The sequence below is a fragment of the Crassostrea angulata genome, chromosome 6, assembly GCF_025612915.1.
Source record: "Crassostrea angulata isolate pt1a10 chromosome 6, ASM2561291v2, whole genome shotgun sequence".
Lineage (NCBI taxonomy): Eukaryota > Metazoa > Mollusca > Bivalvia > Ostreida > Ostreidae > Magallana > Magallana angulata.
The window spans coordinates 31,037,269-31,181,447 of NC_069116.1; the positions used below are offsets into that span (position 1 = coordinate 31,037,269).

General features: G+C 32.5%; 10 protein-coding genes and 1 long non-coding RNA gene across 14 annotated transcripts in view; 5 read left to right on the forward strand and 6 right to left on the reverse strand.

The window, feature by feature from the left end:
* Nucleotides 1-3,167: 3,167 nt before the first annotated feature.
* Nucleotides 3,168-13,629, reverse strand: LOC128189810 (protein IWS1 homolog A-like). 2 transcript variants are annotated; one of them, XM_052861574.1, is made up of 10 exons: nt 13,569-13,629; nt 13,097-13,217; nt 11,987-12,077; nt 9,809-11,334; nt 9,509-9,562; nt 8,910-9,005; nt 8,513-8,699; nt 7,253-7,339; nt 7,019-7,157; nt 3,168-4,044 (listed from the first exon to the last, which is right to left on the reverse strand). In XM_052861574.1, exons 1-9 carry the CDS (start codon nt 13,610-13,612, stop codon nt 7,030-7,032), a joined length of 2,334 nt encoding a protein of 777 aa, XP_052717534.1. In that variant the 5' UTR covers nt 13,613-13,629; the 3' UTR covers nt 3,168-4,044; nt 7,019-7,029. The 2 variants fall into 2 exon arrangements, with proteins under 2 accessions (XP_052717534.1, XP_052717535.1); XM_052861575.1 differs by lacking the exons at nt 3,168-4,044; nt 7,019-7,157; nt 7,253-7,339 and adding an exon at nt 7,417-8,137.
* Nucleotides 13,630-15,408: 1,779 nt separating this feature from the next.
* LOC128188966 (uncharacterized) lies at nt 15,409-21,918 on the forward strand. Of its 2 annotated transcripts, XM_052860311.1 has the most exons (11): nt 15,409-15,852; nt 16,427-16,559; nt 16,997-17,566; nt 18,283-18,496; nt 18,607-18,741; nt 18,977-19,165; nt 19,475-19,625; nt 19,724-19,854; nt 19,977-20,157; nt 20,395-20,527; nt 21,176-21,918. In XM_052860311.1, exons 1-11 carry the CDS (start codon nt 15,591-15,593, stop codon nt 21,645-21,647), a joined length of 2,571 nt encoding a protein of 856 aa, XP_052716271.1. In that variant the 5' UTR covers nt 15,409-15,590; the 3' UTR covers nt 21,648-21,918. The 2 variants fall into 2 exon arrangements, with proteins under 2 accessions (XP_052716271.1, XP_052716272.1); XM_052860312.1 differs by lacking the exon at nt 18,977-19,165.
* Nucleotides 21,919-24,163: 2,245 nt separating this feature from the next.
* Nucleotides 24,164-25,966, reverse strand: LOC128189661 (uncharacterized). Its single transcript, XM_052861358.1, has 5 exons — nt 25,666-25,966; nt 25,221-25,373; nt 24,874-24,974; nt 24,623-24,721; nt 24,164-24,313 (listed from the first exon to the last, which is right to left on the reverse strand). Exons 1-5 carry the CDS (start codon nt 25,706-25,708, stop codon nt 24,284-24,286), a joined length of 426 nt encoding a protein of 141 aa, XP_052717318.1. The 5' UTR covers nt 25,709-25,966; the 3' UTR covers nt 24,164-24,283.
* Nucleotides 25,967-30,497: 4,531 nt separating this feature from the next.
* On the forward strand, nt 30,498-31,889 carry LOC128190305 (uncharacterized). Its single transcript, XR_008244347.1, has 2 exons — nt 30,498-30,965; nt 31,207-31,889. It is a non-coding gene; the product is annotated as an uncharacterized LOC128190305 (long non-coding RNA).
* A 4,072-nt stretch (nt 31,890-35,961) lies between these two features.
* LOC128186751 (uncharacterized) lies at nt 35,962-55,345 on the reverse strand. 2 transcript variants are annotated; one of them, XM_052856633.1, is made up of 15 exons: nt 55,222-55,345; nt 51,219-51,530; nt 49,986-50,117; nt 49,333-49,437; nt 48,545-48,667; nt 44,812-45,023; nt 43,723-43,969; nt 42,901-42,989; nt 42,035-42,472; nt 41,556-41,809; nt 38,995-39,229; nt 38,369-38,452; nt 38,033-38,174; nt 37,670-37,911; nt 35,962-36,923 (listed from the first exon to the last, which is right to left on the reverse strand). In XM_052856633.1, exons 1-15 carry the CDS (start codon nt 55,268-55,270, stop codon nt 36,714-36,716), a joined length of 2,874 nt encoding a protein of 957 aa, XP_052712593.1. In that variant the 5' UTR covers nt 55,271-55,345; the 3' UTR covers nt 35,962-36,713. The 2 variants fall into 2 exon arrangements, with proteins under 2 accessions (XP_052712593.1, XP_052712592.1); XM_052856632.1 differs by having other exon boundaries at nt 35,963-36,923; nt 38,327-38,452.
* An 18,122-nt stretch (nt 55,346-73,467) lies between these two features.
* LOC128190343 (uncharacterized shell protein 2-like) lies at nt 73,468-81,338 on the forward strand. Its single transcript, XM_052862364.1, has 3 exons — nt 73,468-73,783; nt 76,420-76,434; nt 80,010-81,338. The coding sequence occupies exons 1-3, from the start codon at nt 73,702-73,704 to the stop codon at nt 80,654-80,656; spliced, it is 744 nt and encodes a 247-aa protein (XP_052718324.1). The 5' UTR covers nt 73,468-73,701; the 3' UTR covers nt 80,657-81,338.
* A 188-nt stretch (nt 81,339-81,526) lies between these two features.
* On the reverse strand, nt 81,527-84,502 carry LOC128190344 (adhesive plaque matrix protein-like). The gene is given in 5 exon segments (XM_052862365.1): nt 81,527-81,613; nt 81,727-81,885; nt 81,887-81,936; nt 82,268-82,795; nt 84,345-84,502. Coding segments are annotated over 4 exon segments (681 nt in total). The 5' UTR covers nt 84,403-84,502; the 3' UTR covers nt 81,527-81,613; nt 81,727-81,840.
* Nucleotides 84,503-103,364: 18,862 nt separating this feature from the next.
* LOC128189573 (uncharacterized) lies at nt 103,365-104,890 on the reverse strand. Its single transcript, XM_052861232.1, has 4 exons — nt 104,733-104,890; nt 104,215-104,394; nt 103,812-103,973; nt 103,365-103,529 (listed from the first exon to the last, which is right to left on the reverse strand). The coding sequence occupies exons 1-3, from the start codon at nt 104,794-104,796 to the stop codon at nt 103,831-103,833; spliced, it is 387 nt and encodes a 128-aa protein (XP_052717192.1). The 5' UTR covers nt 104,797-104,890; the 3' UTR covers nt 103,365-103,529; nt 103,812-103,830.
* Nucleotides 104,891-120,078: 15,188 nt separating this feature from the next.
* Nucleotides 120,079-124,464, forward strand: LOC128190433 (uncharacterized). The gene is made up of 4 exons (XM_052862478.1): nt 120,079-120,357; nt 121,411-121,913; nt 122,083-122,956; nt 123,236-124,464. The coding sequence occupies exons 2-4, from the start codon at nt 121,445-121,447 to the stop codon at nt 124,218-124,220; spliced, it is 2,328 nt and encodes a 775-aa protein (XP_052718438.1). The 5' UTR covers nt 120,079-120,357; nt 121,411-121,444; the 3' UTR covers nt 124,221-124,464.
* A 4,665-nt stretch (nt 124,465-129,129) lies between these two features.
* On the reverse strand, nt 129,130-131,392 carry LOC128187451 (putative nuclease HARBI1). The gene is made up of 2 exons (XM_052857891.1): nt 131,177-131,392; nt 129,130-129,459 (listed from the first exon to the last, which is right to left on the reverse strand). Exons 1-2 carry the CDS (start codon nt 131,390-131,392, stop codon nt 129,130-129,132), a joined length of 546 nt encoding a protein of 181 aa, XP_052713851.1.
* Nucleotides 131,393-134,960: 3,568 nt separating this feature from the next.
* The window catches only part of LOC128190638 (beta-hexosaminidase subunit alpha-like), a 14,103-nt gene continuing 4,884 nt past the window's right edge, over nt 134,961-144,179 (forward strand). The window contains exons 1-6 of the mRNA XM_052862755.1: nt 134,961-135,184; nt 142,228-142,307; nt 142,420-142,983; nt 143,154-143,263; nt 143,604-143,714; nt 143,971-144,072. Coding sequence (XP_052718715.1) covers nt 135,177-135,184; nt 142,228-142,307; nt 142,420-142,983; nt 143,154-143,263; nt 143,604-143,714; nt 143,971-144,072 — 975 coding nt within the window. The 5' untranslated portion in view covers nt 134,961-135,176. The remainder of the gene's footprint in view (nt 135,185-142,227; nt 142,308-142,419; nt 142,984-143,153; nt 143,264-143,603; nt 143,715-143,970; nt 144,073-144,179) is intronic.

Here is a 144,179-nt window from a genome sequence, read left to right on the forward strand (position 1 = left end):
CCTTTTCTCTCCTTCCCATCCACCCACATTAAACATTTTACACCATATATAGTACATTATGTCATGAATAGACAATTAGCTGAACATGATCACACGTATAGTCATTTTAAGGTGTTTTCTCTCGTTAATTTTGTGCGTTTGCCTTATCATGCATAACACCAATTGAACGCTTTGGGGTTAGGTGGTGTTCTGTCCGAACTGTAGAAAAGTTCGTAGAATTACGTAATGCAACAAAATACGCATAAATACATCTACTACTAGTGTTGCAAAATTGAAAATAAAAAGCTTCTAGCAAAATATGTAAATTAGTGTTCTCTTGACATTGGGGGAGGAGGGGTGGTATTTATTAATTAGTCATTCACAAAGATGAGTAAATGAAAAAATGTTCCTGGTATTTTCATCAGTATGTATACACATTCAATAGGAGATTCAGTCATCACTCAGATTTTGTACAGAGGTGTGAGAACGATAGAGAATTTCTCCATAGACCTGTTGCCCCTTCCATTCTTCTTTGCCCTATCCTTTCTCCATCTCTTATGTAAATGACAATACAACCATCCTTAAAACAAGGCCTTAACATTGCACAGAAAACATTGCACAATACCTTTGAATAGACTAAACAAATCAAACAACAGAAATCGGGGACAAGAAACAAAGTCCTATTGCTTCCAATTCATCAGATAATCAACACCTGACAACAAAAGACTGTTAACATTCATTCATTAACAGAAAGATGTCCTGTTTAACAACAAGTATCTTATCAATCTGAGGGTACCTGAAATTTGGCACCTTCTCTTACATTATCTTGACGAGTTTTAGCCTGATTCCCATTTTCTATTGCAATAGATTAACCTCTTCTTTTCGTTGCACTGACATACAAACTAGTCAAGATTTTCTGCAAAGAGAACAGGGAAAGAAAATGCCTGTGGGAAAGTAGTAACTCTCTCTTTATTCTTTAACTTCAATGAAAAGATGTGTAAATTGAGATCTTGCAAGAAAAACATGAATTTACGCTTTTAGGGAGGGGGGTTAAATAACTTGAACTGCATTATTTCTTTCAAATGTCTTTTTCTACTTTCATGTGCACGTAAATCGTTTTAATTATCAAATTGCGCACGAGGTGCCTCAATGAAAAAGTACCACCGTACCATGAAAATCATACACATCAGGCAGTTCAGGCGTTCCATATATTTTGTTAATTTTAAATCATATATATGTTATGCATTTTATCTTTTTATCTTCTATTCGGGGAAACAGAGCAGAGTATTCTGGTGCAAAATCATACATTTCAGGGCGTATAAAAATAACAAATTTAGAAGCACGTGTATTGAAATGCTCTCTATGACACAGATTCACCCCTGGATAAATCATACTTGGACCAAAATGGCATGCATACAATTTATAAAAACTCGAAAGACTCCACATGGATAATACATGTGCATTCTATCGGACAAATATTCAAAATACCTGGAAACCCAACACTTGATAAATCTACCATTATCCATTTTCATACACTGAATAGCTTTTCAACCAAAACTCATGTTAAGATAAAAACGAAATAACCCACCTTTCGAGGTGCAGTGGAGAGTATGTAGGTCATTTGTCAAATTCTGTTTTTTATATTCTCCATCTGTCACTAAAACCTACTGAATTATAGAACAGAGCTTTATTTTTGATGTTACGAATTACCAGTAAATGCATAAAGTTCATCAAAATTAATTTAGCGAATAAAAGCAAACTATCTTTTTTGCATGCTATGAATTTACGTAAAAACTTTATAATTTTATAGTTCATAGACATTTTCATGTGTATATGCATATACATGCACACTGTGTGAAATTAACAACTTTATGCGTATCAAAAAATTTTGATTGTACAATCAAAATTTTGAATTCAAAATTTTCGATAGTCACAACAAAGTAAATACAAGCAAAACTACATCCTTTCAAAGCAATGAGCTTTTTCATGCATCTGTGGACATAATTTTAAGAAATGGAGATTGCAGTGAGATTGTCACGTGCACTGCAACCCCAGGACAAAAAAAAACTAATCCATTTGGATGGAATTCATAAAAAATATATAATGAGAGTAAACAACCTCATCGTTATTTCAATTATTCAAGTGTAACAGAATTGTACCTAAAGGATAAGAATCTTAAAAGCCGAAAATTGTCTATACGTTTACATGGTAAGGATAATTTTCAGTGCATTTATTGCAGATTTTCACGTGATATTTACATGGCTTTTCACAGTCTTCAACAAAAGAAGAGAAATAGTTTGTGTTTGCTGAGGATCCTTTTAATGTGGAAATTAAAGATGTCGTACAAAAGTGCATGGGGAATTTCGTAATTGTATGGGGGGAAAAACCTGTAAATGCTTGTTAAACCCTGGTATTTTGGAATCATAAAAACCTGCGCGATTACCATAATTATGTTTCACTTTGGGTTCCCGAATGCTGCTTTTTGCATTTGCATTCAAGGCACACATCCGGGATTTTCTTCCATTATCTGCTTAATTTCCTTAAACACCAAATAACCATTCGGGGAACTATCTCGAAGTTTAAAGAGATGATGAAATGGTAAACAGTACTAAATCAGTTAAAACTAACTCTTATAAAATCTGCATATCTTTTTTATATGTGAAGAAAAGTAACAAAGTTGTCCTTCATCGTTAGATATGCAATTTAACCAATTCGAAATTCGACAGGTTTGGTCTGAAATCTTTTTCTCGCAAGCAACACCTGGTAAGACAATGAATTGCACAGCCTGCAAAAACCTGCACTGGATCAATAACCGTGTCACATAATAAAGGTCGTCATAATTTCTGACATTTTTATGGCATTTTTATTCAAATGCTTCTTAATATATATTTATTACACAATGGAACGCAAAGGTCCCATATCTTATTCCAATTGTGTGAATTTAACATATAAGTATTCACAGAACATGTTCATCTGTATATCATTTATGCAAGCACTGTACATGCATTCCATCAATGAGAAATAAAATGAACAGTTGAAAACAAACGAAATTTGTTGCTTAAAAATGGAAAGATGAAGGTTCCATCTCTTTGGGCAGAATGCCATGATTAAGGTTGAACAGTAAAGCCTTAGCAGACTATCCTCATTTACAAAGATGCCATCATGAAAAAGAAGAAACACTAGCCACATAAGTTGATGTCATAATGTTTATTTCTGTCAAACATCAAAGACAACAACAGGAAGTCGAGTTCTGATTTCCAGCGATTGGTGCTTATCAATTGTTACAGGCGAAAGAAACAGTTTATCATACAGACGACCTCAGTAGCTGGACACTTTGTTATGTTGTATCATTTACTTTTAGAGCCTGTAAAATTGATTCGTTTGAACCCAAGTGCTAAGCTATATGTCTGGCAACAGAGAAATTACATCGACCGTAATTTTTGTTTTCCAAAGCAGCAGGCTAATGACAGTATATGAACAAAACAATAGTTTTTTATATATTTGAAATGTTTTCTTTAATATATTTTCTGTCTTTTTCCTCGTAGCAGTATTACACAATGTACATTTTGTGTATTACCAAAAAAAAAAAAATAAGATTACAAAAATACATCATATGTTAATGAAGTAAAATTGGTTATGGTCTGTTTGTCTTAACAAGCTTTTATAACATCAACTAACCCAATTCTTTCTCAAGATAAATGCAAGACATAAAAAAAGTTAAACTTTTTTAAAAAACCATGCATCAATTCCTTCAAACCAGTTAAAAAATTGTTTATGTGCAATTTTTTCCTTTTAATTAAACTTCAAAACTTGAACGAAGTCCTGTTGAAAGGGTTCCAACTTGGGTGCAAAATTAATGATCTATGCACCGATCTTCATCCTTAACTAGTTACAGGGTCTTGACAGAAATTGGAAGACAGGAATGCAATTGGTTCAGGTCTTTTGTATCTGCACCCAAAGTCACCACAAAGTCAAATTGACTGCAGTCTACTGGCGGGGGGTTGGCTCCACACAATGCCTATACATGTACAACAATGGACGCCTCTCCCTTCCCTCCACTCCAATCTGCAATCATAGAGAGACGGTGATTACCTTCAATATTACATATGTGCATTTCAATGGTGTTGCATTTACAACATCATATTTCAAGGACAAAGCACACAAAGTCCTTCATCAAATATTTGCAATTGTGTCCTTTTTTTCAATTCTATTTCATTTTTTTCCTTCATTTTTTTTTCTTTTCTGAAAAAAGGGGTGATTGTGATGATGATGCAGCAAATTGGTAATTGAAATGCAACTCTTAAATTTAGGAAACCCATTTTACTTGTAACAATGGAAGGTAGAATGAAAAATCTGAAATGTCCTGACATCAGACTTTATTCAAAAGAAGCTGACAGTGATCCTAACCATAGAGAGGAACCATTTCCTCTCAAAAATACAGATCGTTTACAAGAAATCACCGCTGCCTCATTGAAATAGTTGAATGTTAATAAAATATAAATAACACCAGGATATTGATTTCATTCTCATGTGATATAATTTATGCCACATATCTGCATTTCACAATCATTAAAACCACCCTGGGTGTTTCTTTCATCATTTCTTATTAAAATACTTCAGGGTGAATTTCAAAAAAAATATCGCTGCAGTATGCCAGTATTGCACAATATTGATTTGGCAATATCTTCAAATCTTCAAATAGGGTGAAGTGGGTAGATGAAAGGTTTTAATTGGAAATCATGAATACAACTTCTATCTTAGATTTCACAAGTGAAGAGAAATATCTGACTGATATCATGGATATTGCACAATGTCCATTATAAGAGATACACAGATATCACCTGGTTACTAAGTTAATCACAGTAGCTAAAATCAAAATAAGATATAAGTAGTAAAAGGTTTGAAAGTAGGTCACTAGGTATAGTCTTGATTTAAAGGATTGAATGAGGGTACATACTGTTACATATATATGTCTATCAATTTTGGAAGCTTGACAGGGTATGACAGAAATTTTAAATCATTCAATAGAACCCGGGTTAATAAATATAAAGCCAGGTGTTTCGTTACCTTTCTCGCATATCTACTTTTCAAAAATTTTAACTTTAAGATAATCTACATGTATAAACATATCTTTCTAAAAATTATAAAAGTTAAGAGAAAATCTAATGCTTCTCATTTCTATCCTCAGAGAAAAAGGTGGGGTGGGGGTTAAAAACAGAGAGAGAGAGAGAGAGAGAGAGAGAGATGTTGAATACACATATTAAGCAAATTATCTATGTACATGTATCTTCAATAGAGAAGATCCAATTACTTGAAATTCTTGCCTATTCTATCATTCAAAACAACAAAGTACAATTTGCCACACAAAATATCTACTAAGTATTCCATGTCTAAGGATGTCAGAATGTAAGTGTTGTTTTGCTTTTTCTTGTTTATCGCCGAGCACCTATCCATCAACTATCACAGCCCCTTCTGTTACATGACTAACATCACAGAAGACGGACTCTTCATCAATCTCTCTGTACAATGGTGTAACTAAGCTCGCACCGACATTCCTAACGAATCAATATCACAGTTAAACATAGAGATCAAAGTGCCCCAGATTCTGGAGTGATCGATTCCTAAGAAATACACACTGTTTACATTGCCTCGATTCCTTACAATGAGTTAATTTTACACGGGTATGATAGATCAACATTGTTAATATAAATAATGCAGAAGTGAATTTTAATTTTCGAACATTATATTGACACATAAAGGTGTACATTGCTTGCCCCATTGTTATGAACTACATCAGAATTTGTCATTGGAATCACTCCCTACTTTGATCTATTAGTAAATGTAAACAAAACGTTAATTTGTCAATTGTGGTTACAACTTGATTTTGAACAGCATGAAACATGTGACTGCTGGTCTAAGGGAAACAACTTGTACAGCAAAGCCAATGAACGTGAAGCAGGAATCAAATTGAAAATGATTCAGTACAACCAACAGACAGAAAAACAGTCCATGGCCAACTCCACCAGAACTAAATACTAATGCTCTATAAATCAAATGTTTCACTTTGCCTTTGCATGCTAATATATCAGGTAAGCTAAATACACATCATACAATTACAGCAAGTAAAAGAATTTACATCAAATGGAGATTCTACATATATGTACTACATGTACAATGAACATGTGTGGCAGATATTTCACGAATTTCATATTCACAGAATTGATCAAGTGAATAATCCCAAGACATATTTGCATATCTTATATTGACAACATTATGGCGCACATGTCTATCCAATGAAAAAAGTTAATACATACATAGTATGACATAAGCAATTTAATTTTGAATCTCCCCTCTAAATCTGACGACATTTATGAGTTTTATTGAATATGGAATATTACTTCAAACGGCCCTGTTTCACAGCAATAAGACATGTTAAAGTGACTAAAAAATTTGTTTGTACACTAATTATCCATGCCACACAATGGTTATATTTATACTGGTTTTTCACCTTTTTGGTGCACTTATCATAATTTCTGTTCTTACATTTTCTTTAACTCAAAATATCTTTTAATCTGTTTTCATCAAAATTCATTGAGATTCCATTTTGAGCTAATCCACAAAATGAAATGTTCATTGTAGTAAGAAATGCTATAGAAAAACCTTCTGGTCAAAAACCATTTAAATTTGTTTCCAATACACTATGTTCCACATAATAAAGAATGTAGTGTATCAAAACCCTTGCAATTGGCTAGCAAAGATGAGAATACAATAACTTTTAATTTATAGTAAAACACGGTTATAGCGAACAAGGTCAGAATGAATTGACGTTATATTACAGCAAAGTGAAATTCATTTACCATGACTTTATTATACGTTGTAAACTTGACGGATATAACGAATTATGCTTTTAACAAAGCCAAATAGCCCTTCCCTGGCACATCGTTATAAGCATGTTTTACTGTATGCATATTTATGTCTTTCATCATCAGTACTTCGTAAAATACAATGTAGCTACATGTGGCATATTTATTTCATTTACCTTTTAATTTATCAATCTGACGAATCACTGTCAATGATGTCTCTCAGTCTGCTGAATTTTTCTCTCACTGGCGTGACCTTGACCTTTGGAGAATCATCTGACCTTGAAAATAAGCTGTTCACTCTTCTTTTCCCTCTACCTGAAAGTGCATTAAAAATTAGCAGGACATCAAACTGATTGTAGAGTCAAAGAGAGACAACTGTGGTTTCGTATTGACAACTTACACCACCTTACCCTCAGTTTTCAGTATATTGTGGGTGTCTAGTTCAGCTGCTTCCTTCATAAGTCTCACTTCCTCCACCTTTTTCATACTCGGTCTACCTATTGTGAATTAAATAAAACAAAAAAATGCAAGTGGCTCTCCAATAAAAACCCACCCCAGGATTAAATGAATACCAGTAGAATATACTCCATACATGTTAACCTCGAATGGTGAAAAAGAGGTAGATTTTAAATTCATCTAAAAAATAAATAAATAAATCTAACAGTCTTTTTTGTGTAGATTTGAAAGTGCACATATATGTAGGTAGGGTCTCTGATTAGCATCTACGGATATCAACTAAACTAAAAAAGACTTAATTAAAACATTATTAACACATGAAAAGTTTGCATGCAATTTTTATCAAACTGATTAAGCTTTTTTCAAGGAAAAAATCTTTGTGTCCAGAGACTTTGACATTTGCCATTGTTCTGTAAAATAGGTTAAGCTGCTAAATTTCAATAAATAAAAGAAGTTAGAACTAGTAGTAAATCAAATATTGTTTTTCAATACATAAACGATGCTTACATGCTTATCACAAATCATGCAGTGTTGCCACAGGAGCTAAAAAAGCATGTCAAGTTTACTTTTATGGCAAAGTTATTCTTATTCAGTCATTACTAGCCGCAAGTGGAATAGCAAAGTTTTTTTTTGTGGGAAACCAAGGATACTGACATGTTTTGCAACTAATGAAATCACTGGAAGGGACTTCTCTCATCTTTTCAATGTAAAACACATGCATAAAATCTTATCGTTTTATCAGACTTAAAAAGGTGTCAGTATGCCTTCAAGTCAAGTATGCGATTCAAGTCACATGCAAATTTCAAACCCAATGAGATTTTCTGATCACAATGGCTTCCCTAAAAGATATATATTAAAACAACAATACAGATTTTGATAAAAGCTGTTACTTTTTTTAATAAATCATTAGGTGGGAGACAGGGTTACAAGCGGTAACTTCCTCATATTAAAAGCAGTAGAGTTTACATGTACCGGTATGTATACATCTATTCAAGCAATTTTACAGGGAAAGAAAGTGTCTGGGAAATGAAGGCCCCACTGAACATTTATCCTTTAGTGAATCATTAAATAAAATAAAATAAAGAACTTATCTAAGAGCCACAGAACTACCACCCTACATGTGCATGACTGTGTTTACTGGTGAAACAAAATCCCATATCCAGTTAACATTCCTCAACCTTAACAAATTCAATAATCCGGGACATTATTCCTACCTTCCATGCCTGCCTCTCTGAGCAGCTGGTTAAGTTTGCTGATTTTCTGGTTGTCTGAGGAGCACCCAGCCAGGTGTCTGGCATTGGTGACCAGGATCCCCACCGCCCGACAAATCTTCCTCAGCTCCTTCACACGGGGACCCTCCTCCTCACTCCCGTCCCCAGAGCCCTTCCTCTCTTGGGATTTCTGTTTCAAGTAATGCATGTAAAAATAAGTTAGTGAAGTAAGATATTGTTCATATAATTAAAAAATAACAAACAATTAATGCACATGTAGTCTCCAAAACAATGATTTATCTTTTTTTTCTAATTAATCATTTTTTCTTTTTAAACTTCATTGACATGTAAACAGTGTGCACATCATTTTATTGAAACTACAGACTGGAAAAAAAAGTACCTTTTGTAATGGTGAGGATGATTTCTTTTTCTTTTGAATAGGTGGAGAACTCTTTGTTGAACCTTCACTCTCAGAGTCAGAGGTATCATGTGGGCTCTGAAAAAGAAGATTCTTATGCAAAGTAGCTGTGATAAAACACTAAGTACTGATCATTCTCCAATACATTATAATGAGGTTGTTTGCTGTTTGCTATAAACCCAAGAGCTGAGATTATAGAATTCTCATTGTCTTTTATTTAAAATCTAAGAGAGAGAGAGAGAGAGAGAGAGAGAGAGAGAGAGAGAGAGAGAGAGAGAGAGTTTTGATAAGTGCATCTGAAAAATGAATTGCATAGTTTATGTACCATCCTACACCATACCCTCTTTTAAATTTCCATATGTTTCTCAATTTAGTCAATATTGCTCCAGATTGAAAAATCAAATGTTTTAATTATTTACATATGATATATGATGTATGTACATGATGTAGGTAACTTTATAAAAAGACAGGTATATTTCAATGCTCTGACTCTTTTTTCTCTTTGCACAAGGAATTTTTTTTTCATTCAAAAATGGTCGACAAAAAAACATGAATTTATAAATTTTCATCCCATTTTATACCTGCAGTTTCTTTGGTGTTGACGGTGTTGGCTGCTCATCATCTTCATCTGAACTCTATCACAAAAGGTTAAAAGAAAGTTACACAAATCGGAGAAAAAAAAGACATTGAACTCTAATAAATGGTAATAACTCAACTTTAACAGAAAAACAAGAATGTCTGTAACATAGAATTTATTAATAGATGAGACTAACAACTTCCCAAAGTGCCCAAAATTGCATAAGATACACTTTGTCTATAATATTAGCTCTTGGCCTACATGTACCGGTATGTGTAAAAAAAAAAATCTACAAAAAAAGTACCTCTTCTAGCTCCACTTTCTTTGACTTTTTACTATTGTAATTAGATGGAGACTTCTTTTTATTCACGGAAAGTGGCAAATCTTCCTCCGAGTCACTACCTGAATTAACAACAACATCATCTTCACTGGTATCATCACTCTTTAACACACTTGAACTTGAACTCTTTTTCTTATTCACTGTTTGATCAGCTGTCACCTTAGTTTTATGGGATGCCTTTTTAGCCTTGTTTTGATTATTTGGTTCTTTTTTCACTTTATCTTTAACATTTTTAGCCTTTCTATTCACAGAAAGTGGCAAATCTTCCTCCGAATCACTACACGAATTGACATAAACATCATCATTATTTTCATCATTATCATCACCACCACTGTCATCATCACTTTTCACTTCACTTGTCCTTTTTTTCTTGTTCCTCTTTTTATTCACATCCATCTTGGTTTCTTGTGATGATTTTTTGGCTTTGTTCTGACTTTTTGGTTCTTTTCTCACTTTTCCCTTGACTTTTTTGGCATAGCTTACATTTTTGGATTGCTTGGAGGAGGACAGAGTTCTTTCCCCTTTCTCACTATTCTGACTGGATGATGACAATTGTCTGATCTCAGCTAAAGACAGACCTTCCTCCTCTGAACTTGATCCCTCTGTTATGCTAAAAACACTTCTCTCCTTCAATTCTTTCCCTTTCTGTGTTTTAGACGCTGCACTCTGTTTTCCCTTCACAGGTTTCCTTTTAACGTCTTTAGCTTTATCAAAACTTTCTTCCTCGCTGTTCTTTTCTTCATCTTCAGATTCATTTTCATCATCGCTTAAGATGGTCCTCTGTCTTTTTGTTTTGGGTTTCCTTTCTTCCTCGGACTCTTCAGAGTCACTAGAAATGATCTGTTTTCTTTTCAGTGACGTTTTTGTTTTTGATGCTTTTTCATCATCAGATGAATCATCACACAAATCGTCTGATTCCTTCAGCTCCTCTTCCTCCTCGACATCATCACTATCAGAACTAGAAAGACTGTACCTTTTTCTTTTCTTATTCTTTGCTCCTTTCTTTGGTGAATTGTTTCTCCTTGTACTCTTTCTAGGTGATATCTTATCTGATTCATCTTTAAAAGGTTCATATTCAGAATCACTCCCTGACAGATCCTTCTCCAAATCCTTTTTCTCAACACTGTAATCAGAATCGGAATTCGCCTCCACTTTAGGATCAGCTTCATCATTACTGTCTTCCTCCTCATCTTCTTCCTCTATCTTTTCATCATCATCATCTTCATCTCCAGAATCAAGCACAGCATTCACCACCTCATCAAAACTCTTCTTTTTAACACTCACTGTTGACTTCTTCACAGGGCTTTTCTTCTTTACTGGAGACCTCTTCTTCCGTGGTGAAACCTGTGGCATATATTCCTCTTCATCATCTTCTTCCTCTTCATCACTGGACTTCATCACAGCATCCACCACTTCATCCACTCTCAGCCGAGGGGACAGTGAGGTTCTTGCTTTCTTCTTCTTACTGGTCCTTTCAGGGGTAAATTTTTCTGTAAAAGTTTTAACACTTTTCACATTTACCATCAGTCTCTAAAACCACCAGTTTTAATTTTTCTTCCAAGAAAATGATTAAAATTTCGTGATTTGAACCATTTCCATGTTATCCTTTCTTGCCTCAATTGTAAGGAAATTTTCATCATTTTCCATCCAGCTAAATGATTAATTACAATATTAAATTCAGAGTCAAAACATAAAGTTATGATTCCCCAAAAACTTGCTTATCAATGATACTCGTAACTCTTCATAAAATTTTGAGATGACATTATAATTAGGATTTTTAAAATTTATATCCATACAAATGTATAACATACCATTTAAGCAACATGAAAAGTAGTTTTTGTAAATGACTACTGAAATACATCTTTCAGCATTAATATCAAAAATACATATATTTGTATATAGGTTGAATTTGGGCAAGTAAATTATGGGAAGAAGCTAAGAATGCTTAAAATCAATGCACTAGACCATGAGATACAGGATGATTAAACAAACAGATAGCAATATTCAATAATAGCTAATATTATATAATGGAGGAATCTATATGCAAGTTCACCCTCTACATGGCAGCCAATAGGAAATATCTAGTTCTCTATAATACTAAAATTGCTTCTATCAAAATTTTTACATAGAGGAAACAATAACCTTTCTGTTTGAGTGGCTTTGGTTTTTGGGGAGATTTCACCAACTTTAATGGCGAGGCAAGAGACTGGGCATTTTCTTTATTTCCTCCATGCTGAAAAAAAGAGACACCAAATTAAGGAATTATAGATTATTATTGTAAGGTGAAAGGGTAAAGTGATTTAAGCATAACATACATATATATTATCCAGCTAAATAGATGGCTTGGTTAGTTTTAAAAAAATTTTCCTTCAATAAATTTCCAAAGTCGTCATTGAAATGTTGTGTTCTCAAGAGCCAAAAAAAATAATAATGATTGAGTAAATGAAATTGAATGATGTTTTATTTTTATCAAATGAAGCATGTACATGTGTTAGACTAAGTTTTATATCATGTGTATGTACAGTACCGATCAGACCCAACCTACATGTAACACCAGAGTAAACCGAAACTAAACCCTGGGTTTACTTTGGGTTTACTTTTTGAAAATTTGGGTCCACTCGGGGTTTACTCGAGAATTGCTTTTGGAGTCAACTACACGCACTTACATGTAAGTGTGCAGCAGACCTGTATTTTATCTTATCATCCTACTGTCTGTGATTCCTGCCCCTTGTATATTCTGAATACACATGTAGCATCTGCTTTCAGGGTATACTTCTGATCAGGGTTTACTCTCTGTGTCCACTCTGGGTTTACTTGGGGTTTACTCTGGGTCCACTCTAGTAAACCCAGAAAGTAAACCCAGGGTTTAGTTGGGGTTTACTTTTTGTTAGGTTGGGTCTGATCGGCACTGTACTTTAGAGAGTGTGAATGTTATCATAGCCTCATAGGGATGTTTTCTCTGTGAGGTTGTTCAAGTAGCTACTTTAAGATTATAGAATTTACTTAAATGTCAATGAAAAGTGAAAACCAAAAATGCATAGATAATTGAAAGATAGGGTGATATTCTGGGAAAATTTACATACATAGATTTCATTTTTACATGGTTATTCTAACTTTTTATGAAGTTTGGTATGCCTTCATAGAAGAATATTAGAGACCATCATAACTGCTTTGATCCAGAGTTGAGACACAGTGAAATTTAAATGACGCGTTTGATGACTTAATTAATTAAAACATATAACATTAACTCACAGAGTTGATATCAGTTAGGATATTCTTCAAGGCTTGATTCAGAGCATTCTTCTCTTCAGGAGTTATTTCCCTTCCCACTTTATTTTTGTATGCTTCCTTGATCTTTCCTTTTGTCAACGAACTAAAATAAACAAAGATAAAATAAATTGAATAAAATATAAATAAATTATATACAAAACTTATTCATTTTCTTAATCAATAAAAAATTATAACATTCATGTATACTGGTGTCTCATAATAAACTATTACCTTTTGTTTTACATTTGAGACGCTAAACTGAGTATTAAAATGTAACACAGGTGTCACATTTCGTCTTCCTTTTTGCTGTTTGTTGCTGTTTGTCATTTTAAAGTTTCCAACTAAAAAAATTTATTATTTTTCACCGTGATAAGCTTACACACCAAAGTTCAAAAAATAAATTATTGAACTGATTTTTTCTTTGATTTTATTAAAGCATATCAAAGTTGTATACCTTAAATCTGAAGTTTTCACCAGTTTTCTCACAAACTCTTCCATCTTGGATTGTCCCGCGTACCTCCAATTACAAAAGAGTTCGAGAGTTTTCCCGCAGTATATTAGACAAGTCGATCAAAATTTGGATTATTTAAATAATTGAGGTCGTATATATGTGACACTTGTCGATATTAAAGTAGATAAAAGTACATTATAATCAAAATACTTTCCCCGGTTTAAAATTTAACAACATTCGATCAAAAAATATGTTTAAAATTTTTTGGTTAAAACAGAGATGTATTAATTAACTGTCTCTGTTATTTATTATATTTATTTATCTAAGTTATTATTTAACTCATTAACATAGTTATTATTTATAACTGTTATTTATGTTTCTGGTTAAAATAATAAAACCTCCAGCGGGATTCGAACTCATTATCAATCTGACTAAGCACAGACCTCTATATATATAGATATATATAGCGTATATATACATGTATATAGAGAGCTCTGATTGATTAACACTAACAGATTCATAGTTAACACTCATACCCATTTTGCTCGGCAATTATAGGTAATTTTAATATTTAATTGGGAAGGAAAACATTTATAAAAATATTATTGATTATATTGTTCATAGAATCGGTAGTACGTCACAATATGGAGCTGTGCCACACGGTCCTGAAAGCCAGATGTGACAGTGCCAAGGTAGCCATTTACATTAAATACATCGTCATTCTGGATTTTTAACCAGTGTATGATGGGCGGATTCCGAATAGATGGGTGTTCTGATGATCTTCAAAGGCAAACTAACTAAAATTTACATAATAAAATTACCAACATTAGATTCGCCCCCTCCCAAATCCCTTGAATAAGTAACACTTCTAAAGGTCGGCTTTACTCTCAAGAAATAAACTGAATCCTCTATAGCTCTGTGAGAGAGAGAGAGAGAGAGAGAGAGAGAGAGAGAGAGAGAGAGAGAGAGAGAGAGAGAGAAAGAGAGAGAGTATATATCAATAATAATACAACATCTTGCTTACAATATTGTAAATTTATATAATTCCCGTGATTAAAAAGGCACATACAGGGTAACAGAAATAGTTCATTAAATATGAACATATAATGAATACAAGTAATGGTGAACTGTTCTGATTGTATTGATTTGTAATTAACCTGGTAGTCGTCTTGTCTCAGTACTAAAGTTTTCAATAACTAATTATTGAAAGTGTCATTATAAGCACATAACATATTATGATAACCTTATTTTTTCTTATTTTTAAATCTTATTTGAGAAGGGCTGGGTATACTTAACTTTCCTTTCTCTATCCATCAGTATGAGCCGCGATTCTAAATCAATTTTTATCAAACTAATGAAATGCGTCCATGCTCTATAAAACTTATATGTAAATTTTTTACAATGAAATATTTATTTATTGTATGTTATGACTAATCATCCAAAATAACAGTCACAGAATTGTCCAAACACTTCTACAAATTACAGGTACCTGAAAAGAGACAATTTGTACAGATTTTTTTTAGTATCGTCATGACCCTTTAATTAACAATCGTGTTTTAATTCGGGCTACAATGTTATATTTTAAACAAACAAAAAATTCTTTCCTCCATACAATGAATGAACGTTGTTCATACATGCCAAAATATATAGGCTGTTACTGCCTACCTTTAATGCACGGATAAGCTTATATTCGTGTTTTATCATTATTTTTTTTTTATTTAAGAAACGTAGGTATGTATGCTGCAGATAGAACTCAAAGTGAAGTGTTTTTACACGTATCATTCTGGTATATATCACTGAAATAAATCTGACATATTATTTAAATGACTTTCATACAAGAGATTATATTCAAATCGAACAACTTTCCTTGGAGGAAATAAGATCGATTTTTTAATTCTTTGAATGGAAGAAGGAAGTGGTTATATCGTATATATATGGCTATATGGTATATATCGTGTAGATATTCGAATGTATTTCAGTCATTTAAATTGAAAAGTGAATTTGGATTCTTTTTCAATTTGCAAAATGTCAGACATCAGGGCGTTATTTCTTATGAAAAAACAGAAAACTTCTCATCAAAAGTTTCAAATTCCCGATTCCTCGGACGAGTATGACACATTTCAGGAAGAAGTTCTGCAGACTACAAAAAATACGTCTGATGTCATACAACAAGTTAATAATTACGTTGCTCTTATAAAGGAGGAGATGCACCAATTACGAATGACAGTGGAGGTATTCAACGCAGATTTAGCAAAGCAGATGAGGACCCTCATTTCGAATTTGAAAGGTAAATTTGAGTAGACTTCGCTGTTTAATGTTGTTCTTGTTGAGTCCTGTTCAATTAATGTATTACACTAATCTTTGAAATTATCATGTTAATTTGACCATTTTTCTTTCTCTTCGGTTAAATATATAAACCTTTCTTGCGCAACAACTAACAAACTAAGATACATGTATGTAATTTAATTTACCTGCACTTATGCCGAATACAACCATACCCAGTTGCTTTTAAATTTATGAATCGAAGCACTTGATAAAAGCAACAACAGTTGGCATCTTAAAAGTGACGGATCTAACATTAAATACAGACACAAAGCCAGTAAACTGAATATATGAAACACCAAAAATGGCCAACGACAATTGAAATTGTACATGATGTAGTAGATGTTTCTTCTATAGTTTTTTGTAGTGTTAGTTGAAGTGCTAGATTTTGTTTTCATTGGTTCTATTTCATGTAAATCATTTTTTGGGCCTTAAGAAGGGATCGACTGGTTATCCAGAAAATTTGACAATTTTAATTATTCGTGTTGTTAGCCATTTTAGTGCGCTACACTCTCGGATTTTGTCTTTTTTTCCTAAAGCACACGCCGATTCTAAGCCTGATTCCCCAAGCCAAAGAGGGGGAACTAAAAATGAGAAGGGGCAGATGTTAGTGCCAACAGGAACAACAGCGCCAGACAAGGGAACAACAGAATCAAATAGAATCGGTAACAGGTAAGCAATTATTTGGATCATATTGTCATGTTGTAAATTTTGTATTTACTGCCACTCGGTAAATTCAAAATTTACAACACGACAATATGATAAGCTGATTTAGCTCAATGGTGATGCTGTTGAACTAGTAAGGTGAGATAACCCAACCCTTACACGAATAAAAAACCCATTCTCAATGCAATTCCCCTTCTAATTGACGAAAGACAGATGGATATGCCCTTTTTTCCTTTTTCCACAATTCTCGGTCCCAACGTCTATATGAAAACTGATTTTGTAAGGATTTCAATAATTCAACAGCTAGACATTTTTATGTTTCACAAAACTCTAAAGTACATGTAAATAACGTTCAATCACCAAATTGAGGGTCATGAGTTATCGAAAATGCGTTTTAATAATGAAATATTTAGCCAAAGTTATTTTTAATTTACTTTACTTAGAGCACCTATCAATACTAATTCAAAAAAGAAGATAGACGAAAAAGATCACAATTCCGACAATTTAAAAAAGATTGCAGCTTTGCAAAAAATCAGCAATGAACAAAATGAATTGAGAAAAATCATGATGATGGCAGCTAATATGGCAAATGAATTGGAGAATGAGGGTAAAATTTCATTGGAAGGTCTCCTTGAGCTTAGAAAAGGTGTAAATAGATATGCCGAAAATTTAGAGAGTGCCGATGTAGAATATGCTCGGAAAAAGGAGGAAAAAAGAAGGGAGGATGAAATGAAAAAACAATTAGAGGAAGAAGAAAGGAAAAAAGAACAAGCAAAAAAAGAAGCAAAAAGAGCAGAAGAAGAAGAAAGAAAAAGAAAAGCTAGAGAGGAAAAGCATAAAAAAAATAAAGAGGCGAGAAGAATATTAGAATTAGAAGCTAAGAAGAAGGAAGAAGAAAGGAAACAGGAAGAACTGGAGAGAAAAAGAAAGAAAGAAGAGGAAGAAGAAAAGATAAGAAAAGAAAAGGAGGAAAACAAAAGGAGACGGGACTGGAGGAATTGGGAACCAATGATGTAAAAATTTCAAAATTTATTTTTTACATTTTTTGTAGTCTTTATCACTGTTTGTTAATCACCGATTTTTGTAGATCCACTAAATCTAAAAAGCATTAAAATAAGGTGTGTGACAACTCGGTATGTCAGCTTTATTGGTTGGGAAGATACAAACATGTACACGTAACTTCATTTAAAAAAGAAAAGAAAAGAAAATACGCACTTAGATGTAGCATAGTAAGTTGCATTTTGCCCGTATGTGATAGTTTTATGAAATTGCAACAGGTTATTAATAGCAAGACATTTTAAAATGTCATGCATTGCTAAGAACCCCTCTAAAACTATACGTCATATATTTTTGCTTCAGAGGCACAGACACAGAGCACGTACCCACTCTTTACGCTTAAACTTATAAAACTCTTCAAATGCAGTACACAGTGGAAAAAAAAATAATACTTAATGTTTATTTCAATAAATAAACAAATCACACTTGATAATTTTCAAAATATTGTCTAAAACCATTAATGGTGTACAATGTACTATCAGTTCACTTTCACGTAGCCTTATTAGTTAAAACCCGTGCACAGTTTAACTGTCCAAAAATATGCACCCAGCAATATTTTACTGAATTAAATATGTATAGATTCCCAGAGTTGATTCATTTGATTTTGTACAATGTTGAGATTCCTTGGAAAAACCCCGGTAATTCAATTTGAAAGTAACGCATCTACCTAAAGATACTACCGACAGGATGGAACAACAACCATCAATGATGGAATAATTTGTATTGCACTGGCCATGGAAGGTGGGATTACTCAGGATGACCTTACCTGCTACGCGTCTGATGGTAATAAAGAAAGAGAGAAGTGTCTCGAACAAGACAAAAGAGAAATCCCCATCTCCACTCTAGTAACGGTCAAACCATCCACAAAGTCGGCAATACGTCTTCAGGTGATGCATGTATTTAAAAACAATTATCCCAATGTATTCTGACAGTAAAAAATGTTTTCACATTTGTTTACAAATGCGGTACCATTTTCTTTTCTTTTTTTTGAATTAAGGAACCAATCCGCATTTTCATTCCACACCAGGCCAATAGAGGATGTAGGGAATTGATCGTCAGAACTTCCATTGATGGTGGTACTTGGAAGACAATGGACTATGAGTCGGGCATTCCTCCTCAAGTTGATTTAGAGGTCTAGCTCTGTTTTTTTTCTCATTATTTAGTTAAAAAAGGTTTCAAACAAATAGAATACATGTATTGGTAAACTTTAAGGAACAGTCTTTTTTATGCCACTTTCAAACTTAGGTCAATTGAAAACATAGGACAGCTTTTCATATACCTTACGTAGGTTAATCATGATCATATTTTACATACTAATGTATATTCAAAAATGTGTTCATGCGTTATTTCTTCTTAAAAACGAACAGGACATCCAAATGGTGCAAATTGCAATCAACAACTTTAAATCTGTTGGAATAATAGTTGCTTCTCGGCCCAAAATGCATGCCTTCAGCCTTGGCAGAGATGGGGGGATTGTTGAAACTGACTCTCCAAATAAGACCATACTCACAGCTCCAAACGGATGTTTTTCAGAGAAAACTAACGGATCAATTCAGGTAACATATGAAACAAATTAAGTTGATAAATTGAACCATCGTGGTTTAAACAATATTGACGCAATTTTTCGCCGTTTAAATTAAAAAACTGTTTGTAATGGAATAATTTGCAATAAGAAGGCATGATCATACGTGAATTACCTTCTAAAATAATAGTATTCATTATATGCTGAATGATACAAGTAGTTGTTGCATTGTAATTTATGAAAATGTCGATACATATTTAACAAACGACTCTTTGATTTTTTTCTAGATCTACAATTTGAACTATTTATTTTGTGACGTATTAATTATTGTTCTTTTTTGTAGATCACTGACAGAAAACATTCGACAGAAATGGCAAAAGATGTAGATGACTTACGAAACGCTCAAGTAGCATTAACTCCACATACTATCACTCTGGATAAAAAGAGCAAATCAAATCTTACATTGGAGGTTTATCCAGAGCTTAAGAGAAGAGGTAACATACCGGTATTCATTTTCTGAAAGTCAAATGTACATATCTTCTTTCTTGCATTAGTACTACTGTTTGCTTTAAAATTGGAATTTATATCAAAGTCACTAGATCCCAATCTGCACTGAAGGCATGCGAGAACATAATGATAAAGAAAATGGATGCTGAAAAAGTAGCAGATATCCTTTACGGAAAGGGAACACTGGTTAACTCCTCAACCATTCAAGAAATCAAGGTATAAAGTAGAATCCAACTGTGTTTCATTTAAAAAAAACTGCCGAACTATATATTCTTTTATTATTTTATTTATACACTATCTATTTTCTAGTTTAAATTGGTAAATTCTCTATTATGTAGCGAAAAAAATTACCCGAAGACAAAGCAATGGCGTTGTTAGAAAAGTTGAAATTTTGTGACAAGGATCAGTTCCAGGATCTGGTTGATTCTCTTGAAGAATCAAATCAGCAACATATTGCAAACGAATTGAAAAAAGCTCTCGACGATATAGAACACTTAGAGTTAGGAAGTGATTTTGTTGGTATGTAGTAGAATAGTTATAAACATTCGTTCATCTTCAGTTTGAAATGCAACGTTTCTCTCTTTTCAAGTGATATTTTTTAAATGTTAGGTACATTGTATGTTGCATCAAGTGATTTTGATATGATGTTGTGACGGAGGCGCAAATAATATAACATTTCATAAATAGAGAGTAAAGATAAAATATAATATAGAGTTATAATTCAATGAATTCATTTATTGTCTTTCTTTTAATTAGATGCAAGCGAAGACAAGGTAGCTTTGTTATCATGCAAAAATGGAGAGGGCTGGACTATCGTAGATTTTGACAAAGTAAAAGATGTCCCAGGGGCATGTCGACTGCAATTGTTCACAGGAGGCAAATCTTACAGGTAAAATTTTTACCAAGGTAACTGAAATTATAACATGATTTGATAAATATAATTATGTTTCATTGTAAAAACATGCACACTTACGACTAATTATGATTGTTTAAGTTTTACATGCATTTTATATCATCATCGTTTAAATCTATCGAGAAATTTCATATTTCATTATTACTAGTGATGGCAAAAAATAGTCTGCCTCCAGGAACTGAACTGAATAGAATTCGTTCAAAAGAAGACAAGCATTATAATATACGAGTATATCTCTGTAAAATATAGCGAGTTAAACCGCCCCAAAGTATGTTTTTCATTACTGTGTTGAATAAACTTACGACAATATAACAATGAATTTTGATACTGTAATGTTTACATTTTTTTTGTTTCTTTTAATACAACTCTATAGTTTTAATATATGGCGAATCACTTCAATTTGATATTATAACTTTTTCTTGAAATATTAGCTATATATGGATATCATGTGATTTAAAGGGTAAAAATCGTGTATTACCTCAACATTCACGTGACTCTGAAATCAATTTTAATATTAGAATACAATTTTTAGATATATATATTCCTACATAAAAGCTTCACAAACGTATAAGAAGGCCCCAGGAAAAAGATGAAAATAAAACCATTTTTTTTGTTTTATAATAGCGTGGTTGGATTAATTGTTCCTAAGTCAACTAAAGATTCGGAATTATCTCGAATGGCAGAGTTGTTCTACACATCATCAGAGCAGTTTCGATTGCGACTTATCGTGAAACAACATAGCGAAAACAAATACCGTTTGGCTATTCGCTGTGTCAATCCGGAAATGTTTTCAACAACGATGGCCGAACTGCGAAATATGAGCTATACGAAAGGACCAAGCGAAAGTTTCGAATTCAATGTGAAAGAAGGAGAGACAATATGGTTACAGTTACTAGGAAATCGAAAGTTTGTTTCGCAGCAGAGCCCTGAAGTCAATTTTAAGGTGTATCTCAGCTCCATCTACACGATGGATGTTCGGATTTCCGAACCAAAAGGAAAAGAAAGTACATCTAAATTTCGAAATGATCTTCAGTATAACGTTGGCCTTACAGAACAGAGGCCCCCTCGCCACGGAGTCTTTAAATTACAGTTGTAAATATTGGAAACGTACTCTGGCTGATATATCTTGTAAAAAATGACAATGGAAACAATTTAATGGAGTCGCATTTTTACATGTATTTACATTTTAGATTGAAATGCCACTACGTTCATGATACTAGTACGTCATTTAGTCTTAGAGCACCTTATGTTTTTTATTGTTTTGGAATTAGGTTCGTAAATGTATTTCTTTTTTACATCTTTCTCTGACGAAGAACTTTTGATTGACTGTTCATTTAACAACTAAATGTATTCTGTAAATTAAACGATTATATTGTATTATATTGTGTAAAAATTTATGTTTTTAGATAATATGATATAGTATGATACTATTAGCTAAATTATATTTTTTTATAGTAATTAATGAAAGAACTCAGATATATGAGTAGATATACGTTTATTTTGTGATTTTCACCAGCAAATAAAAAAAAGTATTTGATTCATTGTTCAAGTCGTAATATAATGAATATAAAAGAAGAAATGGGACCGTAAAATGATAAAAAAAAAAACTAGACACGATCTCGTTGCGAGCAACGAGGAGGTCTTCCGCGCGATTTTTTGAAGGTTATTTGACCTTGACTTTGATATTTGACCCTTTATCTCCTTATTAGGGCAACAACAAAAAATATTGATGGTTGAATTTTGTTAGGAACATCATTCTCAGCATTTTATTCTATATTGATTTTCAAAATAATGCTTTTTAAAATATTTGTTCTGTTTGAGGTATGTTATCAAAGTTTTGTACTTCTGGCCCCTTAAAACCCATTAAAACCCCTTAATACGGAACACATGATAAAATAATTATAATATGTTGTTAAATAAATGTGAGATGAAAATTTTTGCTTCCTAAACATATAACAAAATATTTTTCAGTAAAATGCTATGGAAGAAAGACTTTAGAGCCCTTTTGGTCCCTAAATTGAAGGACCAGCCCCTTTTTCTTGACATCATACGAAAGTTCTTTTGATATTAAACATATTTTATTCAACAAGTGTTTAGAATTTCTTTGCCGTTTTTTAGCAATCTTGGATATGACGTTTTAGGGGCCGACCTCTAATCTCCTTATTGGGGCCAGATAACGAAAATTTAATGATTGAATATTGTTTAAAACATCATTCTAAGCATCTTTTATTCTATATTGCTTTTCAAAATATTTGTCCTTTTTGAGATATATTCGATCGAAATTTTGGACTTTTGGCCCCTTAAAACCCCTAATTACGTAACGCATAATAAAATTTTTATAATTTATAGTTTTATTAGTGAAAGATGAACATTTTTGCTTCTTAAACATATTACAAAACATTTCTCAGTAAAGTGCTATAGAAGAAGGACTTTAGAGCCCTTTTGGCCCCTAAATTGAAGGACCAGCCCCTTTTTCTTGGCATCATACGAAAGTTCTTTTGATATTAAACATATTTTGTTCAACAAGTGTTTAGAAATTCTTTGCCGTTTTTGAGCTATCTGGGATATGACGTTTTAGGGGCCGACCCCTAGTCTCCTTATTGGGGCCAGATAACGAAAATTTTATGATTGAATATTGTTTAAAACATCATTCTAAGCATCTTTTATTCTATATTGCTTTTCAAAATATTTGTCCTTTTTGAGATATATTCGATCGAAATTTTGGACTTTTGGCCCCTTAAAACCCCTAATTACGTAACGCATAATAAAAAATTTATATTGTATAGTTTTATAAGTAAAAGATAAACATTTTTGCTTTTTAAACATATTACAAAATATTTCTCAGTAAAGTGCTATGGGAGAAAGACTTTAGAGCCCTTTTGGCCCCTAATTTGAGGGACCAGCCCCTTTTTCTTGTTATCAAACGGAAGATCTTGTTAATAAAACTTTTATTTGCTCTATATATTGTGGTAAAATATTTTCAGGAAAGGAGATAAAGAACGAAAACCATTAAAAATTACGTCGTTTTTTTAAACTCGATTTTCGGGTCCAGGCGAGCTTCGACGCCTTTGAAGCCAAACAACCACAAATGCCTTTAAACACATTTACAATCTTTTGTCTACAATCCCTGAAAATTTAAATTCAATGACGTCATTAAAATAAAAAATTATCTATAAGGTTTTTAACAATATCTACAAGATCTGAAATTTTCACGAAAATCGGTCAAACCGTTTTCAAAAAATCGCTTGTACAAAAAAGCCTAAGAAAAAAAAAATTAAAGGGAAAAAGAAACAAAGCAATAACAATAAGGTCTTCCGCATAGAAGAATTCAAAACTACATAACAGACACGAACACGTTCATAAAATGGTAAAACATTCTCTTGGTAAAATACATTAGCTTACACATTATAATCACTTGTGTACCAATATTTATTAGCTTACTCATTATAATCACTTGTGTACCAATATTTGCAGATTTCGTGGATTTACATACCTATCATCCAAATAAGTCAAGAAACACAGTCCGAATTCCAAATATCATGCATACAAGCAAAACCACGAACAATGTCAAGCAAACTTCTAACTAATAAGTTAATAATTATCGCATGGGTGTGTAGTATCGATAAAGATCTTTACGGTAGTAAATAAATGCACTTTACAAAAATACAATGGTACTTAACAAAGTGGAAATGATTGAATTTCAATTAAATGTTACATTGTTTTCCTGTGGAATTAGTCATTATCAGGAGCACCAACTTCTATCTGCAAAGACATATTAGCAAAATACTTTTTATATAATTGTTATAACCATAGTAAGAAATAATGTAAACAACTTTATAAAGAACTTTGGAAAAATTGAACTAAAAGTATATGTAGTAACTTGTTTTTCATTTATGAAGAAAAAATTGAAGTCCGTTTGAAATTATCCCAAAATACCAGCTCAAGTTTATCATACATTACTTCATTACAGTACATAGCGTACATTTAAGTTGTATTAATCCCTATAAATGGGAAATACAAGATTTTACCGTATTCTTTAGTGCTAAATTATCATACAGGTTTGCCACTTACAGTTGATTTAGGAGTACAGAAAAGGGCATCATCCATCAAAGGAAGGGGGAAAGATATAGAAAATGTTCCTTTTTCAACTTTTTCTGGCGCATCTGCAAACTAGGAAGAATAATGATGAAATGAAGTGACAGACAGAAATACAAATATACAGAAGTAGTTAATGTGCTCTGCATATCATATTGAGGAACAAAGTGAACATAAACAGTATTTCAATTTTTACGTTACAGATACCGTAATAATTTATGACATACTGTACTTGGGCCGTTGTCTTTTAATCCACAAAGTCCAATGACATGAAGCTGGAATTTACAAAGATCCATTATTTGAATTCTTTCCTTTGGGACATAACATACTGAAACAGATGGTGAAATCACAATTTATAAAATTACAAGTAGAATTATCATAAAATTGGATTAAAATACCTTACACGTAAAAAAGTTTGTCTAATTAAATTTTCTGAGTGAGATTAAAGCTCGCTGTTATTTTAAACTCAGCGAGTCTTAATTTTTTTTTCTTGGTAGTAAAACATGAGAATACATACAAAAGATTAACAATGTAATTGTTTGATAATGGTTCATAATAATTCAAAATGCCTCACCTTTTACAGTTTCTTTGGATTTCGCTGGAATGTTTCCGATGATAGGTTTGGAAGAGAAGTTCGTGTCATTACTGAAGCGAACTTTGAATTTGATTTCTTCTGATGTTATGTTTTCTATCGTGAACGAGGTTTCTGACTGGAATGTTGAGTTCGCTGTTAAAATAGGGAAAACGTTCATGGAAGAAACTTCAACATGTTGTCAAAATGCGTTAGGGTGTATTTTACTTATAGTATTGAATCTGTTGAATTTCGTGCCAAGAACTAAATAAATGATCAACATATAATAATGTTGAAACCATGCCAAGGAATGAACGTAAAGAAAAGTTCACATTGATAATTCGTATTTATTGGCTTTTCGCGGTGACTCTTGATATGATCTTTAGATTTAAAAGTCATATTATCAAAAACATTTAATGGACTAAACAATTAAAAAAGTGATATGTATCTGTCATGGAGATAACTTCCGGGTGTACCGTGACGGATTTCATTTTATCGGAAATTTATCAATTGTTCCAAAGTCTTTACATGTACATTCGTGTAATTTGCCATCAATGCAGTCCACGGGGCTATTCTTATCGATCTATAATCCTAATTTGACCTGTTCGAGTTTGAAATCCTCTTGTTAAATATTCAGGCATTGGCATTCAAGCAATTCGTTATTGCTCCGCAAACACACACTCAGGTAGTTTGTGTACGTTTTAACACATTCCTTTAAAGATAAGGTCTTTCATTCACACAAGCAATTATAATTACCACTGCCCCATAATCCGGGAGAATGTATTTTTCTTGGATGTTGGTGCTCTTATAAAATTGCTCTAAGACTTGATCTTTTAATATGTCCGTCTATAGGTTCATAGATTTAAACTTTACAAAACAAAAACACCCCCCCCCCCCAAAAAAAAAAAAAAAAAAAAAAAACCAAATAAAAAAAAAAACAAAAAAAACACAAAAAACCAAAACTAACCATTATGATGTTTTTACTTCTGTTTTGATATTATTTTTTACAAACACTTAAACATTTTAAATTCTAGAACCATTTTAATAAGAGCTTGGACTTTGTGTAGTTGTGTCAAACAGCAATGTGACGTAGGCCTGTCTACTTCTTCGTTGGTCACTCAGCCATGACTCTTTGAAATCAACAAGATTTGTCTAGCATTTGAGGTAAGACTACGGAATCTGTGTATATTTCGCTTGAAACCACTATAGAACTTGTTTTGATGTAAGAAATGGATAGTTACATCCTTCTGAAGTCCAATGCCTTGATAAAATGGTTCTAAGAACATTTATAGAATATATCCTTAGAAAATGAACAGAAAAAAGTAAATTTAAACCAAATTAATTAATTTTTTAACATAGTAATGATGTTTACATTGAAATGAATGTTTTTTAATTCATTTAATTTTTAAAATCATAGAATTGTAGACTGAAGGTTTACATATTGTTTTAGCTAAATTGGTAGTTCTCCGATTTTAAACGTTTAACATATAACGTGTCACACATACATGTACATAATTAATAACGCCTGTTAATTTCTTAATAGTTGTTTCTATAAAACCTTGTCTTTAAAGACAGACTGTAATATTAAATAACTTCAATTTACTGAATTTATTTCGAATATTAAGTAAACTGTCTTTTTTCTGATATTAATAATAACATTGACTTTCTAAAATTTATTTGTTTGTGTTGGTTTTGGTTGCTTATGAAAAAGAGAATTGACATCTTAATCTAAATATCGAAAATTGCCAGTTGTTCTTAACATTCAAAGTTTCATCGAACACGATCAAGTACAAACGAATTTCAAATTCTTAAACAACCTGACCGTATTGCATTACTTAAAATTAAAACCTAAAACCTGTAAATAATTGCAACCAATGTTACTAATTTTTCTGCTCCTTCGATGTTGCCTAATGTTTGTGGGTGTCAATAGGTTATCAAAAATTTTAGGATGCTTGTTAACGACACAAGATATTTTGGTTTTAACTTTTAAACCATTTTGGGATATATATGTATGTGGACTTTATTTTTCTGAAGAACGAGAATGAATTCCTGCAAAAGAAAATTAATCGCCTACAAAGGGAAATACATCGATTGCAAGTGGAAATAAACCACTCTCAAAATCGACAAAGGAGGGATTTCGAAAAGAGGGCAAGTTTATTCAAAGATCGAATAGAAAACACAGTGATAAAGATGGACAAGCTAGTAGAACGTGTGACAATTGTAGAAATACTAATCAAGGAAATACACACCTACTCAGGAAACTAACTACATGCATTTTGAACAGGGGTTAGTAAACTAACTCGAATTCCGAATGTCGGACATGATTATTAATACAAATCACCAGCACCAAATGAAATTTGATTTTATTGTTATCATAGTACTCTTGTATATTGTTCACCCCTGCGAATGTTATTGTCATTCAAATTTTAGACCACGTGGTTTTATTTGACCTTTTCAGTTTCGCAGTAAGAATCGTACCTCCTGTAAAGTCTATTTCACAGTACATGTATCTAGGTTCTTAATATAGTAGTCAAATATAAAATCTAGAGGTTTATTGATTTTAAACTTTATCTTCATTAATTGGTGAATAAAATGTGTTCTAGAAATAAACGTGACTATACAAAAATTAGTTTTTGTCTGCTGTTGCAGCAACTAACATGCTTAAAAGAGATCCCTCCTGAGGATTAATTTTCGATCCGCGCCTGACCTAGTAATAACATCAATAGTGAAACAGACTATACCATTTTATGCAGAATGTTCCTTGAAAATGGCTCGGTATACTAATTTTTAATACAAAGCAGACACTCATTATTTTTTTTTAAAACATGGTATTGCACACCACAAGCATTAAACATGGCTATGATTTTATTAAGCAACTCAATGGTTATATTTTCAACCACTCTACACGTGTTTGAACACGAACGATAACTCTGTTCTGAATATTATCGTTTAATATAAATAACTGCTAGATGGTAAAATAAGACATACATCTTGAAAGCTTTTCCCGTTTTAACATAAATCACAGTAGGATATGATATGAAAAACGACCAGTACTTACGTATTTTGGGAATATTATCCGAACACTTATACTTCCGCTCGAAATTTCACAGGAAGTGAACAAATATCGGTGAAGTCTCGTGAACTTTCATTCGAGCACCTCTGGATTTATTACTTACTTAGCAACGATAAAGAAAACATTCCGAACACATTCGCAGGGGTGTTATTAATCTGAACGAAAAATGACCCTTGTCTCGGGCATTTATCATATTTTTAAAAATCACATCTATAGTTTAGTTTCCATCTTCTTTAACAACTTTGGACAATTTTATCAAACGTGGCCGGAATATTCTGTAATAAGAACGTATGTGGCAATCCTTCCTAAAACAGGAAAAAAAACCTACATGTGATTTGACTTCCCTCCTTTGTTAAAATTGTCTACTCTGTAAACAGGTTCTATATCATCGACAGAAGCATCTATGTATATAATTGACATTTGATATAAGACACTTGAAAACCATTTATCAAATGAGCTTACTTCTAAACATTATAATATGTTAAATATCGATCAGTTTCATGCGCGGATCTAGAGGGGGGGGGGGTCGGGGGGGTCCCGACCCCCCCTGGAAAATGAAAATTTATTAAATTTACATAGTAAAATTATCGCGAAAATATGCCTCAGACCCCCCCTGGCAAACACAATTATCCTTCGGACCCCCCCTGGAAAATTTTTCTGGATCCGCGCATGAGTTTTATTCAAATTCAAGTGTATGTTTATTTTACGTTTGTCAAAATTAAACTTTTTGTCTTTTGTTGTCACAGAAATCATGATTTAAAAAAAATAAAAACTCATGAGTGTTTCCTCTAAAAGTGTGTTTTGTTAAGAATGTGTATTTTAGATGTGTTGTGACGCCACAGATGCCCCGCAGGCAGCTCAAATTTAAGTTATATATATATATATATATATATATATATATATATATATATATATATATATATATATATATATATATATATATATATATATATATATATATATGATATTATCTTTTTTATCCTTATTGTGAAGTGTACTGCATCGGTCCACCATTACATTTTGCAATGAGGCGATCGCTTCCAGAGGAGTATTTGATGTGTACGTTATGTAACTGTGAAACTGTGTTTCACCCTCATTCCATCTTTGTTGGCTCTTCTAATTAAAAATGAATACAACGCTTTTTTCGGCTTCAAGTATTTTTGTGTTTTTTAAGTTAAATTTAAAGAAGGATTATGCTAAAAAAACAACAAACAAACCCATTATTATTATATTAGTTCTACGGCGTATGTCTCTGATAGAGGCGATAAAAGGTCTTGCAAAGCAAAACTCCCCGCATTCTTATGCTTGTATAGAACCATTTTAACAATACCTTGGACTTTCAGTAGGGCGTAGCGATCTATTTCTTGCGTCAATACAAATTAGGAATGATGCAGTTTCAAGCGAAAAATGCAGCGATTGCGTAGTTTTAGCTAAAATCCAGACAAATCTGTTGATTTCAAAGAGTCATGGCTGAACAGCAATGAAATAGACAGGTCTACGTCACAATGCTGTTTGACACAACTACCCAAAGTATTAGCTTTTGTTTAAATGGTTCTATCTGTAGATTATTGACAGTTTAAAACTGGATTACACAGCCATTTTTAGTACTGACCTAGCTTATACTGCGAAAATAGATATCATATCAATTTAAGAAGCAGATCCTTGCGGTTTCGAGATAACAATATCCGTTTGATGGAAAACAATTCAGACAATAATATACATGTATTGTTGAAATGAGTATTTTAGGTTTACCTGCTTGGTTGTCAACAAATAAACCATCAGATCTATCTAAGATTTTAAGATCTGGTTTGTTATTCTTTAAAAAAAACATTTAGTAAAGAAAAAGTCCATAGATAACGGATAGTATAAAATAAGTTTTTTCGACGATACTAGGGGTTCATGTGCACGAAATAATGTTGCTTAAATTGGATACATGTACTTCCAAACAAATCTTTTCTTTGAACTACAAAAAAATAGTTCATTTTATACGAACAGCAAGCTCATTAATGAATACAAATTTGCTAGCATAATTAATTTATTCTTAAGTTGTTTATCCGGAAAATAAATAATTACATGTATTACAAAAGATTTTTTTTTTTAAATCAGATCACTTTGCCCCACCATAGAATTAACGTAGGTACAGTATTATGATACTACATGGTATTTTCCAAAAAAAAAAATTAAGTGATAAGCGATCATAATTGTCTTTGTGTAGAAAAGGCTAAATTTGTGATACTCTTACATTCTAGCCTTCTAAACAATAATTATGGAATATATATGGTCTTTATTTGCCTTTTTTGCTGGATATGTTGTTTTTGAATTATATGAGTTCAATAATAGATTTAAGTTACACGAGCACAATTTCAACGAACTCCAAAGCCAAGGGAACATTTTGAAAAATGAAAATGAAGTATTACGACTGGAAATAAACCGCTTGCAACATCAACTGTAGCTAAACAAAGTTAAAACTGGAATTCTAAATACTGATTTAAAGAGCAGGGATGATTTTTTGAAGGACATCGACAAAGGAGCAAGATTATTCCATGAAGAGTTAAAGAACACAGTGAAACAAATGGACAAATTTGTAGAGCAAGTGAAAATTATGGACAAACAAATAGAGGATATGAGTAGAGAATTCAAATTTGTGTACAGGGAACTTAATATTTTAGGCAGGGGTAAGTGAATTCATTATTAATAATTATAATCTGCAGTTCTGTTAAAATGAATCGCTGCCAAATTGTTATTGTTTATTACGTCATTCGTATGTACGTCATAATAAGCTCGGAATCTATTACATCACAACAAAGATATAATATGCCTTACGAAAGTGAAAAATTAATTACCAGAAGACGTACATACAAGATAGTTAGTTTTACAAACTTTACAGCTTCAAAATATTTGTTTTTCTTGTTTCAGCGACAAATATCAACAGAGACCACGGATGCACGCGCAGTGATTACAAGGGCGGCAGTGATGTACTAAACACTATCAAGAGTGGTGTTGACTTCATCATTAGAAAACTTGTTGAATATGTTTCAGTAGGATTAACATCTATACTTTTGCTCGAGTGAAGAGAATATATATGAGTGAAAAAAATATACTTAACAAACGTAAGAGCATTCAATGATAAAAGATATTGGAAAATATCAAACTTTAAAGCCAAAATATTTGGTTATTTTTCTTAAATAACAGTTTATGGCCTAAAATATATCTAAAATTTTTGACGCAGATCTGTTTAGATCGGGTAATTTGTTGATCACCCAGCTTTATTATGTTTCAAATTTTAAAAATTGAAAATTTTAAAAGAATTTATACTCTCTAAAATATTGATTTTCAATGTTTTAAAATTGTCTCTAGTCAGGTTTTAATAGATTATTATCAGACTTTTATTGCAAGAGTTAATTTCATGCATCATGCTATATAAAATGTTTAGTTTTCTTTTTAAAGCCATCTTCTTCTCTTATTTTTCATCTTTTCCTCCTTTTACTGACTCAAAATATGATGACGCACCTTTATTTTCCGACGATTGTTACACAAAGTTCTTCAAAGTTGTCCCGTTTGCCATTGATTGCTGTATAAGTAATAAAATCATGTCAATATTTCAAAGCTTGTTTGAAACTCATCAGGTGCTTCAGAGTGAACACACTATGGAATGGTCAAGATTTTTTTTATATGACATAGATAGACGCGGCTTACTTTCATATATCCAGTTAACTTAAAAATAAACTTTTATCTGAATTTTGTTTTTGAATTTAGACGAATTCATTCCTAGACATTTACATTCTGATATAAATCAATTTTTCGTGAAAACACTATACCTCTCTAAGATGTTTTTGCAGCAATTTTTAAAAAAATACTCAATATTCATATATATATATATATATATTTATATACTGTAACGTGTTTGGGTCCGTAGATTTGGGTAGATCCGTAATCAAGACAATGATTTAAGAAAATGATTGTATGTTTATATATGTATATAAAAACCGATCAAGCAATAATTACTAAAATGATTTGTTAACAAGTACGAGTCAGTATATACAGATATTTAGTTTTAGGATTATCTATCCTTAATTTAAAAAGGCATACAAATGTAATTTGGCGACTGGGTATGTGTCCGGGCAGGTATGTATCCGTAGGCACCTGTCCTATGCGAGCGGGTCTCGGATGTGTCCCGATCCAGAGATCTGTCCTGTACACAGACAGATCTCAATAGAAATTGTGGAAATAATATAATTAATTTAATTAAATATAATTCCCCTATTAACCAGTATACTAGACACCGTATACTTAATACCAGGGTAATTTTATAACCTCACCGCTTCTGCTTCGATCTTCCCACTTGGAGTTTCAACTGCAAACTGTCGACTATCAGCTAAGCAGCGCCTTATATACTAATACGCACCCGAACTACCCTCGGGAGCTATCATTATACATAACGATAAAGCCCGGTTTACGTAATAGCTTGATACATTCCGAGCCCGACTCTTCCGAGCCCGACCTTTAATTGTCACATTACCCACGCCTCTATTCCTCATGCGTCCTCGCAGGATAAAAACAATCAAAAGCTGATGACAAAGAATTTAATGAGGAGAAAACATGAAATATGAAAACAATGATGAAATGATAGATGCATAGATAGACGTATCCGAACCAAATGAAACTTTAACTAAGTTCACCCTTCCAGTCTTTAAAACATACAACAAATAACATAAGGTCAAGATGAATCTTGGATTAAAGACTACCTGTCTGAACAGTTCTGTTAGTTGCTGACATATTCATAAGGCGGAGTGGCACTCTTTCCTGGCATCGAACCAAAGACCTAGCCAGCATAGCAGAATCTGATTTTATCAGTTTTTCAGATGGCTCTATAAGTCCAATTTTCACCGGGAACCCTCCATCCGGTCCTGCACAGATCTTGCCCTCGGCCAATATTTCAGATCTGGGGGGTATGACAACCCTGTTTATCAGTGCAATCTTGTATTCCTGTGCCGTGCCTTCTAACTGAATAAGGTGTTCTATACCCGATATAGCAACTTTGTGTGTACGCATGTTTATAATAGCCTTATGCTTCACAAGGAAATCCAAACCAAGGATTCCATCAACAGATATATCAGCCACAATCATTTCCTGTAGTATAGATGTTCCATTCAGCGCAAGGCTGATAGATGTTTTACCGTATATCCCTACCGATGATCCGTTGGCAGACAGTACATCTCTGTCAACCTTTTCCAAGCGCCAAGTGTCATTTCCTTGTATGTTCCCATAGCATACCTTTGATAGCAAGGAAACGGTTGCACCTGTATCAATGAGTAAGTATACATCCATCTCATTTATTTTGGCAGTGACATAGACTCCCGACTCCTTGATAGAGTGGATGGCTCTCGAGTGTTCTTCCCCTGTCTTGTATTCATTGCCTTGAGCCCGATCACATGGCTTATGCTCTGTCATACTCATCTTCTTAACGCTATGATCTGGCTGATGGACCTGGTTAGACGAGTTCGAGGGACAATCTCTTTTCAAATGCTTGTCAGATCCGCACCTGTAACACTTTCTTGTAGTATTTGCATAAGTATTCCTGGTTTCGTCTTTGGTATGCCCTGTATCACGTCCCTTCTTTTGCATTTGAAACTTCCATTGTTTCATATCCTTCATTTCCTTTTGAAGATATTGCATATTTTTCTCCATTGTCTCTATGAATTTATCTATCTTTGAACCATGACCAGACCCATCCTCTTGATCCACGCTTCTCACACTCTCAGTGCGGCGGCTCTCAGCTCTGTAAAACGCTTCAAGCTCAACGGCTCTCTGTATAGCGTCATTTAGACTGTTAGGTCTGGCCTGTTTTATCTTCAGACGCATCTCCGCGTTATGCAGTCCATCTAAAAACTGTTCTGTGGCCAGGATCTCACGAACGTCGACCGGAGCTGTAGGATAGGCTAGGTTCACCAGCCTCCTTATCTCCTGACCCATCTCCGGTAAGCTTTCCGATGGTCTCTGTCTCCTTTCTCTAAGCTGAGTCCGATATAGCTCTGTCTGGTTCAATGGCGCAAACCTATCCTGCAAAGCCTTGACCAGTTTTGCATAGTTTTGCCTCTCATCCCTTGGCTGATTACCCAGCACACCTTGAGCTAACCCTCTAAGAGACGAAGCTAAATACAACCCCTTCTCCGTCTCAGTCCATTCATTTAACAGACACACAGACTCAAAATGAGATAAGTAGTCATTCCACATGCCTGAACCGTCATAAGTAGCAGGTTTAACAAAATTCCTTGATTTTGCTCTCGTCTGATTTTGGCCGTTTGCATCTATCCTTGTGCTGTGTGCAGAGTTCTGCCTTCCGCTTACATCCCTGTGACTTACATTACCAAGTGCCCTATCCGATCTACCTGTAAACGGTGTACTCGTCCGTGTTACTCGTCTTGGCATCGAGGTGCCAGATACATTTTCCTGCAAACCTAAAAATTGCATGGACTCATCTATCTCTCGACTGAGATTTTCTATTTGACGTTCTATGTATGTAATGTCAGCCCGTAGACCAGACATTGTGAAAGAAGCATATAATAAACTAATCAATTAGATCTAACCCAAATCCCGCAGCTGCCACCAATTTATGTAACGTGTTTGGGTCCGTAGATTTGGGTAGATCCGTAATCAAGACAATGATTTAAGAAAATGATTGTATGTTTATATATGTATATAAAAACCGATCAAGCAATAATTACTAAAATGATTTGTTAACAAGTACGAGTCAGTATATACAGATATTTAGTTTTAGGATTATCTATCCTTAATTTAAAAAGGCATACAAATGTAATTTGGGCGACTGGGTATGTGTCCGGGCAGGTATGTATCCGTAGGCACCTGTCCTATGCGAGCGGGTCTCGGATGTGTCCCGATCCAGAGATCTGTCCTGTACACAGACAGATCTCAATAGAAATTGTGGAAATAATATAATTAATTTAATTAAATATAATTCCCCTATTAACCAGTATACTAGACACCGTATACTTAATACCAGGGTAATTTTATAACCTCACCGCTTCTGCTTCGATCTTCCCACTTGGAGTTTCAACTGCAAACTGTCGACTATCAGCTAAGCAGCGCCTTATATACTAATACGCACCCGAACTACCCTCGGGAGCTATCATTATACATAACGATAAAGCCCGGTTTACGTAATAGCTTGATACATTCCGAGCCCGACTCTTCCGAGCCCGACCTTTAATTGTCACAATACTATAAAAAAAATTCGAAAGATTTCTTTCTTGAAACGCCCCCTCTAGCTTGTCAAAGTTAAATACATAGAAAAAAAGAAAAATATACGGAGATTTTGCATTGCAACTGATATGAAACTACCCTTACCACGTTGAATAATTATGCGAGATGTTCCGAGTGGCTTCCGAATGATAAAAATTATTTAAGATATTTTCAATTATGCATGTAAATCTCAGTAAGAAATTTATTTTCGTTCGTGTGAATTTCTCTTGGTGAAAAAAATGAGGTATCAATGAAGAAACCTTAAATTCGTTCACTTTTATCGCTTTAATTGACACGTATGTGTATTTTTATTAAACTTCTTACATGTAATAAAAATGAGGATAACCGTGGGACAGGCTGTAAAAGTACATGTATTATAATACTTTTTTTCTTATAAACCAGCATTAAGTTCACTTTCGATTTGTTCCCTAAAATCTCCTAAAAATATATACGAATAATTATTTTTGTTAAGATCGCCTGAGTCATTCAGGTTACCTATTTAAATTAGTTTTCGTTTGTCGTCGTCCATGGTCGTGCGACACGCGTTAAAGCTAACTAATATTTACATAATTGATTGAAGTATGTATGAAAAAAATTGATACAGAGTGTTATAATATAACTTTGGTTGTTAATAAAAAATGCCGTTTTAATTCTTTTGAAAATTAATTTGTCACGATTTGAGTTGAAAATTTGATTTTATTTTCTTAATCTATAGCTAAAATATTTCTTATGTCCACTAAAATTGTCGAGTAATAGGCGAGATACTGAACTCGACTAAACAAAGCTCATGTAATATTTAGTTTTCAATTAAATTGTTGAAAAGAAAACTAAATTGGATATGACCAACACTTTAAGCCTTCTTAATGTATTCCTTATGATCTAATATCATATAATATGGTTTTGCTTCAAAAGAATACTTTACCAGTACACAAGTATGTCACTAACCTAATTACAAAAACATGACAAATCAAATAAAATACCATTGTGCCTCAGTGAAGCGTTGTCAACAATGAAAAAAAAAAATCAAAGTTTAAAGTTGTTAGTTACAAGTAAAATCGTGACCAAAATTGTTCAACCCAACAATGTTTTTCCCCTTTAGGTTTAGTTGAAAAAAAACCTCCATAATTTCAAAAACCTTTCATGCATTTTATTAAACTTTTAGTTCAAGGTAAAGCACTTATTTCGCACAATTTCCATTGCTTATCTGTTGCAATAAAAATGACAACCTCACTACACACGTGCGTTATATCACACGAACATTTAAACTGACAGGAAGTGACGTTGTCGTGTGAAAAGTTAGTTGTTTCTTCAGACGAACAGAACTTTAGGCTGGCTAATGACACATCTTGTGAATCCGAGACCGGTACGGACACCTGCATAAGAATTAAATAAATCACAACAATTCAATCAAACAATAAAATGTTTTCATTGGGTTCCAAACATATGAACGTAGCGATTATTGCAAAAAAAAATATAATCAATTCACTTGGGTTGTATATTTTTACTGCAATGCTCGCTACCTTTAAAGATAATATGAAATATAAAAAAACCAAACCAACCTTGTTTAACCTGAGGTTTGCCGAATATGACTGTAATTCACATTGTAGCAAAATTTTTGATCGATAATGAAATACTTGTAATCCATCTAATGTACATGTCTAAACAATTTATTTCAACTTCACAGTAAAGTAGAGTAATTAATCTATTTCAACTCCTCACTAATAATTGTAAAACACAAGAATAGTTCTGTAGATTCAGAATTAAGATTTAAATGATAAAGAAACTTTTCTATTTCGGGATAATCTAATACACGTACTTCCGAATTATTATAGTCAATATTAAAAGAGGTTGTTTCTCGGAGTGTCTGTAAATGTTAATTTTCGAATATCACGTTTACTGATCAAAGACAGAAAGGCCTATAGTTTGTGATCAATGTATTTTTTAATTTTTTTCTGCTTCAATTTAAACAAAGTGACATGAAACACGCACGAGTGATCCGGAATTGGCGACTTCACTGTACATAACAACTGACAACTCTAGTGCTTTAGGAAGAACTCTTAATTTCTCTACACACTAAAAATTTCAGCAGTGGGTCATAAAAGGATTCAACAATTCTAACCTGAATTGAAGATTGTCCACCATGACGTTCACAGAGGAGGTCTTCGCCGTGAAGGAGAATTGTAAATTGGGACCCAGACACACCCAACAGGACGGATGCATTCATTTTCAGCAGAAAAACAGGAGGAGTGTCACCGTTACTAGGCAACGTCATACAGGATGTGTTGCTTTTATCCAGAAACAGACTTACGTTCTTTATCAAATTTTCCATGGGATCGTTATAAAATTTCAAGTAATCTGTTACTAAGAAAACAAAATATGAGGATTAATCATCATGTCACAAATTTCAATAATTATTTATTCCAAACTTTGATCTTTCACACATAAAACAAAACACTTTACTTTATAATCTTACTATACATACCTGGGCTGGATCTGAATTGATTTTGTACACAACAACTGACATTCATGCATGCATTGGGACGAGAGAGAACAACATCTGTAGCTAACAAAGGATTGGAAATGCCGTATTCTGTCATCGTCACTCCAATTGAAACAAGAGACAACTGGGAAAGCAAATGTAAAATCTGATATAGTGAATAAATACAATACAATATAAAGTAATCAAAAAGCATAAAAACGAAATTCAAGGGATAAGTTAACACTAAGAGCAAAAGAGAAAAGATGGTAATATTTATATCATTTCAATACTTCTCACTTCAATTTCTTTAATTTCGAAGTTTGAGCCGTCTACACTGACCAGCAGGCTGCGGTTCACAGGAAGAAACGACTGCGTTATAGGAACTGTTATACCGTCAACGACAGTCAAATCGGAGAATGACGTCTACAATTCAATGAAAAAAATGGTGATAAGATTGGGCTATTTTAAAGTGATAGTCGCCACTGTATTAATTTATACCACTGTTATTTATACTGCGTTGCAAAATAATTCGTGCATTTTAATTTTTGTTTCAAAATGACCACCCCCTCTCTTCAAACGGTTTTCAAAAAAAAAGAAGAAAACGACAGGAAATCCGTAACATATAATTTAATCACATGAATATTTGTTTACTAGGGGTTCTGACGTTGCATAAAAAAGCATCATAAATTGCACCGCGGTGTAGTTAACAGAAACATGCCTATTTGGATTACCAACATAATATTTATTTCCCTTTGATTTTTTTGCCATTCAATCGCACTCTTATTTCAATTTATTTCAGGCACGTCATCATTACGACGGTACATGACAATTAGGATTAACTCTATTCCTTAAGCAAATACAACTGTATTGATAAATAGCTAATGTACTTTTTTAGATTTACTGCATATATACTTTAAGTGTGATCAATATCTTTTTTACAAAAAATATGACCTGGACCATCTTACTATTTGGCGTAACGATAGGTTGTAACAAGGCCATTTTTGAGAGTAGCTGCCGTGTGCACGTGTCTGTACGCACAATTCCGTAGGGCCTCCCCAAGTAGTAATGGATTTGTCTTGTTCTTTCAAAGAAACTCGAACTCTAATTGAAATCACGTTTTCTGTTATGTCATTTGAAACTTTTAGGTTGCAGAATCGTGGAAATCGAATTATTACGTTTTCAATGCTTCCATCTATGGACCTAAGGAAGAAAAAAGATATTCAAAGGATATACATGAGTGAGGAACAACGGTCATTACTTTGCTTCAAGAAAATGGTTGGGAAGGTTTGGGTGGGTATACAGACAAAACATACTTTATCTATTGAGAAAAAGAAGATTTTTAAAGATTTTCTCAATATATTCCTATGTAAAAATTCATCCCCCATTGTGGCCTCACCCTACCCCTGGACTATTATTTAAACAAACTTGAATCTATATGATCTGGGGATGCTTCCACTCAAATTTGGGCTTTCCTGGCCTAATAGTTTGGAGAAGAAGATTTTTAAAGATTTTCTCTATATATAAAAATTTATCCCCAATTGTGGTCCCACCCTACCCCCAGGGACCATGGTTTGAACAAACTTGAATCAACATTAATTGAGGATGGTTACACACCAATTTGAGCTTTCTTGGCCAAATAGTTTTTAAAAATTTTTTTTTAAAAGATTTTCTTTATATATTCCTGTATAAAATTTATCCCCCAATTGTAGCCCCACCCTACCCCCGGGGACCGATTTGAACAAACTTGAATCTACACTATCTGAGGATGCTTCCACTCAAATTTGAGCTTTTCTGGCCTAATAGTTTTTGAGAAGAAGATTTTTAAAGATTTTCCCTATATATTCCTATGTAAAACTTGATCCCCCAATTGTGGCCCCACCCTACCCCCGGGGACCATGATTTGAACAAACTTGAATCTACACTATCTGAGGATGCTTCCACTCAAATTTGAGCTTTCCTGGCCTAATAGTTTTTGAGAAGAAGATTTTTAAAGATTTTCTCTATATATTCCTATGTTAAACTTGATCCCCCAATTGTGGTCCCACCCTACCCCCGGGGACCATGATTTGAACAAACTTGAATCTACATTATCTGAGGATGGTTACAAACCAATTTGAGCTTTCTTGGCCAAATAGATTTTAAAAGAAATTTTTAAAAAGATTTTCTCTATATGTTCCTGTATAAAATTTATCCCCCAATTGTGGCCCTACCCTACCCCCAGGGACTATGATTTGAACAAACCTGAATCTACACTACCTGAGGATGCTTCCATTTTAATTTGAGCTTTTCTGGCCTAATAGTTTTTGAGAAGAAGATATTTAAAGATTTTCCCTATATATTCCTATGTAAAACTTGATCCCCCAATTGTGGCCCCACCCTACCCCCGGGGACCATGATTTGAACAAACTTGAATCTACACTATCTGAGGATGCTTCCACTCAAATTTGAGCTTTCCTGGCCTAATAGTTTTTGAGAAGAAGATTTTTAAAGATTTTCTCTATATATTCCTATGTAAAACTTGATCCCCCAATTGTGGTCCCACCCTACCCCCGGGGACCATGATTTGAACAAACTTGAATCTACATTATCTGAGGATGGTTACACACCAATTTGAGCTTTCTTGGCCAAATAGATTTTAAAAGAAATTTTTTAAAAGATTTTCTCTATATGTTCCTGTATAAAATTTATCCCCCAATTGTGGCCCTACCCTACCCCCAGGGACCATGATTTGAACAAACCTGAATCTACACTACCTGAGGATGCTTCCATTTTAATTTGAGCTTTTCTGGCCTAATAGTTTTTGAGAAGAAGATTTTAAAAGATTTTCTCTATATATTCCTATGTAAAACTTGATCCCCCAATTGTGGTCTCACCCTATCCCCGGGGACCATGATTTGAACAAACTTGAATCTACACTATCTGAGAATGCTCCCATTTTAATTTGAGCTTTTCTGGCCTATTAGTTTTTGAGGAGAAGATTTTTAAAGATTTTCTCTATATATTCCTATGTAAAACTTGATCCCCCTCTTGTGGCCCCTCCCTACCCCCGGGGACCATGATTTGTACAAATTTGAATTTACACTACCTGAAGATGCCTCCACACAAGTTTAAGCTTTTCAGGCCGAATAGTTTTTGAGAAGAAGATTTTTGAAAAATACCAACAAATTTTCAATAATTCTCAATTATCTCCTTTTTAAAGAGGGCGTGGCCCTTCATTTGAACAAACTTGAATCCCCTTCACCTAGTTGTGCTTTGTGCCAAATTTGGTTGAAATCTGCCCAGTGGTTCTTGAGAAGAAGATGAAGATGTGAAAAGTTTACAACAACGACGACGACAACGACGACTACGACGAACAACGAAGACGACGACAACGACAGACAACGGACAAATTGTGATCAGAAAAGCTCACTTGAGCCTTTGGCTCAGGTGAGCTAAAAATATAAATCTTGAGATAAAATGAATCTTTAGTTAATGAATGCATCTATTTTTATCCTTGTATCCTTATATATCTGCTTATGAAAAATACCTATTCTCATTTGTGAAAACTTCATCAAAAACCAAACATGGGAAATTTGATCCAATTTTCACGATTTCATATGAACAAACTGTAAGTAGAGATGAAGTGTTTGCAGAAAACGGAAACTCCAATTCAAAAGGAGCATAGCACTGGTCAAATTCAGTTGATACATCTATCATAAATTCCAAGTTATCTCCAGGTCCAATGCAATCCTCAGAGCAGGCATTTGTTATAGATATTGTATAGTTAGTTGAAAGGTTTGACTGCAATGAAACATATATTCTTAATTATCCTTATTTTTGAATATGCATAGTCTAAATATAAATATCATGGTAAAGTGTTGGCTAAATAAATCAACATACGATTCCCTTTCTTCATGATTTCAATAAGTTAACTTTTCTCAGAGACAATAGGTAATTATGTGTAAATTAATTAAATTATCTATGTCAAACACAATTCCTCTTAAAGACCAAAAACTGCAAAAATACCTCATTACTAGAATTTCCCAGAAACACTGTTGTTGACACCAACTGAACGATGGGATTCACTCCGTTAGTTACATGAAATACGTCGAACGGTTGGGCAAGCACCTGTGGCTGATAATCAACCCGAATAATCATTTCATCATCAGCGGATAGAGCAGTTTGTTTGCTAGGGATCCCAAAATTCGAAATAAAGAAGTTTACATTTACGTAATTTGAAGCGTTATGTGGCATGTCCATATGAAGACATTTTATATTTTTCCCTGTTGATATCACAGAGAAATGTGTTATATTGAGATGCTGTTCCGCCACGATTGCTCTAAACTCCAAACCGTAGATATGATATTGAACGGTTTTCAGATTGACTAATGTTGAAAACGTTGACATATTGCACATCACTGAAGGCAACGCATTTCCCGATACATATTGTATTTGAGATTGACTCTGCAAAAAAAAAGTATTCGTTTAATTACTATAAATTAATTTTTATACAATATATCTTAATTTTTGGAATAGTGATCTTTTAAATCTTTTGATTCTTTATTATGTAAAGAGTAGCTGTTTCTCTGTTACGGATTTTCATTTTTTTTTTGTATTAGCACACCGTTAATTAATTATTGTTAATAAGGCAATACATATTAGGATTGTTTTTAACTTTATTGTTTGTTGTTACCCTGAATATAAATCTACACTGGAAATCTCTTAGCTTTTCATGTGAATCATCATGCAGTTTGCAAATTTCTCATTTCATACCGGTACTTTAGCAGTAATAACTTTCTGTGTAATTCTGTTGTAATTTTTTTTAAAACTGTATGTACATAGACTGGCAACTTCAACAAAACAATTTACTGAGCAGAACATGTAACACTTACCGCCGCTGCCATAATTGGTATTTGTGCAACACCAGACGTGCAATCACATCGGTAATAAGATCCATTTACGCACGATTTACCACATGAATCTAAAGCAATGAAATAGACTTCTCTGATTTTTGACCTGTTAGTACTTTTTAAATAAGTTTTGGTTGGTTGGTAATGAAGTAACAGCAGTAAGTTTTGAAAAAGTTATTTAAACAACTTGTATTTTAGGAGCTGTATAAGTTTATAATTGTAGGTTTAATTAGATTGCGTTGGAATCACAAGGTTGTAGGGACACATTGTCATAATATTGATGGTTAAAATCAAATATATTACTTCAATACGTTATCATTTACAAACATTGGTTAATACATGCATGTAAAAAAATTATGAGATTATAATGATGAGGTTAAAAAATGATTCCTTTATAGCAGCAGCCAGTGTACTTAGTTAAGAAACAAGGAATCATTCTTTGAGTGTTAAGATGATAATTTCGGTCGGGGCGTGGTCAAATCCAATAAAGTCCGAAGGGCTTTATAAGATAGTCTAGGATTTGATCACGCCTCGACCGAACACATCACCTCATAAAATTCAAAGAATGATTCCTTATTACTTATATTTATATGATTTTCTGCAATAGCTCGATTAAATATTAGAATATTAATTATGCAAATCCCGCTTGCGCCCCGACAATCCGACATTTGATTTTTTTTTTAACTATATAAATTTTATAACAAAATCGATTTGTAGTGTTAACACAAACTTAGACACTGATAACTGGAGATATTAAGGGGAAAAACACATTGTATATTTTTTCTGCTGCCAAGGTACATGTACCTGTTGATGGGAAGTACAGTATTGAAACTTTAAGGTAGCCAACATCTTGTTTTGTCGAATATACACCGTTCCCCCAATTTCCTCCAATGTAAATTACATGACCACTGGCCTGGTTATCAGCCGGTCTCCATAACAGAACCTTATTCTCTGTAAAGCCGTACACAACACCACCAAAGCTTCCGAACGACCCGTCAGACATTGCACTACCGGCCGCAGGGAACATAAAACTGTCATTGATCGATTTGACCTGTAAGTATAGACACTTGATTATATATATCATCATTATCTTAAATCCTTTTATGCATACTGAAGTATACATCTACAGTAGTCATGCATGTCCAGATATATCCTCTTCGCGACTCAAATATAAGGATAATTTCATCTACCAAATTATACTAGTACTAGTAAATGTTAACATGCAAGCAGCCTTGTGCTACATTTATTAATGAACTTATTAATAAACGCTATCCAAGTTAGTTACTGTTATTTCAATTCATTCTAAATGCTTAAGTTTGTTTTTACAATTTGAATAATTGATAATCCTGAAATGGGCCCAAGAAAGTAAATTTCATGATGCATATTAATATCATTATTAAAATTTTGTTTAAAGAAGACATGCAAGACGATGGGGACTTTATTTTTTGAACTTTTGACAGTCATTCATATTAATAATTAACTGCATGCTTTAAGCTTTCATTAACCAGATTACACGACTAACTATCAAACACAATGGACAAAATAAAAGAACAATTGAGCAGAGAATGGGATTAGGGGAGAAAAACCAAACGGTAAAAATCTTGAAATATGGAGATTATGATATATATGCAAAAGTTCGAAGTTTCATAACAAAATTAATAATATATATGAACTCTATGTTTCAAAAATGCACAGCAAGCTGGATTATCAAAAACAAATTCGAAGCAATTCATAACTGGGATTTCTTAGAGAAAAACTAAAAGAATCCACGATCAAACAGGCCTTAAAACAAAGAAAATCTAAATCGTTTTCTAAGAAAACTTTGCTGAATAAAATTTTCATTTTCAGAAACATGTATAATTCTTGTACATGTAATTGCTTTGAGATCTTCACCTGAACAAAGGTTATATGTTCATCAATGTTGTAGTCGTTTCCGAGATTGACGGTGTTCGGGGAGGCGATGTTTTTTCCGTACGTTTGCTGGTGATTGAACACGACATGATCTGCTTCAAGAACCCAGGCATTAATATACACCGTTCCGGAATTGAATTTTAGTTGCTCTGATCCCCATCCGTCTACCACGCAAAATACACTGACAGCAGACCCTAACAACACGTGATGCATATGGTGTGAGTGTTTGAATAGCCAACAAAGCTCAGCATTGAGAAGAATATAAAAGTTATATTTACATCTTCTAATTATGATTCCATTTATTTCTCACGGAAATTGTAGTTCATTGCTCTGTAGAAACTGACATAACTGATAATTACAAGACTTATTTCTAACCAGTTTATTGATTAGTCGAAACCTTCATCAACCTAGGAAAAATCTCGAATAGCACAAAATAATCATCATGATGTCAGACTCAAAATCCCATATAAGACGACTTGGTTATTTCTTTTATCTAATGATGTACATAAAAATAATTTAGTTTACTGAAATTCCTCTTTACGATCAAGACCTTTGTCATTAATTTGTTATAAAAAAGATATCAGATAAACTAGACCCTTGCTACTATAGCAACAAAACGGTCTTCCGTTTCTGTACAATGATTTAATCTGTAAGAAATTGCCTCTTTAATGTAGAAAAAAATCATAGATAGGATAATCATTGTGAAGGAAATTCGCAGAGTTTACTTTCATGTAAAACAACAAAAATGGAAAAAAAAAAACCAAAACAATTTGGAGTACATCCTTTGACGACCGGAGATTACGTCGATTTAAAAAAAAACACGTCTACATATATAGGCTTATCTTTCGTTTGGTTGTTCTAAAAAGCCTCTGCTAAATATGAGATCTCGTTGAGACAAGATTTTTTTGTCTCGGGACTGGAAACGGAAAAACGGAAGTGCTTAATGAAAACAAAAGATTGTCATTTTCGTATATTTACCCAATGTACTTTTTTATTCATAGGCTTACCAAAACAGTCAATAAAAACACTCAGCTTAAATTTTTTCCTTTGAATTTGGGGCATTTCCGCACGAGACAGGAGCTGATTTTTTTATGAGATGAAAAACAATGTGCAAGAGGTCTAACTATCCCAGTGTTGTAATAATGTCATTTGAATTTTTGAGGCATGTTGTTTCCAGACGGGGGGGGGGGGGGTGAAAAGGCCCGGACTTGATTTTTATGCACATGTGTAATTTGGAGGTACACAAAGTCTCACGCCTTGCTGGATGCACGTGTGTATTTTGCTAGAAAATTGTAACTGAAGCGTTGTTTAATAAGGTGTCAAGAGGGTTTTTTTTCCAGAAGTTCGTTTTGAATTTTTGATTTGTATGTAAAGTTATGCAATTTTGGTAAGAATACATGTATAGAGTAAAATTTAATACTGTAGTGCAACCTGCAGCTGCGCAATTCTTACTGATTTACAAGGCATTGTTCTGCTCTTGTATGCATAATTGGCATACAAAACAACATGTAGAATCTCATATTTATTGTTTTTATCTTTTGATACCAATTTTAGTCAGTTTTGGGCAGAAACAAACCAGTTCAAGACTGTTTACATTTTAATTTTCAAATGTACAAGATGGCCGCACATCCCCCTTAAGCACATAAACTTGCACAGGATTGGTAGTTCAAGTCTTTACCATTTCTGAGTTCTCGTACGGAAAAGGATTTTTCTCTCGGAACCGGAAACGGACGAACGATAGCATTTATCAAAAAAATTAAAAAAAAAAAGCCTCGAGGTTAATTTATTTTCTGTTTTCCCTGCAAATTTCAGAAAAATCTATCCAATTATCCCGTAATAATAAATTGTTTTAAACACAAAAAGTATTTATAAAATGAATTGTTTTTGACATAGAATTCAATATTTTTACTATTTCATGGAACATTGCTGATACAAAAATGGAGCAATAGCATAACAGGAAATTTAGACTAAATTTTTCAGATTTTGACAGTCTTATAATAATAAAGTTCAGATTTTATTTGTTAGACAAGATAAATGTATGACAACCAATTATTATGCAAAAATATTGAGAAAAGTCACCATATCTCAAAAATTTTGATCATTGACTTCATATAAATTTTAAGCCAGCAGAAAAAGGTAAATTAAGTGGTTTAATGTATAAATGTGATATTGTTATCATCATTAAGTTTTTCTTTTAATTTCAATCAAAAATAGATAGGGATTTGAAAACTGATAGACTCAGGCTGATTTTTTTTTTCGAAATTTTTGTTGAAAACTTATTAATGCTTTGTTGCTGTTGAGTGCTATTGCCATTCATACACTGTATTTTCTTTTAAAGAAATAATTTATTTGTTATTTTTTCACAATTTAAAAATGCCATAGTGTTAAGTTTTCAGAATCTTTTCTTTATTATTTAAAATACATTCAAGGGCACTGACCTACTTTTTTAAAGTATAAAACAACACTTGAATCGAATTCTTATAACATACAATAGATGAATTTTCATTACAATCAGGGGATTATTCTGAGTAAACGTGATTCTTCACCACTGAGTGATTTTTGACTAAATAATTAAATTTTTGCATCAACCCTTAACACACTATCTTTGAAGTAATTATAACTCTGCCTTCTTATCATGAAGTAACAAACATATTCTTACAATATTCTTGGAATGTAGCTGAACACCCCAATTAAAAAGGCATAATTTACCCCCCCCCCCAAAAAAAAAGTAAATAAATAATATAAGATAAAATAAAAGTGAATAGAGGCATGGTACTGTAAAATAAAATTGGTAGCAAGTATAATATAAATGTTTCATTCTGTTTGAAAAACATTTAAAGCTTATGAATGAATTGCAAAATTGTTTCAAAATTTAACATATAAATGTAGTAAGACAAATTATTTTCTGAAAAATATAGAGAAGATGGGTGAATAAGGCGTGTAAACTGCCCATATGAGGATAGATAAGATACTTTAAAATTAGAATATCAACAAATCTCATAATTTCTTTCTCAATTATTAAAAATAATGTTTATTTACCATAACATCGATATATAACCTTTAAATATGTTAAATATTTTGAGTAGGTTGATTTAAACTGGAGTATGCGTGTCAAAACCTCCAAATAGTGTCATTTCTAGAACTTCAATGCCTTTTCTTTTATAGAGTGGGTCTGGCTCCATATTTTTGTCATAGTCTATATGAGGTTTAAAGGAAATCAAACTGATTTCAATCAACAAAAACATGGAGGGATGACCCACTATACTTTAAAAATGTCATTTTGTACCCCAACAATTGAACGTTTTAAAGAAATGCTACAAGTCCGTAAATTCGTGGTTGAAGTTGCATTTAGCATTTAACAATGAAGTTTGTTGTGACTGAAATGGCTCAGTGGTTAGAGCACCATACATTAGGTAACATTATAGAGCTAGGGTTTTTAGGTTGTGGTTTCGATACCACCGAAACTTTAGAATTTATTATTTTTCTTATCGTTTGTTAAAATATTCAAAACTGAATATAGTTAGAAATCGTGCTTTTTAAACTTGTATTATGACATCATATAGTATATTTGGTTGGAAAAAAATTAATTTGAAATTGTTTTTTACGACAAAACCAAATGGGCATTTGCGCTATCTTGTTCCCCCATCTTCTTTAATTACTATTTGTAATAGTGTATAACACATAGGATCAAAAGAAATTATAAACTGCATCTCACCACCAGTGTTAAATGGTGCCCAGAGTCTAAATTCAAGGTTGTTGACGCTATAAACTGTCCCACAAAGCCGCGAAAACATTGTAGAACTGCCGTAATAGGTTATAATTGGAACAAATACAGCGCCTATAAATAATATATAAGAGGTCAGTCTAAAATTATGGATAGAAATACATGTACACTGTTCCAAGATGCATACAGTAAATCTATAAGTATACCAAAATTCACATTTAGACTTATGAAATGACATTTTTGTCATCAGATTTTACGTACAACAGAAAAAAATAATTTCTGAAAGAAACTGTCACGAAAACAATGGAATCGTAAGATAGTTAGGTATTGTCATTGCAAAGGTTGCAAAAAATCAAATTATATAAATATTTAAGAATTTTCTACAATTGATTCCCATTACCGGGAGAACCAAATGAAAAGTCATGATATTAAATTGTACTACTCCAAACGGGTTTAGTGATGCTTCCCCACTCACGGTGATTATGCTACATATGTTCTTTAACCTTTACTTTTCATTAGTTTGCAAATCCTTCTATCTGTAATGCTAGTCAACCAATGCATTTCGCGACCGTTGTTTACTTGACTGAATGCCTACTATGATATCATCCTGTTTTTTTTTTTGAGTCACAAAAGTTTATTTACGTCACCTTGTATTAATCTACCACACACACAATTTAATGAAATGTTGGAATATTCTATTGATGTATTACAAAATCTTTTAAAACTCAAATAGTGAGAAGGTACTTCAAATTACAACAGAAGAATATTCTGTTCCATACCTTCTGCTTCGAATATATACCCATCAGAAGTCATGACCTGTACGACCACAAACGTGGGCCTATCTCCAATGCTATGAGGAATTCTTACAAAACTTGATGCAGCCTCTAGGATAAAAAAAATGTTGCAGCTTTATGTTTTAAAGCTGAAAATTACATTCATACAATGCATGCTTAAGCGGAATGATAATCTTATAATCGTTTAGCTTTTTTTCAAGTAATTATCCGCATGCTTATTTAAACCATAAATTTATACCATAAATCTCTATATATAACAAAATCCAAAAGCTACAGCAATTTATATACTGTAAAAAGTATTTTTTGTGTACCTTAACAACAGGAGAAACATATGTATTTGTAAAATTGCTAGCTGTTTTATTTTTTTCAATGTCTTTAAAACTTAAATAAAAAACAAACTTATTAGATTTAAACACAGCCAATTGTTGTTTGTTGTAAAACATGTGATTTCACAATCTAAATAATTAAAAAAAATAATTTGTACTTTTCATATTTACGAAAGTCATCTCTAAAATAATTTAATGAAAAAATTACGAAGATATTGAAATTAATGTTATTGCATGAAAAACTTTTACAGAATTTTACACACAATTCTTTGAACATAACTCATAAATAAAAATATTGGATAAAATACGCACCCTTACTACTGATGTCATAAACTCCATCTGAGGAAAAATTGGCGCGGGGAAAATCACATAATCTCCAGGCTCTGATTCTAACGAATCCAGTTTGGAAACTGGACGCAAAGGGTCCAGTGTATGCACTTCCGCCTGAAATGATTTTTTTTTATCGCAATTAACAACCACAAAATTTTCAACAAGCATTGCTTTGTTTAATATGGTCATTGGTAGTGTAAGATAAATTACTTTTTGTTGAGTTTTTTTGGGGGGCATCTCAATTAGTCACACACACACACACACACACACACACACACACACACACATATATATATATATATATATATATATATATATATATATATATATATATATATATATATATATATATATATATATATATATATATAGTAAAAGCTGAAAATATGATGCAAGTGTACTCTGATATTTTTCTTGACTACTGTGTAATCGCTACATCATGATAGGGAGTGTGAAAAAAAGGAATGTCACATAATGCAGTGTGCCTTTATTTAGTGTTGTTTATTTACGTAATACAAAAATATTCAACAGGGCCAAAGTAACATGTTTATCTAAAATAAGAATTAGTTGTGTAAGTTTTTCTGACTGCCATTAAAACCTGCTTGTTTGAAGTTTGATAAAGTATCATAATGTTGAGTACATTGCAATATTCAGCTACGGTCAAATTTAATGAGTATGCAAATGACACTGATACATTATTGAAATCTTTTAAGTTAATGAAATTGATCGAGACATGCCATGAACAGGTAGATTGTCTAAAGTTTTGATCAGTATTAATAAACGTATCGCGAGACATAAACACAAAAAGATTCAGTTAACAATATACTTTCCAACACTCAATTAAACCTGTATGAATATGAAAGTTGATCAAGAACCTACAAAGTCTTCAGTCTACAACATTACTGCACTCAATGTTTCTCTTTAATGTTGTATTCTATTTCATAATGAAATTTTCATAGAAATGTGTTTGACAGTGCATACTTATACAAAGCAGTACTTTATCTACTTATTTTTGTTGTATTTGATTTCATATTTCAATAGCATAAGTTTAGGGCCAAGCCATATTTCATAGGATCACAATGGCATTACTTTAGGACCAAGAATCCTTCTACAGCCTTAATCATTGGAAATTAACTTTATCTACTTCATAAACAAAATGCACTAAGTAACTTTTAAACAACTTTTTTATTATTCAGGGTTGTTAGTTACACGTACCTGTATAAACCAGTCTGCCTTTGGCTGTATATGAACTGATGCCCGTTGATTTTGGAACATATAACTTCACGTGCTGATCATTGTACCTATACACCACTCCGCCATACATCTTGTCCCGGTCGTCGTCTCGCTGTGCCGTGCCGATCCCGGAAAATATGTACTCCTCCCCATCTTTTGTCACGTTCAGCTGTACATCAACTTTAGCGGGGTACTCTCCCAAGTAATGGTGAACGACAAAAGGACCAGCCGTCTGAGATCTAATGGACATCCAACTACTGATAAAAGGCTCTGAACGGGATACGGGAATACAACCTGAATATCCAAAATCATGTAAACGAGTAAGCGTTAGAACTTTCAACATTTATGTTAACTGCTTATATTATAGATATACATACCGTAGCTTTAGGTCAGCGATTTGATGTTTTGTTTTGCCATTCGATGGGGAAAAATATTCATGACGTTTACATATGTGTAAACAGAATTATGTAGTTTAAAGGTATACATTGCATAACGACCAAATTTTGTATTTAATAAATAAAAGGTTTGATATTTTAATGCACGTTCCGTATTTGTCATTATTACGTTCCAGCTCAAAGGTTGGGACATTGATTGAAAGATTTAGTAAAGGATTTAGCAAGTAATTTTTTCGACTACTTAATTCGTTCAAACTTTTCGCATATACCCATTGATGAACTATTAATGGATTTGTTTGGAACTGGTCATGTACATATAGTTTGTGTTTCCAAGCAAATAGTAATTCATTCGCTTCCTCTTAAGATGAATACTTCGAAGAACGAGATATTATAGATTTTATTTTTACCTTTAGTGAATCAACTCATTTGTGCTTTTTAAAGCGCTAAGCATAGCTCAGCGCTTTATTGTCGTTAGACTTCTATTTCCGGTGCAAGGAATAACTGCCCTCTATGAGCAGAAATATACATCATTTAAACTGGTAAGAGGTATAGGGAACCAGTTATCTGGGTGACGGAAATGGCCGAGTAGATACGATTGGTTTGCGGGGCTTACGTACATCAGCACGGGATGCTACGCAGTGATGAAAAAATATAGTGCGTATCCAGAAGCTAAAATATAGAAAAATAAGATCGATTCTTTGCAAGAAAATGTCAAAAAACTGTGATAAATTACTGTTCAAAAGGTGTAATTTGTGATTTTAACACAAGTATCCATATACAAGTCGTGTTCAGCTTTTATTCACATCATCTTAAGAAAGTAACATATATTTAAAGAAATCTGGCCTTCGATACTTTAAATTGATATTCATTAAACATAAACCAAAATTTCAATAAGGTTCATTTCCGACTACGCTTGCACACAGTAAATTTTCTTAGAACCAAACTAGGTTAGCGCTTTTCAGTACTTTCAGTACTTTGATTTTATAGTCATGATCTGGACTGAAAATTAGGTTTCCATTTTTGATGTTTAAGGCTTCATTAGAAAATTTCTAATGGTCATTCAGAACTCATTCAGTTGGTTTTCGAGATACATAGCCCACAATTCTTTGTGCTGTTTGATTACACACCAAGTACTTAAAATTACTAAATTAAAAACAAAATTGAATATGACAACTGAACTGTGTTTTGTATCCAAATCAAACGACATATAGAAAATTCCTGCTTGGAACAGGAATTTTCAAGTGAATCTAAGCAATGTCAACAAACACATTGCACAAGCCTTGTTTACATAATAACGAACTCAAAGCTCTGTATTTCGCTTATAATTTGACAAATGATGTTCAATTGTTGGTACATCATCAGATATCTTATAGTAAAGCCATGTAAATTTTAAGGATTAAAAAAGTACAATTAGAAACTTCCAGATAAAATCGTCTTTTTATGTAATTTACTTCACAAGGAAACAGAGAATGTTTGTGAATTTAAATATAGGATGGCCAAAGGCCGTGTCCAACAACAACACCAGAGAGATGTCATGACAGGAAGACAATTGTTCTGTACATTGTAAGGAAGTGGAGATGGGTCGGGCATGTGCTCAAGAAAGGCCAGCACAATATTACCAGAGAAAGCATTTCCTGGATGGCTGATGGCAACAGAAAAAGGGGCATGCCAAATACAACTTAGCTAAGAGCAGCAGAAAGCGAGCTGAAAAAAAAATGTCGTAGAGGACAATGAAAAAAGCAACAGTTTAGACTGGGTACAGGGTCTTGTTGCTGCCTTATATACACCACCTTGTACCATCTGGAAAGAAGAGGACTAATTGAGTAAGTAAGAAATTAAGTATTTAATTGATACGATAAGGCGAGCCCTGAATATTGTAAAATTATTGATCATTAAAAAGTTTTTGGTGAATAAATGGACAGTTTAATTTTGGGATATGAAAAAAACTATTTCCATACAAATGGTCCTTTAAAAAATATATATTATAAGCTGTTTTTACCGGGTAAGATAATAAATAAACGTACATTGTATCAACTTATTAAGATAATTATACGGTTTTTAAAATAACTTAAACTAATAGACGAAAATATTGTAGAGTTCCCTGATTTTTTTTTCTGGAATTTGCCGATCTTCTTTAGTTACAGTCATTAAAACTATAAATTGTGCGTTCATTAGATTAATCAAGGTATGAAAATAGCATGAATTGCATAAACAAATAACATAACCCGCGGTAGAAACGAACTACATGTATTAGATGCTAAGTGTTTGATGGATGATTTAGGAATAATGAACACCAGTGTACTACTGTGGGGAGAATACTCCATTGATATTGCAGAAAAAGAAAAATTGGTTACCAAAGTGTCGTTTTTTTCTGAATTTTTACTTTTAAAAATTGAATTTCTACATGTTTACCCATTATTCTTGTACATATATTTGCAAACTTTTATGACCTTGGCAACTTTGTACATGGATTCAAATTATAAAACATATAAAATATTTTTTGTTTGAATAATGAAACAAAGGGCGTTCTAAGTTTAAAACCCGTGCCCAGTCTTCTTGTTAAAAATATCTTGACAATTAAATGTGTTGAAACCAATTCACTGCAGACACATAGCCTTGCATTTTTAAGCAATGTGGACATACCCCCCCCCCCTTTCATCTTGTTAAGCTGTATGAATATATTAATCTGGTAAAATACATGTAGCATTATCAATTATAAAAGGATATAAAGATAATACGACAGCTCCCCCCCATACACAAAAAGATGATTAAGGATAATACTATTCACCTGGCTACACATCAAAATGGTTTATAAACCTACAAGTATAATACAGTGTATGCGTTTGGAGCGTTAATCCATTAGATAACTCTATTAATTTTTATTGGCTTCCTATTAGGTGCATTGTCTTCTTCAATAACAACTAATATTAGCCACTGTCTCCTCTAATGTATTCAAAGTGCCAGTTTGTTGCCATCGATTTGAATCTGTTGAGGACAATACCATATTTAGGTATTAAATTATGCAAGTAAAGTATAAAGCCTATGGGAATATTTCCATTGACAGTGTACTCATTTATCAAAATAACTGGCTCGTCATTGGTTAATTGTATAATAGAAGTCTTCACAATAAGCAGTAAACAGCTCTAAGACTAAATAATTCAGAGGCAAAATTTCTCATAACTAACTTCAATGAAATTAGGGTTCCAGAACCTCAATCTTATCCACACTAATGGAATTGGATATAGATGAAATGTGTAATTAACGAAGTCGTCTAAAACAAGAGTTATTTCATGTAATTTATATCATTTTAACTGACACTTTGCATAAATGTATTGTGGTGCGATTCAATCTTATCAAAAATTAGAAAAGTAGTAATGTATTTTATGTCATTTGCATTGTAATTAATAGGTACTTGTACTCAGTCGTAGATCATAAAAAAAATAATTAATAAAACGGTAATTTATAGAATTAAATTATGACAAAATTATTCTATAAAAGATATTTTTTCTGTTTTTGAAAAAAGACAATTTCCAATAATATTTTTCTAACGTAAGTGATACACTCCATTAAAATTCAAGACAGACACTTACATGTTATAAAGAAGGTCCAAATAATATACCATTTTCCCAACAGGTCCATGACTTTCAGTTCAACTTGATCCAATAGTTTACATGAGAGATTGTATCATACCTACGCACACTTGGTCTACCCGGGGATAATGAAACATGGAGAGCAACAGCACAAAGGTTACATTCAAATAGGCATAAATCTTTGATGAAACAGTTATCCATAATGGCCGTAAATACAAAATTCGGTATTACGAGCTTTAAAGACGATGTCAATATAATGTAATTGCAAAAACCTTCTTAAGAAGAGAGAAGAACAAAAACAGCCACCAACCAAACAACCACAACCCCCCCCCCCCCCGGTAAAAAAAAAAATATAATTCTGAGATTCTGAGATTGACTGAGCTCGATTTTTTGAGCAATTTTTTGTGACATGACACCAAAAACATTGTAATACGATATTGCTGATCGGTTTGAATATGTAAATCGTTGTTATCATGCATATTGGTTGAAGGGAAGATAATGTCAAAATTTTAGTAAAATGTTTGCATTAAAACTATGCGGCAGAGGAAAAAGAGGTTTTATCTAAAAGAATATTAAATGAATTTTCTCATCTTCATACCAAAAAAGTCAATTCTTACAAAATGCAATTACATGAGTCATATTCAATAAAATATATGATCAAATATTGTGTAACGAATTAGGAAGTTTAATTTACGAATCTCCTTCGTACACTTGATTTTCGAGGGAAGCTTCCAGCGAGAGTTACTGCTCGTATCTCTTCTATATATATATATATATATATATATATATATATATATATATATATATATATATATATATATATATATATATACTAATAATCTAAATAGTGTGCTCCATGCTTAACGTTTTGTTTTTGTCAACTTAGAATTAACTTTATAGAATATTAAGACGGAAAAAATTACATAAATTACAGCATTGTGAAATGAATGTAGTGAATTTATAGTGTGAAAGATCCTTTTATATTCATGTAGAGTTTGAAAAAAAAATTAAGTATATTTACCGTATAACCTAGTGGATGACAGTAACATGTAATAATTGTTAAAGTGGTATATGATCTTTCCGTATAATGTTGTAATTTCTTTTGATATGAACAATAAAAATTAACTAGATTCTCATACGTTTATCATTTTTCACAATATCCATGACTGATTTTATAATATACAAATATAAATATTAAAATTGATAATATTTTGAATTTGATATCTTTCATTCGCTTCAATATTGCTTATCACTTTAATTGTTGTACATATTTTTAAAAAAATTAAAGCAACGAATAAAAAGAAATTAAATTAATATTTTAAATAATGCGGTTAATACTTTCGCTTTATTTTGAATGTGTAGTGAAAAAAATATATCTATCGGTAGTGTAATTGTCAAATTCTAGTTTGTAAACTATCATCAATAGATGCGTTATAATTGCTATCATATCAATCGTAGACCTAATTGTGTTATTAATGTCTCTATTACATGTAATTATGTCTCTGGTTTAATATAACTCATTATTTAATTGGTTTTGTTCAAAAAAAGATCAATATTGATAATAAAAAAAATGAAGGTCGGTGAAAAGCCATTAAACCTAAGATTATCACCAAGTTTGCTTGGATGACTGATAAAACATTCGCACTTCACAATATTAACCTAACAGAACAGGGGAATGTTGTGGTTTTAAAGAGGACAAGTACTTTTAACTTGTTTACAAATTTGAAAAAATTGCAATGGGTGAAATAAAGTACAAAGTTTAACCATTAACAGATCTGTACTTATTGAACGGTACAAAAACTTTCGGGGCGGGTCTAAAACATGTTAGTACATAACAGTCCATCAAAGAAGAAGAAAACAAAAGCGCTAAAATTGATCACAAAGCACCCAGATGTTATTGAAAATTAATAGTTATTGAAATGCTGCAGCCATCCCAGTATATTTGAATCTGTGTCTGTGTGCAGAAGTGCGTAAAAGTGCAATATATTTCAAAATCTATCTGCAACAACATAATTATTATTATAATATAAAGAAGATGGGTGCATAAGGCGTGTAAAATGCCCATATATGGAATGATTAATTTAATTTTTTTTTATTAAAACAGTGTATATTTAACATAACATCGGTTTGTAACCCCTAAATATTTTACATATTTATAATAGATTGATTTAAACTGGAGTATGCGTGTCAAAACCTCCAAATAGTGTCATTTTTATAACTTCAATGCCTTTTCTTTAATAGAGTGGGTCAGAGATACCATATTTTTGTCATATTCTAAATGCAGTTTAATGGAATTTTAATTGATTTTAATCAACAAAAACGTGGAGAGATGACCCACTTTACCTTTAAATATGTAATTTTTTAGCCACACAATTGAACGATATAGAAAAATAATACAAGTACGTAAATTCGTGGCCAATGTCTCATATAGCATTTAAACAACGCTATTTGTTGTGAATGAAATGGCTCAGTGGTTAGAGCACCAGACATTAGGTAACTTTATAGACCTGGGTTTTTGGGTTGTGGGTTGGATACCACCAAAACTTAAAGATTCATTATTTTTTTCTTATCGTTTTTTGAAATATTTCAAACTGAATATAGTTAGAAAATACCCTTTTGTAAACATTTATTATAACATATCAAATACAATGTATATTCAATTGAAAAAAATGTTAAATTTGAAATTGTATCTTACGACTAAACCAAATGGGCAGTTGCACCATCTTATTCCCCCATCTTCTTATCTTTATAGATAATATATTAGTATATTACGAGTCCATATAGTTCAATATTTGCAGCAGTTTAGTTTTCATTAAATAGAATTATTAAAAACAATTAACTAATTAATGATACGACGTGCATAAAATGGAATGAGAAGTGATAGTTCTAAAAATTCCAAATGTAATAAATTAACACAGCTTTTACGTTTCCTTGATTTTTTTCTAGCCAAAATAACAAAATGAACGTGCACGTATTCTAAGAAGTATTCAAATACGTGTACTAATTAACTTCTATGGAGCTATATTTTCTTAATAAACATCTTATGATAAAAACAGATTTTCTATTAAAAAAACCATTGGTTAATAGAATAATTTTCATATCAATAAATTAATATTTATAAGACATTAAATGGTAAGTGACGAAGCATAAACGGCAAGTATTGTGTGTCGCTGATCACAATTAGTTTTTGCACTTAAAATACGTGAATGTTAATTGCAGTTTGATATCTTTTGTCATATCTGTCCAGAACACGATGTCTGTAAAAGAATCGTACAAGTTTATTTTGAATTAGTTCTAGCTAAAGCGGTCAGAAAAGATTTTAATATATTCATAATATTGTTGAATTGCGAAATGACGAGCTTGATTTGTTGATATTTTAAGCATACTTTTTTGTTAATTAATTTGTTAAAAAATATTTAAAACAAAGATTTCTTTACTTTAGTACAAAGAACTATATATGATAAGAGTTAAATTTGGCCCCCATAATTCGCCATTTTTTAAGTGTTTCGGGTACAATAAAATGTTAACTAATTTTTTAGAAGAGTTGATATAAAATATAATTTTCATCGATTTATTTGATTTATTTGCACTCACTGGCAGTATATGGCGTCAGAAGTGACGCCATTTCTATAATTCAATCAAAATCAGCCCAAAATTGACATTTTTCTTCTCTATTTACGAATGGGAAATATAGAGCGCATGCTTGAACAAGGACAATTTTTTTGTCACTTATTAGTCTTGGCTAGATACATCTCTGATTAAAATATTTAATTTGTTCAAGAATGCGCTCTATGTTTTCGGAAGGAAAAACTGCTTGAAAACAAGCTGTTTTACGCTAAAAATGCAAAAATGGCGGGAAAAGGTTGTCTTTACAATGTCATATTTCTAAATTGTGAGCACTTGAACCAAAATGAATATTATGTAAACACATCAGATACATATCTGTACTAAGAAAACAAAGAATGGTATTAAAATGATGATGTTCATTTTAGGGGGCCATTTTAGGCCCTTATCATATATAGTCCTTTAAGAATTAGATCGATCTTGACTTGGGTGTTAAAGAAAAAACTGTTGAGATGACTAATCTAAGGCGGTATAGGTTCATTTAAAGTAGTAAAAAAATCTCTTTGCAAATGAATATTATGATTATGAAGAACTGCACTGTGTATGCAAAATTAAAAGTCAAGACGTAAACATATGCTAATTCTGTGAAATTTCAACAAATCAGAGAAAACATTCAAGAATAAAACTAAAAGGTATATTACTGCTTATACATTTAAAAAGTGAATTGTTCATTGTGGTTTAAAACAAAGAAGCAAAGATTTAGATAATACAATTGTTTGCGTAAGAAAATCAACGGCCAACATAACTTGAACTAATCAGTTACTTACGTACAATTTAAGTTTTTAAAAAGCTGCATATTGATTCTCTATTTCATAAGTATATATAGTACAGTAAAGGAAATTAATGCTATTCATTGCTAATAAGAGTTATCTTTCCTTCTTAAAAGACGACAGAGAAATTATACATGTATTGTTCATCCGCCGTTCTTGTTTAAGAAGACAAATTTACAATCAGATCTGCCTTAAACTTTGGCTCATGATATATTTTGCCCTTAACTAACATCTATTAAGACAAATCCAAATATTCTAGCTTTAAGTTTTGTGAATTTGAGTATCTTGTTTTACAGAGCTTTTCCTGATAAAGAAGAAAATGTAACCGTCTAGTACTTACGAGAAAAGATCTTGTTATTACGAGATAATCATACCGTTATGACGAGAAAAAATCTCGTTATAACGGATTAATTATATCGTTTTCACAAAAGATCTCAGTTTTACGAGTAAAGATATCGTTACTACGAGACACAGGCACCTGAAGTTAGATATTTTTCTCAAAATAAAAATAAAATGTAATGATAAAAGGCACCCATCGCCGCCATATTTGATTTATTTTAAACTGTCACATCAGATTTAGTTAAGCTTGGAAATCATCGGTAAAATTATATTGCGATCCTCACCGTCTCCTGATCGGTCTTTCAACATCTAAGCTTCCAACCAATTCAACCAAATGGTGCATTACACATGTTATAAATAAACATTGCACCTCAATCTGCATCTACTGCCATGGATTTGCGATAAAAGTGAAAAGGATGGACGGAAGTTGTCACCTCTATGTAAATGAGATTTCTTTGCACCGTGTGTATGTTTCAATATTTAAAAATACAATGAATATGCATTTATAAACATGTTTATGTAAACTTTTTGTAACAAAAGTTATAATTAATTCGACTGTTTATGATATTTCTTTTCTTAATTTTAACTTGTATGTTGATCGAATCCAAAATTGACGTCTTTTAACTATCCGTATCAGTGCCATATTTGGAAAGTATTTACCAAAGTATGACGCAATTATCATAATGTCAACTTCCGTCCACCCTTAAGCCTTTTGTCGAAATTATCTAAGGCAGTAGATGCAGATTGAGGGGTGGATTTTATTAATGGCAGGCGTAATACACCGCTTTGGTTGAATTGGTTGAGTTGAATGACTGATCAGGGAACGGAGAGGATTGCAAAAATAATTTTAACGATGGGCTTCAAGCAAAACTTCCAGCTGTTGTGACAGTTTGAAATAAATCCAAGATGGTGGCGATGATTACCTTGTGAATAACTAGATAAAGGGTATTTATTTTTATTATGAGAAAAATATATAACGTCAGGTGCATGTGCTACCGGAAAACATCTCGTTATAACGAGTTAATTATCACGCTATTACGAGAAGAGATCTTTACCGCAATGACGGGATATATAACGTCAGGTGCCTGTGCAACGAGAAAATAAAATCTCGATATAACAAGTAAATTATCTCGGTATTACGAGAAGAAATCTTTTTCGTAAAGATGAGATATGTTCTCGTTATAACTAGATCTTTACAAATTAAAGATCGATATAAAATTGTGCGTTTCTGGAAAGACCATAAGTTGATTGATTCACCCTTTCAGTTATTTTTTTTTCTAGAAACGTTAAATCAATTTGGAATAAATTTTTTTATTAACAATTATAATTTTTCATTTCTTTTCATTTGATCAGATTTTACATTTTATCTTATATGAATAAGTGGAACGAACTTCCTATAATTTTATCTTTCAACGTATAATATATTCCCACTCCGAAATAAATCCAAGGTAGTCCCAGGAATAAAAACGCAATTTTATTGCTTCCAGATGACAATACAGTTTAACTGATAGATATATAGGATTTACCCCGGAGTGTGTTTCATACAAAATCTATATCTAAATAATTGTTTTTGTATATTAATATTTTGGAGACTGAAAACAAATAATCTTATTTTAAATTGGATAGTTAATTTATTCAGTCTGCTGTGCTTCTTCTAAAATTGCTTTTACTTATTCAATCGTATCGTATATACGAGATAATAATATTTGTCTGGTCCTATTGGTTTCGTAGTTTTACGACAAGAATATTGTGGTTAACTTATTTTAGAAGAGGCTCTTTTGGAAACTCTCTGTTTAAATGATTTCATTATTATATATTCAGCATTTACTATAAATATAAATTACAATACCTAATTAGTATCACTTCTAATTAGATTTTATTTAATCATTAAAGTATAAATATATCCTAATTAGACATCATTGTTGTGATGATTTATAACAATTTGGACTGGAAGATCATAAAAATGTCACTCATACATAGAGCAAACTAAATACATCACAAGAAAAATAGTTCTATTGACGTTTCTGACTGTCCTGATTTCTTTTACATGAATAAAGTATGGGAATTTGCACCATATTGGCCTTTTAATTTGATGTATGAATATTAAAACAATAAGATACTCGATTTGATGGTTTACTAGCATGAGGGTACGAAGATAAAAACACTGAAGTAAAAAACACCGAAACATTTCACTAGGCATGATAGCTAAATTCATTGCTTTTCTCTCTCTCCCTCTCTCCCCATCTCTCTCCTTTCTCTCTAGGTTTTGTTCAAATCCTACAAGAAATTAAATTCTTATTACCAACTACAGAGATATTGATAATGTAAACAAACGAATTGTCTACCTCTTAATCAAACATTTATAAATGTAAGTATGCTTTGGTTTAGTCTGTTGGATACAAAATTTCTTCTTTCGATTATGTTGTTCAATATCTATCATATTAAGTAGTTTGCCATGTGATCAAGTACAGACAAAAATAAACCTTTCTTTGGTATTTTACAAATAGACGTATTTATAGCTTAAATGGTACTGCAGAATTTATTCAGTGATTCATGACCACCAACTTAAATTATGCGTTGAATGAGACAAAAGTCTTGATATCCTTTCGATCTGATTTGATACCCTTCAGATATTCTATATCAGGAGTTAACAAATTCTTTGGTTTTCAAGCCGTAAGATCGAAGGTCGAGTGCGTGGATCAAGCTTCTCTAGTCATTAACCGGTAAACTAAATGCTTTCCATACAATTTTATTGATTTACTTCACATCAATGAAATTGTTAGCGGTCTTTTCTGTTTTATGTGTTGATTGAAAAAATTTAAAAATTTCGTTATTCATTTTTCAGGCATTCTTGATTGAATAATAATGATTCCCATATTGGTGTAAATACGAACAATTACAGTTTTTTTTATTCGATTGACACGTGTATAAAGGTTGCGGCAGAACAAATTTGCAATGCTTCATTGTACATGTAGCTATTTTCATGAATCACCAAGCATTTCATTGTTTTACTGACACGTTAGCAATTTTGCTGAATCGTTCATAACATAGGGATTGAAAATGTTGATTTTAAAAAAGTTTAATTGCTTTGTTTTTAAGAAAAAGAGATTAAGATTGTTCCGAACTTGAAATATTGCTTAAAAAGGTAGGAGTTTGAACCTACCACGCTTTGCCAGATAATTATGTCATTGCGAAGGGGCCTGTTTTGTACCTGCTAATCATGTGATGTCGTAAAATAATAGACCGTTGTATTCGTGTCTCTTATTTACCTCAAAAAACTTAATATCCCATGGGGGGAAATAATAATGCCCACAGGATAAATTATTCTTCAACAAAAATATTGGTAATTTTTTTTTTTCAAATCCTATGATCGGAATTTAAGTTCTTCAGACATTTCTATAATACCACAATAGATTCTCCTGCGAAAAGAATTTTTTCTTTTAATTTTAGTTTAATGTTTCATACGACATGTGGTAAACATCAACAACAAAGTGGTTATATATTTTTGTTATACTTTCATGTTAAATACTGAAATCTGATTGGTTAAGACGCAGTTAATAATATTTACTATTACCCTCAGCGTTAGCAACGCACTTGGCAACGGGTAACATTAAAAAATGTTACATGCGCGAAAATTATGCGCGTACGGTTCGCTGTAGAATTCACGTTATTCCTATATAAAAGCAGTAAAATTTTCTTAAAAATTTTAAAAAAGACATTCAGTATAACAAAATAAATAGTGCCTGTTTGGGAGGATAACAGTTGAAATTGACACCCCTCGAAAACCATTGTCAACCTCCGCTTCGCGTCGGTTGACAATGGTTTTCTCGGGGTGTCAATTTCAACTGTTACCCTCCCAAACAGGCACTATTTATATATTGTCAAGGTATGATCAATTTTATTGTAATTAGATTGATTTTATTGCAAATTTGAATTTTTAAAACATGCAACATTAACAAAAATGCCATATTAGCACTAGTCAAAATGGAACAGAATGATTGACTGACAGACAGACGAGACGACGTGGTTAAAAGACGATAACGTAACCGATTTCACTGAAGGGGCTAATAAATATACTCCTTGTCACCACAGTCCTTTCCTAGTGTCCATAAACAACTTTGGTCCAGTTGTCTTACGGTGTCCCATCCCATGGCCAGTGTCTGTGGCACACTATCTTAAGATCATATGCATTAATTTCAAAAATATGTTTGTGTTTCGTGATAAGAAAAAGCAAAGTTACTCAGCAGTAGAGTAAGTGCATATTAATTGCGGTCCACAATGTGTCCGAGAGTTATAAATGTAAACGCGTTTGCTATCGTTTTAAAACATTACCTGTATGTATTGTTCTAATCTAAACACCATCAACTTTTGTGATTTTTTCCAGTGTTACTTAGTTCCCGTATACATGAAAACTGAATTAATTAGAAAAATATACCTGCAGTATATTTTTTTCTATGATTTTGTTCAATGAATGCATCATTTTTATCAAATATTATCATTTAGCTATTATTTCGCACAAAATAAAAATAACAATAAGTTATTTTTTTTTCATTTTTAAGAGATACTTATATTAGCACTGATGCTTTTGAATTTATATGAAAGCTTGCGGTTTTTACGTATAGAAATAAAGCATTGATACACAGTTTAAACCTGTTTCATTTATAGCTTGTTGGCAATTTGTTTGAATTTTATTTGTTGTATCTTATGTATTCAAAAACATATCAGTAACTGAGCATTTTTGGATCCCCCATAGCCGTCTTGAAGTAAGAAAGAACTAAACTTGGCTTTGTTAGACCCATGCATGTAGACTTAAATGTAACTCAAATTCGTTATATGCAGAAGATACATTATATACCTGCATAGTTATACCTGAATGAACTTTATATTTTTTTTTTAAAATAAGTGACCATATGTTTTATAGGTACGGCAAAACTGCAGAGAATATATCTACAAGCATTATATATTTTTCTCAAAAGTTATATACACTGCTTTTAATATTATGTATTTTATCAATCAAGTTTTTAAAAAAAATTCTTAAATTGAAATGATTATTTTTTTTTCAGTATTACTTTGCTTTTCGGTATATGCACCTTGCATTAAACAAAAACCCCCAGCTTTTTGGCATTTTTGACATTTAGACTTCTCACTGTCATATTTCGTAGTTATGAAATATGAAATTATCTTATATATCATGCAAACCGGAATATTAGATTGGTTTTGGTGATGCACTCTGCACACTTTATCATAAAACAAAACTAGTACATGAACAAGTTCTTTTGTTATCATCAAACGATTCCTATCATATGTCATCCAAAACGCTTTCAGATCAATTTTGAAAGAAAAAATATAATGACATTTTTTGAGTTTGCACCTCTATATATCGAAGCTCTGTTACTTTTGATATTTCTTGAAAATAAAGTTCCCATGAAAAGAGAATAACACAAACTGCAACGTTTTTAAACGTTGTACTGTATGTCAGTCTAGTTCGTTTGTTAATTTGTGAAAAGCTAAAGTTATAAAAAATTCATTACAACATTTTGCTTCTAAAATGGTAAGTTAAAGATGATTAAATCCATGATTCCGGGATGAAAAGTCAATGTGTGGTTTAATTATGAAAATTATGAGTTTTAATGATTTATAGCAATTAAGGTCATCTGCCTTTGCATTCATTGTGCATAGACAATGAAACCATTGCAATCTTTAATTTATGGAAAATTATTTTTTGTTACTTCTGACAAACGATTTTGCATAGATCTGTTTGATCCATGGAAAGTCATTCTTCTTTGAATAAGAAGTTTAGATTGTCCAGTACATGTATATAAATTTGTAAAATACAAAGTATAATTTCATTAATATTTCTTGGTAACAACGACGTAATTGTTCAAAGAAATAGCCAAAAACAGTTGTTAGCTTATTATAAATCAAGAAGAAATAAGGACTCTTTATCATTGCATTTTAAAAGACAGATGGTTTTCATATTTATTGTCATTAAATATCTTAGCAGTCTTCCTATAATAACCACAGTGATTAACCACACAAAGCAATAAAATGTTGACATCAACCATGTAACAAGTTAACAAGATTAAGCATGTTTACAATTCTGTAGCCACTGGACCATTTAATGGGTCATGTTGCATGTAAAATGTTCGTACTTACAATAGAATTGTGTTGTAATGCACAGCTGAATTGTCTGAAAAACAACAACATTCATATCACACAATCCAAGCACAAATTTAATTCGTTGGATTTTTCTCAACCAGTTCTGTATTCTGGATGAAAGATTTCCTTTTACTGAAATACTTTTAAACAATTATTTGAATATATACTACAGGATCATTTTTCTTTTACTAAGCTTTCATTCGAATAGAGAAATTGTTGACAGTTTGTTTTCAATTTTAAAAACAAACAACAATACCGGTATACTTCTTGCAAGTGATTTGCCTTCAAAATCAATTAAAATGAAATCAAGAAGCATGAGGAAACCATGTGCCTTGATCAATTTGTAATTTAAAAACCCCCGATTTTCTTTAAACTAATTCATAATAATTTGAAACTTGCTTTATTTCCTTTCAATATTTCAATAGAACTATGTCATTGGTGGATTTATTTTAGTTTCATAATATTCATTTTTGCCGAATATTCATCTCACATCATTATCCATTTACATTCATATAATAGTTAATATGCTCTACAAGTATTTGTGAAAATGGAAATTCATAAAAACGACTTTAAACTTTTAGCCATTTACTGTATGTGGTTTGGTATTAAATCTAGTCATGATCATCTTTAAAACTAAAATATGATAGATATTTAAAGGAATTGGTAATCTTACATTCTAAATAGGTTTTTTTTTTAAAACCAGACATAAAGTGAATTCACACGAAAAGCACATGGTGTGTATCAACTAATCAAAATAATTGATCCTATGAACTTTTTATCCCCTAAACATATTTATCAATAAATATTAATTTCGATAACGCATATCGACTCTTTCCCCTGCATTCATTGGAAGATCGTTTGGCACAATTAGAATAGACGTCAAAAAGCTCGCACTTGTCAATAACCAAAGACGGAAGTCTCTCCTTAAAAAAAACCGTACATGATCTTCATTTTCAGAATTTGCATCAGAAAAAAAATACTGATTTACTTACAGGTGCTTCTGATGAGAAAGGCAAAGTTGTCTGTTATTGGAGAATGGCAAATGCTTACAAATGCGTTCTCTCTGCAGGACACTATAAAAAATCGATCGGATGTCAAAAGTCAGACATGTCAAGAAATTAAATACTATTCAATTTCATTCGAAACAGAAAAAATTAAATGCAAACAAGACTGACTTCTTTATATTTCAGATACTAAGTAATTTTTTCAAATATTTTTTCCTTAAAGCGTAATTGTTTTTTACTCATCAGGTAAATTTTGAAATCTCTTCATCATGACAGTGTTAATAGAAAAACATATATGTCTATATCAAATTCTGTAGATTTTATCATTATTGAATATTTTTAACGAGGCTTGTTTAGTTGTACTTTACAATTACGACCTTTCTTTGAGCAAATGATATTCATTTGTTATACAGTCTTTATTATCAATATATGTCCTGTTGAAAAATACAGTTGACATACAAATATGTATTTACTTTCAGAAAAACAATTAAAATAACGTAGATATTGTCATTGTTAACCGAGATTTCGTGTTCATTAACCCAGTACTCAGAGTGTAACGATGACAAATTCAAATAACATTGAAATTCGACCACATTAAAGAGCATTTGTCTTGTTTTTTTTTCAAGTTTAACTTAAGACAAACCTTGTGGAACCTTCTTTTTGATGAAGCTCTTGTCGCTTTTGCTCTTTATTTGCAGTAATTGTGAAACATTTTTATTAAAGGTATACAACAAAAAAATACTCCCTTGAATAGAAAATGAATAATTAATCTGTTAAATAGTATACAAACTTCCTAGCGTGTTATGTCTTTAAAAAATGCATGTATATCACAGTCAACAAAATACTAAGTAATATCATTTCCTTTGGATCTCATGGTGTGTTTCTATAAATCTTGACATTTGAAAGGTTTTATATGCACAACGATGCGTTGCATTCTTTAGATTTGTTTTATGTCTTACAAATACGAAGGAAAAGGCTCGAACATCAGGAAACCAATATTATCTTCTTAAAAAAGGGATACATTGTCAAATTAGTTGTCACATCAAATCGTTATCTTGACAAATTTATAACCCATCATGATATAGATTACAAGTATCTCTATTACTCTCTGTTATACCTCACTAGAACATGTATAATTAATACTGTATCTATACCACTTTTTATTCCCATTTCTTTTGGAGAGGTTAATTAACTTTTGTTAAACACATTGTTTCAATTCATCGAACATTGATTTTCTTTCGTGTCTTTTTTTCAACAGTGGTCATTCTACGCAAGCGTGTTAGGGAACCGTTGACACTTGGTTTTATTTTCCATACTTTTAAAAATTTTAAGTGTAAAGTTTTACACTTTAATACTTAAAAATTTACACATTAATACATGTTTGTAAATATTTCACATTATTCCGTTTAAATTTTAAACTTTAATGCATAAAATTAATTCATACCTTTATGTTTAATATTCTCATTTCCATCGATAAACTTTACACTTTAGTGGGATATCGATTGAGATTATATGTAGATTGTTTTAGTCTTTGGAACTTTTACAAACAATGCACTAGTAAAGAGTACCATGAATATTGCACTTATTTTGATGGGAACAAATTTAATTCTTTTACTATATTTAAAACCAAGATTGGGTTTCTTTTCGAATTGAGTAATTATAATACACATACTTCAAAATCACTTGATTAAGTTAAACAAATTGTTTGGAAATAAGACATATATGAAATAAGACACTTATGTAGCAATATACCTTCATCACCTGCAGATGGTGTTTTTGTCTTTCAGTTAATTCGATACACAATGGTATGCTCTTCGTATGAACAGGTTCTAAGGCGACTGACAAACAAGTTGATAAAACAGGACTATCAACGGTCCCGTTTAAAAGTCACCTTTTCGTAAGTTCCATGGTCGATACAACGACCTTGTCAGCAAATACAATCCTCCACTGGGTCGCATGCTAACTGACGTTTATTATACTTATTGTTAGACCATAATTAATCACCTAATTGTCTACAGACTTTCCCCGATTACGACAAAGCGCATACGGCGGATGCGACCGGTCAGCAGACGATGCTCACTCCTCGTAGACACCTGATCCTACCTCTATCTTTTTAGAGGTCCTTGTTGCTCTGCTTTGAATTTGTATTTCGTTATATCGATTTTTGAGATGGTTGACAGTTTGTTATTGTCGTTTTTCATGAAATATGTCAACCAGATATCAAAGATGGGCAATACATATCAGATTGTTAATTTTACACATCCATTCATATCTAAACCACCAATCATAATGTATTAAGCCTTTTTTTTTTTTAAAAGTTATAAAGAATGATTAAAGTTGTGATAGATTAAACCAACAGGACTAAAATATGCCCCCCCCTTTCGATCTTTGATATTGGTCCGTTTTAAAAATGATATTGAAAATGAATGTTTATAAATTTTTGTATTATGGAGACTTGACCGCTATTTTATAACATCTTACACACCATTTAACTTACTGATTTAAATGTGATCAGACACCGTTAACAGCGTGAGTTGTTTGACTTTTGGTACGTACAAAGATTTATTTTACCACTTTTACTGAGCTTGAAAGATGCATCAAATACAGTTGGCAGGTATAATCAAATCGAGGCCCTGACCATTTTGCCCTTATGAGTCACAGTCGCACAGCATGACACGAGATTCTTGTCACGGTCTTATAAACATTGCAAGAATATTGTAGAGGTTTGGAAAGATCGACAGAAACATATATGTTCCTTTCTTTGAACAGATTATAGCGTTGGTTTCACACTCTTAAAGAGATAAAATTGCGTGTTCGGACAGGATGTTGCTTGTATGTTGTACTTAACAAGTCGTTTTCTACGCCAGATTAGGAAGTTGCTTTTTGAAAAATTTCGCTGAATGATGAAGTCAACTGATAATGAATGTTTTATTAACGTATTCTTTGAGGATTTACAGCATTTAATTCTACTCAATTTTATTCATCAGAATACTAATGACAAACTCAATACAATGACGCTAAAAATAATAAAATTTTAGTCGTTTGATGATAAATGTCTTATATCATGCTCGTTACGCCTTTTTCACCGTTTTTACTTGTAGTATATAACTCAAAATATGACCCTGTATCAAGAAGTTACCAAATAAGTTGTCATTATATAATTGTGCATATACAGTTCGACTTCGATATCTCGAATACAGCGGATATGTCGAAGTGATTTTAAGTCCCAACCACTTATTTTTAAAGTATTTTAACCTCGATATCTCGGATACTCAGATATATCGAAGTTTCCAAACAGTCCCATCTAGTTCGAGATAACGTTTATAATCCAAAATAGATATCAAAATTATCTGTATTTAAGTTGACTTAGCCTGTTTTACAAAATAAATCATCAGAGAAAATTACTTATATTTTTAAACAGTTCTTTTTTTCTGTCCTGTTAAATATTCTGTTATTCATTTACTTTATAATTGTTTTTTTAGCAACATTATTATATAATAATATTAATTTGTTGGTTTTTGGAAGAAAAACTCCCTCGGCTTACCACTTTGAAATTGAAGATCTGTTTGACGTAATCGTTTTATTCTTTACGATTTTTATTTTGTTTATTTTCCGCTAACATCGCAAACTAATTACCATTATTTAACAATTAATAAGTAGTAAAAAATAGAGTGTCAAAAATATATCAGATCAAAGTCATTAAATGTTTCAACTCTGACTTGTAAATAGGGCGTAGGATTTCATTATCTTCAACAATGAATATATTCCTTGTTACGTGACGTTATTTATTGGTTAGAGAAGCCACAGCTTCTATTGTTACTGAAACCTTTCCCCACAAAACGTATCTATCGTATCTAAGTTTATACCAGACATTTATCAAATATTGCTTGTGTAATCATTTTACTTTTGGGCTTTAAGTTAAATCTACTCTAAAACGGAAAATAGTCCGTCCAACAGTCGCTGCGGAAGTATGTAATTTGTCTTCATCTGTTTTAGTCTCAAATTGAGAGATACCAACTTCATTATTTGATTATCACATGGACGAACAGTTTGATACAAAGTTTATATTTTGATAACTGGTCCATAGACGTGAGTTTCACGCAAATATTTTTCAATCAGATTAAAACTCTTATGTAGATAGTCAAGCATATGCTTGAGGAAAAATAAAAACTAAAAAATTTAATCGTTTTTGTAGCAAAACTGTTTACTTTATTTGACACAAGTAATAATTACATAAATTGTCTCGATTTCCTTTTCGGTTTGATATATGTATCTCTAAGTAACTTTTCACACATCAATATACGCCAAAAAACTGTGAAAAATTTATAGGCAAACATCATTTTTAATTTTTTTTTTATATCAGTTAACTTTTAATAGATTTCTTGTATAAAAACTGTTTTGCATATATTAAACAAATGAGGGTTGAATGCAATATACATATACAAACTGTAAAAATATCAAATGATTTAAGACCAGAGACGGTCCATTCACACATACATACACTGCATTGCAGTGTGGACTAAGTGTTCTCTTGTTTCCCTAATTATAAGAATTTAACACCTGATAGATAAAAAAGTTTGTAAGTTGACACTTCATTATTTCTAAGAGATGTCATTTTTGACATTTGACGTGGTCATACTGACGGAAAAATGTCTGAAAGTAATATTGAACGTACAAACAACATTTTTCGACATTGATTTTTCAGGATTAAGAAACCTTTTGTCTTGGTCTTTTCTGAGTCAGTAAGAGCTACTCCTTTTCAAGGAAGTATTTATGTAATTTTTCACAAATCTGATGTAAAGTTCTGGGGAAAATGCGAAATGGTATGAAAATCACAAAGGAAACAAAATATAATTTGCTTACTTTTATGAATGGGCGTTTATATCAAAAACTCGGTGAAGCTAAAATTTCGAAATATTTACCACATTTTTATTCTTAAATAATTCCTCCCAAATGATAGGAAAACAAAAAATATCGCCAATGAATTTGCAGATTTCATCTGACTTCAATTGGCGCTAAGAATGCTTGCACTATATTTCACAAAAGATTTATCACAATTTGTTAAAAAAATTACAGACAACAAAAATGAAGACATCAATTTCAACAGTTAATTACCACTTGTTTTATCATTAAATGTTACGTCGCTCGCTCCTTACAAAGACAGATATTTGAAAAATGTATATTTATTACTACATCTTATCTTTGTTTCTGTTATAGTCCAGCTTACCAGATAAGAAGTGATGCATATACAAAAAAAAAAAGAAAAAAAAAAAGGAAAATGCAGTTGCTAAGCGACGAAGTTTATGTCATATTCAATTTGTCATACTTGGATAATTCAAATCTTCTGAGTTGTTCTTTATGTGCAAATTATAAAACTACATAATCTAATGAGAAAAAAAATCTAACGAAGAAAGTGTTAATCGGTCAGCTGTGAATGGGTTGGGTTCTTTTTTAAATATATCCCATTGAGCTAACAAGTTTTAAACAATCATTTATTTTATAAAAAAGTATCAATTATTTCGACCAAACCTTGAACATTTTTAAGTGCGTTAATATAAGGACGATGCCAACGCACTTTAAAAAAGTTTGTTTTTTTAAAGCACGTTGAACTGGTCTCAAAATTAACCCACTGTGAAAAATTTTCAAAGTGCGTAATTTTTTAAAGTGCAATGTAACATACCTGTTTACTATGTTTGCTATCGGACACATTTTATATGCAAACAGAAAGTTGAATTTGCACTATTTATTAAGCTATAAATTCTCAATACTTTATTTATATCTATAATATTTACGTAGCGTTATTTTGCGGATATTGAGTTTGTGCAATCATGTTTATCATTTCATGACAGAAAACTACAACACATATTTTGTTAAATTGAAAGTTAATTCATCTTTACTGGACAAAAAATTATGAATATACTGTACTTACTATATCTAATTTATTTACATAACTTTGTTTAGCAAGTATGATTCCATTTCAAATTATTACACATTATGTACATACAAAGTATTTCTATATCTCCTTTTGTATGATGATTTATGACTTTATCGTTATACGAGTCTTATTTGATAATAATAAACTGCCAACTCTCATGTTAGGTCACTCTGGGCTTTGTCATTCTTTGTTGTTAGGATGAGTAATGTTCATATGTAGTCAGAAACGAGAAAAGTAATGCATTGTTTGGCAGTTAGGAAAAGATAAATAGACAAGTATTAGGATAATCTACATAGCAGTAAGGTTCCCCTCACGACTAACCGTTTCGTTTCTTGACAATTAAATTTTTCTACCGCAGTCCCTCTGGTTCCAGTTTTGTCAAACGGGTAACCGCAAGGAGAATGCTGGGAGCCTGTGTTACCAGCAGCCGACACCTCCCGTCATGCATCACGACTCTGTGCGCGAAACTTTTGCACAGACTGACAATACGGAAGTTGGAGAGAATTCAATTGCCTATCAGTGCGAACCGCCGGTCCAAGCCTCATTAAATCCGTCATGACAATTGTGTCGGTTGTAACGACAACGATTATATATAAGTTAACTTAATGAAGAGGCTCGACAGGCAATCACGGACAGCCCCAGCGAAAACATGTTTGTCGTTAATATTATTCTAATTTTTTATGGATGTGTAACTTTAATTTGTTCAGTTAATGCTGTTACAATGCACTATGGTAAGTGTATTCATTTATTATTGAATGGGGATCAAAATTCATTTATTTTCTATCCATGTCCAACATTAATTTATCCTGCTTAACAAATATAAACCATACATTGCTTCAATAATTTTAATTCATGTCTTTATGAAAAATGCTAATGTATTATATAATGATGCACAGTTGTTTTATTCATAGTAACTGGAGTTAAATATAGTTTTAAAGTTCTTTTGTCCTAATGCAAATAAAAAAATACTTTATACATGTATTGAATAAACAGATAACGTGATATGCCTTGTCAAATATTTATTCATTATGCTTGATTATTGATCTTACATATAATACCCGGTTTTATATCAGACATATATTTTTTAGAAACGGGTAAAAAAGCTATTTTTTAAATCAATGTCTACCTTTGCAAAGTCTTCAATGAATACTCGCCAAAATTGTTCATTTTTATCTTTTCAATTTATAGTTGATACAATCAATTTTTTTTGGTCAAGACAAAGGTTTTGCCATTGGAAAGTTGTAGTGTTGTGTGGCGGTCATATACAATTTTTTTTTCAAAAGCGTACAGTCATATCAGGACACGTACCGATAAAAAAAGGACTCCTCTATCTCATATCAAGAATAAGGAAGTGCCATATATAATTCCATCTAAACATGTTTTTCATCGCTACCTAACATGACCACACATTGTACATCTCTTTTGAACATCTCTCTCTCTCTCTCTCTCTCTCTCTCTCTCTCTCAGAGAAATTGCAATGAATGATGCATAAAACAGGTAACATATGTGAGGATAGAAAGTGGGGTAAAAACATTTCACTTCTATTGCATGTGCATAAAAATAGGTCTGTATGTTGAACCAAAAACATAAAAAAAGATCATATACTTCAAAGAAATAAGCGCGCCCCCCCCACCCAAAAAAAAATTACTATTATGTTTCGTATCTAATGCGATAAGCCTTTAAAGCATGATACACAACTGATTTATATGGTGTTATATATGGAACTTCTGATCTTGCCTTATTGTCACCTGTGGTAATTTTTTTGATTGAATAACTTTTTCTTAGAAACTCATTTTTGTTTCGTATGAAAAGTTGCGTTTAGGAGTGTGCAATTTTCCTCAATCTCCACAATTTACAAACATCGATACAAAAGAAAATTGATCAAGATCATACAAAAAGATTACAAAATCATTTATGATATCAGAAACAAAACAAAATGCTTTAAACATAAGTTTTATTTGGTTTTTTTTTTTCTTTTTTATTATATATATATTTTGAAGGCATTGTTTTTTTTACGACGTAGAAAGTTGATAGAAGGTTGATAAGTGCTGGAAGAAACGAAAACGTCACGGTATAAATAACTTTTTACATCTTTGTGTACACCTTAACATCCACGCTAGATGTGTTAACCGTTTCTTTTGGAGGAAGAATCAACTTTCCGTGTAACTGAACTCACCTTTGATCTAAGGTTTCAAAAGGACCTACATACTTGTATATTTCCTTTAAAACTACTTCTTGGATAGGTCAAGTCTATCTGATTGATATGCCCAAATCAATCTACTGGACCTAGATTCCTCCCCACACTTAGGAGGCCAATCAATATCAAAATCGACATCCGCAAGACAAGGGGAAGGGGTCAAGATAAATTATTTTGAACACCAAAAATTCAATTTGTACGTCATTCAAATCAATTCTTTTTGCAAAAGAAACACCTGGCTCTTCATCTATCGCACCATGATTATTCTACCGCTAACCAAATGAGATTGATTTAAGATCCAGTGTGGAGTCATTATGCAAAGTGGCACATATATCAAACTCTTTAATTGTTTCGGATTTACCTCAAAAGACTTTTCACCATTGACCTCCTTGTCTCTTGTTCTGACAATGCAGAGACGATGTCCTGAATCTGAAAAGAAAAAAAATGCAATCCTATAAGACAATTAAACCGCAGTTTACTAATATGCAATTTGCACATGATTCATTAACAAGACCATATTTGCTTTTGCAATTCCTTAATATCTTTCTTTTGCAATATGGACAGTCAAAATTCAATCTAGAAAAAATTTCTGTCAATCTATAAAAATCAACTGAATCATTTTCAAATAACAATTGCTAGTAAACCAAATTTATTATTTATTTCTGTATACTACTCTATGAAATCTACGCTTTTACATCTTTTATATCTTTTAAATTCATATCTTAATGTCTGAGTGCACATTACAACATTATTGGGTTCAACTGGTTCCTACCAATTCATTATCTAAGGGTCAACAAGCACGTGATGTAATAGGACAACAAGCTTGTTTCGGAAAACAATCACCGATTCATTAACTTGTAAGAATTTGCGAGAAGGTTTAACACACTCAAAGAAAACTAAAAATAGTAACACCCATACACACACATAGAGATATTTTTAATGATTATGTAAATGTATCTTAAAATACACAGCTTCTGTAGTTCAAATGAAACCGATATAAAGTTTAAATCAGTGATTAAAAAATCACAGAGTAGAAGGTAATTATTAACATATTTGATATATTTCACAAACATGTGAACAAATCTCAAGAAGAATGATGATTGTGTTGAATGTATAATATTATTTAAATGTTTGAAATTTCCATTCATAATTTCTTCTTTCTATTTCCAGAAATGCGGATGTGCAGTAAGTATTCTTAATCTTACTACAAACTTAATATCTCCATTATACACACGTATGGCTTTACTGCACAAATTCATTGCATTCCATCGTTCTATATCTTCACTTCTTGTAAAGCGAATTCTTAAGTAACACGTTTGCAAAAAATATATACCAGAGTGGATGTTACCAGCATTTTAGCTGGGGTCATCTGTCTTTATTCTATCATATAAATGTCGTATTAGATACTAAATGTTCTTGTCTGCTACAAATAACAATAAAAACAGATGATTTACAACCAAACCCGATGAAATAGAATGTTGCAAGAAATGTAAAAGATTTATTTTTTTCAATAAGATGGTTCTTTGCAAAATAGGTCAACCTCAGTCAAAACTATCATTGTGCGAATTACATCGAATAGAAGTTACTAGTAATCAGCAAGAATAAGGCGTCAGTTGGCTATAAAATCCATTTCATTTATAAGAAAAACTCTAAAATGTTATCAGGATGGAAAAGAAATACATTAGATATTTATTCTAAATTAACGTAAAGTAAATTAGAAAAATATACACGTTCTATTAAAAGACACGCAGTGATGATCATGTGCAAACTGTCTGCGAGAAAGTCTTGGTTACCGTGAAATAGGGTTAATTAAGTTAGGCCATGTACGTACAACCAAATACTCTTAATACAATTACACTTTACAAAAATATTAGTGAAAGATGAAACAAATATACATTTAACATGAATTACATAAATGTAGAAAACAAATAACAATGTTTAGGTATCTGTTTGTAAGAGAGAAATGTGTTCTAATTTATGAACTTTTCCTGTTCTTGAAGAGTTGCCCTCTCCCCTCTTTGCTTTATCTACATAATTTATATAATCTATAAAATCCATTCCAAAAAATATCTTTATAGTGTAAAATTTATTTTGAGTAGTTTTTCTTATCTTAATGATTAAATACATCTTTCCAATAAAGCATATATTGATATTCTTAGTATTTACTTTTTCATTTTAAAAATAAATGCCCACATGCACCTTCAATTACCACTTATGATAATAACATTTTTGAAAATTTCTCTTGGTAAATGCATTTATCCTTTTCTACACTAAAATGCTTCGAATGAATATCAGTCTAAGAGTATTCAGTACATGATGAATATTCAAGGTTAGAAAATGATGTCCTAATATAGATTGGATACCTATAAGGTTTAAAGATTAACCCTTTCCACTTTATGATAACGTGAATTAAGCAGCCTTGATATAAAGAAACTTATCAAAATAATCAAAGTAAAAACAAACTGAAATACAAGTGTATTAAACAAAAAACATGTCAGAATGTAACCTGAATTTAGTAACATAAGTTTTAAGAAAGATAACCTTTTGTCAAAAAAGATATTGCCGCACATTAAGCACTTATCTTTCAAAATGGATTCAAAAATTAATTCAATCTTCTTTATTATTGATAATGCATGATAAAGAATAAAACAAATCGATTGGAACTAAAACAAAGATGGAACACAAGACTGTCGTATTTGAAAGAAAATAGGAAGTTTTACCTCTTTAAACTCAGTGCATGTGCAAGTGACGATAAATTAGACATGACATCGGTCGCTTGTCGGTGTGTAACCTTGGGTTTTTCTAGAGCTAAATGTACATTGTAAAGCTCTATAAATCTTTTGTCATAATTATACTTTTTGGTTGGAAAATATTTTAAGTTTTACACCGTTACAGATGGAACTAAGTAAAGGAGACGATTTTTGGCTGTTTCTTTAAGGATTTAACGTACTGATGTACATTAATGGTAGTTGACTTTCTACATTCAATCTATTATTTGTTAAAAAAACATGTTAATGTAAACAAAATAAATAGGCTTTCTGTAACGCGGGTTATGTGTTTTTTCTGCAATGTAGCCACCTTCATATTCCGCATGAATCACCAAAGAAAGTATTTAAATGTTTAATCACTCGCAGTAAAAAAACGGGTTCTTTATGTGTGTCACATTGCAATTACTGTCTTTAAATAGAAGCATAAAAATACCAAAGTGAGAAAAAAATATGATTTAAAGTAATTCGATGACTGTTTTTAGATACATTTAAAAGGTGTGCATCTTAAATTACTATATGCAGTCAAGATCAGTTCATTGATAAAGCCAAATTCCCTGACGGGGCCGTTTGCTTATGCTCTCTGTCATGCTGCAATGCTTACAATAATTTGCGCTTGCTTTATCATAAAGCGGAATGGAAAATTAATATTTGTGTTGGATCAAACAAGATTTGCAACACATTTATATTCTTTAGACTATAGTGACTTCTAAGGAATTCATATATTGATGCGAGGTACACGGCAGGTATAGAAATAACTTATTTATAAAACTTTGAGTTTTTTTTAGGACCAATCCAGAGTTGATTTTCAATAGTTTTAATGACAGTACATAACAGTAATTATCCAAAAATATACATAACACGAAGTGTATTTAAGAACTTTTTAAATCAAATACATGTATGCTGTACAACTGATTAAATCAAAAAGATTCCAGTGCTCTAAATGTTGCATACATAAAACGCAATATCATGAATTTATAGCAAAATGACATTACTTTCAGTAACATGGGGAACATGTCTATTCTATTATTAAACACCTCTTAAATATTTCATACACGTAAAAACTTGAAAGAAATTGATTTTTGTTAGATCGTTGTAGGAACTGTTACGATTTCTCATATGAATGAGTGTTCGAGACAAATTCACATTATTTTAATTTTTAGTTAGATCTATCACTTTTTTTTCCCTCGTCGATGTGACATTTTGCAATTTTCGTTACTTTTACGCCAGACCGAGTTTCACTGGAATGCTTTACATTGTTTGACGTTATATCTACTGCTAATTTGAACGGCAAACATTATTTACACCTGACGAAGATTGAGAAGTAGTCTTCCGTGACTTAATTAATCGTACATCCAGAACTACATGTAATTAATTAAAAACACTTGTTTCTAGTGCAACATTCACATACCAGATGTCAAGTTCATAATACATTGTAGCTACATGTCAAAACATTTTAATAATAACAGAACACCTAGTGTCATATCTTCTGGGTTTTATGATGTAAAGAAAGAAGGACAACTCTTATTTGGAATGCAAAACTCTAACATCTGAATGTTTTTTTAATTAAGCGTGTTGATTTTACTTATAAATTGAAGGTTATAATACTATCAATTAAAATCATTTTCTTTTCGACATTCATTCTCGATTTCAGAAGTACATACCAGTATATATTTCTTAGAATTTTTCCATTCCACAGTATGAATGTACACATTTTGATATATACGATATTTTTTAAACATAAGAGTTGTAATTGAAGTCTTCTTTCATTACATCGTTTCGTTACGTTATTCCACAAAACAATTCTTTAAGAAGCACAAACATCATGCATTATAAAACATTCAGCATTGAACTCTTGAACATGCATGGTACAAAAGTATTAATAGTTATAGAACTTGTTTCTAGACGTTTTGACCTTTGTCAGTTCAATTTAAGAAAAAAAAAGTTACCAAACAAAAATACCTTTATAATGTATTTTTTGTTGTTAATTTTCAGTGATAGCAAAACAATCACTGAGCGACAGACCAGTGGGACCTGAAGGTATTTTTGGGGATTGCAAATGTTTTCGACCAGAAGAGGGCTGTCCAAAGTTTTGGTTTCGACAACCCCGAAACGTATGCCCCGGGGAAACAAGGGTCATCGAAGTTCCAGAAACGTATACAGATTACGAAATTTACCAAGAAGAGCGAATAATCTGGAAGGAAGTTCACAACCAGGGAGTGGTCGATGTACCCGTTGAAACATACAAGGAAGTAATGATACGACCAGCGATAGAAACCAAAACCTACGAAAAACAGGTGCGTCCTGTTTCCTTGGTTCCAGGGAAGAATTCACCCTCTGTGCCAGCTGTGGCCATGTCAGCACCCGTCGCTGTTCATCGTAAGGTGGATCCACCAGTGGTTGGGGTCGTCAAGAAGACCGAGATAAGAAAGCAACCCATTGTGAAGACCATGAGAAAACCCATTAAGACATACATCACCAGGAAAAGGCCAGTACAGAAAGTTAGAATACACTACAAGAAAATAGCGATCGAACATATAAATTGCTGTCCCAACTTGAAGTTTTGGTTCATCGATTTGCCTGTGGTTGTTGAAAACAACGAGGCATATGATCCGAACACTAGAGACGTGGTTCGGAAGTAGATAGGACAAATTCTGTCTCCTATAACTTTTTTGTGGTGATAGTAAAGCCACTTGGCCAACACTCCAATTTTGTTTATCTTTCTGAATTTAAACTGCACAGAGAATAGCAAGAAAGGCAACCAAATTTTTTCAACGCACGTAATATCGTGTAAATTTAATTGAATATATATTTTCGGTAACAAATTTGGAAAATAATTTCGAAATCGTGAAAAAAAAATTACACAAGAAAAAAAAAATAGTCAGCTTACTGTTTAAATGTTATTCGGTTTTATTGGTTTCTTTGTCAAGGAAAGGTGTAGCTAATAAATTGAAAGCTCTTGAAACAACTGCGAGATAATGTCTATTCGTATATCCTCCTTGATATATATATGCATTCACCTTATATGTACTAGTCCCTTATTGTTCGTGCTTTTCATTGTATCTGGAAGATTCATCCAATTGTAATGTCGATGATCTATTCAAATTACCATTTAGTTAAATATTATCCACACAGGGTATATTCGTATTCCGGTCTTGAAAGTTGATTCAGCATGTCCACATTAATTGATATATTTTAGCACTGTAATCAAATACCACATTGTAAGTGACCATTTCATGTAACAAACGTCTATTTATTTGGTTTTAGTTATGTACAGAACTCATTGCCCCATCATCTAAATAAACAAAATGCTGTATTTTTGAACTTCGTTCAGAAGTGTTTTATTTATGATGTGCATGCTACAAATGTTGTGTGTAAGAGAAAAATTATCTTGTGGATGTCTATTTAGCCATTAACATATTATGATATGTTATGTAACGGAGGGTAAAAATACATTAAAAAAAACAGAATAACAAAGAATTCGAGAGGAAAAAAGGGACACGAAAAGGTCATAAAAATATATGAAGAATTTATTGTTTCGACAACAAATACAGGCCTATTAGAATGCCTAGCCGAAAATGATGATGGTGTGTTGTCATCTGAAATGAATAAAATTGTCAAATTTTACCACAATTTTAAAAAGAAATGTTTTCGTTTAGACTTGATATATAAAAACTTGCAAAACGAAAATTATACCATTTTAATATTTTACCGAATCTCGAACATTTCCTGAACTAGGACTCAAATTTGCAGCATCTTGTTTGATCGTTGGCACAGTCGCCATTTTCAAATTCGTCATATCCGCAATCTCTCTTGCAAGAGCAGTCTAGTTCAGGTCCCGGCCCGTATGCGGGGGGGTCATAGTAGTATGTCGGCTGGTCATACATGTAGTACTGATACTGGACCTCTCGCTCTTGTGGCTCTAAAAAATACGAGGAAGAGAAAAAAAATTGAAAGTGAAATTCAAACATTCTTTGAAGTAAAAAAAAAATGGGGCTGATAAGAACATGCCTTCATTGATTTTTTAAACAAAATCAAATATTAAAGATAAATATTTAGTCATCATACTAAAATTTAAAACGTACTGACGCAATGAAAGGGAGTTAAAGCATGTCGGGTCTATATAATATACAGTTAGTATATAATATACCGGTACATTTAGTTTATGTTGACAAGAAGTGTTAACACAATTACATGTACATGTACGTATTTAACAAAATCTAAAGCTAATTACTGTCGGGGTATGAACTTACGTATGCGCTTCTGAACAGGGACAGGTGCTTGATTTCGCTGGTTGATGATACGCCCATTATCGTCCACCCTCACCCCCCGACGCCCGGCCCCTCTCTGTCTCCCGCGGATTGCGCTACGCTTGTATCTGGAGGATGGAGATTCTGCAGCGTATCTGTCGGGACTGGCTTCTCTCTTGTATCTGGGTTCATATCGAGGCTCTGCAACAGCCTCTCTCTTGTATCTGGGTTCATAACGGGGCTCTGCAGCAGCAGCTTCTCTTTTGTATCTTGGCTCATATCGAGGCTCTGCAGCAGCCTCTCTCTTGTATCTGGGTTCATAACGGGGCTCTGCAGCAGCAGCAGCAGCAGCAGCTCCTCTTTTGTATCTGGGCTCATATCGAGGCTCTGCAGCAGCCTCTCTCTTGTATCTGGGTTCATATCGAGGCTCAGCAGCAGCCTCTCTTTTGTACCTGGGCTCATAGCGAGGCTCTGCGGCGTATCTCTCAGGACTGGCTTCCCGCTTGTATCTTGGGTCATACCGGGGGTTCTCTAAAATCAAGTATCAAATGGAAATACGTATACAAGTGTATATTATCTGTCATTTGGGAAATGTATTCCTTGACTGCTGTAAAGGAAAATATTGACTTTAATAGATGTAGACCTGAACCCTGTCTATTTAGCCAGGGCACTACAGCAAGGCACCTGTATATGAATCTCAATGATTGACAAATAAGACATTTTATTTGTGGTTACAACTGTTTTACGGGCGTCCAGTAGACAACATATGTGACAGGTATTTGACTAAATTGGTCAGTATATCAACGCAATTGCAGAAGCGTGGTCAGATGAGTATAATAAAAAATGAATCAGAAATGGGTGCTCGACAACTTAACTTGTATAACCTGGTCAGGTATTTGACATGCTGGAGTGCGGATTTCGTACTTATACACATTACGGTACCACTCTCCTTGATTTCGAGTATTTGAACATGGACAAAATTTTATTAGATATTATGTATTCGGAAATTTGAACTTATGAAAAGGGTATAAAGAAGCACAAAATATTTAATTCTTTTATAAAATAGGTTATATTCAATAAAAAGCTGAATTATAATTTATTCAAATTATATTTAATGATGTTTTTATCCAAATCAGAAATTCAAGATACAAGCAAAATTGTGTGAATGAAGTTATGTTGCAGACTCTGTTTTGAACTTAAAATAGCACTAATTTGAAACAAACTGTAATTTTGCAATACTCTAAGCAAGAAATGAAAACATTTTGTTGAAATATAGTTTATTTAGCGATGAACTGTCAAACAAAAGATGCAGTAGCGTAATTTTGTAATAGCTTAATAAAACTCTAAAATTAATCGATTGTTTTTAATAAAAGTCAAACAATCAACGATTACTCGGTATGCAACAGATTATAACAAATTGTAAAAAGTAGATATTAAGTAGATTGAATATTTAAAATGTCGCAAATATATTTTTAAAATAGCATTTGAATTCTATCAATCTGTGAATATTAGTTAGAAAAAAAAACTTTTTTGCGGCATGTGTAGCTGCTCAAATCCAAAGTTTACAGCATTTATACAAAGCTTGGTTATCTGACATGAATTACGGTTATTTACTTATCAAATGGTTCTGCAAGTTGTAAATCTGGTATCATATTCCTAATGCCATTTCTTTCGAACACTTATCCGCTTTTCTCTATGAATTAAATACATGTACCATAACATTTTTTTTTAATATACGCAACAGACATATCCAAAACGATTGCATCACTTAATAATATTTCAAAAGCATAACTGTTTACATTGTAAACAATAGTATGGCTAATATATATAGTTGATACAACAGGTGAAGACTGATTCATTCTTAAAAATAATCAGTTACTTTTTTGAAATCTAAAAAGTGAAATCACAAAACATCTCGCAAGTAAAACAGTTGTTTAAAAATAAACAATCAGTTGACTGCAGTAAATAATTTTTAAAACATCTGGTTTGTGAAATTCATAGTGACTATTACTTGTTATACATTGTGCGTTTATCATGCTCTCAAAAGAAACTAATACTTAATAAAGGTTCTTCAACTCACCAGCCAAACAGATCTGCAACAAAGCTAGCAATCCTACAAGAGATATCAATTTATTCATGGTGACGATTTTTCGGTTGCCGGCCTTTCACGCAACGAAAGCTCCAGAGCAAATGTCTCAGAGTTTCAAGTTCTCTTAGCTTAAATAAAGAGTGAGGAGCTGTAAAAACTCCCTCACGGGACATTTACGATTTGTTCAATCATTTTCTTTGTCCCTGGAAATCATCGGCTGGAAATAGAGAGATAATGAACAAATAAACTGTCGTAAAATCAACAAAGAACATAAAAATCACCCCCAATGATAAATAAGAACCCGTAAAGGGAGTCTTTTCTTGGCCTGAGAAGAGAAAATGTACCTTTACTATGATGTTTGTAGTTTTGAAGACAGTTTATTACTAGTGTATTTAGCACTGTATAGTGCTTATCATTTTCATAATACATGTATTAACATGACGAGACTCTAAAAATCTTAGTTCGCAACAATTCTCATCTGATATTTTCTCATTGTTGCTCATCAATTACTGCAATCAAATGATCAAACATAAGTCTTATATACTGAAAGAAATCTCGATTGCTCTTAGAAGTAAGAGGCACTTACATAAAAGAAGGAATCTTTTTATTAAAAAAAAACCCCAACATATTTGAACGTATTGCTCATTTACATGTAAGACTCTTGTCAAGCGTGATTTCATTGTTGAAATACTGATATACGTGCTTGATAATCTTGTAAGAAGTACATGTATGTTTGAAATGTTTGTAAAAGAAACGGGAGAGCGACTTTTATTTTGTAGTTGCAAAACTTTACAATCAATTTGTTTATCGATGATTAATATAAAATCATGTACACTGCACGATGTACATGTTAATAAAATTAAGAAGGTTAAGGTAGAGATCGTTTTTCGTATAGAGATTTTAAAGCTTTAACCAGCCTTTAACCAAATCTTAATTTGTTCGTTGTTTTTAAAGAGATTATGCATGCATACATGTGATCATTAAAGTCTTAAATGAAATCATTTAACAGAGCACCTTTGAAATATGTTCGACATTATGATATTTTCTAAGGGAATTTTTCAACCGCGATTATAATGCATTGTGTGTAATTACTAAGTAAGTATATTAGATACATGTATGAAATAACATTTCATACAGATAAAAGATATTTATGTAGAAATGAATGATATGATGTACTGGAATACATAATTTCGATAATTTCGATATCTGAATCCATTTGTGATTTGCAAAAGGGTACGCTGATATAAGTTAACCTCTAAGGCACTGATTTGTAGGGACTTGTAACGACGACCAAATAGGAACTTTTTAAGTTTTCGAAAAAGGGAAAATGCCGAATGAAGCTAAACCTAGACATTTTCTTTTATTAATTAAACATTTTTAATTGTCAATGAGTCCAAGAGTATTTAAAAATTGTTAATTAGTAAAAGACAACAATATGGGGGTGTGGCAAAACGGTAACCTTTTCTGACTTCAAAAATTGTTTCACAAGTTCACATACATGTATGTGGTGGAGCATTATTATGAAGTTGACCAACATGCTTAAATTCTGACACAGGGCGCAGTTTATGATATTAATATTTCTAGAGCGTTTTTTAATAACATCTCGGTAGTACCGACCTGTAACACTTTTGATCCCTTGTTACTAACATCCGTGTCATTATTATTATTATAAGTTGTAGAACTTGCTCATCAATCGTTGTAAATTAAATAAAGTTCAGTTTAACATTTTGTCCATCTACATCGGAATTTGTAGGGCTATACCATCCCATGAGAAGAATACCAATAAAGCTCTTAGTTCTTACGGTTCTTTTGGCAACTTCCAGGTTTAGGTAGCTTTATCTTGTTGTCAGTTGCTCTTAGAGTTTCAAAATAGTGAACCCATGTTTCGTCACCAGTAATAATATTTGCAAATATTTTTAGCAATTGTTTAGTCGTTTACACTCGTACCCGGTCTTAGTCATTTGTCAATATATGCAGTATTCATCTGGCATAAAATGAGAATAATTCACATGGGGGAAATTTTAAAAATTGTTTTCACATTGTTTTAAATGGAATAAATAGGAGCTTTCATATTTTACATAATTTATTTACTTAAAGAGGGGTGTAAGAAATCCTGATTTAATACAAAAACATGCTCCTAATATAGAAAATGGGCTTCTTACGCCAAAATAAATAAATGAATGAACAAACTACAATGAATGCAGGTATTTTGCTCTACTGTATTATGCTACACAAAATCGACAATTTTTTTTATTTTACACTTTGTATAAAGAAGCTTGCCTAAGAAGTCGAGATCAAATATATACAACGTGCTCTAAATACGAGCCTGGGCCAAAAAAATAATAATAACTTACAGCAATGATTGTAGTTATTTTGCACGATCATATAAATATTATGCTAAGACGGCGAAGTGGTCCCGATTTAAAGAGACGGTTTTCTTTTGTTCCGTAAAACGTAGAATCCTTCGTAAATCAGATCTGAGGTATCAAAACCATAAATGACGTTTTCCATCATTTTTATACTTGATGTGCGAAGTATACAACGGCGATAGGATTTTATTTGAATAAGTGGATGTTTATTGATGCGGAGAATATCACCATCGGAGCAGTTCCGTTTCCCATGATAAAAGTGAGCGCGTTGTGACATTATAGATGACACATTAGAGTCAGTTTATTGCGCTTTTCTAGTAACCAGTAAGATGTTTGAACTGTTTGCGTATATAAAGTTGACTTGGTACACCCAATATAAAGGTTTGGATGCAAACACAGGCTAGTGTAAAAATAAATATATTAATTGTTTCATAATATTAAATGTAAAATTCAAAGTAAGGGATAAAAAGTGACCAGTGCTGCTGAAAGCTTTGTACTTAAACAAATAATTTAGATGTTGTTTTTTTTTTGTTTATCTCTTAACACTTTTTTTTCCCCTCATTTTTCATTTATAATGTGTTTAAAGTGGCACATATGCCCCATGGGCCGGGTGTTTATACTTACTGTTAATAATATAATGTACGCGAATGTTTAATGATATTTAATGATGTTTCTAAAAATAAATAAATTATTTCTATTTATGAGTTGAAACTGCAGTATATGACCTAAATTTTTGTTTAAAAAGATATAATAAAATGTTATGTACTATTTTTAGATTTAAGGTGACGAAATATACAACCTATTTATAAGTTATCAAAATAATAAGCCAATGTATGAAAAGGGGGTTATATGACACATTAAGTAGCACATCAACACAAAAAACTATAATTGTGCGAAGTTTTGCTCCATAGAATCTCTTTTCTTATATACTAACTCATAAAACTTTTAAACACAACAAGTATGCGAGAACGAGAAAGATGATTTTGATACTGAAATATCTATGGTATTTGGAACAATCAATTTTTTTTTATGGAATGCATTGCGAGCATGAAAGTGGCGAGTATTCAGAGATGACAAACCATTTTCAGATTCGCTGATGCTTGTTAACTGTTCAGGTGATTTCACCTTGCATCGGACGCCCTTGGATTTTTCTTTTTGACCATGCGTCAGTTTATGTTCCGAATATAAAAACACTTGTTTTAAAAGATGCAAGTTTTCCCCTTGCTTAATCATTGAAAGAAAATTAGTTTATTTGTATAAAACATAGAAAATAAAGCAAATTATAATTATGTATAAATGAGCAATATTCCTAAGGATCGGGTAATATTCACCAAGCATCGAAGAATTAACAATACAGTATATGATAAAATAACATTTAAAAAAAAAATCCTTCAAAAACTCTTTTCGAATGAATAAAATTGATTTAATTGCTATTTAATTATGTATTCCCGTGAATTTACAGTCAAGAATTCGACTGTATAGTGCTTCTGACTAAATTGGTATTTAGCAGTGAGGAGTTCATTTTCGTGCCAGTACCTACAGGAGCGCGTTGAACAATGCTTATTGGGCCGATTGCAGGCAGTTTTAAAAAAAGTTCAAGGAGTTTATTCATGAGCGGATGGATATAAAACTAATAAAAAATAAGTCTGTGATATTATATATATATATATATATATATATATATATATATATATATATATATATATATATATATATATATATATATATTTTTTTTTTTAAACATGAAAAAAGGTTAGCTTTGCAAAAAGCTTAGAAAGTCAGCCAGCAGAATATTAATTTTTGGATAAAAGTGAATGCACAATCTGTTTAGTTAAAATACGAGATATATACAGTTTCCAGAACAATCACAAAATACGTATCTACATTGAGTTTGCTCCTTTATGTTTTATGGCTGCAGGCCGTAATGAGACAAGCGTGTAGCGGTGTACATACAATGTATGACTGCACACCTACATATTACTTTTAGTTGTAACTTTGCAAGTTGTAAGATTGCTCTCTGAATTTCATGGTCCATCACTGCCAATATATATATCCTCTCTAATCTTGCTAAGAGAGTCGGGAAGATGTATATATATATGCGGGATCAGGACCACGGCTGTGGACGATACCCAAGAACAGTCGATGCGCAGTTTGACCTAGAAACTGACCTCTCTAATAACTAAGACGAATTTCTCTACCACGGACTGTATAGCTCCTTCCAAGAATTCCAATTTACGTAAGCGGAGTTGAAGTTTTATTCTAACTTAATTAGTCAGCCCGGACTAATTATGAAATCAAAGGGCTCTATCAATATTTTCTGTTCATCTTTCTTACAAAAGAAATGAATCCTAGATCATAAAACTGACATTTAAAAAAAAAATTGTAAACTTATAAAAACCAACAAATTTAAATTTAACATAACCGTTAGTCAATTGCAGAATTTATTGTGGATATCAGTAGTATAGCCCTTTGCGAATTAAAGTAAAATAAAGTATAAAATGTATTAAAAAAAAAATCTGAATTGATAAAAAGAAAATATGTTCTTGTATTAAAGTTCTTTTTGTGATGGAACTGTTAATACTCTTAATAAAACTGCTATTTGTTGATTTGGTTTTTTTTTAAGGAAAAGTAATTGTAGTAAACTTTCTTTGCCGTATAAAAAACATATTTTTTTTTAGAATAAGCTTATTCAATAAGCTTATTCAACATATAACAAGGTTAGCTTTTTAAAACGCTAAGAAAGTACGTCAGCCAGCAAAATATCAATTTTCAGGTCAAAAGTGAATACACTATCTGTTGATTTACATAATATATATTATAGTATCCAGAACGATCATAACGGGTGGGTGCACAATTAGTGCGCATTTTATAATTGTATGTGAGGAGACAAGCGTGTAGCGGTATATCCTTTTTAAGGAAGGAGTCTTTTCTGGTTTTCGACTTGTCAAACGTAAATTTGATTAATTGTTCATTAAATCAAGATGAAAGGAAATTAGAATAGTATATTTTTTTTCTTTTTTACTATCATACAACTTGGCATAGAAAAATGTAATCAATGTTTAGAATGGAACAAGGACTATATTTTTGGCGTAGGAAAATATCACATGTTGCGCAATTCAGAATTGCAGCAGATTATATATATATAATGAGTCTGTTTTGTCATTTTAAAAACAATAACAATAATGTTGGTTTTTTTTTTACTAATGTGAACTAATAATATGATACTTGGGTTTCAGAATATGTTTTTAAAATATGATTTGCCTATCAAATAACATTTTTATAAGCTTTTTAAAGCGCCCATTCTATACATTGATTTTTGTGAAAAAATCACTAAAATCAGGTTTTCTCTCTTATGAAACGGTCAATATATTAGCTTTTCTGTCAATTTATATCTTTATATAAAGTCTTCATAATACATAAAAATTAGAAATAGTTTATTATTGGAAGCATAAAAAAATAATCAAAATTTCTTCAAAATTTAAGAAAATTAGAGGAAATGCGGGCTAAGCAATATCAATTTTAGTATAAATATTTATTCCAATTTAGTAGTATAAGCTGGTAGACACTCTCATGTTCTATGATTTCATTGAAGATTTGAATCTTCAAATCTTAAACAAATGTCTACAGAACTATAAAGAGCTACACTTATTTTTATCCCTCTTTACGTTGAGGAAAAAGGTAGTGACCTTGACCTGACCTTTATCCGAAAACAAAAAGGTCAAATTTAATTAAACTGATAGAATCATTAAGTAATATGATCCTTTTGACTGTGTCAAAATTTCATGCATTTCTTATTATAAGAAGTATGTTTGATAATAAAAAGACTCCTTCCTTAAAGTAATCTACAGCATGTATTTTTAAATTGCAACCTTGCAAAGATTGCTCTCTGAAATATAGGTCCCACCTTGAAATATAGGTCCCTCGTCAATAACCACTGTCAGATCCTCTCCAAAATAAATGTATGCGGACCCCAAACCGTGGCTGAAGACCATATCCGTGAAAAGTCTTCCAATACAGAAGCGTGACTGATGATGCGCAGTTTGACCTAGAAACTGATCAGTTTCATATAACTTATTCGAATTTCTCAAACGCGGACTGTCTAATTCCTTCTCAGAGTTCCAATTTACGCAAGCGCATTTGCAGTTTCACCCCAACTTAAATTAGTCAGCCCGCGGGCTGACTAATAGTCCTTCTATTTAAAATTACCAATTTCTACTTTGCCTTTTTAAACCCATTTCTTGCTGTTCTGACATATTTTAATTTTTTTTTTATTTTTTTTAATTTGAGAACTATGTAATTTCAGATATAATATTATATAAAGAAATAGTGTCGATATCTGCATGTTAACATAAAACCAAATTTTCAATTCGATGTTAATGCATATGCATAAGTTGTAGTGCATGAATACATAGATTGAATAATAATCATGATAATGGTGATTATGTACCAATATATAAACTTTGTCTTATTCACTTGCTCTGGAAAAAGAAATATTCATCCTTATGAAGTATTCCTTACGCACTCGATGTACATACTAAACGCCTTGTGTGGTATGTATGTAATTATTATTACTCCGATAACACAAGCGGCCAGGCGAGTATTTATTGATATTGCAAAGCATGTTGCGTTAATCACGCGCCGTCCGTGTAACAGTGGCAGGCATTTATCGCAGTTTACAATGCCCACGCCACTTCCTTCTACGATGCATTAACGAATAAAGTCAAGAAACTAATGCCTCTAGTGCATAAAAAGTTTACTGTATATTATGATTCTGCAAACTGTCGGTGTTTGTGTTTAATTGGCTAGCAAGTACATTCCGTACATCCGATTTGAGTTGGAGGTATATAATGTGATGTCACAATGCAATAAATGTGAGTCACAATGCATTAACGTAGCTCGCGGGTTTGCTGACGTCACAATAGGATTCGGCGTACTGAGTTGACCTTCATAGCAAACTCATACATTTCTTTTAAAAATAACAAATGATCTTAAAAACATAAAATGAAATATTTTGAAAAACTTAATTGCACTTTATACAAACATTTATAATTATCAAGTGCGAATAATTTAAAGATGTGACATACATTGTCGCATTTAGTCCTATAAGGTATGAGTGTGCGTTGGAACTATTTAATCTGATTTATGTTTAGACAAGTACTAGTACATTGTAAAAAAAAATTGAACCGTATGCATTAACTTCGCTCGTTCTGTATTTTCAAATACCGATCTAACTATTAAATTTATTTTGGCTTTAGCTAGTTATCGTATACGATTACAAACTTATTAATATGTCAATAGTTGTACGGCAATTGTTTTTGCAATGAATGCATGCTTGACTGGTTGAGTTTCATGAAAAGAAAAGTAGCCAAGTTTCTTCTCTTCACAACCTTTCATTAATTGCATTTGTGCATTCGAAAACATTTATTATAATTTTGATTGGATTTGCATGTTCTAATATGTACATGTGTTAATCGGCTAGTCTGGTCAACCAGCGCATTTTCATTTTTGGTTCTCAAACGAAAGAAATTGATGACGTCGGGCTAACGTCGTGATGAAAATATAGGATTTTGTGAAATCTTTTAAATCTTTAAAGTTGTTTTGCGAAAAATTGGCCGAGAACACATATTGATTTTTTTTTATGAATTGATTCAAAATTATCTCTTCTGTTATTACTAAAACCGATTTGGTTTGACTTTTCCGATCGCGTCGCGTTCAACTTTTTCAGCTACGTCATACATAAACAATACCCGCACCTTAACCACAGTTTTTTTATTGGTGGATTCAGCATACCGCTGATTGGCTGCTGGTTAACTAAGACTAAATTATGCACGGACAGAACAACAACATATCAGAGAATGAAAAATTCACATGGGTACTCGTGACTGTCGAAATTGGGCTATATTTCGAAAGTGTACACTTGTGATAAAACAATACATACGGTACATAACATATATAGCTGTAGCTCTGTGTATAAATTTTGGGTTAGAAAATATAAAGCTACAGTGCAGACAATACTTACATGTACAAAAAAACTTTACGGCAATTTGCCGCGTATAAAAATAACACTATTTTTTAAAAATATTTACATCATACCATACCACATTTTGTGCAAATAATCCATTTAAATAATTCTTCATTTAGTTTACTACTGTTAATAATTGTAGCTTTACCTGCCCCAAACTTTCTCCTATTAAACAACCTTTAACCGTACTCGGAAAGCGGATCAAGAACTGTATTTTTTATGTATGTAAACAAACCAGTGTTCATGTATGGAGCGGGTGATCGGGGGTTCAGAGACAGGTAAAATAAAGAAATCTGCAGTAAATGGTTTTTGGATATTTTAGTATATATATATACACCGAAAGTGATAGGGCAACAGAAGAGAAACGAATCGGACACTTGCCTAATGAAGACGCACATGTACAAACCTCCTTGCACTCTCCACTTCTGTCTCGTTCTTTCACACATTCGTTCAATACTTTTATTGACTGTCGATTGCCGATCGAAAGGTGTACCTATCACTTTGACTGGCAAGTTAGTAGGTAATACATGTGCATTATACCGGTACATTTACGGTATTTACATGAAATGAACGCTTAGCACATGCAACTTTTAAATATTATATTTTTTATAACGCCGTACTCTGGACCGTAGCTTGAGGCTATGGTTTAACGCCCGTTTACAGAGAGAGAGAGAGAGAGAGAGAGAGAGAGAGAGAGAGAGAGAGAGAGAGAGAGAGAGAGAGAGAGTTTAGCACATAATTTAAACATACGGGATAGTCGATTTTGAATGAATAATATTGGGGGGGAAATAAACTGTTCTGAGAATCCTTCAGCTCTGGCATTGCATAAGCGTATACTGATATCTCGGCCTAAAAATAGGAGTTAACCTATCATATAGTTTTCACACCGGCGGCGTGTATAATTTATGCATGACGTAGCTGACAGAAATGATCGTGACGCTATAGGAAAAGTCAAACCAAATCGGTTTTGATAATACCGGTATTGTGTTGAGTAAAATTAAGTTCGTCTAGATCGTTTAAAAGTTTGGAGCATAGTTTTAAAATGCGGTTTTCGACTAAGATATGCATTTTACTATATATTTCATTGAAAGGGCATTGCTTGATTTTATCAGCAACACTGTGTTTGAATCACGATAACATTATTACTACGCAGACGAATCTCAAATAAATTTTTAAAATAAAACCCTGAAACCTATGGATCACGTGGACAAATTTTCAATGTAGGTTTTCTCACAAGCAGGTAAACCCGCGAGCTACCTTAAATGAGCAAATGGTACATCTTGAAAGTGTAATATACTTTTTATTGGACGTGGGGAACTGATTTCTTTTTTACATAGAAAATACATTCGTTATTAAGGGTGTATAAATGTATAACTTGAAAAAAAAGAACCCGGAATAATAAAGCAGTTTCCTGTTTAACAATGCTCCGGAAAAAACCTAACATTTTCTTGTTACTTTCACGACTGAAATCTTCACGATCCAGTTCTAACAAAATAATCGATCGTTCGAAACCTTCAACAACCTAACAAAAATCACGGGCTGCACATGACAATGATATGTTGATGTCATATAATGAAATTATTCCTACACGTATACGCATTTATGACGACTTGGCTGTTTCTTTTATCTAACGTTTTGATGTATATTAACAACAATTTATTTATTTATACTTTCTTTTTACGATCAATTCATCAATTTGTTACAAGAGAGATGTAAATATTAAAAAAAAAATGCTCTCTTTGATGATTTATAGGGGTTATGAAGGTGGCGTTCATTGTAGAAAAAAAATAACATAACCCGTTAACTTTATTTAAAACAAGGTCACATTCACGACAAAGAGATCCGAAGACTTCCTGTAATCTGAATATTGACCCGCAATCACAGTAAGAAATTACTTTTCTAACTTACTAGTTTTTGTATTGACGAAAATAGCAAAAAATGCTTGCTCTAGAAAAGAATAATCCTAATAATAGTATTATACACATTATGTAGTTTACTACACGTGTTTTATTTGTATTATTTCAGGACATGAATATGACATTTAATCTTATTAAGTGTGTTATAAGCTACATTTGTATATAGTTTTTTTTTAATAATAGCAGAAATACATGTATTTCTTAAACTGAAATCTATTAATTTTTGTTTTGAGCGAAGAATTGAACTTACGGAAAAATAATTACTATGTACATTTTAGTATTTTTACTTTGTAAAACAGTTATTAGATTTTATATGCTTCTTTTATTTCCGTTTGGATTAATCGGGATCATCATTTTTAATTATCAGAATGTACAAATTTAAATAAATGTATGCGCTAAGTATTGATCATCTCAAATAATTTATTTTGTATTCTATGTTTTCCACTATCTGATTAAATGACAAATTCTTCAGTGTAAAAATTTATTTTGTACAGTCTACAGTTTTTCTTTTCCTAATATAGAATAAGGAGGATAACTCAAGAAAAGCATTGTTTTATTTATAAAACTAGACTTTGACCCGTGCGTGCACGGGTTGACATTGCATATGACATCGGACATTAACGAAATAGATACATCGACACACTATATTGTTGACATTTTCATAACCAAGATTTAAGCCTTCAATATAAGCCTACAATAATGCAATTAATTTCAATACACTCTGCTTAGTTAGAATAATTTAATTGTGTCTCGGAACAGACCTTCACCACAGTTAACTTAAAGATGCCTCCCATATACCCGTAATGTAGCAAAAAAGTGCAGAATCGCTCTGAAACGATTTTGGAGAAAATTACCGAAGCTGCATTGAAAATAACAGTTAAATTATTCATTACAAATCATTTTTAGGCTGTAAATACCTTTCATTTAAAAATCTAATGCATATTAATGAAGAATTCAACACTTTTTTACCAATTTTTTTTTTTACACTTTTCGAATATTTACACACAATGTTGACATTCGGAAATCTTGCGATTTTTCAAAACTGAAATGCTCTGAGTTAGAATTATCTCCCGTATTTCCTTTGATGAACAGAAAAAATGACAAATGTTCAATGAAAATCTACAGGTATTTGTAATATCGTTTCTGAGTTTATCCATGCAAATGTGATATAGTGGAAACATAAACCTGTGATTAAGCGTGAATGCGTATGCGCAAGATTGTAAATTCCAAAAATTCCAGATGATTTCCGGATTTTTAAAGGAATTTTTTGTTGTGAAGCTTGATTGAAAAAAAAAATCAAATCAAATTGATAATCTTCAAGTACTAATGATGTTTCAAATATAATATGTAAACGGTGTGACCGTTGGACCGGGGGCAGATTTAACACAGTGCAGTTCGATTTATGTATGATAAAATCTATTTAAAACGCGCAGTAGGATCCACTTGCATGGTTGCCTACTCATACCATTTGTCAAAGTAAAACTAAACGTCGCGTGCTCAGTCTACATTATGACGTCATATTTCAGAGGTAAAACGTTCAAGTTTTGTCTTCGGAAATAGCCGAAGACAGTTACGTGATTCCGATTTTTTTATTTCTTCTTTTATTGTTTATCAATTTAATTCATATGAATGCCGCTGTAATAAAATTGCATACTTTGTTCAGTATCTAAAAGATCAGTTCCTTGACGTTAAAGTTTTTATTTTCCATCTGATAATTTGATAAGACATACATAGAACAAGTCGTGTTTTTTGATTGAAGCACTATTGAAACTTATCTGGTTTCCTTTTTAATTTCTTTTAATTCAGATTCACTTCTATTGAAACACTGGAACTTATTAAAGCGAGTTTAGGGGCAATAAACATCGAAAAGTACCAGTCAATCAATGATCGAACTAACTTTTTAAAAACAAAATGGCTGCCAATATGGCGGCGCCCAGGGCTTGAAGAAATTTTTTTTGGCCTTAGTACCCCTGATTCAACGTTCATTTTTCACTGATTTTCTTATATATACGTGTTACCATTAATCCTCGCTTCGCGAGGCGGGCTTCGCCCGCCTCTCGCTGCGCTCGGTATAAAACAAAAGACAACACTGTACTCTTCCGATTTCTCGGTATTTAGGCCCAAAAGTTCGTATCTATTATTTTAATATAGTAGTATAGATGATTTATCTATATTTGAAAAAAAATGCTGATCAATTTAAGCGACTACAGTTAACCGAAAATAAATAAAGTTACTGGTCCATCTTTTTTAAACATACTTGTATAGAAAAGAGTTTAAAAATCATAATATAAACTAAATGCTAAGTTCTAAGACCAAAAAAATATATTTTTTGGTCTGAATTATTGTAAACTTTGCCGATTTTTTTGTTGTTGTTGTTGCAATAATCAACTGCAAGATATACATAAAATGTGCGTCATTGCTGTACACTGCCCATGCAATGAACCTGGCTAGGACTTATTAAGGTCTTCCGTTTCCAACGGAAGACCTTGTACTGATTCTGATGGTTCTTCTTCATTATTATTTTTCTTCTTCTAGACATTTTTAAATCCTCAATAACTTTTTTGTTTGTCATCTGATTTCATTCAAATTTTCACGGTATATTGTAAATTGAATTAGGTTTCTAGAGCACAAAGAAAATTGAAATCGCAACTTCCGGTTTTGAGTTATTCCCCTTTTTCTAAAATTTTAGGGGCGTTAGTTTCCAGACAAAGGCTCCGAAATGGTCAGTGGCAAATAATTTATAGTTAAAAATCTTAATTATTGACACTTTGAATATTGTCCTCTGATTTTTGGATTTTAGTTTCTTCCAATTATTCCACTCGAATTAATCAATCAAAATCTATGTTTTAAAAATAGCAAAATTTTTCTCATGTTTTAGCTTCGTAACTTTTTAGTTTGAAATATTTCCTAAATACATGTAGAACAAAAGTTGTGCATAATGTTAAGGGCTTTCATTTGACACCAATAAAAAAGGGCTGGCCCCTTAAATTAGGGGCCAGTAGCCCTCAAAAGATTTTGCTTAATAATTCAAAAACGGTTAGGATTTCGATATTGCTGTCGCTGGAAAAGTTGTGTTGGGATCTCATAAAGGTCGTTACAATGTTATTTTGTAAGTGATTTGTGTAGTATGAGTGTAAAAAGCTTTACATGTTAACATGTTCCTGCTTTCATTTGGCAAGTTAACGAAAGTCTTTGCGCGTAAAACTGGCAAAAAGTTACCACAGAAAGTATGATGGTTTATACAGGAGGCTTTAATTCATGAGAAAAAAATTAGAACACATGCTTTTTTTTTATAGAAGTTAAAGTCATTGTTGTTTAGTTCTTATAGTGCACAATCCTTAAAGACGAGAATCGAAAAATAAAACATTCTTTTTCTTTTCTAGTAAAACACAAAATACTTATTGAAAAAAATTCTATGCATTACATTTTAGTTATCATACTGCATGCATTTAAAATCCACCTTGAATCAGAGATGTGTATCATAACGTAAGCTATCCCTCGCCCACGGCCGAGAAAATCGGTCACCATGGTCGCGGCTGGACTACCTAGCGGTCAGCGGTTATCTAATACACGAGAGTTGCATCTGTCATATATGAGTTAATTTAGCTGCGAACTGAAGAATTATTTCAGTTTTGATTACACATAAAGGTTTATTCTTCAATTGGATTAAACGATAGGGTGTCAAATAAGAAATCGTTAATTGATAAAAGCAATGCCATTCTCAATCTAATGCAATATCAGACATATATATCAATTGTGGGTTTTAAGTAAAAAAAAGAATTTCTATTTTATAGAATTTAGTCATTAAATTGCAAACTTTTCAAATCTTCCTAGGTTCTGAGCTGTGCGTGTGTATGCGTTAAACCTTTATGTAATCTATCCTTCGCCCGCGGCCGAGGAAATCATCCACGGCTGCACTGCCTAGCGGTAAACGGTTATCTAATACACAAGATTTGCACCCACACACTTACATGAATATGAACGTGTTTGATTTTTTATAGCCGTTAATACACTGTACACTGTTTTAATTTTATGTTATAAAAGTTTGTTCATTTTGTATTTAGTTAAATTAAACATTGGAGAGTAAATTAAAAAGTCGTTCTGAAAATTAATAAAAGCTATATTACTCCAAATCGGAAATACTCGTGAGACATATTTGAATGGTTGGTTTGTAAGTCTTAAATGTTTTAAAAACTGTACAAATAATGTTTTCAATCAACAACAAAAAAACAACAACACAAATATTAAAACCTTTAAATAATGATCATCCCTCGCACATGGCCGAGGAGATCCCGCGCAAGTGAACTCTACATATACCTTATCACGCGTGCATGTTTGGTATTTTGTACGAACGCAACTATTTTTATTATGTTTTAAACTATTATATTGGTTTCAGATGAACAGATAAATTTATTTTACTCGTACAGTTGATTTAGCATTGATTTATACGACAGCGTACAATGTACATTTGTAATTTAAAAAATCAAATCAAATTATGATCAAAGTGCCATGTTTGCGGTAGGTGCTGACACGATAAAAGATGCCCTGAATTAAGGCATTCGGTGATTATTTTAAAGAATATTCACATGAGTTTTGAAACAAGTTTTGTTTAGATTCTATCGGTCACATATTAATAACTTCTGTAGTGTTTCTACATGGTCGTTAGTTTCATTGTGAAAACGAACTTATTTCTGTGTTGCCCTCCAACCGCCCCGCTGCCAAGTGCCCTTTTTTTTTTAAATTCCAGATCTGTCGAAAATCATTTGATAGTGACTTCTTCTTATGTGTAACATTTTCTTCTGAGCGTGTTTCTCTTTCCCACCCGTTTTTTTATTCGGTCAGTCTTTGTAAATTTCAACTTTCTTTATTGCGTAAATTCAATCGCCACGTGCTACCGAAAATCTTGTGTCACTTTGAACAGCGCAAACAGCTCAGATCATATATAGCCCCAGCTTATTTATGGCTGCAGATCATCAATTGTTATGTAATTAATCAACAGTTCGAAGGGTGCTTTCTTCAAAGTGGTCAATTATCAAACAAGACTTTCATTTTCACATTAAAGGTGCGAGATCGTAATCTGAGAACGTGGCTATAATAAATTAACATGTCGAACACGCTTAACTTCTATTATATATAGTTATGAACAGAATAATATTATATATTATAATTAAAAGTTTTAAGTCAAATGTAATTTTTTCTTGGGATAAGATGTTATGAAATACGACTACATTATGCTATGTAGGTGGTCGCCATAGAAATCATCAAAGTATTGCACGTTAGGACAGATTAGTTTACTTGACTTACAGACTATAATATAGCGACATATCTGCCTCCAAAAAATATATGCGCTTCTCAAAGTTACACTTCAGTGAGATGGACATGTGTTCTTGGGGATTTTCTTTATTGCTAATTATATGAAATTATGTTGTGCGGTGTGAGGATGTCATGCAACTTAATTCACTTACAATGTTAGCTACAGCCAATGGAATACTAATTTTAGGTCAACAATGATTACCCAATCTATTAAAATACAAGATAAATAGAGAAGGCAAATATTGCTTGTGACATGTACGTAGTTTTTTTTATATATCTTTATGATAAAGCAGAGAAAAGCAAAAAAAAATAAAAACAAAAAAAAGCCCTTTTATTCCAGGTCTAAAAAACAAATCATAATTAAATTAATATACATATCATCTGGACAACTTGCATCAAATTTACTTCATGTACATGTTACCAAAAATCCGACCGAATATGCGCCTTTGTCACATTTAATTAAATTAACTGAAAATAAAAACCGTAACACCATTATTTTTCGCTTATTTTTATTGAAGTTTCTCCCTTTCTTTTTTTAAAATACATACGTAAACTTTCTCCGAGAGAATAATTGTTGATCCGATAAAGGAGAAAAAACTGACTTAAAAATAGGGATTTTGAATATTATTGCATCGTAGAGAGAAGTAATATTCATTTCTGTAAATAATGTTACTAAATTTTACGTTGCATAGCGGTGTCTGTATATCAGGAGTAAAATTTAGACGCTCACTTATGCATAAATTCTCCCAATGATCTTTGATAGCTGATTATTATTTTAAATGTTCAAATCTACTCGTATTATCAAATAATATCAGCCCTGAATAAATTTTCAGAGATGCCATCAATTTTAGCTATTTACTAAATTTTGACAGCACGAAACAAATTCAAACTTGCACGTAGTTTTTAAAAAATTAGAAAGATTTATTTACAGAAGTAACGTGTTTTTTATGCACGTTTTTACGTACATTTCCTTACATGAATCATGAGTACATGTAATATATAACAATCCATGCTACCCTGAAAAATTTAACTCGCCATTAAACTTCTCATTGTTTAAACCCCTGTCACACTGGAGCTGCGTCCTCACAGCGATCTCGCTGCGTAATTGAATAATGTAAAACGCCATGGTAAACGAACTAGAGTCTTCTACAGCGCCGTAACAACTCAACGGCATCTTCGTTCGCCGCGGTGGGATATCCTAGCCTAGAACATTTTAGAACGCCATGCAACGGCGCGGACTTTGAACATGCACAAAGTACGCGCCGTGGCTCTGCGTTCCGATAAACACGCCGGCAGAAGTGGAGATAGGTCGCCATGACAGCGCCGTAAAGTCTCCAACAGCGCATGTGCACGCAGTCAGCGCGCAGAGCACTCTGTGGTTGCGCGGTAAAAACTCCTAGCACGTCATGAGCGCTCGGCGGATACCCAGCGAGAGGGCAGTCAATCGCCAAGTAGAACTCTGTGGAAACGTAGTTGGGAGGTCTGTAAGAACGCCTTTCTGAATTTTCCTTGCGATCCTACGGCGATTCCATGAATTTTACAACGCCGTGAACACGCCCTGGGAACGCAACTTTGTGTGACAGGGCCTTAAAGTGTTTTCAAAACAATTACACAAACTGTGTTCGACAAATAGTTTTCCTAAAACATTTTCTTCCTGTCTTTATACAGGCTTTCAATCACAGCACGTTTTTATAACAAAAGCGTAAGTGAAATTTTAGTCATTAGTCATTATGATCGTTTGACACCAAATCACATAAATTTTCATCTCGCAGCAACAACGGAAGACCTACTCGTGGCTTTGCCACGAGCTCTGCTCTAGTTTTAATATATTTCTGAACATACAAAAAAAAAAAATTAATGCACATTTGACCAAATTTGAAAGTCTGTTGATTGTATTTTTCGTCTATTTCCTCTTTTAAAGATATGCAATCAACACTTTATTATCAAGAAGTCTTGTTGATTCTGAAGCAGTTCGATTAAAATCAGATATGCTTCTGATACGCCATTAATACCGCTTACTAAGGGGTTGTGTATAAAAACAGCTGATTTTAATTAGATTTTTTTCTGAAAGACTCTAACATCGTAGTTTTACAAGTAAAGTATTCATATTGTAATACTCTTTGTGATATCTCTTTTTCAAAGTTTTAACGGGCGATAAAGTCTCTTCGCTTCGTAGGGATAATCTTCCAAATAGTAGCAAGAACCATTTTTAGCAATGACCCTTATGAAGTGCATTTTTTCATCTCTGTCAAGCCGACATTTCTCCATGCAGATTAAGACCTGTGATCTGTTTATTCATTGTTATGACTTTTCGTGACTTACAGCGCGTTTTGTGTACTTGTATGTGTGGTTTTTGGGGCTTTCCTTGGCTGAGTGGTTAATGGTGGGGCGTGACGCATAGGCGACAGGATAATGACCACTAACGGGCCACTCCGTGACGGACAAAAACAATAACAGGGCAGTTAGCGAATGTTCTCACCTCCGTACACTTAAGGTGGTGGTTTGTTGTGATTTATTGTTTGATACATTGCAAGGGGAAAACGATTAATATAGATAACATCATACCAAAAAATGGTCCAAGAATAGTATACTTTCCAGCATTGATTTATGGCAATATGAGTTTTTTCCCCATTTTTTTTTTCTTTTCTTTTTTTGCCGCAATAATGTGCTTTTATGATATTTGCTTTATGATATTGAAAATTTAAACAAATCGTTGAATGGCAGTAAAGGCCATTTGGTTCTTATGAATACGTAGTGAAAAGTTACAGAAGATGATTGATTAAAAAAAATCATTTGCCATAGATCTTTACATTTAACTAGTAAACTACAGGGGAAATCCAGACATGAACTCTTGGCCTGTTTTAATCTTAGTTCTTATCTGGTACATGTAATTCATACTTTTGATACCTTTTTAAACTATTTAGAAATAGGCCAAACACGTCATAATTTTAGCGTAAATCAAAAAACGTCTTCATTTCATTTGTGTTAACTAGATAACTAAGCATAAAAACTGACATAGTAAAATATCATGTTCTTATTATCACATTTCGTTATCATCATCATTATCTTTTTTTCTGATATTGTTTCTGTCTTTTAAGCAAATTCGTAACGCTTTATCACGTTTACTATGAGGCAACATGTATACAAATAGTAGCAAAACATCAAACGCACAAACGAAATCAAACATCTATGTACTGATTATTTAACATTTACATATCTATATTTTAAATTAGTTCGCGTGTGTATAAATTAAACAAGTCAGGAATTTGCCATGCAGACTGATTCTGAAGTTTACTCACAAAGCAACTTGTGCATTTAAAACAAAAGAAACTAAAAACTTGATTCATTGGCAACTGACTCCCCAATTTGTTAAAGAAATGAACACAAAAGATATCGAAAAATGATTTTTATTTCATTTATCTTAAAAAAAAATTTTTCCTGCTTTACGCAGGAACAAATATTGTAAATAAACATTTTCACCCATGAACATAACTGGAATATCACGGAATTGGTTTAATTCTTCTCATAAAACCTCCTCTGGACTGATTGTTCTAGCCTGTTAAATAAATATAAAATATGATTTAGCGAGTTTTTATTTTTTAAAAAATTAATTTACGTGTGTAATTCCAAGTATCGAGTGCTGTTCTTATCAATTAATTTCTTCTTCAAAGAAATTAACAATTATATCCACAACGCCCAATAATTTTGAATAATGAATTTTTGGAACAAAAAATAATTAAAATACAATTAACTTTAGAATATCTTTTTTTCTTTTAACGTAGGTCGATCACCGAATTCCCTTTTCTTAGAAAATGATATACCTGAGAAAATTATGTACCTGAGAAAATGTGGATGGATTAACAACAGTAGTTCATGTCATCGCCACATGAGCCCTGGTAAGTTGTGCCCGGTGGACAGTCACCCTTGTTACAGTCGCAGTCATCGGCATAGAAGTATGATGGGGGTGAGGTACCGTAGTAGTATTGGTAGTTATCATACACTGTTAAAACCAAAAGTTTAAATCTACTCAAAAATTTACATTGTATGATAATTGCAAATTTTATTATATTTGGGAGTGCTGGGTTAAAAGGATATTTTCCTCCTTTATTTGCACTGCTAGTATTTCATGAAATAAGCATACTAATTTATTTGGAAGTAAAAATTCAGCTATACATTATTATCCATAAAGAACAATTGGTAAGAGTTTTAAATGCGCAAGTCTAAAAATGCTGGTCACTTACCTCTTGGGGGTGGTGGTGGTCTACGGCGTGGTGGTGGTGGTGGGGCCCTCCTGCGGGGTGGTGGGGGTGGTGGCTGTACCTTAGCAGGTGGCGGTGGTGGTCCACCACGCCTAGCGGGTGGTGGTGGTGGGGGAGGGCCACCTCGTCTTGCTGGGGGGCCTCGACGCTCGGGTGCCGAGCCTGTGTTGTTAATGAAAATTATAATTATCAATATCATTATTGTCTTGAATTATTTTTTATTATTTTGTAAAGTTATTACACACTACGAAAAAGCTTTCTTCAAGATATATTTAAGAGATGTATATCTAATATTAAAATTATGAAATTTAAACAAATTGGTAATATCTGTGATTTTTGCTAAATAATTTCCCCGACTTGCTATAGATTTTTATGGAAACGAAACTTATAGAGAAGATAAAAAGAAGTTATAAAAAATAAACCCCTTTCTTCTGTAATAAAATAAAAGTCATAATAAAATAAAGAATAAAAAAAAAGAACTAAAGGACAAGAATACTTACCCGGGCGAGCAAGACATGCTTCAAGTACAAAAAGTAGTCCCACAATTGCGCACAACTTATACATGGTGGTTTTTAGTAGGCTGGCCTTTCAGTTATCCGAAAGCTCCAACTATCTGCTAAGGATCTAATCAATTGCTCGTCTTAAATAGGGGGTCTTTCCAGTAAATGTCACCTTCGTCCATCTATTATCCAATAACGTTCATTGGTCGCAAAGAGCCCATATTTTGGATGGCTGTTTATGAATATACTAAAAATAAAAGCTTACAGGTTAACCTTTCTGTTGAGTGCTATCATCCCCAAATCCGTACCGTGTACAAATATATTTGGCTATTTTTGGAAAATGCAATATGTATTTATTAACCTAATAAATAGCAATATGACAAGGATCAAGGACTGAAAAAAAAATCTTGGTCAAGACTTCAAAAATAAAATAAGAAAATATCAAGTTATTGGTACATGTATTTAGTACAATATCAATGAGATTGAAGTTTTCTTCTTTAAAGGTGCCTCACTACACCTTGAAATAGTTTCTCAAATCAGCAGAAAATTACTTGATTATGATAGAAACCATGATGGATAAGAAGTATTTATGTCATATAGGCCAAAAAAATGACCAATTTAGATTAAAAAAAAATGATATTTTCAAAAATGTCATTCAGTAAACATAAACAAAAGCCCAAGGTGGGTTCGAACTCATGAACTGCGGTTCACAAGCCTGATACTTTAACCAGTGAGCTATGACGATATGCATCTGAATCGATTGATACAAACAGTTTAACAAAACATTTAAATCGTCATCTTGTGACGTAGTGTCTTAAAAAGTATAAGTATCGGTGTAGTGAAGTACCTTAAAGATAATAAGTACGCGCTATTTCCAATATTATTTAGGTTGCTTTGTAGCAACGGATTAGAAAAAAATTCACACTTTGAATTATTTTTCAATTCAAATTTGGGACAAAGTGTACATCAACATCAAATTCTGGATCTTGTTCTTGTAATCGGTAGATTGTTTGATTAAGAGTTTATATTTTTAGTAAACATTGTTGTCATTCTAGACAGGGAGGTTACAGACAAAGATCCGATTGTTTCCATCCCATCATATCGTATTCATTTCCATGCACTTTTAGCAAAACAAAGTTGACGTTAAAAAACTGAATGGTTGATACTAAGATACTTCACTTCACCGAGACTTAAAATACTTTTTTAAAACACTACGTCATAAGATGGCGATTTAAATGTTTTGTTAAACTGTATCAATCGATTCAGATGTACATGTATATCGTAATAGCTCAGTGGTTAAAGTATCAGGCTTGTGAACCGCAGGTCATGAGCTCGAATCCGCCTCGGGCTTTTGTTCATGTTTACTGAATGAAATTTTTTTTAAATCTAAAATTACACATTTTTTCGCCTATTTGACACATATACTTCTTATCCACCATGCTATCTATCATAATCGAGTATTTTTTTGCTGAATTGAGAGAATATTTCAAGGTGTAGTGAGGCACCTTAAGTTCTGCTGTTTATAAAGTACAGTCACATTAAAACCAAACTGCCCCCCCCCCCCCCAAAAAAAGCTAACCCAGCTAAAGTTTCTCCCATGGTATGATGTAAAATCTGAAGCTGTCGAAGCATAAAGCTGCTGCTAAAATTCCAACCAACTAAATAATCTTATGACATGTGACATGTAAATGTGACATTTACAGCCACTAAAGCATTATCAATTACCAAAAAAAGATTTAATTGGGCGTGCACTGTCTTGATATATATATATATATATATATATATATATATATATATATATATATATATATATATATATATATATATATATATATATATATATATATACACATAAAGGAGTGACGTTGGTGAATACTTGCTCACAAAGTATAACTATTTTAAAATGGAAGGACAGTTGGCGGCCAGAGTTTGGGCAAAACCAGGGATGTTTACAACTGGTACCACAATTCAATAAGGTTTCAGAATGAGAGTCTTGTTCATGCAGGAAAATACATTTTTCTTGTTGAACACCACGACACTGACTGCTAAATACAATCTGAAATAAATTGAACAAAGGGCCACAGAGCAAATCTTTAACAATATCACAATTGATAGTCATGTTCATAATTATTCAAAAGTACTTGGTAAATGTACTCACATTTCAAATTTGTCTGATTTTCTTGATCCATTTTGATATCATGATGTTATATCAGCTCCCTGTATCATCCAGACTCTGCTGATGAACAGGTCTCAAGCTATAGAGTTAATGTCCTATTTAAGTAATACAGAACTCACCAAACACTTCAATATTTATATTTTTATAAATAAAATATGTCAAATAGCATTTCACGTTTCTTAAATATTTCAAAAACTATTGGCTATTTTCAAAGAAATGTGAACTTCTCCCAATTCTTAGTCTTCAAAAATCTTTTGAAACCCGTTAAAACATATAGTTATGTGTTTGACAGCCGTTACAAAGCAAAACAATTTCCAAAAGAGGGGATGGCGTTCAGGTTATCACATACGAGTACTCTAACAATAGTCTGATTGATATTAAAAAAACTGAGCTAAAATATGATTTAAGGAGGCCGACAATAGTTCTCATTGCGCATGTTTTTGCGCATTTAAGTGTAATACAGTGAATTTATACTTCTTATGAAATTTTTACGATATCATTTATAAAGTTGAACACAATAATCAAAATACAGATAAAAATAATTAGATTTTTTAAAAGAATTTTTTATTTTTTAAACGATTTTTTCGTTGTGCGGTAAGGGAACGTTGCCATTGCGCTTTTATGACGTTATGATAAAATGAAGCTTTGTAGGAATACGTTATAAGAAATAACATAAAAGAAAAAGTACAAAATTGTACGCCATTGAAATTTTACACACAGAATTATGCTATCCTCGGGGGCATTTTCCCTAATGTTTTGAATGAATCCATTTTACCAATCTTCATTCGTAATGCTCCTAATATATAGCATTTGGTGCATTTTAATATTTTGAGATGGTCCACACTAAAAACCAGACGGCAGAACTTAGTATTTTACATTTAAGGTAGGAAATGATATGACTTATCATATATAGCAATTTGAGAAAAAAAATAGTATTTTTTTAAACTGCTTCGAAGTGCGAAAAATGACAGTTTCCTATATATTTCTATAATAAATGTACCTCTATTTTGCGATGGTCCCTAAAAAGAACCAGGCGGTCGATTTTCTTGAAACTTTGCAAATAAACTAGAATTGGTTTAAATAACATATGGGTAAAAAATAAACAGTTTTGCTATTGTAGTTTTTCCGCAAACCCCCCCCCCCCCCAATTCGGCCTTCTTGAAATGAACATTATAACCATAAAGAAATAAAAACAAAAACACATGTGCCGAATGTTAATGAAACTTCATAAATTGGGAAAAAAAATATAAAGATGTTTTTTATTTGCTACAGGTTATTTTTAACCGGTGTCCAATTTTAGCTGCTTAATTTGAGAATGACAAGTGTGTTTCACGCCTGTCCTATTCTTCCTTTCTGTTGGATTTGATTTATGTTCAGTGTACGATAGAAAAAAATAGACTGTGCATGTCGACTGTCCGCAATTTGACCTTGTATTTACACGACATTGTCTTTAGAATAAAGCGTTTTAATGTATGCGTCTTTTATGCTTGTCACATCACACCACATCTCTTTTACAAGGAAAATGATGTTTTGAGATTAAAACTGAGTTCAAGTTGTTTGTTTTTCAGTCTTGATTAACAGGGCTATAAAGATTTGTGGTCGAAAATTTTTGGTTATACTGTAACCCGTTGTGACTTGTATTTCAGATATAACTGTTAACAAATGCAATGTTTTTAGCAAGTCACTGATCATGTTTCCTTAATAAGCAATATTGACGATACTTCAAGCAAGATTATTCGTCTTGTACTAATAAAAACTACAATCAAAGTAACTATGTTCTGTACATTTTAACACATTGTTTCTGTAAAGATTTTGAACGTGTCTACTACTTCACTTTTACTTAAATATTAACTCTTCACTTTTGTGATAATCATAAATGACATTGGTATAAACGGTGGGCGCTTACAGTTGAGTATTCTGCCTAACTGTTGAGCATATTTGCTGCAGTTCAAGTATTGTTATCGAACATAAAACTCATTTGTACGTTTTAGCCGACAGGGAACAGAAAGAACCAAACATCAACAAAACTGTACATCACTAATGGTGGTATTAAGGTAAGAAGCTCGTTTTGCCTCTTAAATTTAGATAACTACGTTTTCAATTATATAAACCAAATTATGTGTTTATAAACACAAAATCTCAAAGAAAGTGGTAAAGAGCGTACATGGAAATAAGATTTTTATGACTTTACAACAGTATCGAAGTGGCAAATACATAATTGATGACACGCCAAGACAAGAGTTCATTTTAAAAGTAATTTAAAACAAATAATAATGTAAACTATCAAATTATCTAAGGACTCATAAAGCTTGTCTAACAATACTGCAAAGTGATGCATGCGTTGAGCTGTTGTGGAACAATTATGTCAAAAATGCTACCATGTGGCACCATAAACATCACTGAAATGTTATGTTGAATAATGATAATAAAGCATGCATGCGCGTCAGTATCTGACATGTTTAAGACAATTTTCACTGCATGCACATGATTGCGAATGTTTCACAAGTGTCACATAATACCATTCTTCTGTTTGGATTCGAGGGACAGTTATGGCGGGATTCATTACACGCAACGGAACAGCAACATGTGGTTATCATCATTCTTCAAGCCCACCAAGGAGGAACAGCTCTCTAAGCTTGGAATGAAATGGAATTTTTATTATACCGGAATGAAATAACAACTTTGAATGTCATTGAACGTAGAATTATATTATGTTTTTGTGAGGTGTTGTGAAGTTAACACCAGTAGACCAGTGGGCTCCGTGGAACGGTGTTCACCAGTAGGTTATATAGGGAAAAGATCTTTAAAACAGCTGCAAGGCAACAATCTGTGGTACCATTTTAAACGTGTTCATATATTATGATCGTTCAAACAGTGATTTCCGACTAGTGATGTTGCGGCAAGAGAAGTGCCAAATGGTTGCAAAATTCAAGAGAAGAACATAAAAGGAAAATCTTTTATAATAATTTCGATTCCCCTAAATCTAAAATGCTCTTATTTGTAAAATTACCATACTAGCATCCTGGCCCAGGATTAGTGCAAAGATCAAATTAATTCATTTGATAACTCGTATATATCTATGGCCAGTTAACTTTTTTTTTTAAAACAGAAACATGTGTTAGAAATCATTCGTTTATTTATCGACTGAGCCGAATTCCACAGGATTATTTTTGCCTTTGTTTTCAATTTGTAAAGTAAAACATTGCTCAATGTCTACGAACACGTTAAGAATGCGAACTCTCGAAAACATCCTGTTATAAAGTAAGGTATTCATAGAAATGGCAGATGAGACATCGTTTTAAAGGTGGCACGTGACTTAGTTTGGGGATCCCTGTCAGGTTAGGATTTTACTTGTACCAGTTACCAAGGCGCAGCAAGAGAACAGCCCTGACACAAATAGCGATATATTTTGATTACTGTATCAATATACAGTCTATAAAAAACTACTCAGGATATTAATCGGTACGAATTGTGTCTTATAGGCGCATTGATGTAACGTATGCAAGGTTAATCATTGTGTAAGCCAGTTTGATATTGATAATAAATGATAAAGTAACGAAAATAATTATATTCCTTATTCATTTTTTATGATATTCTTCTCTAAACGATTAATTTTAACACATCTTAATCACAAAACTTAACTTATATACGACATTACACGACATTATACGACATTACACATTGGGTTAAACCAATAGATTTGCAAAAAGGAATTTCTCCAAAAATAAATGATATCTTAGGATTGAAAGTATATATTTTTTATAATTGCGAAATGAATACAAAAACTAAACACTATACAAATTTTCTAAAAATTCTATTTTTGATATTTAATGAAAATAATGTATTTTACTATTTAAAATATTCTGATACGACTTTCAAAATCTGAACACTTACTAGATATTTCTAGTTGTTCGCCATAAATAGCCTTAAGCATGAATAGAAATAACTGTCGAGAGTTTTCTTGATATTGTAAAGTAATGATAGCGTTGAAAAAGAGAATTGTAATGATGAAGTAAAGAGAGAAATGGAGCCTTTGTTCATCACAAATTTAACTGGAAAACTTGCAAAAGAAGTTGCTCTTAACAAAAAGCAATAACATTGGGAACAGAAGGAAATTGTAATATAATCTGATAATACGAATTGTTTATTCAAGTAGAATTGAGGAGAAAATTAAAAGAAAATAATTTAAATTTAAAGATTAGTTAAGACATTAATTACAAATAAATCATTTGCACGGTTTAATCAAATCATTTACCATTTAATTTTCCACTTTAGTCAGATAGAAAAACATAAACATATTCAATATTAAACTTTATTTATTGGTCGCCAAACCGAAATATAAATATATATCTTTGATGGTTAAGTATGAAATAAACGTCCACTGCCAAGATGTTGTTTTTTCCATAAAACTGAAATGAGACACGCTTCGTGACAAGGGCCACTGCCCCTTGGTCTTGATCTCGTCATAAAACGTGAGTTTACGAGATTTGTCAGTTCTATGGGACAAGGCTACTGGCCCTTATATTTTTGTCCTATTTATCAAACTTAACATTCCTTTCTAATATTCTATTAATAGACCTTTTAAACTGAAATAACTCCTTTCGTGTCTCCTTTCAAATAAAATTGAAACTGTGTGCCAAAGATTAAATACAAGTTATAGGCACTATGGACCAAAGCTATCCACCAATTTACCCATTATGTAAGTAAAATATATAATTACACACATCTCCTCTTTAAATTTAAAATCTCTAATACTAAATATGTACACCTAAAAGACATTAACAATCATATTCATCATTTCAGGAAATAAGATACAATACATGTACTTTTGAAGTCAGAACTGTAATAAACTTTCCAAAAAACTAATTGTAAAAATTTGCATATGAAGTCAGCAACTTAGAATTAAAGAGCAGATCTGGTAGCAAAATATTACTTGGTACATAAAGCTGATTTCACGATCAATGTTTTTGGGGGGCGTAAATAAAATTTTGAAAAGTATTTTAATGATTTTGAACGTCACAAAATCGTATTCTTAAATATTTGCATTTGCACTGGCTTACAATGAAACATCGCCGCAAACCACGGCCAATATGTACGATCCTCTTCCATCTGGCCGTGATTGCATGAGACAAGAATATATCGTAGTTCATTTAAAAATTAACCAATGCGAGTAAAGCATAGTCGGAGGTTGACCTTTAATGTGACCTTTTATCATCCAATAAAATTTATCATCCAATAAAACCGCGGTAACAGCGCATGCGAGAAGAATTTAAACAGTTTACATGTAACACGTGACGTAACAAATGACTCGTGAATATGCAGCTTTATGATACTTTACATTGTATATGTTCAAGCAGCCACTAGTAGGAGAGAGCTATATGTATATGTGGACTCCGGACCGATGACAGTGAAATTACATGAAGAATGTTTTGCCTACTTAAAAGATATTTATAGAAAAATAAGATCGTGTTTGGTACAAGGCCATCCCTATTCCGTATCACAGAGTTCGAGTCGAAAAGTATTCTGCTTACAGACGGACGTCATTACATTAATTAGTTCTCTGTCTGGCCCTAATGGCAAAGAGACAAATACGTTGGCCTAACATATTGTGGCATTTTTTCTAAAAGCAGAAAGGCCATATGAATTAAGAGTTTTAAAGTGAATGTTTTAGTTAAAAAGTAATAGCGAATAGAACAACGTAATAACTGACATTGTTATGTTCCATATTCTGATTATATAAGTATCTGATTTATGTTATATAATAAGGTATTAAAATATTTGACGCTCTCTTCTTTCAGTACACTGTTAGTTAAAAAGAAATCGAAAAAAATCGCAAAATTTAATGATTGAAACAAACAAGAATCATATTCCATTAATCCCCCCTTACTTATTAAAAGAATCAACTTAGTATGGGACTACTGTGAAATCATTCAAAATTCTTGATGGCGTAATTTTGCAGTTTTTGTTGTCGCCCCCATCCACAACGAATTATGACGCAGAGTTCTTGTTCATCGATTATATCAACAAATGCACGAAATTAAGTACATTGTTACATATATTAATCTGATAATGTGCTTGATAGTTCTTCCCAGGAATATAACAACACCGGTACCCCTTCTCCCAAAATATTTTGATAAATGTATATTCCATTCTAAATATTAAATTCTTAAAAATCCAATTATGTACATTATGCAATAATAAGAATCATAACTTTTGTAAAGGTTAGTATCCCAAATATTGTTCAGTAAAATAGGAGAAGACTGCTTATTTAATTATTAATTTATTTATTTTATTTAGTTATCTAATCCATTTGATTTAATCAATAAAATATGTTCACTTCAGTCATTCATTGTTCAGCATGCAACAATATCCCTAAAGAATCTCGTTACAGGATACTTAACTAAACCCTTCTCCTCTAGCAAAGAACATCAGCAAATTAAACCCTAGATAACATATTTCAATCGATGCATCATAGACAACTAAATAAATAATTCGCAGAAAAGATTTTTTTATACAAGTGCAATTCTATGGGTTCGGTCACAAGGTTTTAAAATACTTAATATTATCTCCAAATGTAAAAACAGTTCTTGTCACAAAATATCTAACAGACCTTTAAGGAAAGCGTCATTTTTAGCTCACCTGAGCTGAAAGCTCAAGTGAGCTATTCTGATCACATTTTGTCTGTCGTCTGTCTGTCCGTCTGTCCGTCTGTCTGTCTGTCCGTCCGTCCGTCCGTAAACTTTTCACATTTTCAACATCTTCTCAAGAACTACTAGGCCAATTTCAACCAAACTTGGCACAAAACATCCTTAGGCAAAGGGGATTCAAAGTTGTGAAAATTAAGGGCCACACCCGTTTTCAAGGGGAGATAATTAGAAATTAATGAAAAATTTCGAGAAATTTTCAAAAATCTTCTTCTCAAGAACCAGAAAGCCAGGAAAGCTGAAACTTGTGTGGAAGCATCCTCAGGTAGTGTAGATTCAAAGTTGTGAAATTCATGACCCCCGGGGGTAGGGTGGGGCCACAATGGGGGGTCGAAGTTTTACATAGGAATATATAGAGTAAATCTTTAAAAATCTTCTTCTCAGAAACTAAACAGTCAGGAAAGCTGAAACTTGTGTGGAAGCATCCTCAGGTAGTGTAGATTCAAAGTTGTGAAATTCATGACCCCCGGGGGTAGGGTGGGGCCACAATGGGGGGTCGAAGTTTTACATAGGAACATATAGAGTAAATCTTTAAAAATCTTCTTCTCAGAAACAAATCAGCCAGGAAAGCTGAAACTTGTGTGGAAGTATCCTCAGGTAGTGTAGATTCAAAGTTGTGAAATATATAAACAATTGTAAAGGATCTTTTTGAGAACTGCAATACTCAACATGTGATATGACTATAAAATTGAAGCAGGCAGTTATTTTTTCATTAGAATCTTTTTGTATTACTGTATTGAGTTATTGCCCTTGATTTATTGATTCTTGATTATTTTAATTAATGCATCCACTGTTAACCAATTATTGTGATGATTTTTTTTATACAATAATAAATATTCAATGTATATAAGTTGTTTTGCATAAGAAGTTTTGGGTAAGGCCGGATAAGTTTGTTATACCCCCTGCAAACGAAGTTTAGGGGGGTATATTGGTTTCACCCTGTCCGTCTGTCCGTCTGTCTGTCTGTCCGTCTGTCCGTCTGTCCATCTGTCTGTCTGTCCGTCTGTCCGTCTGTCTGTAGACGCAACTTTGTCCCCCCTATAGAATTTTTTATTACTGCATGGAACAGTTTGAAAATTTGTACATATGTTGAACACCATCTGAAGATGTGCACCTGCAATTTGTTTTGAGATCAGACAAGATTTAATGATTTTATGACAGTTTTCATTTTCCTTATTCTATATATTGTACACTAATGTTGAAAAGTAAGGGAGGTAATCCTTACAGATTTTATTAATTAATTAATAGAAAACACTCTAAAATATATTTATATAAATACATCCAGATGGAGATTTTTTGTCTTTATGTCTTAATTAATAAAAAAAAAATATTCTTTTATAAGTATTCTATCAACTGACAATGCAAAGTTGTTGTTTGTCAGTGATAAATTCTTAGGAGCTAATAAGAACATCAAAGACAAGTGTGGCTGAATTCATTTGTCCCAAGGGAGCCATTATCTGAGCCATGTTTCAGATGGAGCATGTGTTTAGGGGAAATTGATAATCTGTAAAATGGGTGATGGTTTTGGGGCTATTATAAAACTGTTTCATGTAAACAAAAAGTTCTATCATTATAAGGAAATAAATAATTATATCATTTTTAATAAAGAAGTTAAACTATTTTTAGAGGTTGTTTAAATTTATTTGTCAAGTAAGTTGATGAAGTGACCCTATTGGGCATTAATTTAAATGAAATTCAAAATTACTGATATGATTGTAGTGTTTTGGTAATTTTAAAATTGTTTGTAATATTTAATTTTTTTTTTTTACATATTTTCACATAGTATGGTAATTATGGTATTGTTTTTGGGAGTTTATTAAATTTAACAAGCTCATCAAAGAAAATCATAGTCCTATGGGATCAATTTTCTGATATGGAGTTCCATTGTGCCATAGGAGAAAGTGAGGAAATTTTGAAGCAACTAATTGCATGTGTCAAGACTCTTATTAGAAAGATATTGAAAGTTTTATCAACAGATGAGCATTGCTTGGCTACTAGTATTTCCATTTACTGCAAAGGGAGGGGTTATTGTCATTTTGTTGGTTTTTCTTTAAATCAATTAAATTAAAAAAATATATATATCATCAGATACATACATTTGTAAATGTATTACTGTTATAGATATGTATTTACAGTGAGATTCTGACAATTTTGATTTTAATTTTTCTTTGTTAACTAATTTTTTTTTTTACAATTCTAGAATTTTTTTTTTGTATGTGTTCCAAACCTTTATTTTTGTCCCATTTGAAATTAGTCTTGCGGGGGTATTAGTCCCATTAGGACAGTTCTAGTTTATTTTTGATTTCCAATTTTTAGATACTATGAATTATTTTAGGTTGGCACATATATAGGGACAGTGTCTATTGCATTTCGATGAGCGACTTTTAGGGGTTAAACTTGAACAGGTATGGATAGATTGAGTGTGTGAACATCCTTGCTATATTTAATCTACGTGTTTTCTAACCTTCGATACAAAGTGTGCGGTCATTCCTGCCCTGTATCGTATAAATCCAAGTGTGTAGTCATATCTGCTTGTATTGGTGGTGGTTGCGGCGGAGCACTAATGTATGGTCATTCCTGCTGGTGTTCAGGCCTTTCTAGCGCAAGTGTGCGGCACTCCCTGCTTGCGTTAGGTTGAGCTGTTGGCGCAAGTGTGTGGTCATCCCTGCTTGCGTAAACGTTGGTACCTGTTGAGTTGCGTAGGTGTGCGGTCATCCCTGCCTGCGTAACGTTGAGTCCCTATATATGTGCAGGGGCGATGATTAAAGTCTGCTCTTGTAAATATTGGCAACAATCAGGGCTATCCGAGTTCCAAGGGGGAAAAATGGATTTTATTTATACAGGATCTACATGTATTATTGTACATTGTCCAGATTGTTTGTATTATGACTCCATTAAGCTGACTTTATCATACCTATTGTTCCTCAGGTGAGCGATGTGGCCCATGGGCCTCTTGTTTTACCTTCACATGGCCCTGACGAAAAGAACTGAAAACAATATCAATCTAAAGAATATCGGAAATATAGTTATGCAAAAAGATGGTTTGATTAGTCCTATAATATTACCGTTTTTAAATCCGAGTTAGTTGATTTACAATGTAGAAATTATTTATTTTTGATTTTACTTTTTTAACCAAAATTAAGAAAAAACTTCCACAATTAGTTAATGGCGAAATATTAAAACTATCGCTAGCATCTTTATGAATTGACTGAAATACATAAAGTTAAGTTTCCATTTTTTTCATAGAAAAATGAAATCTTTGCTGGAAAATTTCAGATAGAGTTCCATGTATCTTAAACAAATGACAGAAAATCAGCAACAATAACATAAAAATCAGGAAAAACACAAACGAACACAATTTTAAACTTTTTATATCTTTATTTTTTCTAGGACAAAAATATATAGCTTTTCATATGCTGTATGTTTAACAAATATTCTACTGTGGCAAATAACAGATTAAACTACAATGATATCGATCGTTTTAAATGTTTTGCTAGACTAAGTACTTTGTTGACAACCATATATAATTTTTATTTTCGATAAATGACAATCTGTCAATTGAAGAAGAATTATACAAGGTATTTTGCCTTGATTAACGGAAAAAATTAATTGTAAGTAACAAAATCTGTTTTTTTTTTTTTAAAAACAGTACTAGCTTAGATCTCAGTAAATTAAAATTAGAACAACCTTAATTTAAAGGGGCATGGTCACGATTTTAGTCAAAAATTATTTTTCCGCTTTTGATACATATTTACAATGCTTCAGAAATGCATTTTTAATATGCAACCGGAATTTGATTGTCATTTGTTGAGTTATAAGCGAGTTTCAGAGCTTGAAATTTTTCGCTATGTAAACAAAGCGTTTGTTTACATTTTGAACGTTGAAGTAAAAATTTCAGCTTTAAACCTTAAACGAATGTGTTAAACGTTAGGAACTGTTTATCTATGCTTAAAATATGAAAAGATAGACAATAAGATTGGTATATTGAACCTATGTAAAAAAAAAAAAAAAAAAAAAAAAAGGGCACGAGCCTTGTTTACATGACAAAGAAATGTGAGCCCTGTATCTTGCTTTTAACTGTACGAATGACTCTCAAAAAATTTTTATCATTAGAAATGCATTTCTAAATCATTGTAAATAATAAAAACATAAAAATAGAGTTTCCCCAAAATCGTGACAAAGCCCCTTTAACGCTTGTTCAAAAAACAAAATAAACTCGCTTTTTTTCCTATTAAGGACTGATACAAAATTAGAAGGAATGTGTGATCAATCCTACAGCAATAGTTATTTTGGCTATAACTGTTTAGTATTTTAATGTAATAACATTCGAAAAGTTTATAATTTTAAGTGTCTTTTTCGGCTCTTAATCAAAATGACCAGGTAGTGAAGACATATATTAAAATAACTCTCAAGCAGATTATATATATTATGAAAACCGGAATCTTTACTTTCTTAGAATTTTGATATCGGTGAACGATATGTTGATAAATTAAATAGATGAATACATAAATTATGCTCATGCATGCAATTCATTTATTTATCCAACGTGCGTGTAATATGTTATTATTACAAAGTCTCTAAATGAGAACCAAAATCTATACTATGAACAAATAATTCCCAGAAAATCAAGAGTTATCAAACATTGGTAGCGTTTGTTAAATATGTTTATTATTAAACGAACGATTACTCTTGCCGAAACAAACATGTGACAAACACGTGAGATACTGGATGTTCATTGACTTGTTATTGTATATTGACACCAGCGGGAGCCAAATATTGCGTTTTCACATACATGCAATTTCCATTTTGTGGTATGATAATATTTACAGATGATACATGTATTCACTAAACAATACATTAAAAAAAAATATTATCAAGACATTAAGAAATAAAAACAAAATGAATTTTGCATTCTATATGTAGACACACGTTTCTTAACACTAAAAGTAAATTTTTCTGAAAAACTAAAGATGGACGACATACTCTGATATTCATTAATGTTTTGATAGCAAAAGCACAAAAAAGACAAATTTAACAGACAATATATAGTCTTAAATATAAACTCTTAACTTTTAATATTGGAGTACTGCCAAAAAGGTTTTAGCGGGAAACAAAATCTCGAATGTTAGTCCGAATTTCCTCTGTTTGGCTAAAAGTCTATTTTTGTTTGAGCCTAATTCCATAATAGTGAAGAAATATCGAATGTTATGTCAATAATAATTCATTTCATAAATACTTTTTGTGTTTTGAACAAATTTTACTCATGATATTGAACTTTATAACAATCTGAATTTGAGAACTCAAACCCTGAGTAAACAACACCCTTAAAGATACCTTTCACGTCACACGACGTATTAACACCAGGCAGCAGATAGAATTCTTATTTGAATTAGATTGAAATTATTTAGACATGGATGAAAATGCGAATCACTAATTATCAGCCACTTCTAAAAAAAAAAAAAAGAAAAAAAAAGGAGTTACTGTAGTGGAAACTGATTTGAAGTAGAAGAAAAATAGTGACGATTGTATCGAGCAATCTGCAGCTTACTCTCTTTTGTTTTCCAATCATTTATTTCATTATTTAAAGTTTTAAATTCTAGAAAATAAAACAAATTTAATTAAACACATTTATTTAGTCCTAAGAGCTTGTCGGTGCATATGTAGAGCTCCAATCTGCGCTAACATTAAATTTCAGTTTTGTGGCGAAATTTCTTTAATTTTTGAGTCGGTGAAAATTTGTTTCGTCTTAATCTTTATCTTACCAGAAATGTCATTAAGTTGAATTAAATTAATATGACTTTAAAGTAAACACTGATAGTTTAAATTTACTAAGTGTTATTTTCTGGAAACTTCTCAAAACGTTTGTCCTTTTAAATTTTCACATTAATAATTTGAAAATACATTTGTATATACTAAATGTATCTAACTGTCATAGCTGAGGTTTGATTTCACTCACTTAAAAATAAGGGAAACATTCCCAACTACAATTACGACAAAATGTCTCATTGCCGTTAAACTGTCATAGCAACATTCAAGCCTTGGTTTAGTTCGATGCTGTGCTAATATAAATGAAGATTTGTGTCAATATAAAAGGACATTCGTTCGTGTCAATTCTTTCAATCACAACGACAATATCGTCTGTAGAATTAAATTTTTCTAAGTGAATCTTCAGCTTATGAACACAATTCAAGTCTTCTTTTCTTCGATCATACATGTACTATGTAATATACTTTTATATTGAATAGATTTGTCGATCATATCAACGCAGTGATCAGAAATGATAATTAATAATGACCTTTCTATTAGGTTCCGCCTGATAATTCTATGGCAAACAGGTATATTTCAAAATGATAAACGCACAATGCTCAAAATGACAGGACTGGTTTAAAGTTTCAATGCCTTTCAGATAATGGATATATATACGAATGCCACGCTTTCCTCTTCGTTTAACTAAGCTTTGTTAGCATTTAAATCTATCTGTGGCACTTTGTTCGAGGATTGCCGAAGAGACTTGCTTGAAGACTTTTGAATGGATTTGTGTACTCTGAAATTTAAAACTTCAAATTCGTCGCTATCATGCAGCGAAAGACAGAAAAAGTAAAACTGATTACTTGTGGTAGTAACGCAAGGATATTGGAGAAGTGCTTTATTACTGAGAAGGTTTATAATGATGTGAATTGTATCGGATTTTACAAACCTATTTGGATGTGAAATATACTGGTTACCAGTCAATTAACATCAAATGGTAAATCTTATTTGAATTTTTTTTTTTTTTTAGGTTTGTTTGACTGTTGTTTGTTTAAACTTTTATCAACAACTGCTGAGTAATTTTGGATTGTCAAACAAATTATGAACATTTCATTTTAATAAAGAAAATGTCTAGCATTTTAAATCTGTTGTAAATATTGAATTATAAAGATCAATATCCGTAATGCAAGTTCGTGTTTGTTCACATGTTCCTAATAGACCGGCTCACTAAGTAAAACCGCTGTAAGTCATTTTAAATGCAATTAAACCCATAATCGTTTTAAAAATAACAATACAAAATGTGCCCTCTGGAAAAGTCCGGTTTAAATTAATTTAAACTTTATTGGATTAAATTTGAATTGAATCAATAGAAAATACCAAATACACACACACTGCCGATATGACTCAGGTTCCACGGATCTTAAAATTTGAAAACGATAAGCGTACAATGTACATAGATATCAATTCGAATTAAATTATGGCAAACTCAAGATTACTTAAATAAGTCTGTCGCTATGAATGTGATTTTTAATGCAAACACACACATAACTAAACATAGATGATCGGTGAATTTAATTACTATTACCTCTCAAATTTCATTTTCTACTGCTTTTGGAGGAACTTTAAATCATATCTCTTACAAATTAAGACCGACAGAGTTGGCAGAAGCCCATAAAGTCCATTCGTTGAATAAGTATAGTGAACTTGTTCTATTAGGAATACCAATTCAAAACAATTTGCCAAAACAGACAATTGCTTCTCACATGGCTTAAATAAATTGTAAAGTACGCACTTGTCGGCAGAAATATTTATAACTTCACTAAGTGGGGGGATTTCACTTGTGGAAACCTCAACAGTTCGCACAGGTAGATTTATCGAAATACATTCAGTGTTAATCACGTAACGAAATTCCCAACCCTTGTAAAGTTTTGATATGTAATCAATAGACACGCATTGACAAAACCAATATTTGCAAATGTGATTGCGGATCACCTGCAATGCACACATAACTCGGCGATACAATGGCTTGAACTTTTTTTTCAATTTGCAGCACAAGGCAGCCAAAAGAACTTACTAGGATAAACATGGCGTTAACGGATTTAAGAAGTCCGGACGGAACTTTTACGCTGTTCGTTGTCTTACCAACAGAGGAAGTATGTACCCTACGCCGCCTTCCCTCGGGAATTTACGTTAACGAAGTGAAAGGAAAACTGGAGGTGGCCGCGGGCTTGCCCTCCTATATATACCGGCTAACTTACCCGGACGGGGAGTGTCTCAGTGACAAGGAGCGGTTACTCATCCAGGAGAACGTCAGAGATGGCTATCTCCTGCGTGTCCAGATCATGGAGTCTTGGGAGGAACTGTACCAAGCGGTGATACAGAACAACACGGAGTACGTGTATCACAGTGGCGGGGTTCATATGAAGGGGAGCGTCGTTGTTGGACAGACTGACGAGAAAATAGAACAAATGGTCCAAGAACGATCAACGGCGGCCTTGTTCGTAGCCTCCTTTACTGGCCTAATGAAAATGTGCAATTTACTTACATCGATAGGTACTTTTCCAAAACTTTAAATAGTTTTTAGACAAGTTCTAATTACACTGCAATCATGCATTCTCTATCAATTAGGTTCTTGATTGATTTATCACAGAGCAAAAATTGAATTAATGTTGTGGTTTTTTTTTAAATTATTAATTCAAAACGTAATTTCTTTTGATTACAGGTGTAAATGTGAATGGACGTACACATTTTGGAAGAACAGCGCTGCACGCTGCCGTCTGTAAAGATCGCATTCATATTGTGAACATGCTGTTAGATGCAGGAGCAAGTGTTCATATCAAAGATGTGTACTCAAAAAGTCCCGTGGATTTGGCAAAATCCCTACAATCTTTTCAAAGCGAAAAGAGGCTGCGATTAATGCAGCTAAATCTACGAGGCCAAAAGGATACAGACTCCTTCGGCAAACAAAGAGTGTTTAGCACTTCACATTTACACGATCCTAATAAATTTGATTCTAAAAAGAACTATAAACCTAAGGCGACATCTGCTGGGGGTAATTCGCGATCAATCAATGCTACAACGTCATCATACAGGCAGGAGACACCACATAAGTTACTGTCAGCTCGCACGGATAAAAACAACAATGTGATCAAATCAAACGTGGAAAGTTTTTGGGTGATATCGCAAACCAGCCCGATCTCGAGAGAACTGGATTCTGCTTTGGAGAAAAAATATCGAAACTTTCTAGAAAACAATGACAAACTCATTCAAAGTAAGCAATATCCTTCTCATTCAAGTAAAGCCCGTATTATTAAGTTCAGGAAGGATTCGTCAGAGATTGTTGTTGCGAAATCTTCTGTTGAAGAACATAAATCGGAAGTGGTCAAATCCGTTGACAATATGGACAATGATTCAATTAAAACGCAATTAAATCCCGCAGAAAAACTAAATGGACATACAGGTAACAATAAAGACGACAGTCCTGCAGTTTCTCCAAAGGAGCAAGATGAACATAATCGTCCTACCAGTAGGAAAAGCAGTTTGAAATCTAAAGGCCCATGTTCACCTAAAAATGTTCGCTTTTCTGCCAAAGCAAGGTAATTTCTTTAAAACTATATCTTAAGTTTGATAAGTTTGTAGTTATACGATGTGCATGGTTAGAATGCACAAGCAAAATTTAATATCTATTGAAATACCAAGTTTTAGTCAGCAGTGGTATGCACAGTCAAGCACATGAAATAGATTTAGCGTAGCCTGAAATATTTTTTCGTCAACGTTTTTTACTGTGTCACATGTATTAATCCCATGAACCTCTGGTAACATTATGTGTGATTTCAAATATATTAAAGATGCTGTACTTATAAATGATTTTACAGATCTGTGAAGAACCTTATGAAACCAGAAACAATGGAGTCGTTTAAGGAATTCAAAAGAAGGATATCTTTAGCTGCGAATCGGTCGGACAGTGCTCATTCCTCCTCATCAAGAAACTCAGGGATTTCACACGAAAGTTGGTTACGCAAAAAGCAAGCAGAAGAGCGGCGGAGAACAAAATCAGAGTCATCGGATTCGAGCAATAGCGATGCTGATGAAGACTCTGATGCCTTCAAGGAATGGGTTCAGAAGAAGAAGGAAGCTCATTATGGTCCTCCAAGACAGATAACTCGTCCTATTCATGGTTTGATTCAGCTAGGGTCAACTGACATTGGAGATGGAAGTAATCCAGATCCCATCCACAATATGAAATCTTACAACAGTTGGATAAGTCGACGACAAAAGTCCAAGAAAATCCCAAATGTTGAAAGGTTAAGAACTTTGCAAGACTTTATGGCACAGAAGAAAAAACTTGAAGAGAAACGTCAGCAATTACTAATGACGGCCATTACGTACGAAGAATGGATGGATTACCATGATGAAAAGAAATATTTAATCCAAAAAATACTTCGTGCTGATTTCGAACAGCTACAGGCCATTGAAAAGGAGGAGTTTGTAAAAAGAGCTCCTCGCCAGATATCACATGATGATTGGGTTGAAAAGGCTAAGAAACGAAAGGAAGAGGAGCTAGTTAGACAAGAAAAGCAACGAAAGTTTTTGGAAGAAGAGGACCGGTACAAAAAAGTCAACGGGAAAAGTAGCGCCGCCATTCCACATTCTGAGTGGTTGCGATTGAAAAGAACGGCTCAACCACAGCCTCGATATCCGGTGTCACCTAGACCGGACTCTTTGTGTGGATCTGCGCAGACGCGAAAAGAAGCTGAAGAGGCGTACGTAAAATGGTCGTCTGCAAGACGAGATGAGAATTCCAAATCTACTTTACCCATTGGACAGAAGCACTCCACACATTTGATAAGTGTGAAATAGACATTCTGTGATATTTTTGAAATGCAAACTTCCTTTTGTAATATATACATACAGTTGCTTTAATACTTGTAAACATGAATGTGTTAAACTGAAAGTGTTAATTTTATTCATGATAAATTAAATGCTTTTGTTTTATCAATATGTGCTATTCCAATTCACGTATTATTTTTTTTTTCAAATAAGATTACAATAAAATATTATTTATTTGTATGCATTTTAAATGAAATTAAACTAAAACAAAATTTTTTGATTCAAAGATATAATTAATATTCAGACAATAGTTACCCAAGATTAGTTTATATCGTTGTTTAATAAGACATTAAAGCTGATTGATCTTTTTTTGGCCATTACAGTTTAACAATCGTTTGCTCAAACATACCCAATCTCATAATGATAACGCTCAAAACTATCACCAAATCATACCCATATGATTAGTGTAAGAAATAAGGAGGTGTTGCCACTAACAAAAATGAGTTTTGCCGTCTATAGTGGTCTGTCTGGCATTTAAAATATTTTTAAAAATATAACCTGATAAGGATTGTTTTAGTAAAGATTTCAATGACACATAGCTTGTTGGAGAACTTTATATCACCTGTCCCAAGTATCACTTAAATTTTTCTTGGAAGAATCCTTTGCAAATACTTAAACTAAGACAGATTAAATGAAAGAAGTCATACCAAATAACATATTTCCAATACTTTTAAAAATGTAATTGGTAAAAATCTAATTTATATCCTCTGCCTGTCGGACTTGAAAACGAATTTGAAACGTTCATATCTTGAAATGCTTAGCAAATCCAGCCTTCCATTTATTGTTACCTTTAATTAAAGAATGCTATGACGAATGAAAATAGAGTGAGCTTAGTGTTTTATTTATTTTCCTAATTTTTTTAACTGATTTAGTTTTTAATTAATTAATTAGACTTAACACACTATCTGTTAAGTTCCGTTATGGAGACAAACATTGTACGCCCAGGAAAGATGGCACCTGTTGTAAGACCCCTTTGTCTTTTAAGAAAATTTCACTTTTAACATGCGCAAATGCACCGCGTTATACATGTATGTACCGCTACCATCTGCTACTGATGTTGATATGGATAAGACTCTTTATTCTCGGAGTTTAATCCGCTAAAATCACCAACGGCATAAGAAATTCAATCAGTTTTTATATTATTTTCAGTTTAAATTACCTTACCTTTATATTTGCATACAGCTAAGTTTAATATGTTGATAATGATGTCTTAAGGATGCTGGGTGGACAACATATAATTACCGATCAGATCTAATTTGAATGTTTAATTAAGAAATAAACAACGTTCTTTAGTGAACAAGGCGTTATGAATAGCAATTGCTCTTTCGGCATATTCCATGATGCGCGCGACTTATATTTGCATCTTTATGACGTCATAGTTTACAGACAGACCAATTGCGATTATAGAAAAATAATTGCAGTTCCTCCGTATGGACTTACAGTGGGAAAGAACAATAGATATGCAAATATACTAATTTGTTACGCTTTAAGCTATCCTTTAATAAATAAGCAGTCCATATATTTTACCTTTAAAATATCTGATTGTTTGTAAATCTGATCTGTAAAAAGAGTTCTTCTTTTTAAGGAGATATATATAGTAAAAAAAATACGGTGGCGATCATAGAGCACTCTTAAAGTTTACATCCATGCAAACGGTCGATGGAATATATGCTAATATAATTTACTGCCATGCACTTGGTCGAGGCAATATACATGTATGTTAACTTTTCTCGTTTTTAGATACTAGATATGTGTCTGTTATAACTTATCAGATATTAGATAATGGCTGATTACCTCTCTCCTTGAAAGACGGTATACAGAGTTGAAACAACTTATAGTTTATTGGGTGATCAGTAGAGAACATTACAATTATTCAATGGTTAAAATGCTATTCGACCGACTTACCAATTTTCCAATATTTCTCATCTTTAAAAAAAAAAGAATAAAAAAAAACACGATAAAATAATGATGTTGCCATGAATGAAATCGACGCTTTAATACTTCAGTAGAACAAGTCAAAGCAATATTCTAATATATTACCTATTATCTTTTGAAGATATTTGTTCTTTTCGCTTTGTTTTTATGCGACTACGTCACTACGGTAACTATTAATATGATTTGATACTGTAAGGTTAATATCAGCAAAAACAAAAGTTGCAGAATGAAACGGTAATAGCATTTATATTATCAAAATAATACAACTCTACTTAAGGTATTTATTTCAACTCAGAAGCATGTTGTGGTTCACAATATTACAATTCTTCAGCTTAAGGCAGCTTAATTGCTTATAAAAGACCATTAAAAACCTTCTACATTCATCGTGTGCAGAGGAACGCAAGATTCATCTGAAATAAAAATAAATTTTCTTTGGTAACTTATTAATGTTTAGAATCTGCTTTAAGAAACGTAATAATGAATTAAATTGATTTAAAATATCTAGTCATTAAGAGGTCGAAACGGAAGTCCTCGCCTGTCTAGGACGCGTGTACCTGGTTTGAATCCGGTAATTAAACAGTAACTAGTGCATTAGCAAATCTAGTGACAGTGTTTCAAAAACGCGTCCACCAGTGTTGCATCTTGCTCTCCCCATACTGTATCTGCGCCTAACTTGTACTCATGGTCTGAACCTACATGTATTCCTGCATCTCGGCATCAACCTAGTTCTGCTCCTGGGCCATCTATATTTAACTGCTATCAATCAAGCCCCGTCATAATGATACATCCAGGTTATCTGGCAAGTAAAATATCAAAATCGTTAAAAAAATCCAGGAAAATGTCAGGTATTTCGGAATAGCATACAGTAAGCCAAAGAAAGATAATTCTCGCATGCAATTCTCTTGATAACCATCGAGTAAACCTTATTTTTCATACACTGCAAATATTCATATCTATCCCTTTTTTACGAACTACACATTTAAATTAAAAATTTAATTTTGGCGTTTAAGAGAAGTCGGACTAACAAATTGTTTTAGTACATATGTACTATATTCACTATGGCCGGACTCCTAAGTTCAAAATGACTAAAATTCTAAGAAAAAAGTTTTGGAAAATTTCACCAAAGTTGTCATATCCAAAATATCTCGCCCTACACTTTCAACCATTGTGTAAATTCGTCAAACCACGTTCCTGGGCAACCCGTTCTTAAAAATAAATTTTTACATCAAAACTAAAATCGCATCACATTTTTTACATTTTATTTATTAACTTTTTTGTGTTAACCAAATATGTCCCATCCAAGGTGTGAGTATCTTGCCGCGATGCATGATGAATCCGTCCTACACATTTCGCCATGACGTAAATTAGTCAAACCGCTTTCTTAAGTACCTCGTTCTAGCTGGAAAGTTCTAATCCATTCTTTCGCTAGAGGTCGCGCTTCGCTAGCTTCTATCTTAAGACTATCAAAACTAAAATCGCTCAATCAAGAAACGAATTGCCTTATTTCTGTCAAATCTTAACTTCTATGTGTAATCCAGGTAAGTTCCTAATAATTATATATTCACTGTTTACGTAATCAATCAATATTATTTCATTGCAATCATATATTTTGATGCAAATATATACTGGACAGTTACCGCCCACCTCAAATTCGGCAGTCCCCAGTCAATAAGGTATTGTCCCGCCACAGTCTGCTATCCTCATGGGGTGCATGGGGATTAGGAATGCTCCGAACTGTAGACTGTAATATACATGTACGCACCAAGCAACAAAAATACACAAAGAAAGAGTGTTGCACATTACTTATCAAAAATTACTAACTATTGGACAGGCAAATATATCAAATAAACAGACAATTCCACTAAATAATTAAAATCTTCTAACAATGATGTTTCTGGTGTTAACTGCGTTTGCATTGACAATAGTTTCAGCATTGAAAGTGTCATTATCAGAGAAGATGGGTACTTGTCCCGTTGCTGGTGCTGGAATGCGGTCTTCGATGGCCCTGTTGTGGAGGCGGCAGCAACATTCGATAATCCTTACACATTTTGAAGGGGTGTAGGCCAAAGCTCCTCCTGTTTTGTGCAGACATCTGTAACAGAATATTGATGTTATGATTAACATGGATATGAATTATGATCCGTCACCTAGTCATGCGTTTGTTGGAAAGTATAAATTTATGCATTGTCAGGTCCCAAACATTATTTTGTATTTTTTCAAAGAATTTTGCATGTTTTTGCAACTATTTGTATGGCCCATTTGTAAATGGGTTAGTGATGTTTTAAAAATAATTTTATAAAAAAATGAATTTGAAATAATTTTATGATTTGGGTGTTCTGTACCTAATTCTCCTTTTTCTGTATTGTAAGCTCATCATCAGATGGGGGAGCGATGTTGTCCCATTGGAAGTGCAGTCTCGGGGAAAAAGTTAAATTAAAGAAATAAAGAGAAGATAAAAGAGAAGTGTTACCCAGGTAAGAAATTTTGCTTATATGCTTTATGTTTGGAGTCTGTTCTGCAAGTCTAATATTTGAATGAAATCTATTTTTTTTATACTTGCCGAAATCTGGACTTCAGGACACCAAAAGCCCTCTCAACGCAGTTTCTTGTCTTAATGTGACTGGCATTGTACCTCTCCTGTTGTCCTGCTTGGGGCGTGAGGAAAGGAGTCATTAGCCATGGACGAAGGGGGTAGCCACTGTCCCCTAAAAGCCATCCTCCACCTGGCAGCTGGTCCATTATCTCGGGAATGCTCGAGTTTGCAAGTATGTATGCATCATGTGTGGCACCCCCATACTTGCAAACGATGTTAGTAAATCTGAAATGAGATGTTGGTATATAAATGCAGTCATAAGGAAACAATTAAAAAAACGTTGATAGTTTTATAGACCCAACATAGTAATTTCACTGATTGTCCACTTAAAAATAGAATTTTTTATTTACCTCAGGTCACGATTCCCTGCATGTTTATGGCATGAAACCCTTTCCTGCACACAAAAACATGCTCATCGTCTCCAGTCATTCCCATGATTGGAATCAGAGTTCCATCAATGGCACCAACTACATTGGGGAAGTTTGCCACCCTCAAAAAGTCCTCCTTTGTCCGAAGAATTTCCTCTTGCCCCATCAGAAAAATGATGTTGTCAAGGCTGGCATTCAGGGCATCAACGACTCCCATAAAAATTCTGCTGAATGAGGGTTGAGAAATACCATGTATGTCAGCAGCCTCAGACTGAAAGTCTCCTTTGGACAGAACTCGAAGAGTTGTCAAAACCTGTAAAAATTAATTCTCGTGTGTTACTGTTATTGCTTATTCAAATTTAAATTAAAGTTTCAACGAATATAGATACATGTTTTTGAATTTTCTTTGGTACAGAATGTCTACAATAGAATAGTTGTTTGGACAATTAATGATTACCATGGGGTAAGATTGGGTTATTGGGGGGGGGGGGGGGAGGGGGGTGGACAATTTTTTTCATAGGAATACAGAGAAATATCTTTAAATCTTTTTCTTAAAAAAGATTTGCCTAGAAAAGCTGTAAATTTTGTGAAAGAATATTAGATAGTGTAGATTCAAATTTGTTCAAACCACAATCTTTAGGAGTAGTGTGGGGCCACAAAGGGGATTCAGTTTGTACAAAGGAAAACAAATTAATTATTCACAAAAACTGAAATGTTATTATATATGCTTTTACTTATTTATATAGCATTTTTATATATTTTAAAATTGTTTAAACTTTGGCCTCTGGATGATTATTGGGTTCAGAATTTGATGTACATGTATGCTGAATGTGACACGACTATAAAATCGTGTTAGAAAAGGGACTTAATTATACTGGTAAATATAAGAATATCCAGGGGGAAACAGATATTTTTGTATAGAATCTACATGTATTATACCACGTCCAGATATTTTGTATTGTGACTCAATGAAGCCGATTTTTTCCTGCCTAGTGTTGCTCAGGTGAGCGATGTGGCCCATGGGCCTCTTGTACTGTAAATTTCTATACCCCGTGTAATTTTAATGAGGACACAAAGGAATAACAATTATCAAAAGTCCTGAATTTTGCATTGTGGTCCAAATAACAAACATCTTATTATAAATTAATTTTCTGTGTGTTTATAAATGAAAGAATTATACGTGTAGGTGGAATTTCATTGTCATTTGTATGCAGTCGCATATGCTCAGGTTGGACTGAATATACCTGTTATATGTAATTACACAACATTGTCCAGAAAGAAGTATTCCAGACTTCACGCATATCGCTAAAAGTTAGGAAGTAAAACTGTGAACTGTTAATAAGTTCACGTATGTGGAACTACTGTGTACCCCTTTATACTGAACCTTGTCGTCTATAATAATGCATTACAACATGTTACAGATAATAACAATGAAATTTCATATATTCATCCAATATCCTTTATCTGCAAATATATTCTCGTTGAAAAATTAATGTGAAATATCTCAAATAATATTTTTAAAATAGGTTTCAAAACCCCTAACACAGTTTCACCCGTAAAACAAGAATATCCCTCCGTTTGAGGGTCTGTGCATACTGTTGTGAAAAAATTGATGCCCAAAAGGGGGGGGGGGTCATAATGGGTATTCATAAAAGACACTGATCATTGTTCATCAGTAAAAGTATGTGTATCATCAAGATTCTGTTTTATCACATAAATGTCATTCTGATGATTATATATATATCGGATTTTTTGTAAAAGGGGGGGGGGGGGGTGAAATGCTTGGGATTCCTGGTAAATTGTTGGATGAAGAAGGGTCATGATTGATAATTGTACAAGACACTAATCATTGTTTGTCAGTAATTAATCAACCAGACAGCATGTTTAACATTGTGTTTTATCATATCAATATCATGGTGATGAATGTATATATTCGGATTTTTTTTTTTTGGGGGGGGGGTGAAATGCTTGAGTGAAAATTATACTGCAAATAGAAATACATCGGGTTCAATAGCAGCGAAATTACTTACCATAGATGAAACAGGCAAAGGATGAGACCTGTTAGTAGGTCGTGAAAGTCTTCTGTCCACCTGCTGAATGAAATCAACGATGGTCCGCCTCGGGAATCGATAACGGCAAATCAGTTCTCGGTCGCAGAAGACCTCTAAGGGGTTAGTCCGGTCCCGGAAAACTCTCTGACGTCTCAGACTCTTCTCTCTCGCAAGTGTAAACAAAATCGCCGCCATGTTTGATAAGATACGCGTACCTATAGAGCAGACGTAGATTTACGTCCGATTATGACGTAATTTTACGTCTACGTCATTTTGTGAATACCGTTTTAGACGTAAACGTACGCTACGTCTAAGTTTACGTCTACGTCTACGAACTTTAGTAAATATGGGTACAGGAAACAAGTCTGGCAGACTATGGTACGTTGAAGGAAAAGGACTACACCTTCTTCCGGAAGGGAAAACACTCTGATGAGCCAAGAGAGCACGGTGTAGGCTTTGCAGTCAAAAACAGCCTACTGAGTACTTGAACTTGTTTTAACATTATTTGGAGTTAAAGTACAACTTATGCACCTTAAAACAGATTTTCATAAATTTACCAATAATTCAAAGAGGGATCACATAAGAAAAACGTGTTTGATCTATTTAACCAAATCTTTTGTTGAAAAATTGCGAGTCATCAAAAGTATAAAGTAAATTCTCTCTCTCTCTCTCTTAAAGTTTTTCTACGTAGAAAAATGACCCCCGGTCATTATTATACAGGGGTCACTTTTCGTCGTTACACCGGTAAATGATCAGTTCTCTGGTTTTATACATTTACTTATTGCTAGCGCTCTCGAGCGCTAGCAACTACGTTAGTCTTTTTCACTGGAATACGCATGCTCGACTCCATAGTAGGGGATTCTGGGAATACTGTACTACTGTAAATAAACTGTACTATTTGAATTTCGTTTTATCACTTCACATGAAGTTTCGTATTTTATTGTAAATGTCTAAAAGTAACAGAAGCTTAGGTCTTATGATGCAAAGTTATTTTAAATATCATAATAAATGGCTAGCTTTATCTTAACTACCTTCAAGGTTAATTTTAGATATGCTTTCCGAGCTTGCCGGAAAGGCCCGAGAAGATACGATTGCTACAAAACAGTACCAATGATTCTTGAAAATTTTCACCTCGAAATTGAAATTACAGTAGACACAAAACGCGTCTAACACGACAGTCTATAACCTACTTTACATTTACGAGTAAAACAAAAAATATGTAAAATATGTAATATTTTTTAAAAGGCATAAAACATATTTCTACATGCAAATTTACTTTTGATTCATAAAAATAAGCATAATATTAATTCTATGAAAAATCTATACCGCAGAAACGCAGTTACAATGTTTAAATGTATACCAAGTAACATTACTGGCTCTATAAATTACTGAAAGTGCCATTTTTTACTGATTATTTCTTATATTTACTGACACTGTACTGTTATTGCTGAAAATTGCTGATATTAACTGATAATTTTACTGTTGTTACTGATAGATATAGGGCACAGTCAATGAGCTGTGCCATTGCCGATGTGAAGACCACTCTAGATTCACGTACAGTTTTAAAATGAGACCCAACTCCAGCACAATTCCAGTACACCACTGTGCCTTCCTATTGTTAATTAATTGATTCAGAAATTTAAACCAATGTTTTAGAAATCTGCTTCTGTGTTTTATGATGGGTATGTTGACTCTGTTTTAATTGGCTTAGTTTGTTGCGGCTGGAGCACAATTAACGAGATTGATGGAATTAACAGCCTGGTCATATTAAAGCAATATGAGTTGCATTTTTTATGTTGAATTTTTTTTTACTAAAATGTTCTTTTCTACTAAAATGACAAAAATATCATGGTTTTTAAATTTCTGTTTGCCATTTTTTTTATGTGGAAAAGGTCGTTAAGAAGCCTTATTTGGAGCAAAATTTAATTATTGTCGTCCTGTACAAAAATTGATTTGCTATATATTCCCTAGAAGAGAAATATTTCCTTTGACAAAAATTAATGATTTTATCAAATCTTATTTATCATAAAAAGTTTAAGTTATGTGCAGACTTATCATACTAGCAGATTTTTGCAGCAAAATAAAAATCTGATAAAATACAGCTTATATTGCTTTAAATAAGGGCTTGTCATGATCTAAAAGAAATAATTCAATTACCTTTATTATAATATTAATTTTGTAACCTTGCCGGTTAGGAAGGTGTATTGTCCTAATGTATGCTTACTGTATATTGCAATGGCCGACAGTTTATAAAAATAACATATATAAATGCACAAGTATCTCTAACGCTTAACGAAACAAGCAAATATCTACACTCCACAATAAACCATTCAAATATTCAATTTTTTTTTAAAATTAAAAATGTGTTTTAATATTTTTTAGTGACGGTGAAGGCGCAGTATTAAAATTACTTATAATTGTACCTTTCCAATTTAATCCACATTTTAAGATAAGCGTCTACATGAATGGTCTATGGCATTAATATCAGTTTCATAACTTACATGTAGATCCTGTAGACAAAGTTAAATTTTTAATTGATTTTCTATAATGTACTTATCAATCCTTTTCCAGGCGAACTTTACTTCCCCCGAAGTTGTCAATCACCATTATACATATTCATTCATGCATTTATCCTTCCGATATTAATTATAATATGCCAATGACAAACTAGCATCTACGGGCTTAGGAGCTGCTCTTAATGGCTGCTAGCTTCAGCCTTTTTGTCCGTCTATCTCAACACGGCTTAGATCGGTGTATGGGCATTTTAATCTATAAATATTTGTGTTATATAGCTTGCTCTCTTTCAATCTATCTTTCAATCCTCATATACAACTATCTAGGTTATGTTTTACTGTATGAATGTTTGAAACGCATTAAATTATTGATAGTACTTATACATTCAAGAATAAAGTAGCAAAAGATTCAGACATATGTTACCAATGTTAAGCGAATTTAGGAAAATGAAAATGTTATTTAATAAATGTCTTACATTTTTGTACAATTAATGGATGCAACAGCAACAATGAATGATAAAACGTTTGTATTACAAGCAGTTGGGAGTGTTTCGATAGGCATTAAGTCTGCTGTTCATTTGCGACGCCTAATGACACAATTCTATCATAATGCGGCGGTATTCCATATCAACGTTGGCGATGCCAACAGTTAATGCAATAATTTAAAGCATTAGGTGTTGCAAATGCAACTCTTAATGATATTTATATCATTAAGCGGCGTTGTATCATTTACGGTTGTTAATACAAAGCTTTTAGTTTATTCTTGAATCATGAAATTGCATACGGCGATTTTAGTAAACAAAATTACAGTTTAATTTTTGTTGTAGGAACGGCAGTCTTAACAAATAGAATCAGCCCCCCCCCCCCCACAATCAAAATTTGCATACAGTGTCCTTTCTAAAAAAAAAAAAAAAGAAAAGAAAAGAAGTGTTTATCTTGCCCGGACTGAACAAAGGCAGAGGTAATGCCGCATATCCTTGTAAAATCCATTCGCGCTTTGTCAGCCTCGGTCCTCTCATCCAATCTAATGCGACGAATCAGGGAGCGGATTGAAGTTCTAATTTTGATTAAATTGTCCTTTCATCGCACATGTATGACGGGAATACAGTCACATACCTAAGTACACGCTCATGATTAAATACCTCTGCAGTTGCCTCATCAGATTACAGGTATAAAAGTACAAACTGTAATAAATACACGTCACTTCACTTAAACGATTGAGTGCCCTAAAGCTGATTCAGAATAGAGCTGCCTCATCTTTATTCTTCATCCTGTGAATTTACTAGTTGTCAATGTCATTAAAACATGGGACAGCCGACGTGAAGTAAAAGAACAAGAAGCTTCAAGCAACAGCTGGGTTTTTTTCTTTATAATTTCACACAAGATTTCATGTTTATTTTTCTATAACCAAGTTAAATAATTGATTTCGACGAATAAGGAAAGGCGTCGCTCAGGAGAAACGCATCATGAAAAAGTAAGTAATCTTATATTTATCTTAATGTATAAATCCACTGGTACTACTATTATGAATGTCTGATACACACACACGAAGTTATTTTTTTTTTTTGGTAACAACTGAACACAATGTCATGTTTTCGAAGTTTCCTCATCTGTCTTGAAAAAAGAAATTATTTTCACTTGTAACGTTTAGAGCATATATAACACCAGTGCCAAGTAATATAGCAATTCGTTCGAATCTTATATTTTCCTTCAAATCATTAATAGGCTTGTTCCATGAACTTTTAGCCAAAGGATACAAATGATGATTTTATTTGACGTACAATTTAAAGTGTGAATCAGCAATTTGAACGAACACACATAAAACATATTCGGAAATCTTGTTTCTCCTTATTTTTTGTTGTTGTGGGGTTTAGGGATTTAGTTAATTGTAAATTGACCACTTGGTTGAAAACAAATTAGTATACTCTAATAAGGGCATTTTTCACAAGTCGGTCGCTTTGTATACATACATGTATTGATATAAAAACGCATATATTGGTATTGAATATGTTGAAAGAATTGTTTTTAACGGTCCTTTTTTATTTCGTAGTAAATATGATTTCATTAGGTAAATGTTTGTAAGATGATAATTGTATACTGTCACATTTATAATGAAGTATGTTTCAAAGATGATACATGATGTTGACTCTAAAAAAATATGTACATGTAACCTGCCCCCGGGGTCTCGTGTCGCTTGACAGACGTGTGTATTACGTACAGGTATATCTATTAGTCCAAAACCACGCGTAGCTCCTACGTTTTGATTAATATTTTGATGAAAAAGGTTGCAGTTCTAGACGATGTTTATCGTCCGTAACGCTCAATTCAAAAATCGATTATTTCACATAAATATAAACAATGGAACTAACTTGAAAGTCACATATTCATGCACGAGTCATTTTCAACTTATCTTCATCTTGATATATAACAATCTTCAAAAATGAATAATATAAAAAAAAAATGGACAAAAAAGTCTTCAGTTATAGCAATTTATCATTTTCTACTGAAGTACGTGTATACGATTTTTAGAGACTTTTCGCCCAATCTAAGATGCAATATTTTTATGATGATACGGTCGCTCAAGACACTCGGGAAGAGTTTCTCATGTCAGTTATGCCAACATGTCAGATTTCAAACGAAATCATCCCCCAATATACTGGTGCATGTACTTGTCAATATCGGATTAATTTTTTAGTAATGACAATCAAATAATATGATATTTGAGTTCAGATACTAAATAAATAAAAAGTATTTTAAATGATCAGTTTCTCCATTAACGAATCGCTCTCTTATGATCTACATGTATCAATCCTAAAGGCACAATGTAGTTTATTATGTCATGGGGCAAAACGGGCATTTTATACGTAATAATTATATAAACAAGCACTTTACCTAACAATGCATTCTTTCCATGGTAGAAGACTTTTTTATAATTGAATGTCATAAATTTCCCTTTCCAACAGGCTTATCTTCACTCTTTTATCATACAAATTTCCCACTTAATTCCATTTTTTTTTCAGGATAAAGGAAGAAATTAAATATTAAATGAACGTTTATCTGTATTTCGTCCGTCTTTAATTTTACGTAAAATCCATGAATCTTCGATCGATGACAGATCAACATAAAGGTTTATCACTTCTCAATAAGATGCTCAACGACGAACAACAGTCTGTCCATAAAATAAACAAAGGAAGTAATATTTTTAAGCAGCATGAACCGAATTCCGATGAATATCGCATTATAACAAAATGTTTGCTCCAACCCTGGTATGAATATTCTGGGAACACGTGTTCAACACAGATGAGCATGGATTTTTTAAAGATACTTTTTTGTATTTCAAAGCTAGCTTATATATATATGGGATAAATGCAAAAAGGTGGTATAAGAATCCCGATGAATATAACTATGTTACAAACTTTTTGCTCCAATCTTGTAATCAATACACCGGGAACACGTGTTTAGATAAGCTTGGATTTTATTTTCCTATGTTCCAAAGATACATGTTAGTATTTCCACGATCTATATATTTCACATTACATGTATGGATATATGTATGTGAGTGCAAACATCATCATCATTCGTATTTCAATTCAAGAAAAAAAACAGTTGGATTTTGACCATTTTTTTTTTTTTTACAACGTGCTCAAAGACATCACAGTTATTGATAACTTTGATATACATATCTGTTTTATTTCTACAAATACAATTAAACAGTTACCAGCAAATACAGAAAATTGCATTCTATTTAAAATTAAATTTTTTTTTCTATCTAGCGAACTAATTTGTGCTCAAAATAAAATTTAAACTGCCTTGCAATTATTAAACGATGTTACATTGATGAAAACTGGATATTGAAATAAACAAATTTCATGACACAATCAAGTTCGAAAATATGACAGGAAATTAAATATCTACTGGCTCTTTTATCGAAGTAATATACTAAGTATGTTGTTCTATATGTATTTTACCGATTTACTATTAAAATATCTAAAGAAAGTTGTAATCCTAGACGCAAGTTATGGGTTTCGAGCCCATTTTATTTCCACAAACAATGTGGAAATAGAATGGACACAAACTCGTGGCTTGCGACGATGTCATAGACGGTAAAAATGAATTCTTTGACAATTCATGCCATGTGGGATTATACGGTTGTGATTAAACTTACATATACATGTACATAAATGTTAGCAGCAAGAAAAGTACGTATACATAAGTCGGGTTGTCAATGTTTTTATAATGCTTGCAACCCATGCAAAATATCAAAAGCTGGGAAGAGTTGACTGCATTCAAATTAAAAAATAATAAAAAATAAAATGTGAAATAAAACTGAAATATCAAATTCGCCCATGTTGTGTAGCTACCTGATCAACAATAAGATAGTAAACGAGTATGTACCTAAATTATGAGAAGGAAAATTGAACAAAATGTAAATTTTTATCATTTGTTGTGTCACATGATTAATAGTGTGCATTGGTACCGAATATACCGCTTAATCTCGTACTCATGAATGATGATTATGCATTACGATAGTGATATCAACGCTTAAAAAATCAATAGGTCATTTTGGTTCAATACAAATACATGCACATTCACCCCAAACATGTTCATTTCTTTCAGGACATACAATATAAGCTAGTACATGTATAAGATATGACGTGAACAGTTTACTCAATCAAATGTTTTATCGTTTAGTCTAACATCTCCGCATCTAAAAAACAAAAAAAACAAAAATATTCCTTTCCTGATTAAGTCCATTTTGTAAAGTGTATATATAATAAATTAGCTGTAAAGGAATATTTTGTTCAAATATGAAAAACCCATACAAAAAAAAAATGAAAGAAAAAGAGTGAACACTGTTTTTTAACCACCACCAAAAAAGCTGTTATAATCAGAAGGTATGAGGGTAACAACAATAACTAATGGTAATTGATGGTTAGTTTAAACTTTATTTCATTTTGAATTGTACATCAATATAAACAATAAATAATGCAAACAGGATTCGGAAACAAGTTGTTACAACTTATATTAATCCGTTTCCTTAAATTGACTTTCAACTATTAAAAACGATAGTTGCCCTTGCTGAATGGCAAGTATATTAGGAACAACAAATGAAAAAAAGATGGAATTGATGGAAAAATTTAACAAAAAAAATGAAAAGGGAAAAATATAATAGAAAATATACAGAGAGAGATATCATAACTTGAATTAACATTAAAAGTGACCGAGTAATAAACAGTCGTACGATGCAAAAATAACAAAATCGACAATACGGTAGCAAGTGGAATTAAGTTACAAATCGTTTAGTAGCAGAAATAAAATGATGTACATGTTTGAAAATGTTTGTATTATAGGAATAATTTCTATCTGGGTCTCCAAATAACAGAATGTTTAAAGTGACCGGTCTTAATGGGTCAATGAATTTTTTCCTTGCATCAGTGTATAGAGGACATTCTAATAAAAAGTGTAGTGTTGTTTCAATTTGTCCACAGGCACAATTAGGATTATCTATTATATGTTTTTTGGATAAATGCGAATTAAGTACTTTTATAATTTATTTAATAGCTATGAAATAAAAAAAAATAGTAAAAAAGACTCCAAGTATTTCGATTATAATCTCTGTCAAAATCGGGTTAAATATCGTCATTAAATATAAGGAAACATTCAATTTATTTGTCATTCGGGGAGATAACTCCCGCTTGTATACGATACTTTTCCATCGATAATTTTACCGTGGCGGGGACAGGTAGATGATGAGTTTACCGTGATGGGAACGCGGTATACCTGTCTCACCTGGCCGATCACCTCGATGTGTTTATACCGTGACGGGGCGCGGGAAACACGGGATCCGCGTTGCCTGTATACTACAATTGAGTCTAAGTCGTGTGTGTAAGATCTGTTCTGTGCGCTTACCAAATAGAAAGTGTCTTGGGGTTTTACAACAGTTTGAGTTAAGCACACGTTTCAAATTGGATACTGAAGGATTTTCTTGGACACTTATCGGAAGATCGTTCCAAAGCTTTGTAGTGGACGGTAGAAAAGATTGTGAATAGTGGTTTGTATTAGATTTTCGTTGAGTAATGCAGTGCGATCTTCTTGTGGGATAATGATGTGTTTCACTGATTCTTAAGGGGATTAGAGAAGATAGATAATCTGGAGCACTTCTATGGACCATGGTGTGGAATTTGATTAGTTTATGTTTTTGTCTACGATTGTGTAGAGTGTCCCATCCAACCTCTCGATACAGATCATTTAAACTTACGAGTTTTGTCGCACCTGAGACTATGCGAGCTGCCTCAATATTGATTTTTTCGAGTTTATCGGCTAAATCGTTTGAGATATTGTCCCAGACAACATCTGCGTATTCAATGACTGGTCTTACAAATGAAATGTAAAGTTTTTCTAAGGATTTTCTATCTAGTAAAAATTTGAGTCGTCGTAGAATGTGTAACCTAGACGATGCCTTCGCCACGACAATATTAACGTGATATGACCATTGTCCGTTGTCGGAAAAATGTAATCCTAAGTGTTTATGATGTGACACTTCACTTATCTTTTGTCCATTCAAGTACAAGTCTGGATGTAGAGTTCGGTTTCGTTTGGTACTAATTGTTATGCTTTCAGTTTTCTGAGGATTAAAGGTAACTAACCATTGATTAGACCATTTGTGGATTTTGTCAAGGTCGCTATTTAATGTCTTACTTGCGATGACCGGGTTATCGACAATAATGTATAAGGTGGTGTCATCCGCAAATAATTTGATAGAGGATCTTATGTCAAGCACTATATCGTTTATATATACAAGAAATAACAATGGACCCAATATTGAGCCCTGGGGTACACCAGCCTTTACGTCGCGCCAACCCGAAGCTGATGAGTTTATTACAACTCTTTGTTTACGACTCTGGAGATAATTTTCGAACCACAGATAAAGTTTACCTCCTATCCCGGCTTGTTGAAGTTTATAAAGCAAACCCTTATGCCAAACTCTGTCGAACGCTTTGCTTATATCACAAAACACGGCACGCACCTCCCTTCCCGAGTCTAAGGCTCTTCCTATATCGTTAGATATGTCTAATAATTGATTGACTGTTGAGTCACCGGAGATAAAACCTGACTGATTGTTGCACAAGAATTTTGTTTCTACAAAGTAACTATAAATATGGTTGTGAACGCATCTTTCCATGACTTTACCAGTAATACACAATAATGAAATCGGTCTGTAATTGTTAATATCATTACGTTTACCCTTTTTGTGAACAGGTGTTACGTTAGCTTGTTTCCATTCCGTAGGAAAATGTGAATTTTGAAGTGATTTGTTGAATAATTTGCGCAATGGAAAACTTAAAATCGACGCAGCTTCCTTAAGAAGTCGAGGATTTATGAGGTCTGGCCCATTGATGGTTGGTTTCGATCTACACCAACCCACTTCCCTTCTGAAAAATTGGCGTAATTATATTATGAATATCAAAATAACGATGAATTTTATTGAAAAAGACTTAATGGTAATACCTATCACTTTATTTCAATAAAAGAAGTTTCATGGGTTATGGAATTAAAATACATATGTCCAAAGTTTAACTATTTTTTAATATTACATTTTTTCAATGTCTTTGTCTGTGATAACACTACGAATCGATTTTTGTACCAAACAGTCTTATCGAAAACATCCACAATTGTCATGAAGGTACAAAGATTTAAACTATTCATAAGTACATAAAAAATTTACCAAAAATAATTGTATATACATGTATAACTACATACCGGTAAAACGGCAAAGATCTAACAAACTATTCATTTGATATTCTAATATAGATGCATGAGCGACAACCCAATGCATTTATCTTTGCCATTCGAATGGTTTGTAGAATAACTATAAATATTTCAAACACACATACAAGAAAGCACAGTCATACTTTTGTACAAACGTGACAATTTTTAAAACAATGAATTAAAAAACCACTTGTGTATGCAGCTATTAGCAATTCCCTTTGACAAAATATAATAATAAATGCATGCATATTTCATACTCACATCATTAAAAATAAAAATTGCAATTAGGATGCGTCAGAGAGAGAGAGAGAGAGAGAGAGAGAGAGAGAGAGAGAGAGAGAGAGAGAGAGAGAGAGAGAGTTTTTTTTAGAAGATTGATTTTAAGTGGCATTACTTACCATTTCCCATAAAATCGCGGATAGCTACATGTATAATACATAGAAATCATACACCGTCACAAATAGTCTATTGTGATTGTGGACAAGAGAACGACAATAATATTTTAAAGATCACAATACTGAATTACTGTAACAGAATCGGCAAATTCTCGTCCTGATTTTGTTTTCGAATTCAATGTACATTAACAAGCGTTTCGACTGATATCAAAACGATTTTGCTACAGCAGATATAGCATTATTCTTTTTTATAACTTGAATACATGTTAATTGAGATCACATTTACTGGAATTCTACTTTAGTATAATGCTATGTGCTGTCGATGAATGACTCTTTTTTGCTTTACCTTCAGATTTCGAGCCCACAGTCTTTTCATTTATGTCTGTTATATAAGCGTTGCAGCAGAGGAGAATTTACAAAAGCAAATGCAAGGTCAGAGTTAAAAATAATATCTTCATCGTTTCACTACCATGAAAGTTCTTAAGTGAATAAAAAATCTGTTGTGCCAGTTACTAAATATAGAATGTGAATTTTATGTTTCCAGATAAACTGGACAAGGAATATAAAATGCAAAGACAGAAGAAAGTTATTCGTGTTGACAAAGTAATGCAGAAACACATCTTCCAGAATGTGAGAAATCCATTCGATGAAAAGAAGAATGAAAAACACGTTTTTCGTAACGATGACAAACCAAATATTAAGTGGTTCGACAACAAATTTAATATCAACTTCCCCACGAGTAATCATCTTCACCAGCCATTTCATATACGACATGCACCCATTCCGTCGATAGGTGTTCCGTGGCCAAAACCACAAAAAATCCGCTCCAGTAGTGACTCTTTATATAGAATCAAAACACTGTCTGCGAAAACAAACTTGACAAAATGTGATTTATTATCCAAAGCGGTTAAACGATACAGAGACCTATTTTTCACTTGTCACAACGAACACTTTATCAATAATTTGTTGAACGTACACAATGCTAACTTTACATTTCCAATACAAAAGCCAAGTCTCGAGTATTTGATGTCTCAGCCAGAGATTTCAAGACTTTATTTATTAGTTATGACTTGTCCGTCATATCCTACCATATCATCGGACGAGTCATGTAAGTACGTATTTTCATTCATTTACTTTTTGTTGTATTCTTGATATGAATAATAATAATAATGTTTGGCAAAGCAATTGATTTTTACCATTGTAAACAAAAAAAAAAACCCCCAACTATATTCAGAAATCAGTACATGTAATATTTTTTTTAAAAAAATATGGTTGTAGATACACTAAAAACATCGAGCAAGGGAATACAGATAAAAGCAAATGAAGTGTGGGGCGCCATTAGAGGTTTAGAGACTCTCAGTCAGCTTATAATCTGCATCAATAACACTGTAAGTGGAAAATACAAGTACTTTGTATTAAAACATAGTAACGCATTTTTATTTTAGTACATTTTGATGTTAAATAGATACATGTAGAATATACATGTAGCATTGTATTCCAACGAGCCACTTATAGAACTTACGAACTTAATGGCCATAATTATGTTTGTTGTTTGAATATTATTGTATGCCATTGGGACTCTTGAGGAGTATACTATATATAAAATGTTGATGATATCATATTTATTTATTACTGATAGATGTCGTAGCATACATAAACTATACATAATAAGATTTTAAACCACATTCTACTTTGGTTGAAATCACATATTCAGTTTTTGTTTTATAGCTTATTATCAAAAGGACAGAGATTACAGACTATCCTCGATTTCCACACAGAGGTATTTTAATAGATTCAGCAAGACATTTCATGAGCAAAACGACGATGTATCAGATGTTGGTACGAATGCAAACCCTAAAGTTTCCTCTTCCTTCAATAAAAATGTCAAAGATGCAGAATATTTATTGTCAACGTAACATTTTCCCTCTTTTATATTCTGTATATCAAAAAATTAATCTTAAGTCTTACTCATAAAGAGTGTCTTGAAATTCTTAAGTGGAATATGCGACACTGAATAATGCTTAATGCACTCTTTTTAAATCGAGCATTTTGGAATGCTCTTCACTAACGGTGTTACTTTTCTCTTTATTTGCAGAGTGCTATGGAGATGAATAAAATGAACGTTCTTCACTGGCACTTAACAGATGACCAGTCTTTCCCATTTCAGAGTCAAACATTTCCTGATCTCAGTGGAAAGGTAGTCTATGGAGGCTAAACGGTCGACAAGTTGCCCATCCAATCCATCTGATTATTTAGAAATAATGTTTCTAGCAATAAACTGTTATTAAGTTTAAAAAAAAATAT

Excerpts from the sequence above, each read along its gene's own strand:
- LOC128189810 (XM_052861574.1), bottom strand. The coding sequence starts at position 13,612 with ATGGAAGAGTTTGTGAGAAAACTGGTGAAAACTTCAGATTTAAG. Across the intron at positions 11,335-11,986 it reads AAAGCCACTCAAACAGAAAG|AAAAATTTACCCCTGAAAGG; the intron begins GTTATTGTTTCC and ends AAACTTTTACAG. Across the intron at positions 7,340-8,512 it reads CAGAGAGGCAGGCATGGAAG|GTAGACCGAGTATGAAAAAG; the intron begins GTAGGAATAATG and ends AATTCACAATAG.
- LOC128188966 (XM_052860311.1), top strand. The coding sequence starts at position 15,591 with ATGTCAGACATCAGGGCGTTATTTCTTATGAAAAAACAGAAAACTTCT. Across the intron at positions 18,742-18,976 it reads CTCCTCAAGTTGATTTAGAG|GACATCCAAATGGTGCAAAT; the intron begins GTCTAGCTCTGT and ends AAAAACGAACAG. Across the intron at positions 20,528-21,175 it reads ACAGGAGGCAAATCTTACAG|CGTGGTTGGATTAATTGTTC; the intron begins GTAAAATTTTTA and ends GTTTTATAATAG.
- LOC128189661 (XM_052861358.1), bottom strand. The coding sequence starts at position 25,708 with ATGAAATCCGTCACGGTACACCCGGAAGTTATCTCCATGACAG. Across the intron at positions 24,722-24,873 it reads AAGACAACGGCCCAAGTACA|TTTGCAGATGCGCCAGAAAA; the intron begins GTATGTCATAAA and ends TATTCTTCCTAG. Across the intron at positions 24,314-24,622 it reads TCTGTACTCCTAAATCAACT|ATAGAAGTTGGTGCTCCTGA; the intron begins GTAAGTGGCAAA and ends ATGTCTTTGCAG.
- LOC128186751 (XM_052856632.1), bottom strand. The coding sequence starts at position 55,270 with ATGGACCTGTTGGGAAAATGGTATATTATTTGGACCTTCTTTATAACA. Across the intron at positions 50,118-51,218 it reads AGGCAGACTGGTTTATACAG|GCGGAAGTGCATACACTGGA; the intron begins GTACGTGTAACT and ends AAATCATTTCAG. Across the intron at positions 49,438-49,985 it reads TTATGACATCAGTAGTAAGG|AGGCTGCATCAAGTTTTGTA; the intron begins GTGCGTATTTTA and ends TTTTTATCCTAG.
- LOC128190343 (XM_052862364.1), top strand. The coding sequence starts at position 73,702 with ATGTTTGTCGTTAATATTATTCTAATTTTTTATGGATGTGTAACTTTA.
- LOC128189573 (XM_052861232.1), bottom strand. The coding sequence starts at position 104,796 with ATGTATAAGTTGTGCGCAATTGTGGGACTACTTTTTGTACTTGAAGCA. Across the intron at positions 104,395-104,732 it reads AGCATGTCTTGCTCGCCCGG|GCTCGGCACCCGAGCGTCGA; the intron begins GTAAGTATTCTT and ends TTAACAACACAG. Across the intron at positions 103,974-104,214 it reads ACCACCACCACCCCCAAGAG|TGTATGATAACTACCAATAC; the intron begins GTAAGTGACCAG and ends TGGTTTTAACAG.
- LOC128190433 (XM_052862478.1), top strand. The coding sequence starts at position 121,445 with ATGGCGTTAACGGATTTAAGAAGTCCGGACGGAACTTTTACGCTGTTC. Across the intron at positions 121,914-122,082 it reads CAATTTACTTACATCGATAG|GTGTAAATGTGAATGGACGT; the intron begins GTACTTTTCCAA and ends TTTTGATTACAG. Across the intron at positions 122,957-123,235 it reads CGCTTTTCTGCCAAAGCAAG|ATCTGTGAAGAACCTTATGA; the intron begins GTAATTTCTTTA and ends ATGATTTTACAG.
- LOC128187451 (XM_052857891.1), bottom strand. The coding sequence starts at position 131,392 with ATGGCGGCGATTTTGTTTACACTTGCGAGAGAGAAGAGTCTGAGACGT. Across the intron at positions 129,460-131,176 it reads CTTTGCCTGTTTCATCTATG|GTTTTGACAACTCTTCGAGT; the intron begins GTAAGTAATTTC and ends TAATTTTTACAG.